The sequence below is a fragment of the Hibiscus syriacus genome, unplaced genomic scaffold (assembly GCF_006381635.1).
Source record: "Hibiscus syriacus cultivar Baekdansim isolate YM2019G1 unplaced genomic scaffold, ASM638163v2 tig00116995_pilon, whole genome shotgun sequence".
In the NCBI taxonomy this organism is placed as follows: domain Eukaryota; kingdom Viridiplantae; phylum Streptophyta; class Magnoliopsida; order Malvales; family Malvaceae; genus Hibiscus; species Hibiscus syriacus.
The window spans coordinates 426,527-570,705 of record NW_024063511.1 but is presented as its reverse complement, the minus strand read 5'-3'; the positions used below and the strand labels follow the sequence as shown (position 1 = coordinate 570,705).

The following is a 144,179-nucleotide window of genomic DNA, read 5'->3' as shown; positions in this document are numbered from 1 at the left end:
ATACATAATTAAATTTAACAAAAAGAAATATCATTAAATATGAATTCAGGTTACATCAACTAAATTGTATTATATAAACATTAACAAACAAAAAAACTATAGTACTTAGACTATATAGTCGCGGCCCATGATTGGAGTAGCATTTTCGGGACCATATTAAATAAACAAATTACTATACTAATGCACATTCATTTATACTAAAATGTAGGTGTGGTCCAATTCATATTTTATTTAAAAGATTGTAATAAATTGGGGTTTCAGGCTTTTAATTTATAAACCGAAGTGCAAGGCTTGGAATAGGGGTGACCCTTTAACAATTAAGATAAGGGACACATTCACCAACTACTGGCTAAATCCAACCTTATCAATCGAGTTATGGAAACAATGAGTTCCTCGACTGGTTATAAAATGGTCAGTTGCTCTCTGTGTTTACATCTAATTATTTATCATCAACCTTCCACTTTTTAATCCAATTTCGTAATTGGTGTTTTAAATAACAGATTTAGCTATCAACAATTTTTAGAATAAGTAGTTAAAAGTTCTCAGTTGTCACTTTCCCTCTTTCTTAGGTCGTGAATTCAATACTCATTAGCAGCAAAATTCTTCTTCCTTCTCTCCTAGTTACGAATCGTTAGAAAAATAATGGATCTAGATGTCGCCTCATTCAAACTTAGATGTCGCCTCATTCAAACTTAGATGTTATTCTGGTATAATAAATTGTATTAATTTTATAAGTTTTAAAAATATTTAATTGAACTCATAGAGTGATATAAGTGATGAAAGAAAATATCATTCTTCCTAATGGTTTAGGTTCGAGCAATTTCCTTTGCGAGATGTGTATTATCAATTAACTAAGAAAATTATGAACATATATTATCTTATAATTACCTCATACTATTTGATTAAATTAAACTTCTATTTTTTATACTTTAAAATATAATTATATGTTTTATTCAAACTTCATAAACAAATAAAATATTTTTAAAAATAAAAAAAATATTCAATATAATTCTATACGAATTTGATTAATTAATATATTAAAAATATATCGATTAAATTTTTATTTAAACCAATAAGATTAAAATGGAATGAAAACTTTCATGCATGCACCCAATTCGATGTCAATCAAATCGGAAAGAGCCCCCCCCCCCCAGAACTGATTGTCGAAAGAGAAATAATGGCTTTAATTTAATGTTTGAATTAGGACGGTGTAAAAAATTCGATTGAAGTCATTCGATCCTTTTTTATTCGTTTATTTAATTTTAAATTTTAAATATTTGATATTTTTAATTTTTAAATAATTTAAAATAAATATTTAAAATAGAGATGGACCGAATAAATTGGTTTTAGATTATCTAAAAATCTGAAAAAATAACTTTTAAACTATGGTTTCATTTAAATAATCTATTTGATCTCTATTTGTTTAAAGCATTTTAAGTCCTAATGTTTTTATTTTGAGATAAAAAGATATTGTCGTTGATGAATATCGTTAGTCAACAAACGTTAAACGTTTCAAAATAAAGACTTTTTAGCCTTGAATAAAGTATCAGTGGCCAAAATACTCTAAAAATTAAGAGATAATTTTTAAATCAAATGTTAGGAGTCTTCTTCTTTAAAAATAAAATATTACGATCAAAATAAATGTTACAATCAAATGTTAATCTTTTAACATTTTCGCAGCCTAAAATGTTAATAAATATTAATTTTTTATCATTTTCTGTTGCAACAAAAAATATTATGAAAAAAAATAACATTTTCGGTTACTACCAAAAATATTAAAAAATTAACATTTTAAGTTATGCTCAATAAAAATGTTAAAAAAATTTAACATTTTTTATTACATTTTTTTGTTGACTTTTAAATTAAGCTGCCGTAGAACATATCTACCCAACTATGAAGCTTGTGTTGGATTGCATAAAATCTCCCACTAAAAACAAACGAATTCCCATTAACAATGCACACAAAGAATATATACTTTTAAAATATTTATTTACAACTTGTTTTAATATTACTGTATAATTATGTAAAAATATATATTTTTATTTTAATAATTATATAAAGTCATGTAATTTTAAAAAAATATAGATACATTTAATTGGCATAATATAATTATATTTTAATTTTTATACTACATTTGATAATCCTAATTACAATTATACAATTATATAATATTAATTATAAAATTACGTAAAAAGTAAAACTACATTCAAAATTATAACAGTTTTTACCCGCCCTTAAGATGAGAGATATTAAGTTTTATTCAATTTAACGAGATTCATACATAAATACATCACAATTATATTGCCTTAATTTAAAAGTATATATTTAATGTAAATTTTTTATATGTTTTTAATAAAAATAATGTAAACATAATATTTTTAAACCATAGTTTAATAATAATAAAAGGATTTATATATATATATATTCAGTGGGAAAATATTATTATAAGTTGAACCAAATTCGGGTATTGTTGAGGACTAAATATTCTTTCGACCCACTACTACAAAGCAAATGCCATGCATGAGCATGATTAAGAGAGATCACTCATTTCAGGCTGCAAAATTGGAATAATAATTTCTACTTCTTCTTCTTTAGTTTTGATTTGATTCAGCTAAAGTTCCAAGTCATGTGTCATAAATTGGAATAATTATTAATGCATAACTTTATAATTTTAGAAAGGATTAAATTAAAGTTTCACTGTTTTGGGGACCATAACTTATTTTTACCATGTATTAACTTATAATTTTAATGAGACTTAAACTATTTTGGAGAATCTAACTTCACTTGTATTATTATGAATTAAATCTCATTATATGTGGACCTATCAAAATATATGAACCTGTCAAAATATATTATAAATTTTAGTTTATCGAATATATTATTTGTACTTGTACTTGTAATTCTCTCCTCACATAAAAAGAATGTATTTTTTAATTTTATATAGATTTATGTTCGTCATGGATGAGTATTGAACCCGTATTTATATAATTATTTTATTATACTCTGGAAATTGTTATTTATTTATTTTTTGAATAATTTCTATCCAGAGAGTGCAAGAGGAATTTTACTATTAATGGGTATTGAACCCACAATCTATGAGACCAGAGGTGTCAATTGAAAATTTTTAATCACGAATTCTAGAGATCGTTGACTATTCTCGATAGTATTAAATAATAATTAGTATTGTAAATGTATATTTTATGTATGTGAGGATAGCTTTGAAGGCGACGTCTGCCTAACGATGTGTTTTATATTTTGGGATAATATAGTTTCTTGTGGGAATGGGAATAGAGAAGTGGACGACATAAGAAATACGTCTCTCCTTTTAATCCTTTTCACCTGCCTTCTTTTGCTTATACCTGTATCAGTTTTTACTCTGTTGGCAATTCAAGTTTATTTACGTTTTTATAATATTATTCCAATATTATAATCGTATTTTAAATATTTTATATAAATGGTAAATGGTAATGTGAGCTAGATTCTTATGAGTGTTAGAAATCATGAATTTTTATAATTAATATTAAAAATATTATTTATTTAAAATTAATTATAAAAATACATAAATATCAATATAAAAAATAGTAAGAAAAAGGTTATTGGATTGATTCAAACCTAACTCGATTAAATTTAAATAAAAATTTGATTTATTATAAGGCATTAAGCCAAAATTAGCTCTCGTATTTATTAAAAATGATCATTTTGGCTCATATTCTTTTTTAGAGTATTTTAACCCTTAATGTTCTATTTTAAGACAAAAAGACATATAACCAGGGATTGACCTAGAGGGGGCGGGTAGGGTAGTCACCCCCTAATATTTTCAAATTCTTATATATTTTAGATATTTTCTATTGAAAATATGTTTTTACCCCTCTAAAATTTTATAAGTTTACCAATAATTAAAATTTTATAAATTCACCACTCCTAATATGAAATCATACGTCAGTCCCTGCCCACAACATTATATCAAACAGTGACTTTGCCCCTTATTATTCTTTTTATTATTTTGGACCTTAACGTTTTATTTTAGGGTAAAAAGTTTTCATATACTAGAGTGTTAATCGTTTGTTAGCTAATGATTTTCATCCATGGAGAAGTTTTTTTGTCCCAAAATGAAATATTGAAATCAAAATAATTATTTTGATAAACGTTGGGTCTAATTTTTGCATTATATTGGTTTAATAATTATGATTAAGTGTTGGTTTTATTTAAGCACATTTCTCTGGTGATGGAATGGGGCCTTTGCCAGACAAACACCAAACTAAATATGCACTCTAAATGCACGTAAACCACCATACATGTCACATGAATGGTATTCCCTCTCAAATTTCACTTGGATTACACTCTAAAACAAGGGACAAAACCACCCAAGTGGAAGTGAAAAATCAGAAAAATGGAAACTAGACAAGTATAACACAATATAGTTGTACTAATTAAGGGACATGTTGCTTCATTTGCATTGTTTATATTAATCATCCCCTTCCCACCAATTGTGCCATTTTTTCATCTCTCAATAGTCATTTCCCTTTCAATAATTATTATCCCTTGCTTGCCTTTGCCTTTTCTCCTCCCTCCCTCCCTCCCTCCCTCCCTCATGTCCCAACAACCCTACCCTAGAAAGTAAATTAAATCGAATGATAGAGAGTTTGATCTCTCTTAAAATATATTTTATGTTCGGATCTTGTGGATGAAATAATATAAATAATTCATTGCCTGACTCTCAATAAATTAAGACTTACGTAGCAACCACACATTAAGCGCAATATATTATTTGATATACGAGTTGTATGAAATTTATTTTATAAAATATATATACTTTAATCATAAATTTAAAATTTAAAATCATAACCCTAAATTTTAAATTTTAAATTAAACCCTAAATTATAAGAATTAAAACCTGAACACATAAATTTGAAATTAGTAAGGTGACTATGATTTTGGTAAATTTAGAACAAGAGATACATGTAATTTAAGATAAATAAAAATAAGTCAAATGTGTATTTTTTTTTTAGCAATTTGCAAGTAATTATTCCATATTAACATTGCGATAATGACTCACACGAGTTCACGCCCTTGCTGAAGTTAGCAACACGTGGCAATGTTGTATTGGATGAATGGGTTCCTCGGTTCATGAAAAGCAGTTAGTGCACTGCACGACGGAATCTTTCCCTTCTTTTTTGGGTATGGTGGAGTGGGCTTGCTTGGTTTTGAAGTCTATTATTATTATCATTATATTTTCACTATGGTCATTTAGCTTAAAAAAATATTTTTACCATTAAATGTTTCAATTTTATTTGGTCTGATCATAAAATACATCAAAATGTTATGGGCATAGTTGGTGATATCCTCGAAGACTAACGGTTTACACATACAAGATTTCTCAAAAGCCCGTCGAATACTCGACCATTCCTCATGTTGAGCTTTGGGGGGGGGGGGGACAAAGTCAGTCTAATAATCCAAATGGGTGAATTATTTAGCCCAATAGGGTGATTCGAAAATTATTTTGGGATCTACGACATTTTTTACAGTTCATGTGAAATTCATCACGTCAGCGTGACGAGTTTCATAAAATATATTAAAAATTAAAATTTGTCAGGTCGGCGTGACAAATTGCATACAATTTTATTCTATATCATATGACGAGTTATAATTTTTAATGTATTTTATGAAACTCGTCACGCCGATGTAACGAGTTCCACGAACATTGTAATTCTGAATCTCCCTATTGGACTAAATAATTTACCCACTTGAATTATTGGGCTGGTTTTACCGCTTTGGGGGCGTCTATCGAGGTTTAACCCTATATTAAACTCGTGGTTTTGTAAAGGTTCAAATTCTAAATGACAACCTTTAAAACTATTAGATTGCTATTTTAAACGCTATCTGATGTTTTGTATAACTATTCAGCATTCAACATACTAATTAGTTAATTTAACTAAATTTTTATCAAACGCGAGATCCTCTCGACTCAACTTATTTCATTTACAATGTTAAATTTATTTTATTTTTATATCACCATCCAATATTCAAACAATTAGTCAATTATTTTAGATTCTATTACTACAAAGGTTTATTATAAGAATAATGTTCCTAATCCATATTGCTTCGTTTACAATGATATTATTCAAATTATGAATGTTTTTTTAAATAGTCTATGATAATTACATAGTAGTATCTATTCAGAATCTTTCTTGACCATTGATAACACACACTCAGATGCAGCTGCTTGAACCTAAGACATCTAATGAGAATAACACTCTCTTTAACCACTAAAATCAGTGATGAGTTCACCATTAGTGTTATTTAAATGACTTATCTCATTTCATTAGAAATTTTATAATGATCAAATAAGAATAAGTTAATAATAAATAAATAATAAATTTTCTTTATTTTAATAAATGAAAAAAATAAAGTTTTGGCCTTTACCTTATATTTTAATTAATATTTGGTTTCCTGTGTAGAAAAAAACAATAATATATTTCCTTTTTTAATTTGGAAAAAAATGAGTGGAGGTTTTAGTTCATATTTAATTAAACACGTGTAATACTGTCAATATTAAAACGGGTGAGTCTAAATATACCAATCAATCTATAAATTCACCAACTTTAATGTAATCATTATATTTTTTTATTTTTATTAAAGTTTTCTTATCATTATGTAATCATTATGTATTTTTTTTTTATAATTAAGTAATAATTATTTATTTTTAAATTTTTATTATATTTTTTACTTATTTAATTATACATACATATATATTTTTATATTTTATGTTGTTTAATTTTATGTTTTTAAGTCATCAGTTGTGTCAAATTATTTTAAAAGCTTCGATGTTTGAATAATTTTATATTTATGTTGCACATATTGAGAAATTTTAATATAAATTTGGACGTTACACAAGGATACTTTAGAAATACAATATTTTGTTTAGTTTTTATATTTCATTTTCAAAATATAAAATCTATTTGTTAGTTTAAAATAATGAATCTATATGAATATTTTAAATATTTAAAAGTATATTGAAATAATATTAAATTTTATCTATATATTTTTTTATTAAGGCCTTTTTCATTTTTAAAGTTTTCTATTAAAATATTTTTCATTTATTTCTTCTATTAAAGTTATTTTAATCAATTTAAACTTTTAAATTGAATTTAAATTTAAATTAGTATTAGGTGAGGGTCGCATGTTGAGATTACAAAACATTGATGAAGAAGTGTTGAATAAGATGACAAGAAGACAAGTGGAGACTAACACCTGGATCTCTTCCCAATTATCAAAAATTATGAGTTAGGTATTATGCAGGTGAGTTAACTTAATACATTTAGTAGTGTCTATTAAAACGCCTATAATCCACTTAGAGAACCACACGTGCTCCGACGCCTGGCTCAATTTCCCACGCCGATGTCTTGCCTTTCAGTGGATTTGGGCGCTCACTCCATCAAAACCGTATTCCGCCACACGTGTACACGCGTGTGCGTGTTTTATATAAATATTTTAAATTCCTTTCCTACTCTATTGAAAATAAATTTTAATAAAACACTAACGTTTTAAGTAATATTTTCATTTAATATATTAAAATGTTTAATAAAATTTTAATCATTTACATTAATTAGGGTGTAAATGAACATAATACTTAATAATTGTTTATGAATCATTTATATAATTTTTATTATGTTTATTTATTAAGTAGAATAAATGAGCATGAATAAAATGTTTATGTTTATTTAATAAATTAACGAGCATGAACAAAGAAATGTTCTATTAGTTTATATTCACAAACAAGCTAATTTGAAAACTCGTTTATTAATTCATTTATAAACTCATTTACTTGATTTTTCTTTTTACACGTTAAATTTTGATGAAGGTAGACATTAAATTAAATACAATGTAACCTTTGAAGTTCAATCTGTAAAGTCTAAAAAATTTAAAGACTTATAATGTTATTTATTGTTTTTGTTTAACTTGCAAATGATAATGTAATAAAAAAAGTGAGTAAAGAATATGTTCATAGTTAAACAAATTAAAAAAAAAGTATAAATGATTATTAAAAATATAATTATTTTAGGAAACTTATAGTTTCATTAAAATAGAAATATTCAAATTACAACGAAAATTTACAACTGTAACTGTAAACTAAGCACATAATTAGAATATATTCTTGTAATAATTAATACTATAAAATTAACCACTTAGGGTCACACCATTACCATACAAGAAAAAAAAGTTTAAAATACCTAACTAAATAAACTCGAACAATAGGTAGATACGAACAGATTTGACTGTATCATAAATAAACCATAAAAGATGATCAAATTATTAAAAGATTACCAACAAATCGTAAATCAGAGTCGAATAACATAAAAATATTTAATAATATAAATTTTAATTTCGATTAAATGTTTTTTCTTTTTATCGTATAAGTAAATGAATTATTTAATTATACTTTTGGTTTAATCAAGAAAGGAGAATAGTGGTCACTTTTCCATTATCTAAGATTATTGAGTGCGACACGTCCAAACATCCTATCCTTCTAATCGACAGGAAATAGGAAGAAAATCACTACAATCTTATAGTAAATAAACTAAATTAAATTGATTGAAATGTGATTAACATTGACAGGGTCCAATTATATTATTTAATTCAACGATTTTGATATATCTGAAATAAATAAAATAATATTATTAAAATATAAATTAATATAAAAATAAATGTTCATATTATATTTTTCTCTTTTAAGTGACTAAATAATTTTTCGATCAATTTATGTGCTTAATATTTAAACATGATCGTTTTAAGTGTTTCGACTGTAACAGTAGTTAAAAAACTCCGTTAATTGATTATATTATGTTAAAATATTTTGTTTTTTAAAAAATATTATATTTTTTAAAAATCCCTAAAATTTTCCAGAATTACAAAAATAAACCCAAAAAACTCAAATACTCAAACACTAAACCCCATCCTGCTGCCGTTGGCTGCCACAGCCGTCGGCTGCCACAATCGTCGCCCTTATCGTCAACAGAAAGAAGACCCAGGAAACTTGATCCACCGGAATTGCCTCACTAGAACCGCCCGTGTTTCTCCCAAAGAAGTCTTAATAAAACCGGCCGAAGTTATTTTACTTTCGTCCATGTTCAAACTGTTCGCTGTCGAAACCCCCATTCCCACTTGTTTTCTTGACAACTTGAACTTTGGATTTTCAAATCCGTGTAGAGCCCTTTGCTTTCATCAATGGCATTGTACAAAATACTAGCTTTCTTCCTCGCTTCAAAAGATTTTAAAATACCAACCCACACATATAGATCTCAAAACAAGTCTTAAAAAATCCCTGCTTTACCTTCTTTTTGTTGGGTCTCCACTGTTAGCCATCTTCTAGTGGATTGCTCTCATATTGAAGCTGTTGAAGCAAAGCAAAACCCCACCAAATGACAGCGATGATCGGCGATAGCGGGAGAGAGTTTAGAGATGAGTATTTAGATTTTTGGTTTTTTTATAAATTTAAAAAATTGGGATTTATTTTAAATATAATAATAATTTTAAGTTTTATTAAAAAAATTTTTAAAATTATACAAATATAATATGTATCATTTAATAAAATTGATAAAAAAATAATTTAGGTAACTAAATGACAAAAAATTGTATATTTTAGATAATTTATATATTAAGCCTAAAATATATAATGAATAATTTTAAATCCAGCTGGGCGGTCTTTTAAAACGGGCAAATTTTAATGGTGTGAAAAAAAAAATTCGTGAGATAATATTGGAGAATTATTTGTTGAGATAAAGTCTTCAAACACAAGTCGTCAAGCCGTCATTGCGGCCTGTGCTGAGGTCGCCATGTGATCCTGAAGGCCGCCATGCAAGCACCACGACCTGGAGGTTTGCAGCAGCTCTTTTGGTTCATTCACAAGTGCTGCGATTGCTTCATCCAATGAATTCTTTGTAAGCCTTCACAGAAAAAAGGATAGAATATCATTATAGCATCTATTTGTTTTGCTTACAAATAATAATTAAATTCATTAAATCGATTTAATAAAAAATATTGAACGATAAGTAACAATCGGAACAAATTTTCAATATTTAAATTCCATAAAGAAGCAATTTACAGAGATGAAACAATCACAACACTTATGGATTAAGTAAACTGTTGCAACTCCAGGTCGTGGTGCTTACATGGCGGCCTGTAGTGGATGGGATCACATGGCGACTCAGTATAAGTCGCGGGGACGGCTTGACGATCTATATCTCAACAAATAATTCTCTAATTTTTTCCCTACACCAACAACAACAACAATAAAAACTCTATTCCCATATGCAATGGGGGTAAGGGGTATAAGTAATACAGATAAATAATTGATAGTTTTCATATGCAGTTCATATGCGCGATTTTACTGAGAAGTACTCATACAAGTAAAATCATGCGTAAAATCTCTGCATAAATACAAACGTAAGACCCGATTAAATTAAAAAAAATATAAGAGAATGATACACAGTAATCTACCATTATTTAATAAAATTTGCCATTAAAACGCGGCGGTCCACAATTAAAATCCCATTCTGCGCGATAGAAAGTAGAAACCGTCGGGATGCTTTGATTTGACAACAGGTTGTTGTGTATGCGAAAGTGCTTTGTTTTCTTTCCTAATAAATAAATAAATAAATACAGCGTTACCAATCATTTGTTTTTTTTTTATATATATATTTAAAAAAAAACAAGAGAGTTAATGTATATTAGAATTGAAAATTAATTCAATTTTATTTTTTCCTTTTATTATCCAAAAATAGAGTGAATTTATCCAAAAAAAATTGTCATGAAACCGCCAGCCGAAAGGTATTGGAATAAGGGAAAGGGAATAGAGCAATATATTCAGCTAACAAGGAATATGTTTCTTTCACGTTATCAATTATTAAGATTTATTTGAGTGTTCAAAATAATATTTAGTCTTATTTTTTGGATTATTTTATTTTTATGTTTTTTTATATTTTACTACATGTAAATAAATTTGCTGTTTAGTTATCAGAATGAATATTTATTTGAAAAAATTAAAATTAAAACATGCTATTAACGAGGAATTTGTCATCTAAAAACGTTTTTTGACCAAAACTAATTAACTAAATATAATTGACCGGTCAGTCAAATTTCTAATCTTTTATAATTATATTTAATTAGTTCATGATATTAAATAAAAATAAATAAAAAAACATAACAATGTGATAATGTTGAGAGTTATTTGACAAATTGACTAATAAACTGTTTATTGTCACTAATAGGATTAAGTACTTAATTAAACTTAAGCTTAAATTTTCATGAAGTCGACTGTAATCAAAGTCCACGGTTACTCCACTGCAGGGAATCAAAACTCTAATAACGGAGAAAATTGACCAACCGCGGTAAAAGACGTAGGGGTAACGAACTCTACTTTTCTATCAAAAAATTATCATAATAAATCAACACGTGTTCAAACAGGCGCTCACCGGTTATCGGTTGTTTTACCCCCTCATCGTGTGGCCCATATCCGCCTCCGCTGCCACCCTCACCGCCTTCAACGCGCTCCGCCTCCCCATCTCCTCTTCCCCGCGTATCCACGCCCAAAAAAGGGAAAAAGTATTTAACAATATCTAAATTTATTATTTATTTAAATTTCCATGTAAAACATAGGGTAAACATACGGGAGACCACTAAATGGTCAAAAATCAATGTGACCACCGAACTTTCAATTGAATCAATCAGACCACCCAACTATTTAATTGATTTAATCAAACCACCGACCGTTAATTTTTAACAGAAGTGATGACGTGTTTGTTAATAAAATTGGCATAATTATATATTTGATCCTTAATATTTACATATCTTATCAATTTAGTCACTATTTTAATTCAATTAAATAAATTTAACTATCTAATTAGAACGTGACACGTGTCAATATATGATTGGAAGGTTTTATTTATGAATTTTAAATTATTTAATTAAATAAATTTTCTATCCAATCAGGTGGTGACGTGTCACCACCCAATTGAAATGAAAATAAATTGACAAACTTGTGTCCAAGGAGAATCAAACCAGAGAAAGGTCTTTTAAGAGTTTGTTGAGGATAAAAAATTAACAAATTATTTGTCTTTAAAGTTTACAACTACGGGTGTTTAAACGGTTAATTCGGTCACCGACCAAATCGAATTAACTATAACCGAAATAATCGAATTTTTTCTTTAATCGTTAATCGAATCGAAATTAATTTGAAAATTATTAACCAAACCGAACCAAATTTCGGTTAATTTTTGAATTAACCATTTTTAAATTTTCTAATTTATATAACAATTGAATATTTTTAATTAAAAAAATCAAATTACTACAGTGTACAATTTGTTGGAACACATTTTGTAGCAATATTCAGTGTATTATTCATCGAATTACTATTTTTAATTCAAAAAATTAAATAAATTATTCACGATTAATTATTATTTAAAGTAATTATAATTGTTTTTAATTAAAAATATTAAATTTTTATATAAATTAGAAAATTAAAAAAATCGGTTAATTCGAAAATTGACCGAATTAACCGAAATTTGTTCGGTTCAATTAATAATTTTCAAATAAATTTCGTTTCGGTTAACGATTAAAGAAAAAAATCGATTATTTCGATTATAGTTAATTCGATTCGGTCAACGACTGAATTAACCGTTTGAACACTTGTAATTGTAAACTTTAAAAGATAAATTCAAATTGTTGTAACTTTAAACTATTAGGAACCTTTAACTCAATGGTTTGACGTCCGGTTGCTTTATCTACCTTGTCCCTGGTTTAATTCTCCTTGGGCACAAGTTTGCCCATTTATTTTCATTTCAATCAATTGGTGACACGTGTCACCAATTGATTGGATAGAAAATTATTTAATTAAATAATTTAAAATTCATAAATAAAACATTCCAATCATATATTGACACGTTTCACGTTCTAATTGGATAGTTAAATTTATTTAATTGAATTAAAATAGTGACTAAATTGATATAATATATAAATATTAAGGAATAAATATATAATTATGCCAATTTTATTAACGGACACGTCACAACTTATGTTAAAAATTAACGGCCGGTGGTTTGGTTGAATCAATTAAATAGTTAGGTGATCTGATTGATTCAATTGAAAGTTAAGTGGTCACATTGATTTTTTACTATAGTTTAGTGGTCTCACGTGTAGTTTACCCTAAAATATATTTACTATTTTAATTAATAAATAAAAATTCAGGTAGCACTTTCATTTAGCTGTTGGGGAGAGAGAAAAAAGCGAGCGAGCGAGAGAGAAGAGTTTTAAGAGAGATAAAGGGGACTCTTAAAGATTTTGCTCGCGAAGCCAAAGCTCTCCATTGCTCGCTCTGGTTGCAGACAAAGTCCAAAGGACGAACAACCAACTATAGAAAAACAGAAAAAGAAAATCAGACGAAAAGCAACAGGAACGCGAAGAAGAGAGACAGCGAAGCTAAAGGAACAGCAAAAAAAGAAGAAAAAGAAAAAAAGTACAGGATATAAAAGAAAATAAAAGTTAGTGACTTAATTTTTGACAATAAAGGAGAAATTCATTTCAGTTCTTTATCCAATCAGTAAGTTCCTCGCAACATGTTTTTATCATTATTCCTTCTCTTTTTGTGTCATTTCATGTTATTAGTTTTTAATCGCTTTGTTTGTCTTGATTCGTTAGTTGAGATTAATGAAATTATAAACAGATCTAATTTGCTCTCTTTTTTCTGTTATTTCAATCTAGCAGTTCTATTTGCAATACCTATATGTATAATGTTCTGTTGTTTGTTATGAAATACTGAGATCTGGTGCTTTTTTTTCCTTCAGCTTGTTTGATTCTGAGTTTCTTTTTCTGTTTTATAAATTATTTCTGTTTATTCTCATTTGACTCCGTTTTATTTTTCCCATTAAACTGTAGACACCAAAAGCCTCTGTAAATTATTTTTCCTTTATAAATCTCAACTGGATCGTTCTTTATTGGCTTAAAATCTCTGTTTGGTTCATTTTATCCTTTCGAATTTGATTGAAACTTTTCGTTGGTTTTCTTTTCTTTTCTGAATTGGTTGAATTTGTTATTATTGACAGCGTTTTCTTTTTTCTGGGGACCAAAACAAAAAACTTGTGCTTCTTACAGTGATTGAGCTCTCCCATATTTTCATTGGGGAAGTTTTCCCTTTTGAAGTTAAGGAGGGGGAGGAGAGTCATGTTGGAGGACCGGTCCTGCGAGTCGTGTTTGTTGTTTGCAAGCTCTTGTCAACAAGGAACAGAGTGGGCTTACATGTACAATGGGAAGCGTTCGTGGAACTCGGAGACCGGATGACTGGTCGGGAAACCAAGTTGGCTAAGCTCCCCCCGATGATTCTTCCAGCGATGATAACAATGATAATAATAATACTAATTCTTCTTCTTCCCCACAAGACTCAGGGTGACCTCCTCTTGCCTGATTCACGTGACCAATCCGACGATGACAGTAAGCAATCTGTTTCTTCTTTGGATTTGGATGCTTCACTTATCCATCGTCACTCCATTGGACTAGACAAACCTGATCTCATTAACCAATCAGACGAGGACAGCTTGTCGGGTTCTGTGGAGGACTCACCGGGGGAACAGTCTGAGGAAGATGTTGTGGAATTATCTTCAGATTGGATACCTTAATCCAACCACTTGGGAGAGACAACTCCATCAGTTGTCTGATAAGGTGTTCAAGGTCTGATTATGGTTCCATTGCCTCATTGAACAGGAGTTTTCGTTCCTTAATTAGGAGTGGAGAGATCTATAAGTGAGGAGGTTGAATGGAGTGATTGAGCATTGGGTATATTTTTCTTGTCAACTCCTTCAATGGGAGGCATTTGATCCAATTCGACACAGGTGGATGCATTTGCCGAGGATGCCTCACAATGAATGTTTCATTTTTTCAGATAAGGAATCCTTGGCTGTGGGAACCGAATTGCTTGTTTTTGGGAAAGAGGTGACTTCTCAGGTTATATATAGATACAGTATTTGACAAATTCATGGACTTCTAGCACTAGCATGAATGCTCCAAGGTGCTTGTTTGGGTCGGCTAGTTTTGGAGAGAGAGCGATTTTAGCTGGTGGCTGTGATTCTCAGGGTAATATCTTGAGCTCTGCAGAAATGTACAACTCCGAGACACAGAAGTGGGAGACTCTCCCTAGCATGAATAAGCCGAGGAAGATGGTAGTGGGGTATATATGGATAGAAAGTTTTATGTAATTGGGGGAGTTGGTGGGGTTGGGAAAGATACAAGGGTTCTCACTTCAGGTGAGGAGTATGATTTAGAGACTAGAAGATGGACTGAAATTCCTAACATGTCTCCCGAAGGACTGGAGCAGCTGGCGAGGCTGAGGTGCCTGCAGCAGCTGGAGCACCCCCTGGTTGCAGTTGTAAATGATGACATGGAGGTAAAGAAGTATGATAAGGAGAGAAACTCATGGTTGACTATTGGAAGATTGCCTGAAAGGGCGTCTCAATGAAGGTTGGGGTCTTGCATTCAGAGCATGTGGAGATCGCCTTTGTGATCGGTGGACCTAGGACTTCAGGGGAAGGTTTTATAGAGCTGAACTCATGGGCTCCAAGCGAAGGGCCGCCACAATGGAACTTGCTTGCGAGAAAGCAATCGGGTGACTTTGTTATAATTGTGCTGTCATGGGATGCTAGTGGATGGATTTTGGCAACATCCTGCAGTGAAATGGTGCCACACTGCTACTGTTATTGATTCTCCTCCTATACAGAATTCTGAATTCTTGCTAATGGTAATTTTCCCTTTCTTCTTTTTGTTATATATTTTTGCTACTGATAGCATGTCTTGACTCTTTGAGTTTTTGTTTCTTTTTTCAACTTCATTCAAAATATCTTCCATTAAATTCGTGTCTTCCCCTGTTTTCAGTGACATGTGAATTGCAAAGGTTGGTGCCATGCAGCACAGGAATAGGTTTAATAATTTGAAGTACCAACATATCCGTAGTTCGTCATTACAGATTGTTGAAGCTTTTTTAAGAACACAGAACTAGGGTTTCTTTATCCTTAATTTTCTTGGAATGGTTTTTAAGGGTCGTAATCTTGGATGTTGGCTGATGTACTGATTACATTGATCATTACAATTGATGGGCTATATTCCCAGAATTTTTCTCATGTACACTTTGGAATCTTTTGTTGGTTTTAAATTCTTTTGTTCAGCTGTTGCTGTTGGTTCTTATTCCTTTCAATTATTGTTAATTTTGACAGATGGAACTATATTCGTTTTTTAGCAGAATTCTGCTTATTGGATAAATAAAAAGCCAATCCCCCCCCCAAAAAAAAAAGAACTATATTCATATGGTTAGGACGTATCATAGTATGATTTAGCTTCCATTGCTGTTTATATTTCTTGATTATTGAATAGGTGGACGGGTCTTCTAGTTTCTTGAACTTTTAAGAATGAAACTTGCAAGTCAGCCAAATATTGTTAATGATAAATATCAATGTGTTTAGACCTGGGACAGCTTTAGTACCTTCACTGTTAGCTTGGCCACTATGTTGTGGAATGTAACACCCTTGTACCGATACAGGTGATTCGATCCTATCGATACAGGTGATCCGATCCGATCTGGACACATTAAGATGACCAGAGTGACTCAGACTAAAAATCTTGGAAAATTTAAAAATTTTGTTAATATATTTAAAACTGTAAAATAATTTATAGATAAAACAAATTAAGAAAATCATTTATTTATAAAAAATAGAATTCAACAATATCTAGTAATAAAACAAGTTTCAGACTCGAATATAAAAACAGAATACAACCTACATTTTCCCTAATTACATGCATTGTACTATGCAAACAACGCTGGTGGAACTCCTTTACTAGTATCGGTAAAGCACAATATCAAACTCTTTAACCTGAAATGGTAAGTAACAAAGTGAACTTTCAGTAACAGAGAACTACCAGATGAATGCAATAGGTCATCAGGTATATGGTAAAGCAAATTTTCTTAACGATACATACATCAAATTCTAGCGACGAGCTCGGATTTCATTAATTATTCTTCAGGTAAGCATTAGGAAATCAAAATCTGAAAGAAATATTCATGACAGATTCAAGAGATTGAGATGAGGAGTTTAGTGTGTTCTAACAAAACCATAGAAAATGTACATATCTTTCAAAACAACAATTTAAAACATATTTTTAAGACCACAATAATACCCTCCAACCGAACACCGATATGCAATCTATATAACTGCATCTATAAGGACTTACCCTCCATTGGGCGTAGTTGCCAACCTAAAGGAATATCTTGGGGCCTGAGAGCCTATCCAAGGGAGTATTTTAGGGCCTAAGAGCCTACATAAGGAAGTATATTGGGGCCTTAGAGCCTACCCAAGGAAATGCCTTGGAGCCTCAGTGCCTACCCAAGGTCACCTTAGGTCCGTAAGGAATTACCAACTTAATCAGAGTTGAATCTCCATACTCCAAAATCTTACCCAGAAAAAAAATCCCAATAATCGACTCATACAATAAATAGTAGATTCCATGATCCATAAATCAGAAACGATTATATTTTCCAGTGAAAACAGGTAATCAGAAAGCACATATCATGTAGTCATAGTTTATAAATAGTAAATCAATACATTAAAAATCAGAATATCGAACAGTTAAAAGATTCAGTAAATCAGTAACTTCAGTAAATCACATTTCAGGACAGGTAAAATAATCATATAGCACATAGGGCACACACTAGATGGTCTAGTTATTTTCCGGAGGCACTTAGCAATTATCAAGCGGAGAAAACACAAAACTTATGCAAACTGATTGAATTTCATAAACGAGATCTTTATAAAAATGAGGTTTGATAGCTAGCAGATTCATCAGTCATTCATGAAGTGATTTATCAAGATCATAATATTCAGATATCAGTAAGGTATTCAATTTATTGCATCAAATTTATTTAGGATTCAAACATTCCTAAAGTGATTCCATCAATCAAGCTTATAAGGGCATTTTAGTCATTTAATTGATGAGAAATTTGATAAATTAATTTAACAATGTTATGCAGCGATTTACATAATTCTAGATTTCAAGCCTCTTAATAGGCTTTCAATTCCAATTGCACTGTACAATTTCCAGCAAATGCGACACTTATCAATTATGTAGGTAGAGAAACTTCACGAATATTCATTTCTTAAAACTGGCTATACTGCAGAATCGAACTGATCACCTTCAGAACTATCTTTGGACAGATCATGAGGAGACGAACTTGTATTTAAGCAGTATTTATTTACTTCCCGTATTGTAATAGTATTAGGGATGATCGACCTACTTAGGTCGTACTCAAAAAACCTCAGGGGCGTTATAACATTTAAAACTTCACATGTATCTTCAGAAGTTATCCAAAGGCATTTACTTAATCCAAGTCATGAGGGTATTTAGATCATTATGATATTTGAGGTAGATTTATTCATTCTAGAGCTTAAGGGGGTGTTTGGTTCCAGGATTGTGGGATTCCCATGGGATGGGAATCCCACATTCCCATATTTGGTTGGCCGAGAATCTCATTCCCGGTAATGTTTTATTACCAATAGTAGATTTTTTGGGGTATTACCGGGAATGTCATTACCTCCCTTCCTTTATGTATTGTAACATTACCGGCGTTTTGGACTAAAATGCCCTTAAATTTTTATTTTTTTCAAAATATAATTCTTCTAACATTGAATAATAAAAATTCTACGAAGGTTAAATTACAAATTTATCCTAAAATTATTTTAGATTTACAAAAAAAAGTCTATAATTAAAATTTTATATGAAGTTCAAGGGTTAAATTTTTTTTACCCTTTTATTAAACCTTTTTTATATTTTTAATTTTGTAAAAAAAATTATATAAATATTATGAATTTAATTTTTTAAAGAAAATATATAAATTCCTAAAATTATTTTAGATTTACAAAAAAAAGTCTATAATTAAAATTTTATATGAAGTTCAAGGGTTAATTTTTTTTACCCTTTTATTAAACCTTTTTTTATATTTTAATTTTGTAAAAAAAATTATATAAATATTATGAATTTAATTTTTTAAAGAAAATATATAAATATTTTACAATTTGTAATATTATACAAATATACATAAGGACAATTGGTCAATATACATTCCAATAATCTTTTATTCCTTTAACAACACGGTAATCTTACATTCCTGCTAAACCAACCAAACACAAAACACAACATTCCCAGTAATCCTATTCCCTAGTAATCTTTTATTCCCACTGTAATCTTACATTCCGTGAACAAAACGCACCCTAAGGGTATTCAGTTATTCTAGGGCTTGGGGTATTTTAGGTTATTTCACACTTTAGGGGTATTTTGGTCATTTTACAATACAAGGGTATTTTAGTATTTTCATTCTGTATGGTCTTTCCATTTATTTCAAAATTGTCATTTATTTTAGTCATTTCAAACAATTCTGACCATAAGAGTACTTTCGATAAGTTAGTCTTGAGTGTATACTCATAAATCAAAATTCTGGTTCTAGTGCGTTCTTAGAGTTACGAACTATTTATCATAAATCTTCTAAAAAAAATAGGAATTTAATAGTTAAATCAGTAATTTATCGGATTAGATACAAATTCTCATGGTATTTTCTTAATCAGGGTCAATTCAGATTATTTTTACCTCTCGAGGGTAATTTCGTAATTTCTCATCTAGGTATTTTCGGTGTTTCAATTTTTAATAAGAGTAATCAAATTTTAAGGGTTATGAGCTTAAACGCTTCACTGGTTAATCATGGAACTTGGAATTGTTCATTATAAATCTTATAGTTTCTTATACGAGCCATTAGAGTTTTATTCAGTTACTTACTTTTTATTGCATTCGAATCGAGTTTAGAAATAATTAACTATACAGATGAGATGGAACATATTCATCCATGCACGTAGTAATATCAACATGTACCGTAAAACATGCATAGCGTAAAGTATTACCCGATTCTCGAGCTATATCATCGAACATTCAAACTCTATTCGATAGCTCTCAAACTTGAATCCAACATCCATAATATCTCTGATACATCAACATAAAGTACATTAGAAACGGAGCTTAATTGCGAAAAATGAATTGAATCGGGAGGATAATCAGTGAAAAACAGCTTACCGGGTACAATTTTGACAAAATAGACTCGAAATCAAACTCAGAACGTCGAAAAATATAAATATGACTTTTAAAAAAGACTTTTTGGTCAAAATCAAAGTCACGCGGGTCAAAGTCAAAGTCAACTATGGTAAGGGTCAACAGGTTGACTCGGCCGAGTTGACTCAACCGAGCTACCTCAGCTCGACCCGGTTCGATCTGACGACTGGTTCTAGAAGGCTCCTGGACCGACTGAGAAACCTCACGTGCACTACTGGCGTGGCGGCACGTGCGACGGCGACGAAGGTCATTGAGGATGGTCGATCACTCCATAAGCTGCAACTTATTCTAACCTAATTAACTCAAAATCATCCCAATATCTCGATGAAAAATTGAAAAGGAGGCGACCAAAGTCTTACCCACGGCAACGACGATGGCGAAATGGTGACTAAAACTCTTGGGCTTCGATCGCACGACACCGGGAAGCCATGGGAGGCGTGAGATGAGATAGCCATCGGATCGACCGAAAAACTTGAAAAAAGGCGGCGAGGGTGGGTTTCGACGAAGCTTTGCGATGAACTATTACGGCGAACACTACCAATTTTCGAAACAAGAAGGCTCTTGTTTTGGTCGCCGGTCGATGGCGAGTCGGATGAGGGTGGAGGTGCGCTAACGGCGGTCGGACGGTGATGGATTTGATGGAGGCGGGGAGCGACGAGTTGAAGCTAGGGTTGGGAAATTGGGGATTTTGGGGGTTTATATATGAAAAGGGAGTTAAAGCCTAGATGGATAAGGCATGGTTGGTTATAACCCTAAGGTCTTGGGTTCAAATCTTCCAAAGCACTTCTTTTCCCAGCTTAAAGGAATGAGCAAATTCAAGATGTGTGCTCTGCATACGGGAATCTTAGTTTCATGGTTTTAAGATTGTGTTCAACATGACATTCTTTTAGAAGCTGCGTTCCCAACTATACACACACACATAAGGCATCACGTATATATAGAGGCCTTCGTGAAGAATCGCTCTGTGCGGTTGGTATGAGATAGGTCATTAGAATCCCTCTCGGCTTACAAGATGACACTCTGAATCTCTCTTTGCTGTTTTGGGTATGCCGACACCTTACTAAAACCAGAAGGTGGTCCTGTGCACCAAGTTAATTTTCCCCCTGCAATGCGATCAATTCTATATTCTTTTGTCATATTTTATTTTTGAGGGACTTTTGGTGCATTGCTTTCTTTATTAGCTGGCAAGCATTAAAAAACAATTTGATATTATAGTGTTGAAAAAGATTGCCAATTAGCGTGGAAATTGGAATGTAGGAACTGTATAACTTTGACTTCATTATGAATATGGTGAGTCCATGTTAATCATAGGGGCCGAGGATTATTGGCCAACTATAAAACCGTGTATATTAAAATAAAGCAAGAGTAGTATTGAGAGTTTGGTGTATGCTGGTGTGTTTCGGAAATAAGAGAGACATAATCATGAGACATACAAAAGAAAGGCACTTGTGATGAAAAGTGTACAATGCTAACTAAATATTCTTCGTACTCTGTTATTATTTGCAGTGAAACTTGAAGCTTCTCTCTCTTTCATGTAAAACTGCGAGCTTTCTGATGTGCATTTATTTGCAAGCAATTCACCCTATCTCTGCAAGCTGCAGCCCCTTGGTTTATGCTGGCAAGATTGACCCCAGAACTTGCCGTCACCATGTGGGCTCGTAATTTGATGGCCTCGTGATCACTAGCGATGGCACCAACCCGAACCCGATTCTGATTCGGATTTAGGATAAAAAATACTCGATTCGATCTGAAAAAAATATATAATTTTACTTTATATATTTAAGAATAATTACAATAATACCCCTATCTATATAATTTTTTTTAATTAAGTCATTGTTTTTATTGAATAAAAATATTTTTTATTATTTCGGTCGGGTTTCTAATTCATATATTCGGGTCGGATTGGATGAAACCTTGTTTTGGTCAGGTCGGGTCTCAGGTGGAGATTCCCTTGTTCTCGAGTCGGGTGGACCAAAAACCCGACCCGACCCCATGCCATCCCTAGTGATCACGACCGTTCTCTTAAAAGAGCTAGATCAACTAGGGATGACAATATATATATACATAAATTTCAAATTTACATATAATTAAAAAAAAGGATAAGTTATCTCTTTAGTTACTTATCTATTATTTTGTTTTGGTCATTCAATTTTTCTCTCAAAATTATATTTAATGTTGTATTTTTTTTTTTGTTACCCATCATAAAAAATTATTGGCGATGCTGATGTGGTATTTCTAAATTATTTTTTTTCCAGTTTTCACTTAATTATTTATTATTATTTTTTGACAAGATGAAGAAAGTTAAAATCTAACATTTACCCTCTTAAAAGAGGATTATGCTTGTTTTGTGTGAGTAATTTTGTGTTTAATAAAACTTCTTAATATTTTCTATTTAACATTTGATGTATTTGTATAGTTTGCTAAACTTAATAAAAAACAATTTACAAGCAAGTTTATTTAGTTTTGTTTGTTCTTATGATTTTTTTTATACTTATTATTAGGTGTCTCATTTTTCTGTTCACTCTAGACTACTAAAATCTCATGAACGAGTTTGTTTTCTATTATAAAGATTAATCTGTAAAAAATTAAATTCTAAATTTTATCACCTCACATGTTTCACTTTCAATTTTTTTATTTAAAAAACCCCATTGTTTTAGAACATATTGATTAGAAATCTTTTTGAACAGACTGAGATGATTTTAAAGTGATATATTCATTATTTAATCATTAACATATATTATGCAGACGCAATTATTTAAACTCGAGACCTTAAGAGAGAATAACATTCTGTTTAAGTATTGATGTCACTCAATTAATTCATTTTTTTTAATTGTATTATTTTTAATTCTAACATCGATCTCTAACTATTTAAGTTAAATCATTAAAATTTTGAAATCCGTACAAAAATTGTGATACATAATCATAAAAATATAAAATAATACACTAATAATTCTTATTAAACTATTGATATACATATTTATTTATTTATTTGCGAAGTAAAATTCGCTGTGACAAAAGAAGTGCTGTACTGTTACTGGTCTGAAGTCTGAACGTAACAAATGTGAAAAATGAGTCAGAATATGCAAAAGGGAGATTTGTCTTGTAGTGGAACAAATATATACAACAAAGATTCAGCAGCGCACGTGTTTTCATTAACAGTACAGTGCTTAAAAACTATTATTTGAAATTATTTATTTTTTGAGTATATCTCGAGAATTTAAAATTTTCTAGCTTCTGAATTAAAATTATTATTTATAATTAATTATTAATAAATTAATTATTAATTGATCTTTCGAATTGGTATAATAATATTATGATAGACTGTTATGGGAATTGGAAAGATAACTTTTAAATTTTGAAAAATCAACATTTAGTCTTTCAAGAGTATAGATAAATTATCTATTTAGTGATACATTTCTTTTTGTATTTTATGCTTTGCTTTTATTATTTTTTCTCGAAATTATACTTAATGTTCCGCTTATTTTGATCCCTACCGTTAGGGTTAATTATCAACTTGGGTTGACTATCAGTTTCAGGGAGTGGTGATGTGATATAATATAATAAAAATTAGTCCTCAAAATTTATACATTCTATTAAAATGATTATAATTAAAAAATATTTAGATGGCCTTCAATTCGATCCAACAAAAAAAAGTGAAAGAAAAAATGGGAAAGAAAAAATTGTGATGTTTAAAGAGTGTGTGTTTTTCAGAAAACCAACGAAGAAGCGGATGGGCGGAGACGTTGTTGTGATGGTGGCGGCAAGCAAAGTTGCGATGGGAGTTCGAGAGAATTGTCGGACGACGAAGGGATGATAAACAACATCGTAAAGACGGTGATGATAGCTATGGAGAATGATAAGATGACCGACAAATATGAAAATGAAATAAAGGTACACTTAAACACTAAGGTGGTGTTGTTTTTATAGAGATAAAAGGTCTGCAGTCTGCGGACCACATCTGCAGGCATGCAGCAGTAGAGGTGGACCAAAAGTCTACAGTCTGCAAGAAGAAGACTGTTTGTTTTTTAAAGTCTACAGACTGCTAAAATAAACTGAAATATAAATAAACTGATTTGCAATACTGAAATTTAAATAATTTTAGTTTTACAATACTGAAATTTAAATAATCCATACAACTACAATAATAAATTTTTTTAAAATAAATCAATCCATATTTTAAAATAAATCAATCCATACTGAATAAATTATTAAATAACCTTATAAATTAACGTCTGCAGACTGCTAAATAAACTAAAAATAAATAAACTGATTTTTAAACTTAAAAGAGTTTTGCAATACTGAGATTTAAATAATTTTAGTTTTACAATACTGAAATTTAAATAATCCATACAACTACAATAATAATTTTTTTTAAAATAAATTAATCCATATATTTTTTAATGTTTTCTGAAGATGTTAGAAGAGCTTTGAAGACATAAAGCCACGTCTGCGCCAAGAAGAGGACGCGCAGACGTTATAAAACTTATGTCTTCTAAAAACAAATGGTATGTGAAGCCCAATGTCTGTGTGTGGTATGCGCGACGCATACATAAGAGCTTTGAAGACCTTTTTTAGAAAAACAAACACCGCATATATCTTTAAACGTCGATAGTTTTGAAAGAGGCCACTAAATTATTAATAAATTATTATTAATAAATTAAAAAAAAGAATCAATTTGATATATTTTTTAAATGTTGAGGATTTTTGAATTAATTCGCGTTATGATCAATTTGATAGAATGTATAAGTTTTGTGGAGTAAAATTATTATAATGATACCACATTACCAATTTCATTAAGTGAACGGTCAAACCTAATAATAGGTGATATGATTTTTTATAAAAATTAATATTTGAGTCATTAAACAAAATTACGATAATAAGTAAATAATTAAATAGGTAATTTACTCTAATAACAATGAATACTAGTAGTAATATACTTGTGTCACATGATACGTTCTCAATGCACCATGTCGCTTCTTTTCTATAGAATTTTTGTAGACTAACTTGGTAGATGATATTTAATTATAAGTATAAAATGAATTAAAATTTCTTTAAAATATAAGTGATAATTGAATATAATTATTGGGTTAAAATGACATAAATTGCGGTTAAGAAATCCAATTTGTTGCAGTGCATGAACACAATAGAGTTCGATTGGCCCAAAGTTTCTGCAAATGGGGATTTGGTTTTAGTGAATAGAATTGATCACCTTTTTATTTTCAGTATACCAAGAGAACGGCCCGTGTTTGATTTACAAATCAATTTATAAAGCATGATCGAGCCATGAAAGTGTAATTTGCTGTAAACGCCTAAACGGCATACACTAGCTACTTGAATCATGCCTATGTTCTTCACTCTGGTGTACTACTTGATGTGATCTGGTGGCCGGAGATTCCGAAACATTTGTTCCGGGAATTGACATATACGCGTTTAGTGCCGCGAGCATGCCTAGATGAGTGTCGGTAACTGAACTGCCGTGACCGATTCCCAAATTTGATTGTTGTCCAGGCAGGAGAGATATCGCAGAAGAGAAATTCATAATATGCACCCCGCTAGACATGGTGCTCCTATATATATTAGTTGAAGGCAATGTCCAGAAAGGATCAGCAGCGCCACTCCCGCTGATGACATGGTTGCTAGAATTTGCCACCGTCCAAATGTCGTCGGGATCGGATTTAAATTCACCGGAATCGAACCCGTAGTCGATTGCATCGAGTGGTTCCCGACTATATTTTGCGATAAAACTTGGCGCTCGGGACTGGTCTTCTTCCTCGAACTAGTATCCTCCGCACTAGCGTCACTCAACTCTTGTTTTGCTTGCAAGAAAGCATTCACATTCGGAAAGTTGAACGAATCGTTAACCACATTCCTTGATTGTTGGGCGGAAAAATTCAGATTTAAATAAGTGTGTGAAGCGGACAGACTGGAGCCTGAACTTCTGAGAGAGGTATCAAGGGAAGTAAAACTTGCAGGGATAGTACCGGTTCCAGTGGCGGCAATAACAGCAGGCTCAGCTTGTTGAAGCAACCATTGAATGGTTTCACCATCAGATTTGTGGCCGAGCTCTCTCGTCAACTGGAAAACCCTAGCTGCACACATCGCTGGTATCCGGATGCGACGCCCTCGACCTTCCTTGGTGTGGCGGTCCTTGGTTGAGCTCCGCTTAGGTGGAGCTTTCTTGGGTGGCAGCTCCGACCTTGTCTGCATGTTGGCACAAGGTTGTTGTTTCTTTTCCAGAAGCTGCCTGAAGGGAGAATTTGGACGTTGGGATTCCATTTTCACCTTCCATGAACTTGTGTTTTCGGATCCCAAAACACTTTATTTCGATATGATCGATCTGTAGGCCTGTCAAATTGACTTTAAAGAATTGAAGTCTACGAAGATTATTCTCAAGTCAACTTAATTTAATCAAAGAAAACCTCCACATTTGAAAAAATCAACCCCGTTTAAATGTCGGTCCAACACGGGGAGAAAAATAAAGTTTTTGAGTTAAAAGAAAAGTCGTTAACTTGACATAGGGTATAGTCAATGAAAGTGTGCTGACAATGGAAATTCATAAGTTTTGTGCATAAATTTCAATGTGACATTGATTTCATTGGACACCGATTGAAATAATTCACAATTTGGCGCCATTTTCTGACTCATGCCATTATTGAAGAAATGAAAATTCACCCATTTTAATAAAAAAAAATTGGCATCTATTCTATGGTTTTTATTCAGGGTTCATAATTATTCTTATAATACTATTCAAAAAATCAAATATATATTATCAATCAACTATTAAACAGTTGAACCATTTCAATTGTAAGTCATTATCAGTGAATTATCATCGTTGTCGTCATCATCGTCCTAGATTTTGGGTATCATTTGATGTGAATTGTCCACCTAACATAATTCCACAGTTATGCTCTCTACATCTATCATCACATGTTTGAAAACATCAAACAATACAATCATAAAATAACTAGTTATATATGAAAACAATGATATTAATAATGCAACGGCTGCCACTGAATATCAAACATCGGGGATTTTATGGAATGAGTCCTTTCATGGACATTATCATATATTAGGGGTTTTTCTTGGAAGATAGTTCGTTCCATGTTTGTTAAACACTTTATTACATGTTTGGCAATCTAATCAAAAACTTTATTTTCCGTACAAGACCTAAAACATTAGAAGCTATGAATCCGAGATGAGTATCGAGTTCTGTATGTCCGCGAATGTCTTTACGTCTTTCCCCACAACCTGCTCGTTAAAGATAAAAGGACTGTTGTCTACGTAATCATAATTGACATATAAGAAGGAGGTAGAATACCCATTGGCTTGACTATATACGTATAGGTATAATGAAACAAGACTGAATGTTTTCAACCTATTCTTTCGGCTGAGAAGAATACTTATACGAAGAAGTAGAACATTCATCGGTTTTGAATATGAATACTTTGGTGCAAATGGAAGTTTGTTGTGTTGGATTTTGATGGCAATCTCAAACAAACATTAAGCTCAAATATGTAGAAAGAACGTATTTATACTAGTAGAAAAAAAACTTACCAGCAGTCGATCCCAACAGCATTGGCTCCCACCTTATCCGCCTTTAGATCATCCCCCACACGTACCGCCTTGTCAGCCTCCATACCGATTTGATCTATACATTTATGTCTTTAAAATTAATAGGACAAAGCATCATGTGTACTGTAACATAGTGATAATAGTATGATGGGCTAAAAAGAAATCATATGCCATAGAAAAAAATAAATAAGGAGTTTGCTAGAGGAATATATGGGTCTCAACACAAGGAAAAGCTTAATTATTACACGAGTTTCTACAAAGGCTAGTCATAACATAGTACAAATTTAAACTTGAAATAGAAAGATGAATAAAACTCGAGTGAAAAATAATAACTATTCAAAATAATAATATTTACTCCTCTTAGTATAAACTAAGTCATGCGAGTGGCTAAACATTACGATAAATAATAACCCTTCAGATGTAGCCTTAAAGAATTATGATACTTTATCAAGCAATTACAAGGACAAATAGCAATCCGCTTGACCAATTAAACTAATATTCTCAAATGCTAGCACACTATGGAGAAACATGGAATTAATTGAAAACCATCCTATATGGTTATTTCTTGAAATACTCCAAAATCCTAGATCTTTGCTCATGAAAAAGTATAAAACAGTGTATGCATCCTTAATTCCTTATCAGATGCAGATATATTGATAGTGGAAATATAGCATCTAGTCATTTAAGCAGAAGGCAGCAAAACAGCACAATATATAATAGCCGTCATTCTCGTTTTCTAAGCAAAGATGATATGTTACACAAATTGATAACCAAGCTAGTCATGGAGATGAAAAATTTAGCCAAGCAGAGCATGTTAGCAAAGCTGTTAAGTTTCTGGTAACAGTTAAATGTCCTTGATACAAACCTAAAGCAGCTTTGAATATCCTGCATCAGGTTTTTTCATAACCAACCTCCGAGGATATAGTTACGGCATCAAACCTAAAATAAAGAAAAGATAGGTTACAAGTCAAAAGTAAGATGACTATATGAATGGCTTGAATGGTTGAAACCATGTCATTTCCCCCCTATCAAGCATCTAACACACAAAAGTAGAAGTGGAAAACAAGATAGAGGTATTGAACGGAAGGTTTGTACAAGCCATCACAAGCTCAGAATAGAGTCGGTACAAGAGAAGCAATGAATCCATGCCAAGTACAACAAAAGATGCCTCCCAAGTTTGAAGAGTAAAAAGAAATGACCACTGCTAATTAAGGGAAAAACCAGCAAAAATTGCTAGCAGCCTCATGAATAGTCGATACATTAAAAAACGTTTTTGATGTTAAGAAGCACAGGCAATAGCATCGACAAAGAACTTGATACTTACAGATCTATGACATTGAGTTCTTTCAATACCTTCCTCAATCGGGTGTCAAAATTGGACACAACAGCCACTTTAACTGTACATCACTCACCACATGAGAAATGAATTGGTGGGGGGAAATATGTATTCCAAGCAATTTGTATTAACATGACCAGTTTCATAAGAAAAAGAAGAGGAATACTTGATGATTATGACCTCCAGCATTTTCAGAATGGATATTGTTTCTGAAGCTCCATCTGGAAGACGCCATGCATAACCATTGCCATAATGCTGAAAAAAGCAGTCACTAATTTAACATAAAACGAGTTGCTGGTCTAATTAATTGCAGTTGAGACAATCACTAAATAGCAGCCACTTAAGTTCTTGAAATTCTATTCATTAATGCGATAGTACTTCAAGGACATGAAATTGGAAAAAAAGAAAAAGGAAAAGCAAGTCCCTAAAGATTACCTCATAGACTTCCTCAAAGTAATCATCATCGGAAAACCAGTGGCTTCAGAGACAACAAGTTTCCAAAATGGCTTTCCATCCCCCTATCAATAATACAACACAACAGCAAAGGGAAATTACAACTACATAAAGAAAATAGTACACTAAATCAAATATTGTAGCATAGCATACACCATGAAAGTTGTATTTGCAACGGTAGAAAGATTGAACAACTGGATGAGTATAAATTAATGGTTGAGATTATTCACTTCTTTTTTTTTGTAAAATCTCCCCATTTTCAAACTTTTAATCTCAATCATCAATTTCCACTCATCCTAAATCAGTGTAAACTAGAAAAAGAAAAAAGAAAAATTACAATGTGTAAATGGATTCTACCTCTTTATATAGAGGCAGATCCGTTGACACAATGGAAAACTTTCTTAAAAGTTTTACACGTTTTGAATATCGTTGATGAGTAAAACTGATAACTGAGATCATGACAAGAAATGTGGATATTTTTACGAAAAAAGCGGATTATCATTTAATTTAAAAGTTCTAATCTCAGGCATTAAACTAATTGATAGAGAAGCGGTGGCGGATTGATTGAACGTTGCTCTTGTTGAAGAATCAAACCTAGAAAGATCTAGACTCGATGAAGAACAAAGGGGATGAATAGGGGAAGGTGGCAGCAGCTAGGATTCTTTAGGGTTTCTTTTATGTGCTGGAATCAAGGCAATAAGATTAGAATAAAATAAACAAAAGATAAATAAACGGAAGATGAAATAAGATAATAAAGAAATCAGAAGATCTCCCTTATGAAGGTGAACGGTAAGATGATTGATGGTGCGAATGGATTTGTGGATAATAGATGGATAAGTGTCCTATCGAGCCCTCCTAATCGCAATGAAAAGACAAACACGATAAATGGCTCTAACCAACCTCCTAGTCGTGATGAAAAGGCAAATTGGAGTGTGAGATTAATCTCCCTCACAAGAACTTGAAAGAACTCCAGGAGAAGAAACTTCGAAGGCACAGGCAATCAGCACTTGCAAAAACAAACTCTCGTTGTATTATTGATCAAAGAAATCTTTAATTACAAAGTTGAATGAAGCCTCCTTTATATAGGGGCTGAGTTCTAAAGGCCTTAGATAACTAATGTATAAAATAATAATAAAAAACATGTCTTAACTCTAATTCCTAATAAATAATAAAAATAAAGATAATATTTTAACCCAACCTTAATTCCTAATAAAATAATAAATATAATCATAAAGATAATTCATCATCCTATATTAAGTTATATTACAAATAATCAATAAAAATATTGAAAATTCGTAATATTTATAAAATCTCGTATTAATCCCGTATAAGATTTTCTGCATGCACCGTCTTTAGTAAAATGGCTATATCTTGAGTTCCCGATATCGGATTGATGCGATTCAAGAACCGTTGGAAAGATAAGGGACAGACGATTTTATCTCCAGAAGACATGTTGACCAAATAAGATCAGGATCCCATTCAAAAAGTCGTCGCAAGTCTACTGCTGTTCTGATCTTCTTTTCCAGAGCTTGGACGAGTGGATCATTTGGAAGAGTTATTACTTCTTCCTTTGATGTGAGCCTTGTGATGCATGTATCATCCTCCCTTTCTTCAAAAAGATTGACCTCGAATCTGAAACATTAAAGGGAGCAACATTAGAATCGTTTAATGATTCATTCACATTATACTTACCAATAGATATGCTTTGAACTTCGAGACTTTCTAATAGGTTCGAGTAGAATATTAGTCCAAAGAAACATGTATTATGGACTCTGGTGCATGTATCACTCCTATAATTCAATGATCCAAAATAAACAAAACTTTTAATTTTTACCATGTCTGTCATTGGATCCTAACATATATATATATATATATATATATATATATTGCCACATCCAGTCCCCAACATTCAGTTGAAAAAAAAAACAATACTTGGGGCAAGTGTATAACAATAAAAGAGAGTAACAAAGAAAACAAGGAACCTCGTAACGGAGCTTATCAGGCCAGGGGGCATTGAAAGCCCTCCTAAATCCTTGCTTTATTTCAGTTGAATTCAATTTCAGACCTGAAAGCGAGGGGAAATTTTATTTGTCAAATTGAATAAAACTTTGCACTGGAATACCATAATTTATGAGTTAAATAAAGAAACAAGGAAAAACCCAGATTGAAAAGTCTAAAAAATCTTTTAAAAATAATTGTAGTAAGGAAAGATAAAAAAAGTGACCGTATTTAGCTCCAATGGAAGCGTAAGTGTCTTCAACGGGACTGGACAATTGCAAGAGAGTGCCAGCGTCGTCCAAAAGCAAGCCATCGTATGCTCTTTTAACCGAATTTCTAACTGCAAATGAGTCCAGATTAAGAAACTCAAAGAAATAAAGATTTTTTATTTCATGGTTTTGGATTATTTAAGTAGAAAAGGAAAGGGAAAGAGCAAGGGAGTAGTATAACCAGAGTGAGTGGACATGGAGAAGCGGCGAAGGGAGGTAAGTGATGTGAAAAGGCCCTTGTTATGCCAGCATTTGCTCAAACAAGCTTCCATTTTCTGAACTGGATTGCTCTGCTTCCGTGCTCCCCTCGTACGGAAAAAATTTAATTTGAATTAATTTAGATTTGTAATTTTATAAAGAGAAAATAACTTCAATGACCAAAAATCTCATATAATATACGATTTTAATCAATTTTTTTTAGATTTGCCAAAATGACCAACAAAATCGCAATGCGATCGCTAATTCGCAACGCGATCTCCATTATCGCAAATCAGTTTCCAGATTCGCAACGCGATTATGACTATCGCAATGCGATTTACAATTTCGCGTTGCGATTTTCCCAATTCTCAATGCGAATAAGTTAATCGCAATGCGAATTTGGAAAATCGCAACGCGATACTGACTATCGCAACGCGATAATACAAAATCGCAACGCAATACTGACTTCGCAACGCGATACTGACTTTCGCAACGAGATAATACATAATCGCAATGCGATTTTCAAAGCGCCATTAGTATCGCAAAGCGTATTTTATTTTCAAATTCCAAACACGAATATTAATATATTGGAACACTGAACCGTCCACAGTATATCCCATAATCGCAACTCATAACCTAAAACCTAAAATCACAACTCAGTCCCATCTCCATCTCTCACTCTCTCACCCATCTCCGACGAAATCCGTCTCCATCTCCGGCGAAATCCGTCTATCTCCATCTCTCAGAGCCACCCTCACAATCAGAAATGGAAAATCAACCAAATCAACCACTGAGGGTTAGTTTTTTTAATTATTTTCTTTTTGAAATTTTTGCATTATTATTAGGTTTTTCATATTGAAATTGATGATAAGTTTACTGGTAATTTCAATAATAGATTAATCATTTCACTTAGATTGCTTATTAAATCAACCGAGAATTGCAAAGCGAAATGAAAATCGCAATGACAAAATCGCAACGCGATTTTATTCTCTCGTTGTGATAGTCAAATTCGCGTTGCGATTGTCATTTTCGTGTTGCGATTTTCATTTTCAGAAACTATTATTCTTCTGCAAATTGAAACTTGAATGAATTGCATTACTTCAACCAAAAAACAAAGACAAATAAGAAATTCACAGTGTTGCAAATTTAAGTTTGAAGAATAAACTACTACTCTTTATGTTTATTATTGTTTTTGGTATATCTTCACAATGTAGTTTTTGGTATATCTAACTTAATATGTTTATTGTTTTTGTAGAACTTTTATTCGGCTCAATTGACCTTAAGAAATAAAGTCAGCCTGGCCAAAACAATTGCGTCGAAGCTTTCACATGCACAAAGAAAAATGTTTGAGGATACTTGTTTCGGGCCATGGCTGAAAGTACAACATCCCGGTGGAGATGCGATGTTGACACACCTGTTTCTTCAAACCATGACTAGCGATCTACCAGATACTATACAACGTCGTTATAAAGAGATATGGTTTGATTTTCCACCGGCGTATACGTGTTTTGGGCATGAGGAGTTTTGCTTAATCACCGGTCTACGCTTCGGACACGATGATGTAGGTCGGTACACTAGACACATTACCCGCCCATTATGGTTATCCCGGGTTTTTCCTAAGCTGGAGATGCCGAATCTACACGTGGAAGACCTGACGAGATTATTGAATAAGAAAGATGGTTTTACTCGGATGGATGACATCGATGTTGTCCGAGTATGCCTTCTAATACTTTTGCATGCCGGCTTTTTAGGCAGAGAGGCCAGACAACCTATTCCGAATGATCTAATCAAATTGGTAGAAGACCTAAATGCGTGGAACATGTTTCCGTGGGGCTCGTATTTATGGAAAGCTACATGGAATAAGTTATCGTCTGCCTTGGATGATCGAAAAAGTTTGCATGGCGATGGTTCCAAATACACTTTGACATGCTTTATTTTAGCCTTTAAGGTAAGAATTTTTATATAATGTTTCCAAAATTATAAGTAATTATTTAACAATTACTAATGTTTGTTATTATATTGTTTGTAGATTTGGATATTTGAGGCCTTTCCCGCCATGAAGACATATGCAATAAAAACTTCAAATGATATTCCTAGGGCTATTTCCTGGAAGAGGAAACGGACCTTGCAATGGGAAGATTTACTACGGTATACGACAATAAATAATGTAAGTTAACATAAATACTACCATATGTTTATAAACAAGTTATTACTAGTACACGTTTAACTTTGTTTGAGCTTTTATATTGTTAGGAGGCCAACACTCCATTACAGAGGCTGACACCCACGGAAGCTAAGCTTGCCACTGATTAGTGGCAAGCTAGTAAGCGCTTTTTGATGGCACGGATGATGAGCAGCCTCCACTTCGGGAGCCATCACCTCACCCAGAGCTATCACCTCACCCAGAGCCATCACCTGATCGACCGACTATACACCTCCACAACGACAGCCATCACCTATTTTGTCACATCATCGAGCCTCTTCTCCACCATCACCGCAAGATAGGCGATCGGCAAAGTTGCCACGACGTTTATCTCCATGTTCTCCACCTCCACGGGATGAGTTAGGGGAGTTACGTGTTGAGGTCAATGCCTTGCGTGAGGAGGTTGGTACTTTACGCAAAGACGATGGTGCATGGCGTGTTGAGGTGTCTACTTTACGCGTTGAGGTAGTCGCTCTACGTGAGATGGTAGCATCGTTACAGAATGAGGTTCATACTCTACGCAACGAGGTAAGTTTAAGATTTTTCATATTTAACTTGATGATAAATTTACTCGTAATTTCACTTAGATTAACCATTTCACTTATATTGCTTAATAAATTCATTCGGTTGCTGCCAATACTACTAAACTGTTTTTGTTAGTATTTGTTTTTGGTTTTGTTTTTGTCTTTTGGTTGAAGTAATGCAATCCATTCAAGTTTCAATTTGCAGAAGAAGAATAGTTTACTTTCGCAACACGAAAATGACTATCGCAATGCGGAAATGGCTATCGCAATGCGAAATGAAAATCGCAACTACAAAATCGCAATGCGAAATGAAAATCGCAACTGCGATTTTCATTTCGCATTGCGATAGCCATTTCCGCGTTGTGATAGCCATTTTCGCGTTGCGATAGCCATTTCCGCGTTGCGAAAGTAAGTTTCGTGTTGCGAAAGTAAACTATTCTTCTTCTGGAATGTTTATATATGTTGTCCTTTTAAATGTTTATATAAGTGCTTACTTCTGGAATGTTATCTGATGCATTTTGTGAACTATGATAGAATAATGACTTGGGTGAATACAATGCAAGTTTGAAACATATTTGTCTTTGTTTAATATCATGTCTGTTTATTTACTGATTTATGTATTAATTTTTTTAGCGGCCCGATAAGGTGGATGCTTTACGTTGGGTTTTCCTTGCACGACAGAGTTCACGCATCAGACGGCGTGCACGTGCTATTACATCTCCGTTCACCCAATGGTGCGAAGACTCCGCAAGAAGAAGCCCGACTCACCTGTCATCCCTCAAGAGTCCCCTCCAGTCATTCAAGAGACCCCTATCATCCCTCAAGAGTCCCCCCCACCGTTCAAGAGGCCACTGTCATCGTTGAAGAGGTCCCTCCCACCATTCCAGAGCCCGATTCACATGGGGTAATATATCGAATTATTGAGAAACCCCCACCGTTGCCGGACATGATGGATGAGAGTTGGCTCTCGTATGAGTTACCGGCTAGTACCCTTCCGGTATCTGAAGTGGAGATGATACAACTACCAGAAACAATTCTGGATAATACCCTTTGGGCTAAGACCGCATTTGATTTTTATCTACATGAGCGGAGCCAAGGGTGTTACACTGACATAAGCAAACTCAACGATGAGATGTATTTGTTGCTTAATCGGTCTTGGTGGGGTGTGTTATTAGGGGTTTAAGACAGTGGCTATTTCGATGGGGAGGTAAGTCTTGATTGTTTAATTGATTTGTAAAAAATGATTTGTAATGTTTATTTGTTTAATTGATGTGTACATAATTCTTATTTGTGCTTGTTTAATTGATTGAAATGTAATAGTTGATTTGTTGATTTTCAATCTGTATTATGTTGAAGGCAAAACAGCCTATCGCAACACGAAACTGACTATCGCAACGAGAGAATCGCAACGCGAAAATGGCTATCGCAACACGAAAATGACTATTGCAACGCGAAAATGGCTATCGCAACGAGAAAATCGCAATGCGAAATGAAAATCGCATTGCGATTTTCTCGTTGCGATAGCCATTTTCGCGTTGCAATATCCATTTTCGTGTTGCGATAGTCAAATGAATGTCTAATAAGTGATAACAACTGAACAGATCATAGCAATGTTCAAACTCAAGTTACTAATACATGCCTAACTTAAAATGTTAAAAGTGCACACATAAAATACACATAATACAACGTTTGCATTTAAAAATCACCTAAGTTAACAGTCCCAAAAGGTGAAGCCGGTTGTAATTGGGATTTTGAAGATGATTGCGATTTTCAGAATCTCGTTGCGAAAGTCAGAATCGCGTTGCGAAAGTCAGAATCGCATTGCGAAAGTCAGTATCGCGTTGCGATTTTGTATTATCGCGTTGCGATAGTCAGTATCGCATTGCGATTTTCCAAATTCGTATTGTAATTTACTTATTCGCATTGCGAATTGGGAAAATCGTAACGCGAAATTGTAAAATCGCATTGCGATAGTCATAATCGCGTTGCGAATCTGGAAACTGATTTGCGATAATGGAGATCGCGTTGCGAATTAGCGATCGCATTGCGATTTTGTTGGTCATTTTGGCAAATCCGGAAAAAATTGGTTAAAATCGTATATTATATGAGATTTTTGGTCACTGAGGTTATTTTCTCTTTTATAAATTCCCATTCGGAAAGTTTTTAAGTTTAAATCAATTTATAAAATACAACTTGAATGAGTTAAATAATAAATCAAATAACTGAAAAATTTTAATAATTAATTAATTTAATTTTAAGTTTGAGTCGAGTCTCTCGACTCTATATAATATATATATATATATATATATATATATATATATATATATATATATATATATATATATTTTATATGGTTATAAAAAATATTTAAATTTGAATCAATAGTATTATAATATTATAAATATTTATAATTAAATTTAAACAAAAACTTAGAAACTCAATTTGACTAAAATTTTAAAAGCTCATATCTACTCGAAAAATTTCAAATGAAGTTTTTGAGTTATAAAATATGATTCGTCAGCTCGAATAACTTGAAATTATTTTGACTGGACTCCACTCGACTCAATCGAACACTCACCCCTAAATTGTCGTGCATCCGATTGTTTTCTTTAAGGTAAACTATATCAATGATCACTAATGTTTGAGTAAAAAAAATTATTCGTTGAAGTTATAAAAGAAACATATTAGTCACTAATGTTATTGATTTATAAAAAAAAAACTATCACTCTACCGTCATCCCGTTAAATTAATGATGTGATAATGTTAACAAAAAGGTTAATATGTAATTTATCCTTAAACTATTGCTAAAATATCGACTGTCATTGAATAATGATTTTATATCTAATTTAGTCCAAAAATTTTGAGACACAAGAATTTAAAATGGATTTAAAAAGAAGACAAAAATAAACATTGATTTTTTATCTTTAATTGTCTACTCAGAATTCGTTACTAGATTAACGAAAATTAATAGTTGTGAGACTAAAACTGAATGAATTAATAACGTTGGAATCAAAACCGTTCTTTTTATATAATTAAAAAACATAAACAAATTTATTAGTTTGAGTTTACTTCAAAATCAAACTAAACGAACTTAAGAGTTTTAAGTAGAATAACATTTCTTTTAACTACAAACGTCACTCGATAAATTCATAAAAATACTATTAACTTAAAAAAATAAACAAATGCTAATACGAATAAAACATATTTGGATAGCGGGTTATCTCTTATTATATTATAAAATAAAGATAATTTGATACCTAATCAATTGAGATGTTTGGAATTGACTCGTACCATTAAACACATTATATATAATAATTGTATAGTAGGTTAATGAAAATTTTCTCGCTAGATTTGATTTTCATCTATAATTTGCCTCTTAATTCTTTTTTGATGCAATTTGACCCTTAAAATTGCCTTTGAACAAAAAAAATGGCCCTTGAGTTTTTGTTGAGTGCAATTTGGCCTTAAATTCTTTAAATATAAATTCATAATTAATTAAAATTTGAATTTGCACTGAATTAAAACTTATAACTAAAAGCCTAAATAAAGGGTCCAATGTAGTTCAAAGCCAAATTCATGGGCCAAAAGGTGCTTTAACCCTATATTACAGAATCTGCAACGAAGTCGTTTCGAGACATCTTCTGAGGACACCAATTTACAAATTGTGCGCTGCTTCGCCGTCGCGAGCATCAACAGAAGAACCATAATGGCGACCGAACTGGAAGAGCTAATAGGCTTCCTCACTGCCCCCTCTCCTCCAGTAAGTTTCCATTTGTTCATTTTAACCATCTATTTTTCTTCCTATAATTCGCCTCAATTTGATGTAAAAAATCTATTATCTGGATTTTCTTTCTTACCCAACCTGTTTTCAAGTTCTACTCTGTATTTATCTACTTATCAGCAAAACTAAGCTAAACAATTCATTTCTGGGTCATTTCATTTTCATACAACAAAATCCCATTTATTTCCCAGCCTTAGCTTTCCTTTTTACTACTTGTAGTATTCAAAGTGTTGAATCTTATTATAATTATATAGAAGTTTCTCCGATAAGTGTTGTTACTGTTTCTAAGCTCAGTTGAATTTCTTGCAGTGATATTTATTGATTGTGATATGTGTAGGTGAAGAAGGCGGCCGTCGATATTGTGCGAGGATTAACAGGGTCTGAGGATGGCTTGCACTCGCTTTCCAACTATGCCAACTCCGTGCTTCCTTCGTTGTCTCGGCTTTTGAGTGATGATAAGGTGTTTATTATTTCACAAAACTTTATTTAGCTAGTCATTAGTGCTTGCCAGTTAAGTGGTTTCATTGAAAATATTTGAATCAATTAACACAAGTACCTCTCTTTTGATTTCAATTGTATTTTGTTTTATGGAGTGGTTGTCTCATGTATCAATGTTGCAGGAAGTTTCAGAACCAGCTGCTGAAGCTCTCGTAAATCTGTCCCAAAATGCAGGATTGGCTGCTAAGATGGTTGAAATGGGGATGATTAAAATAGCCATGGAGTTGTTGTATAAACCAGGCTCTGGTATTACTCGACTGCTGGTTATGCTCCTAGTTAATCTAACACAGTTGGATGATGGTATTTTGTCTTTGCTTCAGGTGCTTTTGTCATTGTCCTATCACTTTTACTAATCCTTTCTTAAATCTGCATGAATATTGGGACAGATCATAATTTATTTTTTAAGATTTAAAAGATTTATATGGAATGTTGTGTGTGTGTTATATATTGCTTCTCATCTCATTATCATTCTTTTTCTGCCTTATCTCCGGGAATCGTTAATCGCTTAGCAGGGGACTTTTTGTGCTTTTTAGATTGGAGATGACAAGATGCAAGGGCTTTATGTAATGAAGCTTGTAAGATCATTCTGTAGATCAAGTGAAACCAGTGGTGTGTTTTACATCTTTTCTCACTCAAGTTCATCTGTAGCCTTGTATACTTGTATTCATAGTGTATATTTCTTGTTCAAATGTTGACCTCACACTCTTTTGTTACATGTTTACAAGATGACCCGTTTGATCATGTTGGTTCCATACTTATAAACATCTCAAAGAAAGAAGAGGGGAGGAAAATGTTATTGGATCCCAAGCGTGGCTTGTTAAAGCAGATTATTAGACAGTTTGATTCATCTAGTCCGCTGAGAAAAAAAGGGGTATGTAAAAATGATTAGTGAAGTAGTAAGTATCTTCATTATCACTCATATTATGGAAATGGTTTCAATTTTTCTTCTTTTAGTTTTCTTCCAATTGTCCTATGGCATTATGCTTGAGCCAGAAAGCTTGGAACTCTTTCTAACCTTGTGGAAAATCTTTGAAGTTGAATTGAAATAGTTATAGCCCTTTGTAGGATCCTGTGATTAGACCATTTTACATCGTTGCATTATGTGTATAAATGCGAAAGGTCCCTTTTAGATAATTTCTGCTCTGGCCAAGTTTGGACTGTCTCAGAGAAAGGTTGACACATTAACCACCTGCTAGATAATAGATATTAATGAGACAGGACTAGCTTGTTCACTGTTGTTTATCGGCCCCAAAAATGATTCCTTCATATTTTCTCATATAGGTCTTATTATAGAATGAAGTCAATGAACTGTTTTAAGGGGGCTAATTGACTTTCCGTAAGATAGCCAACCTACAATATAATTATAGCCCCAGATTAACTTGAGATGGGCATTCGAAGAGCTTAATGAGTGAGAAGTTTGTTCTAAGAACTGAAAGAGCTGATACCACAAAGTCGGGGAATATATATTCAATAGTAGGCGTTCAGAGTTTGTTTGGTAGATATATTGACTAATTTGAGTATGATTAGGCTTGTGAATAGTTTCTTTTCAACCCTGTATTGTAAATAAAAGCTCACTCTAATCAAGCTTAGGGGCCAAGCTTATGCAAAAAACAATTCACTCCTGAACAGACCTATTAACTTATCTTCTCTAGAGATCAGTTGGTTGTTTGCATGGTTACAGGTTTCTGGAACTATTAGGAACTGCTGCTTCGAAGCAGAGAATCAACTACAGAATTTGCTTTTAATATCAGAGTTTCTTTGGCCAGCTCTGCTTCTCCCAGTTGCTGGAAACAAGGTAACATTTAAAATGTTTGCTGCCGGATTAAAGCATTTATTGTATGTTGGCTCATGACTAAGTATATAGTAGTCTTAGATAATTTGTATTTCCTTTTGGTTCCGTATGCATGTCTCTCATAAAATAGTTCTACATTCAAGCGGATAGCCAGTAAGTGAGCGATGCATTGTCTTTGCACCGGGAAAGAGATTTCTCAGTTTAGTTTGAATATTGTCGTGGCATCGTTTCTTGATGTGTTACATTACCTTCATCAGTTTCATGCTTATATCCAACAAAAGCTCATGCTTTGAGTTTTTCATCCCCCCCCCCCCCCCTCCTCCTCCTCCCTTTCCATTTGCTTATGGCTGTCCAGATATATAGTGAACTAGACACATCAAAAATGCCACTTGAGCTTGGAAGTGCACTTTCTATTGATCGTGAACCAGTTAAGGATCCTGAGATTCGTGTTCAAGCACTGGAGGCTGTTTACTTGATTGCTCTTCAGGTCAAATCAGTGATATTTCTTTTATTACTATCTAAGTGTAGCACACTGTTAAAACCCATTAACTATATTCTAGTTCCCTTACACATATTAGCAATGCACTGTTGCAAATGGAGCTATGAAAAACTGAAAAGGATCCTCTCCAAAAAGCGGTGGAAGTTTCCGCCACTTTATCCGATAGTGATTAGAATGCTTTTAACTAAATCTAGGGTTTTTATTTATATTCATTCTCAATTTAAGATCCCTAAAATTTCAATCATGGATTTAGTTGAAAGATAATTACTCAATTTCAGATTAAGTGGTGGAAACTTCAGGATCTAAGCTGGGAAATCAACTTAGATGCTTACCAAATGCATGGATTGTCTATTTTCTTCCTTAATAGTACACTATAGAACCAAACTAGGCTAAAATCGAGAACTTTGCTCCGGGTTAACTTTTTTTAATTTCCTTAAATGCATCCTCCTTAATAGTCTATTTTCTTCCTTAATAGTAAACTATAGAACCAAACTAGGCTGAAATCAAGAACTTTGCTCCGGGTTAACTTCTTTTAGTTTACTTAAATGCATCCTCCTTAATACTCTTCATACAAATTTTATATTCATCTTCTCTTCAAAAGGTACCGGTTGCATGCATCACAATCATCACAAATTTCTTTATCATCTCTCTAGGAAGCGGGTCGAAGAGCCTTGTGGTCTGTCAATGGACCGAGAATATTACAAGTGGGGTATGAAGATGAGGAAGATCCAAAAGTAATGGAAGCATACGAGCAAATCGGTTCTTTGGTATGTTTCGATTCATTCTCTATCCTAATTGCTATGGCGTATGATATAATCTTTCTATTTCTCATTAGTTACGAATCTGATACCAATTCTTGCATTCATTACCAGCTTGTTCATGGCAGCAGTGAGACTGAAGAATCATCAACAAACACATCAAAATAGCAATTTACTTTGAATGTTTATTGGTTTCTGGATTACCTGTTCAAGATGTTGCTCTGTAGGTTTTAAAATGCTAGCGGATGTGAAGCCATAGGTTCCTTGTTTTAGCTTAAACGACGTCGTACGTCAAGATCTGATTGCAAATGTTGATTATTACTTGTTTTCTCTTACGAAAAATATAAAGGACTGAAATTGATTATTTTATTAATCAATTTGATTAAAATTAATTACTTTGAAATATTTAATTAATAACAATGAGTAATGAATTAATTACTTTATTCTTGTACATCTATTTATTAAACTTTCTCCTCCGAAAGTACAACACAAATATATTTCCAAGAAATATCCAAATTTGCAGAGCTAAGCCCAAGCAATATATAAATTGAGAAATATTTTACTGACATGCTATTATATCACGCAAGTAATTAAATATTATGTTAATATTTTAATTTATTTTCATTTATTATTATCAACAATAAATGTTAATTTTTAGTTAAATAATTATTTTTATTTTAATGAATATGAAATTTTGATGATTATATTATTTAAAAAATAATACTCAAATTAAATATTCAATCAACTATTAAAGATATATTTTGATATTATAATATAAATTTATAAAATAAATTAAATCCTTTGTAAAATTAAGAGTTTTACTTCGTTTTTAAGACCGTTAAATGAAAGAAATTAAAGGTTGAGAATAATAGTATGAAATGAAAATATATTTATTGTAAAAAAATAATGAATTAATCTCAACTTTTAATTTATTTTATTTAACAACCTTAAAAAGATATAAAACTCTTAATTTTACATTGTGTAAGTGAAATTAACGTGTATAAAGTTTATTTAAATATAAAATATTCCAAAGAAATAAAAGATTATCCTTAATTATTTAGTTACGTGTCATTCAACTGAAAACTTACTAGTAGGAGTAGTTATCTTGTACGCCAACTTAATATACTCGAAGGTATAGATTCGTTCGGGCCTGTCAGATATAAAAAGAATTCTTATTATAGCCGTCGGATCAACTTTTGTAAAAGAAAATCAGAATTCAGAGGTTCAAAATTTGTTAGAAGAATTTTCACAATAGAGCCGCATGCACCAAATTAGTTCTCATGATATTTTAACATCATGTCTTCGTCATTTTCCCCAATTATGTTTTATTTGGAATTTTCCTTTTCATTCCAACTCTAACAAGAACTTTGATCCATCTGTCTTTCTTTCTCTTTATGTATAGCTGTTTCCCAAGTGCTTAGACTTTTAATCATTGACCAAACAATTATTAGCTAATTTTCTATGATTAAACCGTCAATTTTGACAATTATTCTGGGTTAAACCATTAGCTTAAGTTCTTTTCTTCCGTTCTTAAAAATTCATGTGTTTTGTTTGAAGTTTGTTTAGTAGATGGAGATGGGCTTCGTTATATCTGATGAGTTATTGGGAACTGTCGTTCCAATTGTTGTTTATTGGATTTATTCCGGAATTTATATGTGTTTAGGATCTTTAGAAAGCTATAGATTGCATTCAATAAGCGACGAGGATGAGAAGAATTTGGTTTCCAAGCGAACTGTCGTCAAAGGCGTCCTTCTGCAGCAAACAGTTCAGGCTGTTGTCGCCATCCTTTTGTTTGCGGTAAATCGTTGCTGAAACAATGATTCAATCTTTTACTTTCTGATTATTGATTTGTTTTTTCACAATCAAAATATAGTTGGAAATTTGTCGGTGCGATCTTGTTTTACCTTTATGTGTATCGTTGAATTTTATTATTGTGTTTGCCTTTTTGTTTTACTTTTGCTTTGATGTTTATTTAGATAGTAAGTTGGCTATAAGATTTCGCCAATTTTTCTAAGCATAGCTCCAGATTCTTACCCTTAATTACTTTGCAAAGATATCAGACAGAGATTGGTGTTAATTATTTGGATCACTTCACTGCATGTGATGAATTTGTTCAATCTGATAACAAAGCTTGGGTGAACAATCTTAAGCTGTTGGTAGCCATGAGAACACTTATCCTAAGTTGGTATAATACATATTCAGACGTGTATATAAGTACAATCCTCCAATTCTATGAGAAGATTTCCAGCAATATGAGCATATGTGCGTAGGATACTTACTTATATCTAATATTCACCTCGTGCTTGGATAACATAGCTTTGAATTGTCATTATTTTTATGAATTTTCAGCTATAATCTTACTGTTATTCTGCAGTATGCTGAATGATCTGTTTTGAAACTTCTTAATTAGATATGGGGTAGGCAGAATAAATGCGGAAATATACTTTGTTACAGCTTGTGTTTGTGCTCTACCAAATCAAAGTTCTTTCTATTTTAGGAATGATTTCGTAAGTTGCTTTGTATCTTGTCACCTGATGAAACGCTGATAAGCTGGTTGTTGTCATTTTGTTGTGTTCGAGAGCTCCTTTAATTTGCATGATCGACAGTTGGTTTTTGACTGGTTTTACTTTCCTTTTTTTTTCTGCTAATTGAACCTGAACATCCCTATCTTTGCCACCGAATATAGGGCTGTAGTTTCAGCTGGGAAATTGTCTCGATTATATATATTTTTATCAAACATTGCAATTTGCAGGTTGCAGGGAGCGAAGATGGGGCTTCTGCACTACAGTCAACTTCCTTTATTGTTCTAGTTAGACAGTTTGTCACAGCAATGATGGTTCTGGATACCTGGCAGTATTTTCTGCATAGATACATGCACGAGAACAAGTTCTTGTACCGGCATGTTCACTCTCTGCATCATCGTCTCGTCGTTCCTTATGCATTTGGAGCTTTGTACAATCATCCGGTGGAGGGGCTTCTCGGCGACACAATAGGCGGCGCCCTATCGTTTCTCCTGTCTGGCATGTCTCCTCGAACTTCCATATTTTTCTTCTCATTTGCCACCATGAAAACCGTCGATGACCATTGTGGGTTAATGCTTCCCGGGAACCCCTTCCATATTTTCTTTAGAAACAATTCCGCATATCATGATATCCACCATCAGCTTCATGGTACCAAATACAACTTCTCACAACCGTTCTTCGTCATGTGGGATAGAATTCTCGGAACGCACATGCCTTATTCACTCGAGAAGAGAGCAGAAGGGGGATTCGAAGCACGGCCGAGGAAAGAGTTAAAGGATGATTAAATTAGTTAGACCGAGCATCCTTTCGGTTTCTTGCGTAAAATGTACCGGCAGCTCTTTTTGCTTATATCGGTAAACCACACTGCTATTGTGATTTGTATATTCCTATATTCTGAAGTTCTAAACTTGAAGCTTACTTTTGTTTATAGAAGAATACGTTAGTGATGTTTGAAAACTTATTGACATGGTATTGTACAGCCGTTTGTATATCCATCAAGATTTTAAGTGAATTGAATTCTTAACTTTGATCGATAAATATATATTTATGTTTGTTTATTTATTTATGTTTCATTCGTGTTCATTAAAAGAAACTTATAATTTTATCTATGTTTGTTTAAAATTATGTTAGTATTTGTTTGTTTTACAATTGCGTATATATTCATTTAATACTTACGTACATATTTAAAATGTTGAGACATATTTAGCAAACATGTTCAAAAAATAGTAATGATCATATAATTAAAGCTTAATTATAAAATAGTATTCAAACTATAGCGTTTTTCATGAATAGGTGCCTACAGTATTTTTTGAATGATTTTGGTACCTAACATTACAAAAGTTATTACTTCAGGTGTCCGAGCCATAAACGTTGTTAATTTTTTCAGTTAAGTGACACATGTCACATTGTGGTTATTTTTTAAAAAAATATTTAAATTTTTAAAAAAATAAAATTATATGTATATATATTTTTAGAACACAATTTTCAAAATAACTCTAAAACTTTGAAAACATTCATTTCAACCTCTAAAACCCATGTCGGTCGCCACCCTTTGTCGTCGACGAAGCTCCACCCGACCTCACCTACCCCTGACAATCAATATTCCTATGAAATCGTGACCGATATACGATCAATCAATGTTTTGTACATCGTGAACTCTAGGACGAAAATCGAGATCCCACGCGATTTCGATGATCAAACGATGTTTTGTACATCGTGAACTCTAGGACGAAAATCGAGATCCCACGCGATTTTGATGATCAATCGATGACAACTGCGGCGATGTATGACTAAAAGGATGGCAGAGACTAAGTCGAGACGGTGGTTGTGACTGAAAAGGGTAGCTGTTGGGGTTAGAGTTTAGAGTTTTTATGAATTTTAAGTTTTTTTTTGTAATTTAATAGAACTTAGGATTATATATATAATATATATATATATATATATTTAATTTAAAAATAAAAATTACAAAAAATGTGACACGTGTCACTTAATAGAGAAAACTAATGGTAATTACAGTCCGAGCACCTAAAATGGTAAAGTTTATAACATTAGACACCAAGATTATTCAAAAACGATATAATCTAGACACTTATTTTATAATTAAACCTATAATTAAATAAAATCACAACTAATTAAAACTATATTCTTGAATAATAAATAATGAACATATTTCTTAATTGTTAAATATAAAATAATTAAAAATTAATTAAAATTAATTAAAATAAACATAAATATATTTTAAGTATCTTTTATAAAAAATAATTTTCAACTTCAAAATACCTTTAACCAAAAAATAAAAAACTTCAAAATACCCAACTAATAAACGGAATGTTCACAAACATAATGTTGAACCATGTTTTTGTAATATTTTGATATAACAAATTAAGACAAAATGTTTTTGGACTTAAATTGAATTTATTCAAAATTTTCAAAATTTTCAAAAATAATTCAAAGTCTATTAAAAGTGAATTTGAGCACAAAACTGATTTTCACATATGAAATACTGATATTATTCTTACAGTATTGATACTATATAGTACCGATATTATTCATGTAATATTGATACCCTAGGTAAAAGAAGTATCGATACTCTCAAGGTAGTATCGATACTACCAATTTGCTCAAATTCCAGAATGCAAAATAGGTACCGATACCCAAAGGGGTACCAATACTACTTTACATAGTAGTATCGATACCATGAGGAAAGTATTGATACCGTCAAGCCCAACGCCTAGTAACGACTAGTTTTATTTAAATATTACAAATGTAGTACCGATACTCCCTATAGGAGTATCGATATCCTCTACACTGAGCAGTTTTGTTTTGCAAATAAAGCATTCCCAACGGCTCCAAATCACTCCCAACGACTAGAAACGACTACAAACTCATTCCAACATATAAATACAAGTTCAAGACACTTGAAGAAGAATTAGAACAAATATCCAAGCAATTAAATACAAGAGAACTTTTCACTCTTTACTTTTATTCTCTTGTAAATATTAATGTTTTTGTGAACTTTAATTTGTAAACACCTTCCTTTTAAAAGTTTCTTTGTTTACTCTCTTTTATCCATTGTAAAAGATTTTGGTTCTATCTTAACTAATTGAAATGATAGGAAGTTGTAAAGATTACTCTTGATCCTTCAAAAAGCAAGAACAAATTAGTGAATTTGTTAAAAATACTAAGTGAAGAGCTTAAGTAGTGAATGTAGACTTTGATTGAGAAAGTTAAATCACTATAAATATTTGTACAACAATTTTCTATCCCTTTAATTCTCCTTAATCCCTAAAATTCTCAAAAAAACAATTTCCCCCTCTTGGAAAATTATTTTCGATTGTCAAATTTGAGCTTCATAAAAATCCCAACACAACCAAACCAAACGCAATAAACATCGAGTTGTTATTCATATTTATTTATTTAAAGCATACAATTTTTATTCATATTTATTTATTTAACTTAATAAACATACATACAAGTTACAAATGATCCCTAATTTGTGGAACTCTCTATTTGTTAGTAGCGAGATATGAACGACTGTTATTCTTCTGCAACAAACAGTTCAGAATGAAAATATATAGATATATGGAGCAACGCATGCCATTTAGAAGCAATCAGATAAGTCGGCAATGTCGAGTATTCGGTTGAAATATGAAATTCAGGATAACAGCATATGAGTGGATAAGCAGATGATTCATCGACAAAGACAAATAAGCAGAAAAATGTTCATAACAGCCTTTGGTAAAAACATAAAACCCTGATAAACTCGAACTACTATTTCAAGGTTCACAAATCAATCCATTAAGCCAACATTTACCCCATTGAAATTCTAGCTCTTGGATGATTGCTTTTCTTTTGCCTTCTGAATCTTCAGAACCTTCTTCACAATCTTCTGCTCTTCCACCAAAAAGGCCCGAATGATCCTACAATGATTCACAATCGAGAAAACAAGTCTTAAACCGTACCCAATATGAGATGACTTACACAAGTCTTAGGTCTTAATGTACAAACCTTTCCCTAACAGCACTTCCGGATAAAACTCCGCCGTAAGCTCGGTTCACAGTCCTACGGTTTCTAGGCAATCTAGACCTCTTGTACTCAGCAGGTCTCAAGTGAGGAATCTACAAAACATAGGCCACATTTAAGCTCAACTGGAGAAAACTTTACTCAAACAGAAACATACCCAGTTTCCCCTCACTATACCCACATTACATCTCAACTGAAATGCCATGAATATGTATCATTAAATCTAGAATGCGGCAAAGATCAAAACTTGACACGAAAAAATGAATCAAAATCTCCAATGAATCACATTTCAGCTCCCTAAAATCATACCCAGAAAACAAAATCCTCATAAATTCAACAATTTCGATCAAAATCTAAGAAAAGGACATACTCCTTGAATTCTCTTTCCAGTAACAGGACATTTGGGTCCACTAGCTCTCTTCTTCGTGGTTTGATAAACAAGCTTCCCTCCTAACAGCAACAAAAACAAAAGAAAACAAATCACCAACATGTCGATGCACCATCGATCATACGGAGTCTTAACCCATGAATTCAAAATAACCAAAAACCCAGTAACGAATCTGGGTTATGGGGGGAGAGAGAGAGAGATGGAAGAAGTTACCGGGAGTTTTGACGACGCGGTGCTGGTTGGACTTGGTGGCGTAGCTGTGACGCGTGCGGTAAGTGAGCCGCTGAACCATTTTGGAGGCCGCACCCTGGTTTTTTGGTCTAGGGTTTTTGGATTGCAGGCGAGTTCAGTTCAGTCCCCAAGGGATATTTAAGGGAAAACAAAACACGGACTATATTGGGCTTTTTTGTCTTAGTATTCCATCCCATATAGGGATGGCAAACGGGTACAGTTTCGTGGATTTCGCATCGCATCCGCTTCAATTGGAGTGTGGATGGGTATAATTTTAGCGGGTAGTGGGCGGGTGTGGATTTATAAAGTAGTACCCGTCGTGGGTGGTGGGCGGGTAATGGGTTTGAGACATTACCCGTCCCGCATCCGCCCGCCCCACATCCGCCCGCCCAACTAAATATCTATTAAATTTTGGACCATTATGAATTTAGGTGTAATTTTAGAGACTAATTTATAAATTTTAATAATATATAATATATAACATATAATTTAACTAAATATTAAGGATATTTAGTCTTTAATATGGTATTTAATTAGAGAAATATTCGGCTCTTTGATTAAACCCATAATCCCACTAACCACGTCACTTTCCATGCTCTTTAGCCCATGATGTCCATCCAAACACAAATTAACCGTACTATAAGCATTAACATCAAAAGCAGCAGTTCCATGCTCTTTAGTCCCTCAAAACCCATATTAGGCGCACTATGAGCATTAACATCGAAAGCACATAACAATCCAGCTCTGCGACTACATGCTCCCTACAATATGTCTCCATAACATTTGTAGAGCCACTCCTCTGACAAATTGAAGCATGCACTGCTACCCCATCACGAACTGTCTGCGAACCAACTCCAACATCTCATTAGTTTGTTGTCAGGCGGGTCTAGATGGGTATGTCGCTAGTGGGTAGTGGGTGTGGGGATGGATTTGAAAATGTACCCGCGTGGCCGGATGTGGATTTGAAAATTTGTACCCATCATGGGTGGTGGGCGAGTGGTGGATTGAAAAATAGTAGGTGGGTATAGGGATGGGGGAAGGGGTATCCGCACCCGACCCGCCCGTTTGCCATCCTAATCCCATAGTAGTCAGATTAAGTTCTAATTATATATCGGTTTAAATACCTTTTAACTCCCTGTAAATTTTAGATTTTGAAAATTTAGACTATCATCTCTCGATTTTAAAAACATTGTATTGATAATTTAAAAATCAAATATTCATTTATATTAAAATTTAGCTTTTTTTCAATCATATTGTAATGTTTTCGAGTAGTAATTTGTTTGAATTCGAGGCTTTATCGAGTTGGTTCATATAGTTATTGTTGTTTTTAAAATCTAAATTCAAGTATTTTAATTTTCATAAAGTATAATTTGATTTTTCCCTACTTGTATCAGTGACAGAATTATAAAAAATAAATTTTGAAAAGAAACTTGCTACTGACATGCAAATACAAAGAAATTTTCTCTTGAAATAATGAAAAGGTATGAATGGTAGAATCATTGTGGGGAAGTTTCAAGCCATAAACTATACTTTTGATTTGCTTCATTGATCAACTATAAGGATGTCAGCTAACAATACAAAGATGATTGTGCCTCGCTAAAATTGTCCTCACTCTACATATATCTCTTACCTATGCTATTCCGACTCTTCGTTTTTCTTCAAGTACTTATCCGACGTCCGTCTGACGTATTCAAACATACTCTCCAAATCTCGAGTTAGAGTCACTTAGCTCTTTGTAACCCCAAAGAAGGAAAAAAAAACTATGAAAAAGAAGAGAAAACCAATCAACCAACCCTCGGAATCAAAGAGGTTTTTTCAGCCAGATACAGTTTTCCACCAGCTCCATGTTTTATCAGCACTCGAGTACATCACTTTGAAGCCTTGAAACTTATTTTTGAGGTCATTGAGCTTCCTTGTTGAAGAAACTAAACCACTCGAAACTTGTTGTCAATCAAGGTTTTCAAGACCTGTTGTGGATAGGATCCGATCCTCGTCGAACTCTTCGTTTGCTTGACCGATTCGGATCGAAACCGTTGTTCCCGAGAGCCGGTTTCTTCTCGGTATCCATTCCCTTCGTATCGACCGCCTTGAGAACACGTTGTTCATGTCTGAAGACAACAAGGTCCAAATTTCTCAAAGCAGAAACTTCAACAGGTTGAATTGCCAATAACCCGAAAATTGCAAGAAATATAAGCACTCTTTGAGCTCTGCAAATCATTTTTTCCCTTGAACTCAATTCAACTCGAAACAAACAAGAAGCAAAAGAAGACGGACAACTAAATCTTTGATCTGTGTTGGTGTCACTCTATGGTTATGTTCCATTGCTGTAGACATAAGCCTGTTATTTATGTGTCCTGATGGATTTGGAAAGGAATTTAAAGGCAATATTAAAGGCATGGAGGGACCCAACATCAAAAGATGGGGTTTTGGGATTCACTAAAAATCACAAGTCTGCAATAATCTAAAGCAAATTAGGGCTGTTGTTTAGAAGAATCTGACATGGGTGACTAAATGGGTTTCTGGAAATTGGAATAATACCCTTAAGAAGCCAAGTATCTTTTTCTTTAACCTTTCCTTCTAATATATATCATTTGCCACAGTGTTTTGTCTGCCACATCATCCGACCAGTACCTAAGTGTACATTCGAATTGGGACCCACTTATCCCTGTCTGGCAGGCTTCTAGAATGCATGTAATCCGGATTATAGTTACTACGGATATATGTTTGTTGATGATATTGGATATTGTCACATCGATGGCTATTTACTATTTATTTGGATGGAGAAATTATAATTGATAATTTTATGATGAGGGATCGGTCTATAAATGAAGAATTGTATTCTTCGCTTCCAAAAGAAGAGAAAAAGAAGTGAGGGTTAAGATCCTTTTTGAACTTTAAGTAATCCTTAATATTGACGTTACACATAAAATCATGATGATTACTTGTAGATTGATAGGACGAATGAATATGATCACTTGGTAGTAAATTTGATTTTGACAAATCACATAAACTTGTAAAAAAATCTTGTCAAAAGATCATGGATCGTAATTGATCGGAGAATGTAAGTCTATGGAAGATTTGATCAATGGAAGAACTCTTGCAAAGGCATTGATAGACAAAAGAATGATATCAAACATACGGTTCTCAAAGGAGATATAACAATGTTCGAAGCGGATAAAATTTGTTATAAATTAAACAAAGGGTATTAAAAAATAATGACGTTCCTTTGATGGTAAGAAAAGGGTGTTGTTAGGGATTCTTTAATGGTAATGACTGGTCAAGGCAGAAGCCATGGACATGGACCACTAAGAACAGCAAGATTGCTTTGCAACAATAGCAAACCAAAGCTAAATCCCATTAAAAGAATGAGAATTTAAAGTGAAAGTGAATGTATATACACACACATATATATTATATGTAAAAGAAGAGGCAGTTCAAAAATCAAAAACTTGTCTTTTGTCCCTCAATTTGTTTAAATGTGGGATTATATGTATATTTTGCTTTATTTATTTTCTTTTATATTAAAATATGCAAAATGTCACATGCAACTTGGAACATTCTAAAGCATAAATTCTTGCACTTTAGGGTAAGTTTGTTTTCGAGATGTGGTGCTAATAATGGTGGCTGCTCATACCATTTCACTTCATCTTGGTCTTTATTATTGTTCTGATTCTCCACCTTTTATCATCCAATTGAACGTTACAATTATGAATTGCTTTCCTAAACTACTTCCAAGGATGTAACTAGGGTATGAGTAAATCCGGTCATGTCAGATTGGAGATTTTTTATTTTAAATTCAATCTCGTAACAAATTCGATTCTTTCCTTCATAACATTCACTTCGAACATGAATTTCAAAAAATATGATCCTATAAGATCAAGTTGAGTTGAAACCCGTTAAAAATTAAATATTTTAAGCCTCCTTAGATGTAAGGTACCAATAAACTCTACCCAAATAGGTGTTTCAATAAACTCTACCCAAATAGGTGTTTCAAGAAACTCTACCCAAATAGGTGTTTAAAAAAAGAAAAAGCGAAAGGATGTATAGATTCTCGAGGTTGGTCTAAAAGTGGATACTTTTAAAACTTTGATTTAAACCAAAGGAGGCAGCCTCGACGATCTTTGTGCTAATGAGACCATCCACAGTCAGCCTTACCTGAATCCCTGACCCATTCAAAATACCAAAGCAATTTAAAGAAAGAAAAGATAAAGTCTTTCCCAAATCCCAATCTTTCATCTATTCCCTCCCTTTCTTTTCCTTACCTAAATCTTTTCTTCCACTGTTTCATTTCTAACACATCCATACCCTAATCTCTTTTTTAGTTCTAAATCGAACCGATTTTTAGTATTGTTGATGCCATCGGATCTATCAATAGCCTTTTAGACAAGTTCACCGAGTTGGGATATATATTGACATTGTTATTGACCCCGGGTTGAGTCCTGTTGAGTTCACACACAGGTTTGTGAAATATAATTTGCATAGACTTCTTGGTGAACGCACTATGATTCTCGACGGCATCAAGGGACAAAACCTTATACCCGAGGAAGACACTAATGTTTACGTCTCGATTTTGCGAAGATCGGATCATAAACCCAAACCGATTTCAAGATAAACAATTGGATATTTTATATATAAACAAAATAGAAAGATGAAACAGTCTGAGACAGACAAGTTTCTTTTTTTTCAGCAGGAAGAAACTGCAAAATGGGATGTTACCAGAAACACACAATTTAAAGGCAGAATCTTTACCTGACTTTTACTTTTAAGGTTGTTCTGATAGATGATGATCAAGTCTGGTCGAGGGCATGTGAGAATATATGCCGCATTAGGGATGGGCATGAAACCTGAATCCGACGGGTTTCGACCCGATCCGACCCGATGGGGTCGGTTTTTTTAAAAAGAAATTCGGGTTTGGGTCGGGTCGGGTTTTACATTGAAATTTTCGGAGTCGGGTCGGAGTCGGTTGGGGGCTAAAATAATCCTACCCAACCCGACCCGAACAGTTAATGAATAATTATTAATTTTTTTTTTATTTTTTTTCACTTTCCCTAATGTCCCTTTACCTACCCGAACATGATCTGGTAGTAAGGAAAATGTCATCCAGGATTGTTAAATTAAATGTATGTCTTTTGGTACTTTTTCTTTAATTTATGTAACTACATGGTTTGTTAAATATTTGTTGTTACGCATTATCATAGATGAATTACGTTCTCAGGACTTCTGATTGCAAGTCATTTTTTATTTAAAATTGACTGCTTCAAGCTTCATTGACAATAACACTATTAATAAATATACTGAAGGTAAACTGATTATGCTAGCCGAATTGGTTTTTTATTAAATAAAAAAATCAGATCAGGTCGGGTCGGGTCGGTTTTTAATAAATAAAAAATCAAATCGGGTCGGGTCAAATCGGGTTTTTAAACTATTCATCGGGTCAGGTCGGGTCAGATGAAAACTCAAATTTCGTCGGGTCGAATCAAGTCACGGGTGAAGGTACCCTTCTTTTCGGGTCGGATAGACCTAAAACCTGACTCATGCTCATTTGCTTCAAAAGAGAATACCATTAAATGTTTGGCATCCATTGATGTGACCAACTAGTGGAGTGGAGTCTGAAAGTGGGATTAGCATTTCAGATTTTTAACAATTCCCAAATATTATTCGAATGTGGTAAATAAGAGTAGATAACCAAAAGACAATTTGGTGCTTCATTTTGATTATTCCTCCCTACTTCACCACAACCACACATCTCAGACTATCCGGATTCGGACAAGTGTCAGGTAGTAAACATGAGTTAATATTTTAATAAAGCTTTTCATATATTTGAAAGATCATACTCGTACAAATCTTTAAAGTAAAGGATACAAGTGTCGAACATGTGAAAAAAATTAAAAAGAAATGAAATTGAAAATCAATATGTAGAGAATGAGAGCAGAGCTCATATACAAGACACAACGAACCGAACTAGCACTTCTTAGATCAGGCTAGGCCTCTCTCCAGCTGAGCTAGGTGCCAGACCCTGGACACTCTAGCCATCGGCGCATATGGGGAGGGTGGTTGGCGAGTTTCTCGGATGGTAAAAGGATTTCTCTACCTATTAAGCCGAACTTGTGGACATCGACTTTAAGGGTGGGGAATACCTGGAAAATCTTTTATTAGGTGTAGGGGCTCCAGGCTATTACTGAAGCTGCTTGATTCGCCTCCAACTTTAATAGGACTGGACTAAGTTCGGGCAGATGGATAAAAAATGAAAAGCTTCATCGATAGGATGAGAACAAACGGGAACAATCATCATTGTTCATCAACTACCAATATGTCAGTGCAGGGCTTCATGTTTCAAACACTAACCTGCTGAGGACTTACTGTAGTTCCTGATGCTATGGTAAAATGCATGCCCCCATGTTGCCCGGATTGTAGCACAAATGCAACCTGTGTTGCAGCCCCAGCTGCTTCCTGATACTGATACAATTACAATAACAACACAAATATAAAAACTATCCGAAGAAATACGGTGGGTTTTCAAGGTCCAAAGAAATATGCGAAGGAGGGTAGTTCAAAAAATATAAGGAACCAAGCCTCCTCAGGAAGAGAAATAAACATGGAGATTTCAAATTGGAAGTAGAAGTAATGGGAGAATAACCTGTCTTTTCCTTCGTCGCTGTAATATACTGATGACCCAAGCCATGATGTAGCATGGCAGGAGAATTACAGCAGCACGAAACAAGAAAATCTGATGTAGCACGAAAGAAGAAATGGCTTCATATGAGATGATAAGTTCAATGCAGATGCTTAAGAAGTGTGTATGTGAAATACCAGAATTCAGCTTTCAGAAAAACTTACAGAGAAGACAGTATACACATCTTCGTCTGAATCAGCATCTGGAACATCAAATGCATGGTGCAATAGCAGAAGTGCCATTAACTGATAAAATTGAAGGAAAAAATTCAATCATTTTAGAAATGGACACCTAATTACATGGCCGTGTGAGAAAATAAAGATTTTCAAGTCAAATGCTTAGACACCTCCGAAAAGTCCTTTCTCCAAGTCAGTTTCATCAAAATATTTCCTCAAGACATGGCTTATAAATTAATAAATTCAAAAGACAACAGTCCAATTTTCAGGGATTAATGTTAAATTCACCTAAAGGATGTTGAGCACCGTGTTAAACATGATTAGAAATTGAATATGACAAGGAGCTCTGCAACTAAAAGCTTACAACTAGTGCAGCCGAACGGCAGAACGCAGCTCCACTGGTATTTAATGCAGCATATTCATCATACTCGGTTTCCAAAAATTGCCGTTCTGCCTCTGCAATGGCTAAGAGACGAGGATCACGCAAGTCAAGAGGGGGGCCAGAGATTGTCCAGACTCCCACTACAAGAGACACAGAAATCAATAAGATGGAATCTTCCAGACAGATCATACAGAGCGGTTGCAGTTTCATCCACACAAAATGTCCTCCAACCCCAAAACATTGCATTAAAATGTCTTACATGTGAGGTCCTCAAGCTTACCCAATATCAATAGTGGTTTCTTCAGTTTGGGTGCGAGATAGAGCAGTATAATCAGGTTGATAAGGCTGCAAGCCAAATGAAAAGCACAGACTACTTAGCAATCAGAGACATTAACAACCAAATTTCAATAGCACAAAGAACTTAACAATGCATCAGGCGCAGTCAGCAGCGCTTCAAAGCCTAAATGTATCAAACCCGGGGCTTAAGAAAATGTTTTTCCTGAAAATCAAAGGGATAATTCTAAAAGCAGCCGATTTCAGCCTCTCCCACTCTCGTGGAACTACTTCGAAATCCACAAACTTCCCATTCCTTGTGCAAGAGGCCTAATGTTCTAATTCAAAATTATGCGACAAATGAAAAGGATGAAACCAAATTGCAGTAATCGATAAGGGGGATTCTAAAGCAAGTAGATACCTGATGACAAATCTCGCAATTTATATTGCCTTTCTCGTTGCATCAATGCTGCACGCATTTCCTATGTACATACTGCAATTTTAAACACAGAGAGATTTCAAGAAATGCTGACCATAAACCTCATTTCATGTAGTATTTTTAAAATGCCAAAGCAAAGTAATAATAATTGCGAAATTAGCACAAATTTTATGAGGCTCATTAAACCGAATCGTGAAATTGGAGTAGTAATGAAAGAAACTTACCTTGAGACTGCCACTGCAGGCACAGGGAGTCTCAAGATTCTTAATGGAATCTTCATCCTGGCAAATGCGACACTCGGCTGACTGAATCAGCGGCTCCTCCTCATCCCCACTGACAACCTCCTCCTCCTTATTATCTGACAAGAACGGCGGCCCTGGATTCTCCTCTGAAGGAACAGCATCGAACTCCACCGGCTGCACGGGCTCCAGCTTTACCAGACCGTTGACATTCAACACCAGTCGATCACTCATAATTTCTTCAGATTTAACAAAAAAAAAATTCGATTTCTACTAGCTCATTCAACCAATTTATTTTATTCTTTTACAAAAGAGAGAGAGAGCGCGAAGGAAACCCGGAATCGCGCTAGGTAAGTACAGCGAACCCAGTGTTCCGAACAAATGAGAGAGAGAAAAAAATTATGGAACGAATGGGAAACAGAGGAAAAAGAAGTCTTAAATATGTTTACCTTTACCGGGGGAAAATAGGGAATTTGCGTTAAATTAGAGAACGAAGAAATAGGAGAGAATTTCTAATTAAGCTTTGTAAATTTCCTATGATTGGAGTTACTGTATGCAATTTACCCTTTTATTTTCTCAAAATGTAATAATAACAATAATAATTAGAAAAAGAAAGGTTTAAATGATCATTGCCTCCTAAAATATATCATTTTTATAGAATTATCTCTTAAAATATTTTTCGAGATGTTTCGTCAAATAAAATTTAAATAATTATCTCATTTACCCTAAAATGTTAACTCTATTAAAAAAATCGGTGACCAATCAAAACATGTTGCGTTATCATTTAATTTTAATTGATTTTATGTAAATAAATAAAAATTAATTAAAAATTAAAATTATATAATATGTCAAAAATGCCCTTTTCCCAATACCATACTAGCACTGCTCTTTTCCCTTTCTCCACCCTAATCTCTCCACAGCTTTCTTTACCCTCTCCATCACTCCTTCCAACTCCATTAATATCGAAAAAATGTGTTTTAATAATATGCCTTTGATTCCAAGTTTCAATTTAAAAACCCCAATAAATTTGCGAAGCTCGGAAGCAAACTGAGTAAGAAAACATGGGTGGGGTTACATCAGCAATGGCTCCTATGGTTGAGGTAACAAATAATTCGAGATCTTAAAAATTGAGTAAACGATACATTTTTGAGATTCTTAGGGTTTTTTCTCTCTAATTCATTTGCAAATTGCATTTTATTTTAAATTGTTCAAATGTAAAAATTTCACATTTGAATATGGAATTAAAGGAACAAAACAGTTTGTTATGGAGCATGAAACATGCCATGGTTTGTATTAATGGGGTTAATTCTTTTAACAGAATGATTTGAGGTAAGATTTTTCTGGTTTTTTTGAAGGGGAGAATGAAATATTTTTGTTTACGTAGGTTTTGGGTTGATTATTGCGGTGGGTTTTGTTTAAATTTTGAAATAACAAAATCAAAGAACAATGGAGAGTGATTTTCTGGGTTTGCATTTTAAAGGAATCATTGGTTGTGGTTAAGGAAGAGGTTAACACTGATGGATACAAAGGTGAGTATGCTCTTATTTTCTCTTTTGTTTTCCTGGAAATTTTTTAAAAGATTGCTTCTTTTAATTTCTTTTGAGATTCTAAAATCTGGGTTATTGATGAATTTGGAGTTGAATTATGATATTTTAGTGGAAAAGCTAAAGGGTTTAAGTGAATTGTTTTTTCCCGTTTTCTAAATGAATGGTGTTCTTTGACATGAAAGATTGCTGGTGTTGGGAAAAGGGAGGGTGGACGGTGAAGGAGAAGAAGGGAGGGGTATTTTTGACTTATTATATATTTTTATTTTTTAATTGATTTTTATATATTCACATAAAATAAATTAAAATTAAACGGTGATATGGCATGTTTTGATTGGTTACCATTTTTTTGTTTATAACGGAGTTAACGTTTTGAGACAAACGGAATAACGATTTAAATTTTAGTTGGTAAAATGTCTAAAAAAAAATACTTTAGGAGTAATTCGGTAGAAATAGTATACTTTCGGGGCAATGTTGCATTTAAGCTAAAAAAAATAGTAACTTTGGCGAAGATTGAGATTGGAACCGAATTTTCATTGCAAAACAACAAACAAGCCATTATAAGGCACTTTAAGGACACAGCATTTGAGGAAGAAGCAGTGATAAAGCTCTGAAAATAAACCCCCCTCCTCTCCTTCCCACAACTAATACAGTACTCCTTTTTTTTCTAATCCTGTAGTATAGGTACAAATGAACAAGCAACTGGTATAATAGTAGGGCTTTTTGCTCACGACTTCCCGGCATATACAAAATCGGAATCTAGTCTTCTATCTGGTATCCCCGTGAAAAAAAGATTACAATTGATCCTATGTTAAAAGTTTGATGATATACAATCTTACGTTTGCCACTCACATTGTGACCTTAAGGGGACATAATAGACCAAGGAAGCATAATGATAATATACCATCGTAACACATATTGTCCTCCTTGATTGCAAACTTGTAAGCACGTTTTCGATCTACTCTGGACAATGATATCAACTTCTGCCTATACGAGTCACTATATGTCGTCCTTTCTCTTGATCATAAACTGTCTTCAACTGGGGTTTCCTCCATTTTGATATAGACCAAGCTACGAACATCAATATTGTAGAAATGGCAATGATGGAGAATAGTGTGGGTGAATCATTGCTGATAATGGTTGTTATCCAATCAGTTTCCTGTACTTCCAACTTGGAAGTGCTTGCAATATGAAGCTCCCAAGGCCCCAATCGAGTGGTATATTTTCTACCTGATTAGCAAAGCTGATCCTGTATATGATAGAATCCCATTAGTAAAAGTTCAATTGTGAGAGAACTAATAAAAAAAATATTGACAGATCTGCAAATTGATATTTTTCGTATCGTGGAAAGCCACGGTGCCCAAAAAGTCATTGAACTTGCATGGTCTTTGCTTTTGAAGACTAGTAAGGCAGGAAAAATACCTTTCATCATCCAATGCAATTCCAAGGCTATCGTGAAGGAAGGCCAGAATATCGCTGAAGAAAAACAATAGCGCAACAGTTCTTCCTCATTGAGTGATTGGTGTTCTTCTTCAATTTAGACCAATCCTCTCCACAGAAATGTTGCCCCACCATCATTAGATATGAAAGAAAGGCCCTGGCGCTACATAAAGAACTATTCAAACAATAGGAGACAAACAAAGAAATGGAAGCCTTTTAGGAAACAGAAACTCGGTGCATCAAAGAAAACATCACACGGTTTAGGATGTGCTTGCGCATAAGCCAGTAGGGAACAGAGACCAAATCACGGCGATGATTGGAACATATCTCTGCAACTCAGAATATATAATGATTATTATCTTGTAGCGCAAGGTAATGCAGATGTAGCGGTTCTAAGAGAGTTTGTTACCTTTTCCTTTATGTAATAGCCTTAGTGCAGTATATTTGCACTATGAGGATACGTTTGGTTCACAGAATGTAAAATAATTAGCGGGAATAGAATTATCGGTGGAAATAAGATTATTGAGAATGTTATATTTTGTGTTTGGTTCGTTTAACAAGAATGTAAGATTACAATGTTTGGTTAAAAAATAAATATTAGAATGTATTTTACCAAATTATCCTTATTATATATTTATTTTTTTACAAAATTGAATTTTACTATAATTAATTTATATATATATTAAAAATTTAAATCATAAAATTTATATAATTTTTTACAAAATTAAAAAGATAAATAAGTTTAATGAAAGAGTAAATTTTTATTTAAATCTAAAAATAGTTAAAGATAAATTTGTAATTTAACCTTCGTATAATTTTTTTTTATTCAAAGACAAATGAAGAATATTTTTGGAAAAAAAATTTAAAGGTATTTTAGTCCAAAACGCCGATAATCCAATAATACCTAAAGGAATGAGATAATCACATTTCCGATAATATACTCAAAATATCACTGTTGAAAATAAAGGAAACAAATTGTATGAATATATTCAACAAAAAAAAACGGACTCAAACAACCTTTTCGATACATTCCTTATGAATACGCCATAATGACCAAAGGTAAAAGAAGACAACTTTTAGAATTAAACATTCCACCGAGCATAAATAATCAAAACCATAATATACGAACACTGTTCATACCCAAATCTAGATCTCTTCCTTAAGCTTTAAATTGCAAGACTCATGGAGATGATTAAATTACAATCCAGCATCAGAGAGATTCCTAGTTGGAGTTCAATGCATAATTTCAAGCACTTCTAAGCCTGCAAAACTTTGGCATAAAGCAGAAACGGCAAAACATGCCGCGACTGAAATCTCCTTTAATAAGTGATTCCGTATGTAGACACTCATTTTTTTTCCATATATCTTTTTTTAAATATATATATCTATATATATGTATATTATATAGTTTGTAAATTATTTTTGAAAACAAGTATATAATATATAGTCTTTAAAATATTTTTGAAAACTATATAATATATATAGTTTTGAAAATATTTTAGAAAATATACATATTATATAGTTTTTAAAACTGTTTTTGAAAACTTATATATAAAGTTTTTTAAAAAAACATTTTGAAAAATATATATAATATGTAATTTTAAAATATTTTTTGAAAATATATTATATTATATTATATGATTTTAAAAAACATTTTTTTAAATCATATATAAAATATAATTTTAAAAAATATTTTTTCCTTTTATTTATTTATTTGTTTTTTCCTTTTATTTATTATTTATTAATTTTCCTTTTTTTTCTCGTTTTAGGTTTATTTAGGTCCAAGAATCCAGTCCAGGTTCAGTGGGCCCAATCGGATAGGCCTGATCTAGTCCGATAATGTTTAGGGTTTAAAAACCCTAATATCACAGCGCCACAGGAGTCAAAGGGTCAGTCACACCGGCCACCGAGATTTTCGGCCGAGGAGATTGAGACTGACCCATCCAGAAATCCTCGGCCAACCAACCACGAGCATATTAACACGTTCGTCGGAACAACCACCGGTGGGGGTATAAATACCCCCACCAAGCTACTGCCAGGGATCACGACCAACAACACAAAAAACCGAAAACATCCAAAGCCAACCAACAACAAGAATGGAGATACACCACAGTATCAAATCAAGTACACAGAAAGAGCCACATAATACCAAACAAACCACAAACACGACCCAACAACAGTAAACCAAGACACACTACCAACAAGAAAAAACCCATCATCATCGAACACCATATATCAACAAAACAGAAGCCAAAAAGACCACCAAAAACAGTAAACACAACAAAGGCAGCAACATAAAAGAAAACCACTCGGAGAAGTCCTCGGGGAGTTGGAACCACGTCGAAAAAGGTGAGAAAACCGAGTGAGTCTTCGTCAGATCTACGCCAAGGGGGTTGGGATTTTGTGTTTTGGGGTTCAAATCTGGGGTCTCGAGGGTGAGGTGAGTGTTTCGGGTGTTATTTAGGTTTGAGCGGCCGCCGCGGTAGGTAGCCACCGGAGTGGTGGTCGGATTCCATCGAGTCTGGAGAGAGACGAGAGAGCACACGTGTTCTCTCTTTTTAGAGAGAGTAAGGAAGTTGAGCAAATGAGAGGGATGAGCCGTTTTTGGCTTAAGCAAAGCGCATATATAGAAAATGCAAAAAGACATCCTTTTTCTGGAGACCTCGGGGGCATTTTTCGCGTGGGTAAATCAAGCACTAGGGGCTCACATGTTTTGCATATTCATGCTTTGATTACCTATTTGGTTTTAATTAAATTGAAGTTCATGCCTCATATTTATTAACCTTACATTTTGGTTCTTATTTTTAATTAAATCTTGAATTTGGCCCATATATTTATTTTGATTTTGCTTTGGTCCTCTAACCTCTTTGTTTTTACCTTTACATTTTATTTATTTATTTATTTATTTATTAGAGAAAATAACCTCAGTGACCGAAAATGTCTTATAATATACGATTTTAACCAACTTTTTTTGGATTTGCCAAAATGACCAACAAAATCGCAATGCGATCTTAAATTCGCAACGCAAACTCTAATTTTTCAACTCAGTTTCCAAATTCGCAACGCGATTTTGCGATAGTCCAAGTTCGCGTTGCGATTTTCCAAATTCGTTGCGATTTTCCAAATTTACGTTAGTCCAAATTCGTTGCGCTAGTCCAAGTTCACGTTGTGATAGTCGAAGTTCGCGTTGCGATTTTCCAAATTCGTTGCGATAGTCCAAGTTCACGTTGCGATAGTCGAAGTTCGCGTTGCGATTTTCCAAGTTCACGTTGCGATTTTCCAAATTCGTTGCGATAGTCGAAGTTCGCGTTGCGATTTTCCAAATTCGTTGCGATAGTCCAAGTTCGCAACAACTGGTGGTATTGCATTTGTTTCTTAAGAATTTTCTCTAAAAAGATAGTATCCGCACGGACGTGTCGAAGACACGTATTACCACGACCACGACCCGAGACGGCGGCGACGGCGGTGCGCGAGAGTCCCCTTGTTCTCTTCCACTCTACAAGGAAGTGGGAAATCCAAGCCTTAAATACTCATTCCCAATAGTGTTTCCAACACTATGTGAGATTGAGTATTGCCAACACTTGAAAATCTTTTACACTATCGCAATTCGCAACAACTGGTGGTATTGCATTTGTTTCTTAAGAATTTTCTCTAAAAGATAGTATCCGCACGGACGTGTCGAAGACACGTATTACCACGACCACGACCCGAGACGGCGGCGAGGCGGTGCGCGCTTTTTTATATATATATATAATATATATTATTCTCTTTAATTTTTTTCTTTTATCTACACATTTTTTTGTATACATATATTTTATTTTTTTTTATTTCATTTTTTTCTTAACATTATTATTTTTTCAAATGTAAGCAATTTGAATCAGATTCTTAAATTTTTATTTAAATTCTTAATTTTCGCAATTAAAGACAACGGATAAATTAATTGGTACCGAAAGGGCAGTTCAAGGGTGCTAATCCTTCCTTGACCGTAACCGACTCCGGAACCCGATACGTTTCTGGTACAACGCAAATTAGGTAAGAAATGGGATATCCGATCAACCAATTTGTTTTAAAATAAATGATCGGTGGCGGCTCTAATTCGTTTAATCCAAGTCGAAACCCAATTTTAGATCAAACCGAAAGACGGTTCCGACACCTTCAATGGTTCATGAGCAACATTCTGAAAAGAGAAATGACAAGAGTTAAAAGCTCCTATGTCAGCCTTGGATTTCTTGACGTAATTTCTAATAACATGCTACAAAACTGACAGTGCAAAGCCATATCGAAATGATACTAATACTAGTTAGAAGTTAGATACGCATTATATCGTTATTGTCACAATCACTTTCAGAATTGTGAACAAAAATATTCTCAGTCTAGTTGATTTGGCTATGAAAAACATCCGAAATATCTCATTCGAATTGCAGGAAAGTTAAACCAATTTTTTTAAAGCGTACAATTGAAACACAACAACAAACAAAAAGAAGAAAAATAGCTAATGCATGCAAAGGTTACCTGGCCAAAATGAAGAAAGCTGTGACTATAGAGATTGTAAGTGAAATTCCCAAACTTGATGGGGTGAGATCTTAGAAGGAATAAACTCATTTGGACGAAGGTTACCTGAAAATAAGTATAACAGAAAGTAATGGTGATCCTATAAGTGCTTCTCAACCTATTAAGTACATAAAGTAAAAAACATAATAATGCCATGAAATGCATTTGGATATTTGCAATGAGTTGAAGTTATAGCTTCTTGTCTTCAACATCTGCTTTATCAGACTTGTGTATAGTTCTGTTGCTTTAAGCAGCATTAATGTCTTAACAACATAGTTTTTGCATGCTAATGCTGTTTTTCGTAGTGACGTCAACTTGGTTTTTTTTTTCTGGACAGCCAACAAAGTGTAGTTCATAGCTCACACTAAAAACCTACTTCATAGTTACAAGTTCAACAAGAAAGATTATGGATTATGACCTAATCTGAGATATCATTTCTCAATTACACAAGATATAGCTTCAAAGGAGCAAAAAACATATTTATTAGGAGCAAAAAATAAAACAAGAAATTGCTTCAAGGAACTCTAGTCTAGTGCATAGAGCGATTAATTAGAAGCTCAAATGACTTGTAATCGGGTGTGGAAGAATCCAACTAACTCAATTAAACCACGGAGTAAAGATAACAACAAACCTGAGCAGATGCCCCGCCAAGTTCATAATTCCAGTGGTATCCAGAGGATACCTCCAAGAGTACCCAGTGCATAGTTTGCAACAACCCAAGCATAGACTCCCTCATCAGAGCCTAAGACATAAATCCAAAAATTAGCCTAAAAATATGGACCAGGATTTGAAACTACAATAAACACAATAATTAAATATTTCCAGCCTTGACAACAGAGTGATCTTTATTTAAGCCCCGGATACGAAAAAAGATGAAAAGAAAAACTCAAAAAATATCCTAAGTTATTGTTTGTCATTCGTTGGTTTCCCCTGAAATGTGACTTAAGCCAAATTCACTGAAAAATGGTCAAGTACTCTAATTCCTACAACTAAAGGGAACTTAAACCTTACTACTCTTTTTCCTATTCACATGTCGGATTCAGAGCACATCATATTCAATTACAACTAGGGCGAGCCACAGTGTATTACCTGTAATAACCGACGCCCATTCATCGTGAAACTTAAACCCAGACACCCTAAGCACCTTCCTGCACTCCTCCAAAATATGTCCTGCAATTCAACATCCAACAATCTCAGCCCCGCCGTCGCCATTAGCCTAATTTCCGTCTCCCCACTGTCTTTTGGAACTTCTTCTCCTAACTCCAGAAGTTCTTCCAAAGAATCCGACATGCTTCCGCTGCTCCGTAAGCTGACAACCCGGATTAACTTTCAAGCTATCTGACCCTTCTTTGAAGTCGAAAATCAGGTTTTTGCTTCGATCAGCTCTGTATCGAAACACGCGGATCCTCGTTCCTGTACTTCCGCCATCGATTATGATTCCGAATTTTTTGGACTCCGCTGATGAGAAGAGGAAAATGTAACTAAAAACCAATAGAGCGAGAGACACGACGATTGAGATTGCAAAGATAGAAGGGATCGGCCTGCTTTGACGAGGGTTTCGGGGAAAAAGAGCGGTGGACAGGGAATTGGGTCGGGTTTGGAACTTAATCGGATCCATTTTGTGTGGGGGCGGTGGCGGGTTTGGAGTCGACCCGATTTCGAGCAAACGATCGTCGCACAAGAGATCAACAGTTGGGGAGGAAGCATGTGAATTGTAAAGAGCACTACTCAAGAAAAAGAATTGGAATTACAATCGAAAATGAAGAAAACGAAACGGTAAAATCGATTGAAAAATGGATTTTAGCCGCCACCCCCCCTGAATTGGGATTGGACCGGAGAGGAGAGACTATGACTTTCAGAAGTCTCTCTCTCCCCTATTTGATTGTTTTTGTTTTTTTGTTCCTTTTCGTTTTGAGTTTTTTTTTTTCAAGTTTCAAGCTTATTTACGAGTACCAGGAGCGCGATGAAAAATTCCGGTTCGGTTCGTGCTTAGAAAAAATATTGGGTAACCTACGGAGGTGGTCTCCATTCATTTTAGTCTATCTTAGTTTGGTTACTGGTTTTGAAAATGTTATATTCTGGTCACTTTTATTTTGATCATTAAATAAAATATCAATTTGATCAAAGTCCACCGCCATCAACTGTCACTCACAACCGTCATTGGTCACTGTCGTTTCCATCATTGATCACTGCCAACCACTGTCACCGATGACTTTTAGACTTTAAAATTTTTATTATATTCATTTTTGACATCCTCAACGTGAATCTAATTTTTATTTCATAAAAAAATAGCATGAACTCCTCAAATATAGCCTAGAGCATACGTCGTAATAACAATTGTTGAAGAAAATATTAACAATGATTTGATTAAAATTTTCATATAAAAAACATTTTTTTATTTTAAATAAATGAACTAAATTTAGGATGAATATTTGACATGAATTCGACGGATTTGATATAATCCGATCTTTAAAAAAATTAAAAAAATTATGAATTTGAATAAGATCAGTGTTTTTTTAAAGATGAAATTGTGTCTAGCCGGTCACTCGAGTCAATTTTAGATTTATAATGAAAAATCTTTTACCCGAAGTAATAGTATATTATTTCTTATATGGTTAAAGATAATAGCAATATATTCATCTTTTTTTAATTAGGTTTCTATTTATTTAATAATATATATATATATATATATATATATATTTATGTCGAATTGGGTATAAGTTTTTACCTCGAGATCGAATGATTTTTGAATAGATGGAACTCCTCAAAATATGTGTACTAACAAGTTAAAATAGTTTAAAAGATAATGATAATACAACTTTAATTTGACTTCATAGTGTCGACTTCAGTGTGGGGTGGAGTTCTTTGGCATAAACATGAATGTGAAAGCAATGCTGCAGATTCTCAAACTCTCATCAAAATCAATAATTGGTAGTCTTAAAAGTCTTGCACATAAACAGTAACTGCCTGATTGGATTCACACCAAAAGAAGAGAGAAATTTTTACAACATTAATGGGGCTAAATATGAACATGGAATTGAAATCATGAACGGATACGCTACTTACATAAACATTTGTCATTATCAAGTGTATCTGTCAGAAACTGCCAGTAAATGCCTATAAAAACAGCTCTCGTCAACGTTGGAACAATCATTCTCAAACTCTTCAAAGTCCAAACAGTAACTAGAAAAACCAGAGGAAAATAGAGAGAGAATGGAGTCCAAGTTTTCATTTTTGATCAATCTTCGGTTTTACAGTACCTGGCAGTTGTTTGTGTTTCCCAGGATTTTGATTTTTTCTACTTGTTCAACAAGTGAGTTGTTTGGTTGCTAAGAAAAAATGTATGTTTTCTTTTTTCCGGGATTGTTTTGATTTTCTATTTTTTTGCAGTGGCCAGGATCGTACTGTGATTCAGCCAAGAGCAGTTGTTACCCTACAACAGGGAAGCCTGCTGATTTTGGCATTCATGGACTTTGGCCCAATTACAACGATGGTTCCTACCTCAAAACTGTGATTCTGGCAACCCTTTTGATGAATCTAAGGTAGCTTTAACATTTTTTATGTACCATTTAAAAATAATGCATTGAAGTATCCGACTTTGATTCCCGAATACGATTAATGTAGTTCAAAACCGTCGCAGATTTCGGACCTCATCGGTAACATGAGAAGGAACTGGTCGACACTGGCTTGTCCGAGCGGCAGTGGCGAAACCTTCTGGTCGCATGAATGGGAGAAACATGGGACCTGTTCCGAGTCCGTCTTCGATCAACACAGCTACTTCGAAACAACACTCGGCTTGAAGCAACAAACCAAACTCCTCCAAGCTCTCAAAACCGCAGGTAAATCATTTTCCAGAAAACCAACTATAGTCCATCAAACGGACCATTAGTTTTATTAACAGCAGAATTTCTTCTAACATTGAAAACCTGGGTATTTTAGGGATCAATCCGGATGGATCAACGTGCAGCTTGGAGAACATTAAGGATGCTATTAAAGAAGGGGCAGGGTACACGCCATGGATCGAGTGCAACCGAGATTCGTCTGGGAACAGCCAGCTTTACCAGGTGTATCTGTGCCTTGACAAGTCAGGGTCTAGCCTCATTGAATGCCCTGTTTTCCCTAAAGGTGGGAAATGTGGGCCTGAGATCGAATTCCCTTCCTTTTAATCTCTCTGGTGTTTTTGGAATTTACTGCATTTGTAATTTGTTTCATTTGCTCATGCTGTCTGTCGTATAAATTCTCAGCTCCATCGTCTTGTATTTTAGTGTTGAATTGTAGCTCAAGTTATATAAATAATAATTGCCTCCATGGGTTCATACCATAAAAATAAAGCTTTTTTATGACATGACGTAACATAAAAATCTGTAATTATCGCATGCATCTGTCAGAAATTGAGGATATTCGGCTCCAGATTCCAATGCCACAAACCTTGCATGAAAGTCCCTTAAAACAGCTTTGAATGGGAACATTCTCATACTCTTTAAACATTAACTAGAAAAATCAGAGGAAGAAACAAAAATGGTAAATTATTTGGAGATTATATAAAATATAATAATTTTAAGGGTAAATTACACCAGATACCATCAAACTTTAAGCGCTGACTCATTTATGTCACCAAACTTTTAATTTTATCAATTTTGACACTAACAATTAGTTTTAAGTGCAATTATGTCACTCCGCTGTTAATGATCTAACGAGATGATGACATGACAACATTTGTAACACCCCAACCCGTATCTTAACCGGATAAGAATCCGAGATGCCACATTGACTTTTCAAAGCATGTACATTTATAAAACCGTAGTAAATTTAAACTCTTTTAACACAAAAACTATATCTACATCATTAAGTTCAAGACATTACAAACTTGATCAGAGTGTACGTACTATACGACTCTATTTACATACCAACACATATATTACATAAATAAACATATTGTGTAAGGTGTTTCTAATATGATCTTCAAATTGTGATATGTTGCTCTGCTGCACCTAAGACTGGTCTTCTTGCTTTTCTGTACCTACGTGTAAACCACTTACATGCTAAGTCAAAGACTTAGTGAGGCATAAACTTATAATAATGCATTTCTTAAGAATATGAGCATACAATATAATATTCAGATAAAATCATCACTATGATTCAGAATTCCATCTCATTTCATATGATTCGTTATAAACAATACTAATACTATAACATGTAATGCAATACACACTTTTCATATTATTTATAGGCCCATGTATATACTGAGAACTTAAGGTATTCAAGTACATAGAGGTTGTGCACATATGTTGTCACCACAGCTCGTATAAGTCCCACTGAGTGGCATATGAGATTTGTCTCGAAAGACCTATTAATATGTCCCGAAGGACCTTTGAAACCCTCGACTCTTGACATGCCAACTATACCTAGAGCTCTCATATTACATAACATGGGCATTAATATTATACTTAATATAAACATGTACTCATGTTATTTCCATTGTAATCACATATATCTTTTCTTATATCACATTTCACATGTGCATATAATCATCCATCTCATATCCTATAACACAAGTATTTGAATACATTCATATGAGTCATATAACATATAGAGAATCATATGTAAACATATATGACTTATGCATATTTAATAAAGACTATAATGTATGCATGTTCGTAACTATTAGACTATGAAATTAATCTAAGAAATAGACTTATCACATGTAACACCCCCAACCCGTATCCGACCCGGATCCGAGTCCGAAGTGCCACATGGACTTTTCAAAAACCTTTACTTGTATAAAATAGTGAGTAATTTAAATTTATTATTACATATAACTTATTCAAAACCTTTATCGAACTATTCAGAGCTTATACAATATCTTATCTTGAATACATGCCAACTAGAAATTTATATATACAAAAATACATATTATTCACCTCTCTTCTGATCTGACATTCGGTAAGGAGAACTGACCTGTCTTGTTCCACGTTGCTCTTTACTCTTCTCACTTCTGTAACCTACGTGTGAAACAATCACACGCTAAGTCGATGACTTAGTGAGGCATATAAAACATATAATATTTCATATAACATAAAGCATACATAAACGTATACCATCATTATCATCTACATTCCATATAACCTTTATCGTATTTGATCCTTTAACTCAATCCCTTTCATTTCTTTATTCCATTCTTCCTTTATTTATTCCTTATACACAAATCATATCTTTCCTTTCATGTTCACATACTCTTGTCTTATCACCTATATTCATCTCTGTGTAACAATCTTCATTGCATCCTCATAACTTTGATATCCCTATTTCTTATACCGAACTTTATTCTTTATCATCTCTTGTATTTGTATTTTCTTCTTTAAAGCCACTTTTAAAACATACCAATGCTTATCTCTTTGCCTACATCATATATATATGATCAAGATACATAACCACATCCAGATTCATATCATATTTGATTAACTCCACTTTATCTTTCCTCCAATCTTATAACTCTAGCACCTTTACTCTGATAGCTAAATAATAACTTTTGTTCAATCTAGGGCACAAGCCCTATTATACCAATCATATACATCCTTTCCAATCTAAATTATCTCAAAATTCGCTTACTCAACTTATCAATTTCACCTCTATTCTCATACATCCTGAAATTTCTTTTGCTCAAACTCAACATTCTGACTTCCTGTGTCCTATAATCTGATCATCGATATACACATTCTCAAACTCTTCTTATCACTCCTCATCTTTACTCAAATATACAAATTATTACTTCCTTTTCCTTTACTATACCACATTACTATGATCCAAATATGCAACTGTATCCAGATCCATTTCATATTTGGTTATCATATCCTGACAATATCTTATAATCTTATAATTCCAGTACATTTTTATCACATACTCTGGTTAGCCAACGCTAACTCTTTCCATCTTAACTGCAAACCCTTATCATAAACATACTCTTGTTTATGCTCAATACTATCACTTTGTTTCAAACTCATAAGCTCTGACTTTATACATCTTATACACTTGTCACTGATGCACTTATCCTTGAGTTCTTCTATAAGTACTCACCACGTCATTAGATCTTTTTAACATTCTTATGGTGACACTTATTCACCATATTCTATCTTATCCACATACTATCAAAACTAATCCATATCGCTTTTCCGATTCAAAATAATAAAGATCTTCTTTCACTGTTCTAATATGATTTCAACTTTATGAAATCAACCTTTAATCTTATAAGACACTTTCTGAGGTTTCTGCTCTACATCCTGCCTGGCCAGGGCAAGTGAATTGCTATCACCATCAGATTTGTCAGCTATCGATTCACTTCGACAATTCTTATAATCAATTTCTACTATATTATACAAATTTTGTTCTATTGGCAAGACAACATACTCCTTACCCTATCAGATTAGAAATTTTCACTCTGTGTTGGCATGTACACATTTTATGACACTTTGGACTTTAGTTTATGCCGAGAATCGGCTAAACCGTAGCTCTGATACCATTAAATGTAATCACATAGATCATATCATATAGCTTCTTTCACATATACATGTAATCACTTAGTCTATTTTCATGTAATTCTTTTCACTTCTCATATGATTTTATATTCACATCTCACATAGCTCATATCACCTTGCATTATTTCATATAAACATAGATGTCATATCTTGTTCGCATATATTTTCTATATAACTCATAGTTCTTTCACATAGCTCACTATCATATTTCCATATCATATATCTTATAATAGATTCTTATATCATCATTTGTTTTCTTTCTACCTATTCATAATCACATAACATATACAAAACATATCATTATCTTTAGTCATGCATACATACAATCAATGTAATACAGATAATCACATATAATTATAACAACACATAATCATGTCCATGACTTCATGCATATTACTCTAGGAAATAGACTCATCGCAAGTCTTATTTCCATTAAACACTACATATCACTAGTATGAACTCACCTTGGCCTCACTAGTCAATTTCAATCTCTTATCTTTCCCTTGATCGATCTTACTTGCCAAATGTTCCGGAATTGCTTTACGCGCAGAATCTACGTAAATGTATATTTTGAGGCAATCATTAGATACCTATACCTTGTAATTGGATACTAGCAACTTAAACAAACTTATTAAACCAATATTCACATTTTTCCTTTCGGGGGAATCGGTTCCCTACTATGGGGGTATCGATTCCCTCATGACATTCTGGAAATTTTTGTTCGTTTGAAGGGGTATCGGTTCCCCTTGAATGGGTACCGATTCCCCTTGCCCATAAATCATATTTTAAGCACGAAAATTACTTCATTTCTTCTCAAACACTTCATATATCATCCCCTTTCTTATTCTTAACTTACATATACATGCTTAAACTCATAACTACTCATTCAATACATCTTTAACTTCAAAATCTAATTCTCTACATAGAATTCAAGAATCATACCAAATTTTCTATATGTTCTAAATCCAATTCTATCACTCCAAATCTCTTAATTTAACCATTGACAAGTCAAATTTAACTTCCAATTTAAGAAATAAACTTTATTCCAAGATTTTCATTTGTAAACTCTAAATCTTTAATCTCTCCTAACTCCCCCATCCTTTGCTTTTAAGATGATTTAAGCTTTCCTTAAGCTTAGTTATCATCTAATAATCAAAACCCAACCTTAAAATCAACAATTCAATTATAAACAAAGAAGCTTACCTTTGGTTCTTGGCTTCCACGTGAAGAAGAAGAAGAAAGGAGAAGAGAACTCTGGAGATTTGTCTCTATTTCCACGTGCATTTATCCTTACAAATCCCATTTTTTTATTCATTTCTTGGTCAATTGACCCTTTTGCCCTTTATTTCCTTTAATAATTACTAAATAACCTTCATCATATATATCCAATAATTATTGAACTGTTTCATTCTTATACTTTAGTCACCAAATTCTGAAACTTTACAATTTGGTCACTAACCCGGTATTGCGGATGTTACATCACAAGTCTTATTTCCATTAAATTGTACCTATATTAAGCACTCACCTTAGCCTTGCTTGTTTTGAATCGATCCTAATTATTCGATTGTTCCGGAACGGGATTACGTTATATATCTACATAATCATACATTGATCTATATCAGTATTCTAATTGATATACTCTAATATTTCATTTCTTAGACTAAAGGAAATACTACTTTCATTTCTTATTTAAGGTAAGTATCGGTACACTCTATAGTGTATCGGTACATCCCTTAACGTGTGTATCGATACACTACCTATGTATCGATACACAAATTACATTCGAAAGTTTTCATTTTAAGGGGGCATCGATTTGTTAATGAAAAAAATACTTTCCATAGGATTTGAACCAGATACCTATTGGACTAAGAAAGAAGAACCAACCACCAAACTAACTTAAAGAATTTATTATAATTCTAACAAAACTAATATATAAGTTAAATAATAGTTTCAATTAATATAATTTATTTAATATTATTTTTATTTTTATGTTATTTTATAATATAAATGATTTATAATAAAATAATATTTTTTCAAAAAAATCCTTAAACTTTTTGAAATTTTCAAATTTTCCCAAAGTACCAAATCCTTAATTTCACCCATCGTCGAGGTCGAAGCAACAACCACCGTCCACCACTTCCATCATCGGACCCTTACCACCAATTACCCCACTTGCTATCGTTGGAAACTGATGAACGGTGAACTAATTGATCGTCAAACGTCGAATATGAAATATTCTAATCGAACCATGAACGATGACTGATCAACAAGCAAATGGCGAATAGCGTGCACAAAGAGAGGGGGAGGCTTCAGTGTGACGGCATGCTATCAACGATGATGGTGTGTGAATTTAGGGATTGTGATTTAGAATTTATAATTTTTTTGAGATTTTTAGGAATTTATGGTTTTTTGGAATTTTATGAAATTTAAGGTGTTTTTTGTTGTTGTTGGAAATTTTAATAATTTCATGGGGTTTTTTAGAAAATAATATCTGGAATGTATGGCTTGTGTTATGTATATTATATTTGTAAAATTATATCAAAAATTTAAGTTGGCACAGTGGTTAATCTTTAGCTTATGTTTCAAAAGGTCTTGAGTTCAAATCCCTTTGAAGCTAATAACTAGCACCAAATACAAGCCAAAATTATGTCATTTTGGTGAGTCAGTCACGTCAGCAATTTTATTGGCAAAATCGAAAGTTTGGTGGTGTGTGTAGTTTACCCTAATTTCAATCATTATGGTAAATTACTCTGTTAATTATTATCTATATAGTTGATTCTATTTTGATAACGGAATAAAATATTTTATCAATTACGTTATTATATTATGATATTTTATCCTTAATATTAGTATATTACCCATAGTTTAGTGACCAATATGATAGCTTATCCTAAATATTAAAGTGGTATGTTAGTCATTTATTGGCACTAGATTTACCCAAATGTACATATGTATGTTTTTATACACGTCATGGATAGAGGGGCTACCTTTTAGACTGATATGTTTGAAATTTACTGCATTTTTACTTCTTTAATTTGATCGTATACAGGGTCTCTGATTTAAATTCTCAGCTCATGGTCATGTGTTTTACTATTGAAATTGCTGATCATCGAACTGCAACTCAAGCGATTTAAAATATTATTTCGGTATTTGTAACGTCGACCAAAACGTAACACACAGATGCCAAAAAAACAAAGTGAAAAGCATGATTTACCGAAGTGTAAAGCAAAAGCTAAGCTTTTTAGAGCCCAAAATCTGGGTGTTTTGGACGGTTGCTTCCTTGCTCTAATTTCGACCAGTTTTTTTGGAATGTTTTCCTTTAAGCCAAATTTCAAGTTGTACAAGCAAAACTGTAAGAGTCATTTGCTACAAGATAAAGAAAAAACAACTTAAACTGAAAGTGACCCATTTTTTATTATCTTTTGTCTGAACACTTTGCATTACGTCACTTTATTACACATTGGTTAGGTATAGAATTGAATAAAGTGTTGATTTGCACGCAATAGGATTGGCTCAACGTAATAGTAATTTTTAATTGAAAACCCCAATTAATTAACTGCCTAACTACCACTTAAAAGCTCGTTTAAAGCCATTAAAATAAAACTTTAATACCAGAAAAGAAAAGAAAAATCCATTGGAGAACATCTTAAAACACGCAAGCAATGCCATTGACAAGCATATGCTAACATGAATATTCCATGTCAATCCCCTTCTTGCTTTATAAATACATCCATTTGTCAAAACCCAAGCTTCATCATTTGTTTCAGGGAAAAAAAACATCATTGAAAAAAACCCTCTGAAAACATGAAATTCAACTCATGTTCAATCGCTGTCATAATCCTTTTCGTGGTGCAATACTTTTCGGTTCTTTGTTTATCACAAGATTTTGATTTCTTCTACTTTGTTCAACAGGTAAATGAACACGATCGATTCATGTTTTTATATCTATCTATATGTATCTCCGTTTGTTTATATAATTTTCGTCTTGTTCGCATTTTGGAGTTTGAGTTATGATATTGGTTCGTGTTAGTCGTACAGTGGCCTGGATCATACTGCGATTCGAAGAAGCGTTGTTGTTATCCGAAGACAGGGAAGCCTGCTGCAGATTTTGGGATCCATGGACTTTGGCCTAATTACAACGATGGCGGCTACCCTTCCAATTGCGATCCCGACTCTCGTTTCGACAAATCCGAGGTACAATATTTGTCACACTATCCACAAGAGATGGTCAAAATGGTTCATCAGGTTTAAGAAAACCCAGTTAAACTCGATTTTTATAAGTATTTATTTGAAAGATCATCATCCATTTGATAATAAATGTTTAAATACTCTTACAAACGTCATACATGAATCTAAAACCTTCATTCCTTTAATCACTGAAGTCACTTAATCCGTACTAAATTTATTTATTTTTTTGAAGTTTACAATATAATTTATTTGGTTAGCTAATAATGATACTTTTCTCACACGACAAACAGCCTATAACTACCCATTTCGTTACCTTCCATGTTCTTGGGAGTGGGACCAGACCAAGCCATACCACCCAACTTGTGTTATGTTTCGATTTGGTCCAATGTATTTCTCAACTTAAAATAACTCCAATTGCACCCATATTCCCAATTATTTATTTACATTATGCTATTCCAGCCTATTATTATTCACACTAATACTCGTTATCATTTAAACCACGAACAGATATCAGATCTGATTCGGACAATGGAGAAAGAATGGCCCACTCTTTCATGTCCTAGCAACGACGGAATCAAGTTCTGGACTCACGAATGGGTCAAGCACGGGACTTGCTCTGAATCCGAGCTTGACCAACGTCAGTACTTCGAAGCAGCAATCGCATTGAAAAGAAAGGCCAACCTCCTCTATGCTTTAACAAATGCGGGTACTTTCGGAATTCATTTTCTTTTGCTCAAATTCGAGTTCTGAGTTCCGTAACGATCATGTGATCTTTTATGCTGTGAATATGAATGTCGGATTAACGAGTTTGATGTGAAATTCGTGTTTGTAGGAATCAAACCAAATGATGAATTCTATAAACTGGAGGACTTTAGGGATGCCATAAGGAAGCAATTGGGCATACTCCGGGCATTGAGTGCAATGTGGATTCATCCGGTAACAGTCAGCTTTATCAGGTTTACTTGTGTGTTGACACTTCTGGATCGGATTTCATTGAGTGCCCTTTGTTACCAAGGGCTAGATGTGGTTCAAGCATCCAGTTTCCCAAGTTTTAATGTTTTAGTTCGACCATTTCAAACTCTATAGTTAATTTATTCACGTGATTGTTCGTTATCGTTCGGTAAAATCTTTGTGATTTGTAATAAAAAAGAGTTCAGATATATCGATTTGATTTCAAAATCTCATTTGAACCAATATAATTTAATCATTATAATGTATGATCACATTAATAAACAATATATCTAAACTTTTATCGATCGTCGTCGCCACTAGACACATCACTCACCTTATTAAAGAGTTTTATCATCATTTTATCTAAGACTCAAATACAACTGAAACTCTCTCATCATGAAGATAAAGAACGAGAGTTTAAAAGGATTTATTTGCATAAGAAAAAATCGTGTTATCTCGACGGTAAGTTTACCAAGACTGCTGCCTTAATGAGCCAACATGTTTTGTATTTCAAGAGCTTAAGGATTAATCTCAATTTAACCAATAATAACTGATCCAACTGAAATTATTTTAAAAAACATCCGACGATGAAGACTGTAACTAAAAAGAGTCGACTATTATTGTTAGTATAAGAAATATAGAATTTTTCTAAGAGAATAGTATGACTTTAATATGTCACATTAATATTACTTAACGGCACAGACAATAATAATCATAAAAAAGTGAATTAAAAAAATTCAATTCTAAGTTTGATGACTAAAATATAAGCACTCCAAAATTTGGTGACTATTTTTTAGTTTACACTTAAAATAAATATAAAAATATACATACAACTTACCCGTGATGAAATTCTAACATGAAATTAAACCTTCTGGAGTTTGAGATTTTATAATAATTGTTTCTTCATTGTGAAAGCAATGGATAAATTAATTGCACTATTGGGCCTTGGCCTGGTCATGTGTTTATCAATTTGTTGACTAACGCACGAAAGGGGACCCATTATTATTTTCATACAATTGACCAAAACACTTGTATTTTGATATTTTAAACTATGGATACGTTGTTGATTTGACATTTGCTTGGTTATTTTACTTAAATTAATTCTATTATTTTGATAAATATTCATTATAATTTTATATATATTAAATTCTTTTATAAAAGTCGCTAATTTTATTAAAAATATAAAATATTCAAATTATAATGAAGGTTTACTACCATAATTGTAAACTAAATATATAATAAGAATATTTTCCTAAATATTAGTCACTTAGGATCACACAAGAACCATACATGGAAAAGGTTAAAAAAACCTAACCAAATAAATTGACAAGAGATAAATATGAATAGATCTGATGGCATCGATAAACGAATCACAAAGAGAATAAAGTTATTGAAAAACCACATACCGCAAATCAGTAATGAGCTATGTGAAAATACTATCCACGAACGCAATCGCATATCCAAATTTATCTAAGGGTCCAAATAGGGAAGATTATCATGATAATAAATAAGTGTCGTCTTGATCATTTGTGACGATGTCAACTCAAACCATTAAAAAAATAAACAAAAATAACGGTCAAACAACCGAAAATGTGCCATAGAGATAGAGAAAAACATGTCATAAAGACAGAAAAATACGTGCCAAAAAGACATAATTATTAAGAATAAAAAAACAAGAAAACGAAGATACGCTATAATAAAGTAAAAGAAAAATAATGAATACCGTCGGTAATCAATACCAAGACTAGTGTCGACCACCGATCACAAAGATAAAGAAAAAAAGATAATAACGGTGAAATATAAAAAAAAGAGAAAAAAAGAACAAACCCTAATTAAGATGAGTTATATATCATATTTGACTTGTATTAATAAAATCTGTTATCAACATATTTTCATATTTTATTATAATATTAGTATTGATTATGTTTATTTTTCATAACCAACGACGATGTTTGTTTGTATCTTTTATTTTTCTAAAGTAGATTAGAAAATTTAATCATTTTCTTATTTATTTTTATTTTTATTATTTAATAGTTAGTTTTTGTTCTTTTGATGATTTTAGGGGGGAAATGATACACTAGTATGATTATTCTACTTAAATTTTACATTTTTTTTTTCATTTTTTAAAATGTAAAATTTTATTTTGTTTTATAATTCATTTAATAAAACTTGTTGCTATTATTATTTTTAAAAAGACATTTAAAAATTGCTTTACCTAAATATTTACATTTTAGGTTACGTGTATAAGTTTCTGACATTATAGAATTTGACCTAAATATTTAATCAAAAACACATTAAAAACATGCATGTTGATAAATTTAGAAAGGTCCATAGGTTAGGTCTGTAAGTTCTTAACACTTGTTGAAATCAACAAAACATGTCCTCTAAAATACATGGAAATTAAAAATAAAAAATTGCATGCCGATAAACTTAGAACAATTCATAGGTTAGGTATACAAACCTAATTAAAAATACTTTAAGGTTTGAGGACTTCAAATTATCAATAGCATTTTAACTAAGTGGTTTTATTAATATCATCATCAATTATTAATAATTTTTTTTTTTAAATCTTATATGCAATATATTTGAACACACGTTAATCAAATTCTAGACATCATGTATCTGCTACATTTGCAACTTTAATTTGACGTGTTAAAAAGAAGGAAAATAAGCATATTAAGGTTTCTTTTATAATATGTTACATGTCGCATGTTTTAAATATATTTAAAGTCATATCTAATCTGACATTTAATGTTCGAGTTGATTTTTAGGCTCATTGAATATTGATAGATGAAGGTAGGGATGTAAATGAGACGAGACAGATCGCGAGCTACTCGAGATCGACTCGGTCAAGATTCGATAAATACTCAGCACTCGAATTTTTAACGAGCCGAAATGAGCTATTTGATTATCGACTCAAAAAGCTCGTGAGAAGCTCGAAAATATAATATATTAAAATTTTATTTTTTTAAAAAATAAATTATTAATAATATTAACATTATGTGTTGATTTTTATAAAAAAACACACAGTAAGATTCTCATGTATTTAAGGTTTATGTTCGAATTTGAGGCTTCAATCTAGTTAAGTTTAAGATTTTTTTTTCATTTCGAGCTGCTCACGAGCTTCAGTTCAGGGTTTCGAGTTCGAGTCGAGCTTAAAAATTTTAAACTCACGAGTTTTCGAGTCGAGCTCAATTTCAGAGTTTTCGAGTCGAGTCGAGCTCCACAATACTCAAGCTCGACTCGGCTCGTTTACACCCCTAGATGAAGGATTCAATTATAGTATTTCAAAATTTAGATACCAACTAAAATTTAAATATAGAGGATGGTATTTAATACAATTAACTTTTTTATCACATAACTAAAAAAGAATGTATAATATTTATAATAAAATTATATCTAGCAGCATCAAATATAATATTAAAATAATTAAAACATGATAAAATAAAAACAGTAGGTGTAAATAACTTTGCAAAGCTTTTGATGTACTAATTAATAAATTTCAAAAAATATATATATATTTGGTATGATGCAACATAGGAGAGTTGAAGTATTGCTACGTTCTTACGGTACTTAAGGGTTGAGCCACGTGTTCAGAGTTACATGTTAATTAAATACTCGTTTATTAAAATTATGTTTATTACGTTAGTTCAGAAACTTATAATATCAAACTTTAATAATACTTATTTGGCCACTCATATGGTTAAGAACAATTAACATTACTTTAATCCTTGAATTAGATCTAAGATTCGATCCCACAGCATCTTTTTTTCAATTAAAAAGTTAAAAAAATACTGAAAGATAACGATTAATTATAAAATTCAATTAAAAAAATTAGAACCAATATTAAAAATTAAATTCATCATTATATTCTAAGAAAAACAAAGGAAGAGGAAGCAGCCGCATTTGCCACGTGTAAAAGTCTCATTAGGCATTCCAGTCAAAGTCTAATCATCGGATGCTAGTGAAAGGCTAAAGGCGAAAGGGTAAAAAAGGAATAAAATAAATAAAAATAGGTTTTATGTTATTTAATTGATTTTAGGAGATTAAAATGAAAATAAAATTACAAGTCAGTCAGTCAAACGCAAAAACTCTGTTGTTTCTTTCACTTGGGAAGACCGGGAACGGCTTCTATTTCCCACCGTTGAGCTTTAAACGACCTCAAAGTTCAAAAAAACAAAGTCCAAAACGACAGAGATCCAAATTCTGTTTCTCAAGGCTGCGATTTCTCTCTTCGTTGGTAAGCTTCAGTCTTTGATTTCGCTGGAACTTGTAGTTTTTCTTCTTATTTTTTGCTTACAGTGTTCATTTTATTTCAGCTTTTTGTTGATTTTTTAATTCAGAAATGCTTTTTATTAAGTTATTTTATTCAATTTTCGCTTTTGATCTTCGCGTTTGCGTTGTTAAGTTTGGATTCAGTTCAATGCGCTTGGATCTGTCTCGAAACTTTTTTTTTGGGTTGTTGTTTGGTAAATTTTTTTTTTAGTTTGTTTTGCGGTAAAAATGAGCTGATTAGAAGATTAGGGAACTGAAATCTTGATTTTTTTTTCTTTGGTTTTTCTTTATGGAATTTTAAGGAAACTTGTTTCAATAAAAGCATGGTAACAATTGTGCTAAGTTCCGGCAAGGAAAAGGTCATACAGTTGAATCCGAGATTTGATTGACAAAAAATTCGGAATTGTATTTCTATTTTACTTTTCTTTCGTTTTCGACATTTTCTCGCGTGCCAATCATAGCTGTAATGAGTAATGACTGTTAATTTTCATTTCATTTATTTATTTAAAAATGTCCCCAACCAAAGCGAATAATGATACGGCAATGACATTTTCGTGTTGTGTAAAGAAAACGATTTTATGACTTTTGATATAAAATGAGAATAAAATTCATGCCTAGTCTCAATTAAAGAAAAAATAAATTACGGTTTCTCTGGGCAGAATTATAATTTATGATAAGAAATAATTTATTGTTTGAAGTTTTAAGTTCTTCCTGTTTGCTATAGTTATTCGTCTCTAGTTTCATTTAGTTATTTTATATAATTTTATATGTACAATGTTTCTTGTTTGTTTCAGTCAACATGATTACATGAATATAATATATCCATTGAAAGAGTAAGCTCAACAACTCCCTCCAAAAGGACAATTGGGGTGCGACAGCTTTATACAATTGACTTGTACATCTTGTTTGTCTACGGTGGCTGCTGCGAATTGTTTATTGTTTGCTTGGGGAAAATTTTAGTTTAGTGTTTTGTAAATTATAATGGTGGTGCTGATGTTTATGAAATGTATGACACTTTTCTCGAGATGAACTTGGTATAGGTTATCAACTTTGTAAGCGGAAAAAGTAGATGGCCAGGTTTTCGGTTTGATTTGCTTTAATTTTTGGAGTTGTGTGCTTGTTTGCTTTGTTGAACTGTTTCTCGTTCTGTTAGTATTATGGATGTGTTATTTATTTTTAGTGGCAAAATTTGATGCATTTTCTAACGAGCTGATTGGTTTCATTTTCTGTCAGCGTGACAATGCATGATGATAAATATTTCATGAAACTGCTTCATGATTGAAGAAGTTTCAAGCTTTTAAGCCAAAAGGTGATGCTTGCCAATTTTGGTAGTTGGCTCAGTTGGACGGCAGGTTGAAAATGAAAGCTGAAACACCCATTTGAAGAGGTGAAATGATCCTTCAGCATTTAATCTTAGACTGTTGACTTTCTGTCCAAAGTTCACCCATCTTAATTAGCAACTTTAGTTATTGCCTGCAGATTTTAATTTTGCAAATAAACTTGTATACTTATTTCCCAGATGTTTGCAAAAATATTGATGTGGCTGTATGATTGGCAGAATGAAGAAATGGTACGGTGGTGCTGTAGTTGCATCTCTGTTTATGTTGCTGCTGCTGAGATATGGTTTTATGAAAAATCCTGTTGAAGAAAGCTACTTGATGAATCCCTTCTCTTCTAATGGAACCAATCCACTTGAATGGGTGCGTTTTACAGCTTCACCTGTACTTCAGAATCCAGGAAATGCTTCTCAAGTAATTTCCTTTGATATCATAGCCTTAAGTCTCTTTGCTCAAAGGAACCTCTCCAAGGGAGAGCAACAGTCTTTGCTCACCTGGAATTTGTTGAAGAACTTAATTATTCATTCTCATGCTTGCCAAATGGAGTAGAGGCTATCAAGGAAGCTGGAAGTGCATGGAATAGCCTGATGGCTTCAGTCGAAGAGGAAAAGCTTGGTTATGTGAATGATAATTCATCTAGAAAAGCAAAAGAGAAGCAATGTCCCCAGTTTCTTAATAAAATGAATGCTACAGAAACTGAGAGTCACTACAAGTTGCGAGTTCCTTGTGGCCTCACTCAAGGTTCTTCCATTATAATCATTGGCATTCCAAATGGTGTTCTTGGTGATTTTCGCATTGATTTAACAGGGGAAGCACTTCCTGGAGAGCCTGACCCACCATAATTTTGCATTACAATGTTAGACTTCATGGGGATAAGGTAACTGAGGACCCAGTAATTGTGCAAAACACCTGGACCTTAGCTCATGATTGGGGTGAAGAGGAGCGTTGTCCACCAGAAACTTCTGAAAAGAATAATAAAGGTAGAAAGATTCATTACATCTTTTTTATCTTTTAGTGCAAAAAATTAGGGTCTTTCCTCTTGTTTTATGTTAAATTAAGGTCCTTGTAATTTGTCCTCTCTTCTGGATAACACATTAAAGAAATCCGAAAGTTTCATCAACTTCAAAAGTTCCTATTGTCTTCAGGCTTTATCTAGCATGGAACTCTATTCTTAATGAAATCAATTAATAGCTAGCTACAAAAACGCTTTACCTTCATTAGGTGCAATGAAATAGAATATTTCCACTTCATGTAAATTTCTAATTGTTTCCCCTTTGTTTTTCTTAATTGTTTGCATTCATGAGGCATGTATAAATGCATCTATAGTTCCTTCGATGTAACTCTCTACTTATTTATTTCTCCAGTGGATGAGTTGGACCAATGCAATAAGTTCGTGGTTAAAGATGATAACCTGACGGTAAGAGTGCACTCCCATGGTTCAAGGAAGTCTTCAATGGGCTTCTAGGGACTAAATCCAGAAGATATTTTCCTTTTAAGCAAGGTTCTCTTTTTGTTGCAACTCTTAGAGTAGGATCGGAGGGAATACAGATGACAGTGATGGGAAGCACGTAACATCCTTTGCTTATCGAGAAGTAATTTCTGAATCCTCCTGTTATGGAATTTGTTTAACATTTAATAGTTTTGTTAAGCTTAATGACTTGTTTTCTTCTCTTATGTTCAGACATTGGAGCCATGGCTTGTTAGTGAGTTTAGAATTTCTGGAGATGTGAAATTAATCTCTGTGCTGGCTAGTGGTTTACCCACTTCAGAGGATTCAGACCATACAGTTGATATAGAAACACTTAAATCAGTTCCTCTTTCTCTTCAAAGACCCGTCGATCTCTTTATTGGTGTTTTCTCTACGGCCAATAATTTTAAAAGAAGAATGGCTGTGAGAAGAACATGGATGCAGTATCCTGAAGTTCGATCCGGGACGGCTGTAGTGCGCTTTTTTGTTGGTTTGGTAAGGTTTTCTTGTGAATTTCTCTCACTCAAAATAGTTATAATTTGGACGCTCGGGTAATTCTAGTTCTATCATAGTAAGGGATAATCATTCTCTTCAAGCAATACATGGTTGAATAATATGGTTCTTGAATCTCGATCATGTTCTCAAGCCATTGTTGCACCTATAGAATGCTTATGATTTTATGCCAGAAGCATTTACTACTGTTAGAGGTCTCCAGCGGGGACAGTATTAGTCATGTTCTCTGTTTTTAGATCATAGTTGTACCGATAGATAGCTTACAATGTTTTGCAGTAATAAGTTGCTCCCCCACTAGTGAATGACAACCTTGTTCTTTTAAATATAATAAAATAGTTAAGACTGTTAACAGAAAATAGTTACACTTGGAAATTCTGGTGCCAAAATCTGTATCGCTTCCCTCTTGAAACTATTTTTGAGTTTGTGGTTTTAAGTTTTATGGTTATCTAAGCCTCTTACATAATCACTTACCGAGTTTGAGATATTCTGCAGCATAAAAACCATATTGTGAATGATGAACTATGGAATGAAGCACGGACATATGGAGATGTACAGCTGATGCCTTTTGTTGATTATTACAGCCTGATCACCTGGAAAACTTTGGCTATTTGCACCTTTGGGGTAAAGTCTTGTTCCCTTTGTTTGAATGGGAAAATTTGTTCATTTCTTAAGAATTCATCTCTTCTAAAGACAGAAGTTGTTTCTGGAAAGTTTGTCATGAAGACTGATGATGATGCATTCGTTCGTTTGGATGAAGTAATGGCTTCACTAAGCAGGATAAATGTGACTCATGGATTGCTTTATGGACTCATTAACTCAGATTCCCAACCTCATCGGAGTACAGATAGCAAGTGGTATATTAGTCCCGAGGTAGTTCTTCACTCGATTTCCTCAAATTGCTGTACTGATGTGATACACTGATGCTATGTCAGTGGATAGGGAAGCATAAGCTCTAAATTTTGCTTGATATGAGCACTGATTAGAAATAACTATGCTAGCTTCTGTTAATTTGTATTATCTTCATGTTAGCTACAAATCACCATTATATTTACCCCCAATGGGATAAAAATTGTCTTCTGCTGCTTACTATGTTCTTGCTATCATTTCCAATGAAGGAATGGTCCGAAGAGAGGTACCCACCTTGGGCACATGGTCCTGGGTATGTGGTGTCCCACGACATAGCGAAGGCTGTTTACAAGAGGTTCAATGAAGTACGCTTAAAGGTACAGTGGAATCTTTGACTACCACCTCCCTTTTTGTTGTTTTGATTGATGCAAAACAGTCACTGGCCAATGTTAAACAAATATTTCGTGTAAACAACAGATGTTCAAGCTCGAAGATGTGGCAATGGGGATTTGGATCGCGGATATGATAAAAGACGGTTTAGAAGTCCGGTATGAGAAGGAAGAGAGGATCTTTAACGAGGGTTGCAAGGACGGTTATGTCATTGCTCACTATCAAGGTCCAAGAGAAATGATGTGTTTATGGCAGAAACTCCAGGAGACAAAAAGAGCTAGATGCTGTGGCGATCGATAAGGCTTCTAAGGTATGCAATGACTCCGTTTAGGTTCTTTGACGAACAAAAACCGACAACTACATTTCACAACCAGCACTTTCCCGGTGCTAACTTTAACTTAACCAGAAATGGAGGAGGAAACCAATCAGCCATTGCTAGTTCCATTGATACGGGTCCGGAAAAATCGAGGTAATAGGTGTTTTGGTGGTCTTCTTGTTTCTTTTATTCTTTTAAAGTTTTGTTTGATAGTAGGTTGATGGGGTTGCTGATTATATTATTGTATAATAAGAAATCTTTTTGTAGGGCATACATAGTAATCAACAAGATTGATTAGGAAATGGTAGATTGACACCTTGAATAGAGAAGCCGTTGCAGCAAGAATTTGCAGGTTCTTTTTTAAGTGTTAACCGCCTACACATAAATACAACACAAATTCTTTGCAGATGTTGAATCTATTAAGTGATCTTATTAATAGAAGAGATGTGGCACTAAAAACATAGTTGATATCAGCACATTACCAACATCAAATTGAAATTGACTTTCCTTTGTTTGGTTTTGGGGTTTGAAGTGATAAACATCTTTTAAAAAACAAATTAATAAATGGTCTCTAATGCTTTATTGAATCTTTTAATTATTAAAAAATTACAGATGATTCTTTAATAATAAGATGTTTTGTTGACTCCCTCAACCATTAAAAGTTATAAAATAGTCATCCGTTAATTCATTATATTCTAAACTCATATTGTTCCGTTAAAAATTTAACGAACATCAGAGTTGGAAGTTAACATGCTCACTGAGATATGATAATCATTTGAGATTATGAGATTAGATTTTTATCATATCTTAGTCAGCAAGTTAGCGTTCAACTCAGACTGCTGTTAATTTTTTAACGGAAAAATACGAGTTTGGAACATATGAATAGTCAGGTCATCATTTTGTAACTTTTAATAATCGATGGATTCGACAAAGCAACGTCTTATATTCGAGACTATTTTATAACTTTTAATAGTTAGATGACTCAACAAAATAGTATCATATAATCAAGGGAACATTTGTATACTTAAACCCTTTAAAAATTAACATCATCAAATTCAAAGACATTAACGGTTATCTCAGTCGACGTGTTTTGTAAGTGATAAATGGTTTCTCATTAATCAACTTTCCAGATCTTCCCACAGCCTTCTTCACCAATCTATGGATCTCTCGATTCCAACTCCCTTATAACTTCCTTGTGATTTCCCCTAATCCCATCACTTTTTTTTCATTAATTGATTCATTTTAGAACTTAAAGTTTCTACCTTTCTTCTCAAGTTCCCTTCTGTTTTTTTCAAAGTTTCCATGGCTTCTGAAATTGAAGCTCCTCAGGTTTCTTCTTTGTTTGAAAGGTTGTTAAGGCACATAGTGCTTTATTTGTTTCTACCCTTTATCTTGAGATCCTCCAACAACAACAATGGCGATGTTTCAAGGCAAAACAGTGAAAACCCAGATCAAGAAACAGCTCCACAACGTGAAAGAACAATCCTAGTCAACCCGTTTACTCAGGGCATGGTGGTGATCGAGGGAGCTTCAAATTTGGAAGCTTTGCTACACGGGTGGGCTAACAAAGATGGTCACCGGTCACCCACCTGCTTTCAATGCATACGTAGAAGCCATGCCGAGCGTCGACATCGGTGAAAATGAAGATGGAGAGTGCGTGGCTTGCTTGGAAGAGTGGAAGACGAAGGAGGTTGCAAAGGAGATGCCTTGCAAGCACAGGTTTCATGGTGAAGGTATAGAGAAATGGCTTAAAATCCATGGCTCTTGTCCTGTTTTCACCTGTACGAGATGCCTGTTGATGATGAAGAGACGGGCAAGAAGAGAGGTAACGAGAGGGATATTTGGGTTAGATTTTCTTTTAATAATGGTTCTGAGAATGTTTCCTCCAGGGCAGATGAAAATGAAAGCCAGGATTAGAAGAATTTGTTTGATTTTTATTGGAAAATCATGTACATAGAAACAATTGTGTTCTTGTCGATGAATATAAATAAAATTTCGAACTTGCAAGGCTATTCTCACATGGAGAATTAGCAGAGTTTGTATCAACGAGAGACTGAGAAAACCTTTTACTCACCACCAAGAGATTGCCATGAAATGATCCACCTCGTTCCACCACTACCATTTGAGATTTTTCTCGGACAAGGTGGTCGCTGATGATGTAATCATGGGATCAGCCTGCAACTTCCTTTTAACGTCCACTGTCGTGCAAGGAAGCTCTGGTAATATAACGAACACCATGTGCAACACAGGATTCAAAAGTTTGGTCATGTAATTGAAGTTAGCTGTTTAGTTTTGGTGGTAGAATGCGGCTGACCAAGAGTTGTAATTGTTCATTCTTATGATTTGGACGATGATTTTAAAAGGAGTAACGAGGTGATTAGAAAAGAGATTTTAAATTTTTTACATAGTCCTATATCAAAGTTTACATATTAATTTTTAATGTTGGTGTCACTCTTAATAACCATCAAGGCTGTTTGTAGGCTAATAGGGCTCTTAGATATTATTATTGGGTAGTATATTTTATTCCGATAAATCATATAAGAGATTATAACTAAAAGAAAATTATAATTTTTTGAAGATTTTGATCATAAAATTATGATTTGTAAAGATTTTTTTTTGGTAACATAACAATAATCATACAATATTTCCCTTGCAACCATGAAATTATCAAAGATATTATATATTTACATAAAAATATATGACTTTTTCACATGTGAGAATACAATATTATCACGATAGATAAACTACTAAAGCATCTCCTAGTAAATGGAACGAGCATACAAATATATCAACATTTCTTTCTTGCTTTGACACCAAATTGATGTACAATCTAGTTATGGGTTCATTGTGTCAAGACAAGATGTGCTTTGTAAATGCACCTTTCACTAGTAGTATAAGTTAGGGAGATAAGTTTGATAATGGGGCATGTAGCCTATGAGATACCCTAAAAGAATAGGTTGATGGAATGGGATGTGATGAATGGGAGGCACAAAGTGATTGCAAAGTGACCAACACCTCATCTTCTTCCCACTTTCTTCATTCCACTAATAATGTCTTTTCTCTATGAGTTGTTTTTTTTCTTCAGATTCCTAAGTTTTTGACCTGACATTTCTATCTTATGCTTCCATTTACTTATAACATTCTTTAAAAAAAAAAATCCCAACTTTATACTATAGACAAAATGAGTAATATAATCGCTCCCATTTCCTGCCCGTGGAAAAACCGGTGATTTCGGTTGCCGGTCACAGCAGAAGACCCACGTGGCAAGACTATATTCGGTGAATAAATATGAACGTCGAGGATGAGACGGTTTTCAAAATGAATATTTGCCAATTTCACTTTAGCTGGTGGGACCTACACAAGAATATGTGCTGAGCTGTGTGCTTGGCAAGGCAGGTGGGTCACTTGTTCCATGTCGATGCCGGCATTGACAGGTCATGTGTATACATAACCAGTTAAGTATTTTAGTATTGGGTAAAATACATTTTCAGTCACCCAACTTTTAACATATTTCTGTTTGTTACATAATTATATATTTAGATTTTATCATAAACTTTTAAATTAAATCACTTAACTCACTTTGATTTATTATTTCAGAATATTTCTTATTTCTTCAATCATTAATTCGTTTTAAGCTCATTTGTTATCAAATTTAAATCATATACTCTTCAACCATTATAGAATACATATATCAATCCTCTTTTTGACAATTTTTCCTTTTTTTAGTTTAATCTCTTAACTTTTTATTTTATTCAATTTAATCCTCCAACTCAACCCTTTACAAATTCTTTCTTCACGTCATCTCCTTAACTCCTTTATACGTCCATCAATAAATAGCGTTATATATATATAAATTTAGATGAAATTTGATATATTGAATAATATTATAAATTTTATTTACATATATTAAAAAGAATATGAATATATTATATGATTAGACAAAGTCATTTAAATTGAAATCAATTATATCATAATATTATAAATAATCGTAATTAAATTTAAATACAAACTCCAAAAATACATTCATTCTGACTAGACTTCGACTCAAATTTTTAAAAAATAGACAAATTTAAATTTTTACACAATTCAATTCGATAAAATAATTACTACTTGTGTAATGATACGAGAAAAAGGGAGGCAAAGGAAGGCACTATCTTTTTAAGCAATGTGGAGGAATATAAGAGCATGAAAAGATCTTAAAAGTCCACAAAATGTGTGGTTCTCAATCGTCTTTGCCTCTTTCTCTCTTGCTTACTTGGCATTCCCACCCTTGTTTTTAAGCCGAACTCAATTGGGCCTCTTCAGTCTTCTTCCCCTCTCCCTCCATTTCAATTCACCAACAGAACTGGAATCAATATTTTCTGACAAAACAAACAAAAAGGTTCGGTTTAGTTATAAATATCACTACAACAAGATATTACTCAGTCATGTCTGAACTTAAGCTGTTCGGCAAGTTGATTCCATTGCTGACATTAAGCCAGGAGGATGAAGCTTTGGTCGATGATTGTTGTGACACAAATCTTCTTTCTTCATCTAGTTCTTTAGGTGCTGTTAATTCTAATCATGGGAATCAAGCTCAGCCTCCCATGGAAGAAGACCAGGTAATTTCTTTTTCTTAATTACGAAATGGAAATCATTTGATGGGCTGCTTTAGTTTCTTTCGAGGTTTTTAATGGAACCCTGTCGTTGACTCAGTTCTGTAATTTGTTCTTCTTCTTCTTCCTGCAAATCTTGATGGTTTAAGGGAGACATGTTTTGGGTTTGATTTTGATTTCTTCAAATTCAGTTTTGTAAAGTTTTACCCAGAAAAAAGAATTTTCTTTTCTCTTTTTTATACTTGCTTGGGCTGATTGCTTTGAGTTTTCTGTGAGAAATGTTATTTTCTTGCAGTTTCAAACAATCATTTCAGGTTGGCGCCGATTGCTTCCACGCAATTGAGCAAAAATACATTATTTATGTTTCTTGATCTTCAAGTAAGTTGCCCTCGCTCTGTTTTGATCTATTTCTTAAGGGTTCAGTGTCAATGAATCCACCATTGATGACGTTTTGAAAAAAATATAAACTAGTCTAAGCGTGAAAACACAGTCAATCTAACCGAAAATCATGCTTGAAATTTAATTGTGTGAAGTTCTGGTTTTTAGGGGAAGCATGAAGACGACGACAATGGCAGGATCCCTTTGTCTGAAAGGAAACATTCGTCGCTAGAAAGCTCGAAGAACGAAGAGAAGACATTAAAGAAGCCCGAAAGATACTTCCGTGCCCACGGTGTAATAGTAACGAAACCAAGTTTTGTTACTACAACAATTACAACGTGAACCAGCCCCGTCATTTCTGCAAAAACTGTCAGAGATACTGGACCGCCGGTGGAGCCATGCGGAACGTTCCGGTTGGCGCCGGCCGTCGTAAAACCAAGAGCTCTTCTTCTTCTGCCGCTTTGCATTACCATCATCATGTTATGATCTCCGAAGCTATCCTAGGAGCTCAAGCCGGTGCTGTTCTCACATTTGGTAATCCTTCTCATTTGCCTCCGCCGCCGCCACCGACTCTATACCGTCCCGGCTTTCCGGCAAGCTTCTACTTGCCGTCCCTGGGGAAACATTCCAGGGACGAAAAAGGAAGTGTTAAACCAGAAAACGGACCTTCGAATTCGAAAGCTTTGAGGATAGATGATACTGACGAGAGTGCAAAAAGCTCAATGGTGTCTGCCCTCATGATCAAAACCAACACCACCATGAATTCAGGAGGTATCTTCAACGGCTTCCGATCAAAAACCAGTAACGACGACAGAAATTATCGACTGAGAACATTCTCGGTGCTGCAAGCGAACCCGGCAGCCCTATCTCGATCACTCAACTTCCATGAAAACACATGAAAGAAGGAGATGACAATATAGCTAATAGCATGAGTGGTACAACTTGTAAATTAAATCATATTCTGATCTGAATCATGTATTGCTATATAAATATTCTAAGCACGTCAGGCGATGGCTTCCCATGGCTACATCAGTATAAATAACATATATTATAAATATTAAACCAAAATCAAATAAATATTGGGATTTTTAACGAAACATGTCCACATGATGGAGGAAAAAAGAGGTGTTTGTAGGGCCTGGATTGAATAGATAAACATGAAATTTTGATGTCATGGAAAGAGCAAGCAGCTCTCTCTTTCCAACACCAAAGAATCCAACTGCCAACCACTTGGATATAAAAGAAGAAGAAAAAACAAGAACAAAGTACTATATTTTGTGGTAAGATAACAACTCCACTAGTAAACCAAATATCATTGTTTAATAATTTCATAATATCTAAAAGATAATATATGTTTTAAAATAATTTTTAATCATTTAACGTTGAATGCTCACACCACTAGTATTATATATGGTGATCGAATTCGGATTCTCAAGGAACACCAATAATTCTTTTATCACCGAGGTCGTTTGATTCGTGCCACTTGTTTATGCTTTAAGATAAATAATAAATATATTTTATAGAAATTTAGATATGTAATATTTGAATAGTTCTCTCAATTTAAGGTTAATTTAAATTAATTTTTAACTTAAAATGCTATTATGTTCAACTTAAAATTTTATACATTTTATAATATTTTCGGTTACAACCAAAAAAATTATATTGCGACGGGTTTTGAGTTTACAATAAAAAAGGTTATACAATTTATAACATTTTCAATTACAACTGAAATTATTACGAAGAAGATAATATTTTCGGTTTTAACTATCCAATTCAAAAAGTTGTGTTTTTTTATAAGATTGTTTGTTGACGATTTATGCCGCTCCCTTATATGAATGTATTTTAGACTCTCCTTATGTAATTAATATGATTTTTATGCTTATATTTAAATATGTATAGAATATATATAGATGTTATAATATATATTTTAAGTCTCATTTACAACACTTAAACATATTTTAAAGTAAAATATATAAAGTAAAACGATCACAATTCCAAGTTATATATATACACACGAATAAATTAGAATTAAATCTAATAGTTACTATATATATTTAGAACAGATTAAAATAAATTCAAAAATGATTTATACATTATGAGATTTAAATTGGAATAAAATTTTAAGATAATTTATGATATAAATTCTTTATCACTTTTATTATTATTTTTAGTTTTACGAGATTAATTTTTATTTAAACTTCTAAACATATAGACGAAACACAAGTTGACACAGAAAATTAGAGCAACAGCCTTCAATCTCCTGCATGGATGGCTAATAAAAGCTGTTGGGCTTCCACTTCTGGCCCTTGGGTTAAAGGGTGCAATTCTAGTTTGAGCCCACCTCAAAAATGAAAAAGTCAATTTAATCCTTTTAACTTTTAAATAAAAAAAAATCTCAATTTCGACCCCTTCCGAAAATATTTATTCAAATCTTTTAGTTTTATCATGACCCGGAAAATATATTAAAATTAAATTGTAATTACAAAATGATAATTTTATTAACTTTTGTATGTCGTTTTCGTGTTATGTTTATAATATCCAAGACGAGACAAGTAGGAGCAGGTAGAGGTAGGGTTAGGATGTAAGAAAATGACATGATATGTTACGGAAGCAAATTAACCTAATTCCCCACTTTGATCTTGTTTTCTTTTTACTGATACAGTCTCAACAGAAAAAGAAAACCCACATTTGCCAAGGCATCGATAGTATAAATGTTCATATCTTTCACCCACTAATTAGTCCAAACAAGAGCTTCAACAACACAATAATGAAGACGTTATCGGTTGAATCCGGTGAAACATCCCACAACACAAACCCAGAAAACTCGATGATCAATGGGGTTGCTATACTAGATTTCGTACTGAGATTCCTTGCTGCCGGTGGGACACTAGCGAGTGCTATGACAATGGGTACCGCTGAAGAAACTGTATTGGTGTCTCAGTCCATTCTATTAAATGCCAAATTTAGTGATCTTCCCATGTTCACGTGAGTTATATACGATAATGTTACGTTGCGATCGTTGTTTAACAGGTTCTTGACGTGTCACATAATTTTTACAGGTTCTTTGTGATTGCCAATTCGGTTGCGTGTGCCTATCTTGTGCTTTCTCTTCCCCTATCTTTCTACCATATCTTCAGAAGAGCAGCCAAAAAGAGTCGACTCGTCTTGGTCACGTTCGACACGGTGAATATGATGAACAGCTTTAATTTCGAGGAATCTTACACTTATTTTTACGATAATTTTCGATATTATGTGTGTCTTACTTTTTTGTTCCAGGCAATGCTGGCCTTGGTCACCGCCGGAGCTTCAACTGCTGCCTCGATTGTGTATTTAGCACACGAAGGGAATGCCAATGCGAATTGGTCCGCGGTTTGCCAACAATTGGATTCCTTCTGCGAGCGCACTTCGGGATCGTTGATCACCTCTTTCATTTCAGCATTCGTACTCATGTTCGTTATTGTTTCATCGGCCATTGCCATCTCTCACTGCTGATTCAATGCGACGATGAAACAATGCATCTCTATATGTATTTGATACATTACGGTTCATTGATGTGTAGATTTGGCGTTCGAATTCTGGTTTTTATACTATCATATTTAAGCCTGTAACCTTCTTTATACCCAAAAATTAGTATCTATCAAGCAAGTAACACTGCTTCCTGCTTTTACTTTGATTCCATCAAGTGAGTATAAGTTGTGAACAGCACCGTAATCACGATAATTCTCAATTCAGACAAGTCAGCCGTGTATCAGATCGCTATTCATTAATTGTTCGAGCGCCGCTCCGGTGAGCGGCCATGTTTTGGGCTCCTTTTTATTCCTTTGGTTCCATCTGTGAATAAAGGGCAATGAAATGACCATGCAAGCTAGCATCACCGGCACCATCTTGCATCCGTATGAAAAAACTAAAAAGAGCAAGATTGTCTCGAACTTCGTTCTTTTATTATGATCGTCTTGTTAGTATTTCACATACTGTTGCGGATGATGCCATTTCAGGCTAATGTACTGTACTGTATATTATATTTTTTTTTCAAAAAAAAATGTTAGCCCTTATTTGAGCATATTAAAAAATATTGGGCTCTTATTCAATTATTTTAAAAATATTTATATTTACGTTTGACCCCTTTTGAAATGTTAGACCCTTATGCGAGTAAACCCTAAAATCAGACCCTAATCTAAATATTTAGTTTGGCATATTTTTGAAATACTTCTTGTAATATAAAAACGTGAGACTTTCAAATTAAAGTATATAATATTTCATATGTTGAGATATTCATGTCAAAATATGATATATTTATAAGGTGTTGCTTGATCGAGTTGAACTGAAACATTTTTTATAAGATATAACCGTGAAACTTTCAAGTCAAATAAGAAAAAAAAATCATATCATACCCTTGTTACAATACAGAATATGAGCTCAATCAAAAAAATAATACATCAGTGCGGCTGTGAGTACTAAGAATTTATGGTTGGAAATTAGGAGTCGGGGTGAGAAGGTCTACTGTGGTCTCCGTTGCACATCTCGAAACATGCGGTGATCACCTGGCTAGCCGTCCTTAATCGACTGGCTACTAAGGATAGGTTGTTGAAGATCGGATTGATGGTGGAAGAAAAGCGTGTCCTTTGTGGGTGGAGACAGAGTCAAGAAGCCATCTTTTCTTTGAATGTATGTTCTCAGCAAGAATTTGGAGGTGGATTCTGGGTCTAGACATTGTCAATTTGGTGAAGCTTACTATACAGAATAAATCATATGATAGGAATAATTATAAGGTTGGCCTTGTAAATTTTAATCTTTGTATATAATGGGGTCCTTTGGACCGAGTATCGTGTTTTAGTTGATACTCTAATTTTTATTGTAACATCTTGTTACTTTTTCTTTTAGATATAATACAATTGTTTTATCCAACAAAAAATAAAAATAATACATATCATAATTTTTCTACATGTCATCGTCCGAATATTTTTTACCATAATCATTAAGAGGTGTCTGTAATACAATCTCTGTTTGGGAGAAAGAATGGACCCAAAGTTTCTAAAATGTGACAGAGACTAAAGAGAACAGCGAGGCAAAAGCACTAAATGGAAGCCCTGTCAAGTATGACTCATTCAAGAAACCAGCATCAGACAAGAAGCTTGTTCAAGCACGATCACTTGGTTTTGCCCTGTGATGCTAATGGTTTTTTGTACGAAAGCACATCACTTGTTCGAACAGAAGCACCAAATGCTAAAATCAGTATCATACGTGTAAACGACAAAACAAAGCATTGCAGCAATTCTAGACGCAACCGTCCACAACATTGCTGCTGTCCCCACAAGGTGTTTTTGACCACCTTGATTCCCAGGTTTTCTCATTTGGATAAGTGACGCCGTAGTTATCCAGATTCCACCACGGTTTCCGCCGATCTCCGCTCCTTTCTTCTTTTTTATATTTTTCGTGTTCACGGTTCCCACTTATTATCCAAGTTTAATGCTTATTCTTTTGTCGTATCATGTGTTCTTTATGTGGATTGTTTTTGTTGAAATAACATCCAAGCCATTTCCACCCTCCTTTATTTTCTTTTATTGTTTTCTCCAAAGATATAAGTTTTACAATTTTATTAATGTCTCTTACCGGTGTTGTAATTATCTTTTTCGGTGTCTTTCATATCACTTAAGATATAGTTAACTCGCTTCATCATCTCCTACCACTTTATTAGTTTATATTTTACGTAAATTACATAAAAACTCCCAAAATTCAAAAGTCATGAAAATCATAAATCACTAATATTTATAATATCCAACATACGATCAGCGTAAAATCAAAATATAAAACTTACTTCCTCATTCTTGACCTCTTCATTATCAGAAATTTGAAAGGAAAGAAAAGTGAAATAATGAGTTTTTTAACACACACAAAACAAGGAATTTTTGGACCCTTTCATAATTTTTAAAATAAAAACAATTAATCATAATGATAGGTGATTAAAATAAGATCTGTCGAAAATTCAATAAGTACATTGAAAAAAAGTAAACTTTAGTATTGAAATAAGAGAGAAGAAAAACAATGAAATTTATAATTTACCTAAATTTATATGGACCATCCAAATTAAATTTGGGTTTTACAAATTTTCTTTTATCTTAATTTAATCTATTTTGTATCGAGCATTATTTCAAAAGTAATTGTACGGACCAATTAATCAATCCAAAATATATAAACAGCAAGCAAATAGTTTTTACAATTTTTTTTTCCAGAATGGATAAAGGTGGCCCATTTTCTACTGAAATTGAAACGTGGTGGGATGATTCGTTAAGCTCCCATTCTGGTTCACTTGAAATTTCCCAGAATCAGTAGTGTAATAATTATAAGGTATTTCTCCAATCTGAAGCTTTTCATCATCTTCAATCCCGGTATTAGCTATAGGGTTAGTGAAATCAAAGAATGAACCGTAAGTATTTTCGGTCAGAAGATGCGAAATCGGCCCCATGTAATCCATTTCCGGTAACTGAGAAAGCGAGCATGTTCTTGGGAATTTTAACAATTGTTGGTTTCCACCGTCGATCTGTGCGTTCGATTCCTCAATTTGTTGATCCAAAGCTTTTCCGGCGGAACTCTTCTTCTTGTAGATTCTACAAAGCACCCAATCGTCCAGCTGAAAAAAAAACGAACACACAAAACAGTTCACACAACAATTTCATCAAACGGTTCATGGACATGAACAAACAGGGACGAGCGAATCTTACTCTCATGGATCCATTTTGCCCCCTGACTTGTTTTCGCGAATCGTTTAATCTATATTCGTGCATGATCCAATTTGTTTTGACACCCTTTGGTGGTCGGCCATTGTAGAAGACAAGAGCTTTCTTCACACCAACGTATTTAAAATCACTGCATATGGCTTTGTCGGTTCCGGTGGCCTTCCAATAGCCGGAAACAGTCGCCCTATTCGGACGAACTCCGTTTGGATACTTCCGATCTCGTGGGGTGAAGAAATACCATTCATTTTCGCCAGACTCTGTTTTGTCTACCAAAAAAAAATCTGATTCAGTTTAAGCACAATAAGAGATGAACAAAGAATGATAAATTGGATGAAAATTAAACTAACCAGGCAATTGCCATGGATCAAATTTGTAAATATCAACTTCTGTGATTATTGAAGCAGGGCATGGCTTTGATTTGGCCTGGTTTTTTAGGTAAAACATGATTAATTCCTCGTCCGTAGGGTGGAATCTGAAACCAGGGGGGAGGCCAGAGCTTGAACTGTTGTTTGTTTTTCTTTCCATTTCCATTCAATTTTCCTCTTATCCAAACAGGAAATTCAAATTAAGGGGGAGATGATTTGAGAGGAAGAGGAAGAGGTAGAGGGAAAAGAAGGGTTTTTGAAATGTTTGCAAAGAGAGGGCTGTGGTTTTTATCGTTGAAGGATTTTTGTCTTTATTCTCGAAATGAAAGGTGATTGGCTTATGCTTTGACATTTTTGTCTTTTTAAAACATTAACCTCGTATCGTTATCAGATGACGAATTCACAATAACATGTACAACACGCGCCTCTCTCTCCCCCCTCTTCTATTTTGACTTCTTGTGTTTGGTTCATTGCACCTTTGTTAGGAAATTACTGATACTTTTATTGCTTTGGGATATCCAATGAGATAATTATACTTAATTAATTATCGAATAAACCATTTTTTAGTATTTAAATTGGTAGATTTTAATTTTTTTTTCTATATATTGTTTTCTTCTATAATATCATGAAAATTTACATATAGACGAAAGAGAAAATTATGAATCAGATTAAAATTTTATTATATATAAAATTAAAAATTATTTTATCTCTTACTTAATATAATTTTATTTTTCACACGTAGAATTATCTGAAAAAGAAAACTCTTCAACCAAAATAATCAAATATATAAGCATACTGTGTGCCATTGTTAAGAAAGTTGACCATATATATATAGTAGTATGATATATAAAACAAATTTGTTTCTATCACGTGTTGATTTTAAGTATTGTAGTGAGTTGGTCTTCAAAAATAAGTTTGAAATGTGTCAAAAATTCCTTATTAATTATTTTTTTATTGGAAGATGATGCTATATGTTAAACGAGCACGTATGAGCACTGTTAATGATGAGTACCATTAAATTAATTTATAAAATGTTAAATTATAAAGTGCTAAATGTATAATTATAAATTAATTAAAAAATCTAAATGTATTTTAAAATACAACATTTATAAAACATTAGTTTTAGGGTAAATTATACCATTGATCACTTAAGTATTTATCCATTTTACTTTAATCACCGGTTTTTCAACTTTATCAATTGGGTCACATAACTATTTAAATCTTATCAATCAAGTCATCTGCCATTAATTATTAAAAGTTAGGACCAAATTAATAGAATGTGTAAGTAATGATGACTAAATGTATAATTATACAAATTGTATTAACTGTCATGTCATCTCCTCCATTAATATTTAACGTCAGGTGGATTGATTTATAAGATTTAAATAATTTGGTGACCCGATTAACAAAATTGAAAATTCGGTGGTTAAAGTAAATTGAGTAAATAGTTAGGTGATCAATGGTATAATTTACCCTAAAAACTAATGTCTTATAAATATTGTATTTTATTTAGATTACATTTAGATTTTTAACTGATTTATAATTATACATTTAGTACTTTATAATTTAACATTTTATAAATTAATTTAATGGTGCTCATCGTTAACTGTGCTTGTCCACGCTCGACGAGTGTTGTAGAATTTTTCTTTTTTATTAAATAAACTTGATTCCATTTATTTTATTATGAGAATAATTATTTTTAGATATATTTATATGCAATAAAAATTTTATTGGCCTATATATTTTATTTAATTATTGATATCAGATTTTTTATCAATTAATTTAAATTTAAAATATTATTAAAGTCTATTATATGAGTAATCCAGTCAATTTCATATGTTTTGTTCTGCTTCATTTACAAAGCTATAATTTCTCTCTTTTAAAGATCGAATAAATTATGATGAGAAATGGTTCAAGATTACTTCTTCGAAATAAAAGCTCAAATTTGAAAGCGACGGATCTTTCCAAAAAGGAAAAGAAAAAAGATCTAAAGCAAGTATTGTTTGTTATCTACTCGAGCGAATGGAGCTATACTCTACGAATAAGAAAACATTCGGCTATGACAACTCACCACCGTTTAGCAAAGTGACGCGTGTCTACTCTCAAAAGTAATGGCTTAGAATGAGTTATTTGGATATTTTTTTCCTTTCTTTTATTTTGTTTAGATATTTTCTTTCAAAACATTGATATTTTAATAAGGGATTGGCGCAAAATTTTATGTTAGGAAGTAGATATAAGGTTTTGGTATTAGTTTTAAGGTTGATCGTTGGTTATCAATATTTTTTATTTTTTTCTTTATATTTTAGTTTTAAGAATTTTATTTTTATTACACAAATTTTTTACTTTTTTTATTTTATTTTTTGTTTTTGTCACTTTTTCAATTTTTTTATCGATCGTTTAACTATAATTTTTATTTAATTTTCATTGTTAGATTTGGTGTCGTATCAACTGATAAAATGACGCTTATTTAATATTCTAATGATCTTTTCTACTTTAGACCCTTAAATTGGATTTTAAACGTGATTCCCGTTCAGAGATAGTTGTCTCATAATACTCGACTATGATTTGTGGTTATTGGTGGTCTTTCAATAGTTTCAGATATGTTCATATCGATCTTTTGTTCAAATTTTTTAGATGGGTTTTTAATATTTTCGTTGTATGATCCTTAATCTCAAATGGCTAGTTTCTTATATATTAATTTTAGGAAAATTATCTTAATTATGTGTTTAGTTTACGCTTATGGTTATAAACCTTTCATTATGTAATTTTAGTTTTTTTTTAATAAAACTTGCACCTTCTATCTGTATAAAAAAATAATTGCATTATATATATATTCTAATATAAATATATTAATGATATATGCTTATATAGACGAATTTATTTATGAGTTTAATTAACTTAATGTTTAGTTTAAATAAGATTAAGATTTACTTTTAAAGTTCAAATCAGATTTAAGATACAAATAAAATATGCACCAACTCCAATGATCTTAGTGGTAAAAGAATTGTTGTTATTCATTGAGGTTCTGAGTTCAAGCATAAAAAATATTATAGGTACGAGTGTTCAATATCAAATGGTTGAAAGTTATATTTGAACAGATACTAAGCTTATAACCCATATTAATAATAAAAAAGATACAAATAAAATATTTATATTTTTTTAATTAATTATTCTATAAAGACGAGCATAACTTCAATTCTCAATTTCAAATTTAATTATTTATACTTGAATATAAATTTATAAAAAAGAATATTATATTTACAAATTATTTAAATTAAATACTTTTTTATGCATACATAACCACTAGTTTTATTAAAAGAATGAAATATTTAAAATTATAATAAAGTTCACAAATTAAACACCTAATTAGAATATTTTTCTAAAACCAATGGCACGATAAATAGTCACTCAAGTTCATAGAAGAACCATAAAATGAAAACATTAAAACTCATTTAAAAAAACTCGAACAAAAGACATATACAAACAAATCTGACACTATCGACAAATGAAACATGATGAGGGATTAAACTATTGAAAGATAACATACATTCACAAATCAGAATCGAACGTCATGAGAAAATTATTTATGAATGCAAACCATGTATCTAAGTCCAATACGATGATCCAAAGCATAAAAGATCAGCATCATAATAGTAAGTGTTATCTTAATCAGTCAATGCACGTCAAATCCAACCATAAAAAAATTAAAAGAAAGAAAAAAATAACCAAATGATCTTAAAGAAAATAAAAACATGCGAAAAGATTGATGAAAACGTATCATAAAGATAAAATTATTGGGCATTAAAAAAAGAGACAAAGATGCAATATAAAAATATAGGAAAAATAAATAATACAAGTGGTCGACGATCAACATTAACGTTCGTGTCGCCGACTATCAAGCGAAAGAGAAAAGAAGACAAGCGATGAGAATAAAATTGAGAATAGGGTTAAATATTAAGATGCTTGACTTAGGTCATCCAAAATTTTAGCACTAATTATAGAAATTTAATTCTATAATTACTATACGAACCAAACGATCTCGATAGTTAAGGAATTTATTGTTATCTCTTAAAGTTTCGGATGCGAGCATCACGTATGCTATAATATAAACATTCATTATCTAAAATAGTGAAAAGTATTTAAATAAATATTACCTTTTGTTAACCTCATATTAATTAAAAAAAATCAATAACCATCAAAATAAATTTCATAATTCTAAATTAAATCTGACAATTTATTGAGTATAAATATTTTATTTTCATATTTATTATAATATAAGAGTGTGAAATTGTTTTCTTGAAAAAAATATTTAATTAATCTGAAATAAGTATATGAAAGTATATTTTTAAAAATAATTTATAATCATTTGATATTAAATGCTCATATTCTTCGTATTTATGATGCTTTTAACCTATAATTTTAAGAAATAATAATAATTTAAAATAAATGCGTGATTCTTACTTAGCCACGCCATTGGTGGGACTAATTTAATTTGTCGAGGGATAATTTTGTTTTGTTACGTGGTGAAATCTGAACCTTATTCATCCTATGTGAACGATAAAATCACCACGTGGAAAGTTGACCTTGTTTGGAACTTTCAGGAATATTATGTGAATATCCGCCGTTGATAGGCTAAGTTGCCTTTTTTGGTATTAATTGACATGCGTCGTTGTTGGCTTGTCTTTTTTAACCTTCACTTATTTTGTTTTTATTAACCTGGATAATTTGTATGAATTAAATTACTTTAGTAATTAAAGAAAAATTTATTATTTTAAGAGATTTTAGATTTGAGCATTAGAGTTTGTATGAGTGTTTGAGCTTTTATTGTTATATAATTTTTTAGAACATATATTATTTTATAATTATATTATAATAATAAAATAACTAATAACTATAAAATTAAACACGTTAATTGCATGAAACATTTCTAGATTATAAGTTAAATCTTAAATCAATCTTCAAATTTTACAATATCATTCTAATCATGTCATTCTTTTATTTTTTTATTAGTTTGGGGTAATTAAAAAATATAATATGTGTCGTAACCGTCTTTCGGTTAGGCCCCGGAATTGGGCTTCGACTTAGGAAAATGGATTGGAGTCGCCACCGATCATTTATTTAAAAAATAAATGGGTTGATCGGATACCCTATTTCTTACCTGATCTGCGTCTTACCAGAAATATGTCGGGCTCGGGAGTCGGTTACGGTCAAGGAAGGATTAGCACCCTTGAACCGCCCTTTCGGTACTACGTAATTTCCAGTTGTCTTAATTAAGAAAAAATTGTAACTTTAATTTAAAAGGTAAAATAGCGATCCCTGAACTTACCTCTGATTGGTTGAAAATATGCCCTTAAATAGCCGAGAAACGTGTTAGATAAAAAATGTAATAAAAACAAATGAAATCAAGAAAAAAAAAAGGGTAAGGAAGCAATAAATAAAGATAAACAGTGTATAAAATGAAGATAAACAGTGTATAAAATAAACAAAATGACAATGAAGCAAATGTAAAAAACAAATAAATAAATAAAATACATAAAATGAAAATGAAAGAAAAATAGACAGGAAAAACGAAATAAATAAAGTACAAGAAAATAATAGTAAATATATATATATATATATATATATATATATACGAAATAATGATATAAAAGAGGTAATATACGTAAATAAATACAATATACATAAAGATGATGAAGTACTAAGTATAATGTATATATATAAAATAACGGAGATAATAGAACGAAATATAAAAAAATGGTAGTAATAAATACATGGAAAAAAAATCAGAAAAGAGGGAACATAAATAATAAATAGATAATATATATATATATTAAAAAAAATGTATATACCGTAAAAACATAAATATAAATATAAGAAAATTAAAAGAAATAAATAAAGGAATTAAACTGCCGGGGATTAAATTGAACGAAACGAAAATTGGAGGCCAGATTTCGAAGTAAATTAATGTGAAAGAAAAAAAAATCAGAAATAAGGGCAAAACAAATATAATGAAAATGAGGGGGACTAAAACACAGTTTACCCTTTTAATCTTAAAAATGCGCAGATCAGGCTTACTAAATAAGCCAACATTTTTTTTAACTCATTTCCTTCTCTTCTCCAAAACCAGAAAGAAAGAGAGAGTTAAAACTCTCCCAACCTTCCCTCACCGGGGAAGGGAACGCCGCCCGTCAACGGCGATAACCACGGCGTCCGGTGCGGTGGCGCACGGCGGTCGCAGGGACCAAAACGGTCCCAAAAATTTCATTTTCTCACCCTTAACCCGATTCCCAACTTATTTCGGCTAAAAAACGACCCCTAACACCTAGATATAATCTTTTACCTTTCGAAAGTTTGGAACTCTGGTGACCGTCGGGCTTCCGAAATGGGAACAAGGTATAGCTTCCTCTCTTTTTCTCTTTCTTTTCTTTCCACCTTCAAATCTCTGTATATATATTGTATTTTTGTGTAAAGAAAAGGAAAAAAGAAATCGTGTAAAGCAGTGTGTATGCGTGCAAAAAAAAGCTTGTATTTCTCTTCACTATTCGCAAAAAAGAACCGTCCCCTAAATGGGTTCTGATTACATATATTTATAGGAATAAAAATCCTATTTTTAGATGTGGTTACAGAGTCCTATTCTAACTCTATTTGTTGGTTGTTGGTGATGGACGAGATCCTTGCGCCGGAAAGTTCGGGGTTGTTGGAGAAGAGAACCTTGCGGCCATGAGAGGCGTGAAGCACAAGGAGACATGCATTGCCGGTTTGGGACAAACCCTCACTGATACGGGTTAGGGATTTTTAGCACATATGGGCCGTTGGGTCTACTGTTGGGTTTCATAACCTGTAAAATGTAAATAAAATAAAATAAATAAATAATATATATACGTATAAATGGATGAAATGAGGGGTGTCTACAGCTGCCCCTCTTTGCTTATTATCGTGCAACGATAATGAAGCAAAGATTAATAGACACAAATTTCATCCATATCGAATGTCCTCTGTCGTAGAGTTGGAATCCGACGCTGCAACTGGTTTGTCAATCACAAAATGACTTCATCGTCGTGAGGTTGAGTTCAAACTGAGCCTGGAAATCCTTTATTGTGAAGTCGAAATTGAACTCGGAGTTTTTGGCAAGTGGCCTCTGAATCATCTTCTGGTTCAAGGTACTTTGTCGTGAAGGTGACCCTTGATCTGAAGACTGTGGTGTTGTGGTGTTACAGATGACTCCTTCGTCGCGAAGTTGGGTCAATCTGTTTGTGAAGTTGGAATTGTATATGGCTCTTTCATCGTGAGGTTGAGCCTGAGAATTGGATATCCCCCGTCGTGAGGTTGAAATCCCATACAAGTTGCGTTGTTTCGAGGCCAATATCCTTCGTTGTGAAGCAGTAATTGGCTCTGAAATTGAGAAATGTTTGTTGACAACCAGCGGTCCCTTCGTCGTGAAGTTGAACTTGCGTTGTCTGGAGTCCAATATCCTTCGTTGTGAAGTTGAAATTGGCTCTGAAATTGAGAAATGTTTGTTGACAACCAGCGGTCCCTTCGTCGTGAAGTTGAACTTACGTTGTCTGGAGTCCAATATCCTTCGTTGTGAAGTTGAAATTGGCTCTGAAATTGAGAAATGTTTGTTGACAACCAGCGGTCCCTTCGTTGTGAAGTTGAACTTACGTTGTCTGGAGTCCAATATCCTTCGTTGTGAAGTTGAAATTGGCCCTGAAATTGAGAAATGTTTGTTGACAACCAGCGGTCCCTTCGTCGTGAAGTTGAACTTGCGTTGTCTGGAGTCCAATATCCTTCGTTGTGAAGTTGAAATTGGCTCTGAAATTGAGAAATGTTTGTTGACAACCAGCGGTCCCTTCGTCGTGAAGTTGAACTTGCGTTGTCTGGAGTCCAATATCCTTCGTTGTGAAGTTGAAATTGGCTCTGAAATTGAGAAATGTTTGTTGACAACCAGCGGTCCCTTCGTCGTGAAGTTGAACTTACGTTGTCTGGAGTCCAATATCCTTCGTTGTGAAGTTGAAATTGGCTCTGAAATTGAGAAATGTTTGTTGACAACCAGCGGTCCCTTCGTCGTGAAGTTGAACTTGCGTTGTCTGGAGTCCAATATCATTCGTTGTGAAGTTGAAATTGGCTCTGGGTAAAACCTGCAAAGATATGCATATATGCGATGTTATGGATGTCATGCTCTTAGGTATGCCTAAAATGCATATGCAACATATGTTATTCTGAGCTCTGGAGAGTAATCTTGATCTCCGGTGGCCTGTCGTTGTTGACTCTTGAGCTTGAAGTTCCGATCTCTGATCTTAAATTCTTCAAATGTTTGATGATTTTTTTTTTTTGAAGATGCCCCTCAACCATCTCAAGCATGTGCATGAGCCTTGATCGGCTTCTGGATACCTGTACTTTTCAATGAATCTTTGTACAGTAATATGCGATTATCTTTCATAAAAATAAATAAACCATTAGGTTTAAATCTAATTCAAGATGCTCAAAAGGAATTGGAGGAAAGATGGTCTTTATTCATAAGGGAGGAGAAGAACAAATAATACATGGCAAACATTCTAGAAAATGAATACACAATGATGTGTAAATGAATGTCTTAGATCTCGATAACGTGGGCACTTCTGAGTTGAAAAGCCGTTTGGTGACTTTGAGTGCAACCTTTGCCAAAGGATCTTTGAAAATGCGACAATGTTTGGGAGGGTGCAACATTTCTCCGATTTGTTGGGTTCGTAGAAGATTCATGTGCCGGGATGTTTCCACCGTTGATATCCAAATCGCCCTTTCCGGGTTTTCAACTTGGACCCATCCTTGGTTGCAAGACGCCCTTTGCGGGTTTTCGTCTTGAACCCACCTTATTTTCTCTTCTTTTTTCAATTTAGGGCGCCCTTTCGGGTTTTCACCCTAAGCGTTTTTTTTTTTTTTTCCAACTTAGGACGCCCTCTCGGGTTTTCATCCTAAGCGAAGTATTTCTTGACTGCGTCCGAGTTAATGGGATGTGGCAGCTCAGGTCCGTCCATTTCAGCCAGGATAAGGGCTCCTCCGGAGAAAGCCTTCTTCACGACATAAGGTCCTTCCCAATTTGGCGTCCATTTTCCTCGGAAATCTTTCTGGACTGGCCAAATTCTTTTTAGCACTAGATCCCCCTCACGGAATATTCTCGGGCGCACCTTTTTGTCGTGTGCTCGGATCATTCGTTTCTGATAGATTTGACCATGATGAATGGCTTTCAGTCTTTTTTCATCTATCAGATTAAGCTGATCATATCTGGATTGTGCCCACTCTGCATCATCTAGTTTGACTTCTGACAAGACCCTGAGAGACGGAATCTCGACTTCAATGGGTAGCACTGCTTCCATTCCATAGGCTAGTGAAAATGGAGTTGCCCCAGTCGATGTACGTACCGAGGTTCGATAGGCGAACAAAGCAAAAGGTAACTTCTCATGCCAGTCTTTGTAGGTTTCAGTTGTTTTCTCCACTATCTTCTTAATATTTTTGTTTGCTGCCTCTACTGCTCCGTTCATCTTTGGTCTGTAAGCAGTGGAATTGTGATGTTTTATGTTGAACTGTTCGCAAGCAGCACTCATCATTTTGTTGTTCAAGTTTGTTGCGTTATCGGTGATAATCCTTTCAGGTAGACCATACCGACATATAATTTCTTTCTTCAGAAACTTGCAAATAGTGGATTGAGTGATACTGGCGTATGACGCGGCCTCTACCCATTTCGTGAAATAATCAATTGCTACGAGAATGAAACGGTGACCATTCGAAGCCTTCGGATGGATTTGCCCGATAACGTCCATGCCCCACACGGAAAAAGGCCATGGTGACGCCATTACATGAAGTGGATGGGGTGGAACATTTATCTTGTCTCCATAAATCTGACATTTATGACATCTCCTAGCATAGTTGATGCAATCACTTTCCAGCGTGGACCAAAAATATCCGCATCTCATTATTTGTCTTGACATCATATGCCCATTTGCATGTGCTCCACAAACCCCATCATGTACTTCTTCCACTATCATTTTTGCCTCTTCGGCATCGACGCACCTTAACAGAACTTGGTTATGGCTTTTCTTGTATAAAACCTCTCTGTCAAGGACATATCCAGCTGCCAACCTTCTAAGGGTTCTCTTCTCGATTTCAGTGGTTTTTTCTGGATAACTCTGATGCTTGATATACTGCAGAATGTCGTAGTACCAAGGCTTAGTGTCTTTCACTTCTTCAATTTGGTAACAATGAGCTGGGTACTTGTATGACTGCATGTTAATTGGCATCATTTCAGACTCCCCGCCAGCCTTGAATGTGGCTGCCAAGGTAGCTAAAGCGTCAGCCATTTGATTTTCTTCTCTAGGCACGTAGTGGAAGGTGACTTCGTCGAACTCTTCGAGCAGATCCAACACTAATTTTCGGTACTCTAACAGCTTTATATCCTTGGTTTCCCACTCTCCTCGGAGCTGATAGACTACTAAGGCTGAGTCTCCATACACCCGTAAAGTCTTTATATTTTGTCCTAGTGCAGCCCGAATTCCCAAGACACATGCTTCATATTCTGCCATGTTATTGGTACAATCAAAGTTCAGTCTGCTGGTAAATGGGTAGTGACTCCCTTCTGGGGAGACTAGAATTGCCCCGATGCCATGTCCTAGTGCATTTGATGCCCCATCGAAGTGCATTCTCCAGGAACTGTCCGCCGAAATGCTTGCTTCCTCTAAAGATATGGCCATTAAGTCCTCGTCTGGGAAATCAAAATCCAGCGGCTCATAGCTCTCATCAGTTCTGCTTGCCAAAAAATCGGATATGGCGCTGCCTTTTACCGCTTTTTGGCTCACGTATTCGATGTCAAATTCAGACAAAAGCATCTGCCATCGGGCTAACCTTCCGGATAGAGCAGGTACACCCATCATGTATTTTAGTGGGTCTAACTTGGAAATCAGCCAAGTGGTGTGATACAACATGTATTGTCGAAGTCTTTTTGTAGCCCATATCAGGGCACAACAAACCTTCTCAATAGGAGGATATCGGACCTCGCAATCGGTGAACTTCTTGCTTAAGTAGTAGATGGCTCTTTCCTTCTTCCCAGACTCATCGTGTTGACCCAGAACACACCCCATGGAGTTCTCGAATATGGAGAGATACAAAAACAGAGGTTTTCCTGGGATAGGGGACATCAGGACAGGAGTGTGAGACAAGTACTCTTTTACCTTCTCAAATGCAATCTGACAGTTTTTATCCCATGCTCCAGGGCTATTCTTTCGGAGGAGACGAAAGATGGGGTCACATTTGTCGGTTAACTGAGAGATGAACCGAGCTATGTAGTTTAGTCGGCCCAGAAAACCTCGGACTTCTTTTTGGGTTCGTGGTGGAGGTAAATTCTGGATAGCCTTAACCTTATCTGGATCGACCTGTATGCCTCTCCTGCTGACTATAAAGCCTAGTAGTTTTCCAGATGTTACCCCGAAGGTACATTTGCTAGGGTTTAGTCTCAGTTGGAACTTTCTCAATCTCTGGAAGAGCTTCTTCAGATTCTTGACATGTTCATTCTCGGTTTTTGCCTTAACAATCATGTCGTCAACATAAACTTCGATCTCTTGGTGCATCATGTCGTGGAACAAGGTAACCATAGCCCTCTGATATGTTGCCCCAACATTCTTTAATCCGAAAGGCATCACTTTGTAACAGAAAGTTCCCCACATTGTGACGAAAGTGGTCTTCTCCATGTCTTCGGGATGCATCTTGATCTGATTGTACCCCGAAAATCCATCCATGAATGAAAAGTAGGCGTTCCCGGCCGTATTGTCCACCAAAGTGTCTATGTGTGGCAGAGGAAAGTTGTCCTTGGGACTGGCCTTATTAAGGTCCCGGTAATCGACACACATGCGTACTTTCCCGTCCTTTTTCGGCACAGGTACTATGTTGGCTACCCACTCAGGGTATTTGGCCACTTGGAGAAAACCGGCATCAAATTGCTTTTTAACTTCTTCCTTGATCTTAAGGAGCATTTCTGGTCGCATTCTTCTCAGTTTTTGCTGCACTGGTTTGAATTCTGGTTTGATTGGTAGTTTGTGAACTACCATATCTGTGTCTAGTCCCGGCATGTCTTGATACGACCAAGCAAACACATCTTCGTACTCCTGAAGTAAGACTATCAGGTTTTTTCTTGCTTCAGTCGAAAGAGTTGTGCCGATTTTAACCTCCTTTCGATCTTCCTCAGTGCCCAGATTTAAGATTTCGATCGCCTCCTCATGCGGCAGTATTTGCTTTTCTTCTTTTTCTATCATTCTCAACAATTCGGTAGGTAAGTTGTACTCTTCTTCATTATCGCATTCTTCAAATTCCCCAAGACAAATGGTTGATTCAAAATCCACCTCCGGATCAGGGTCATTAGTGCCCACATTATCGTTATCTGGGAACCTGAAAGGAGGAAGATGTGTATGTGTGAGAGGATAATATCCCACACGGAATGGTCAAGAACTAACTTTGAGAGTAACTGGAAATGAAATACTGAAGGAGATAGATAATGAATAAAAGAAAACTTTGTTTGCCATGGAAAAGAAAAAAACGCATCCTTTATTAAACTTAAACAAAACATTTATTCACCCTTACAAAAGATCACCTATTGCCCCGGGTATAGGCAAATAGGGATAGTTCGAATATTACTCTGAAAGATTCTTGTAAACCACAGGTAGTTCTTCCACCGACCAACTGCTAGGCACGAACCCATGTGGCAGAAGGCATATCCCGGATCTATCTCCGTTGTCAACATCTTCTGTGGTCACGGCATTAACGTTCAGATCTTCCAGAGCCGTTTCTAACTCGGATGTGGTGGTCTCAAACACATAACCACCTGACTTGAATGTTCTGAAGAGCGGCGGGAATGTCATAGGCTTCCATTGGAGTTCGTTTCCGGTTAATCTGGCTAACCTTCTCTCCCGGTTCTTTTGGATTTCCTTTCTCTTTTCATGATAACCAGGCTGAAATCCGAGCCCAAATTGGTCTAATTTTGGGATAGGACGGACAGATTTGATCATTCCTTGCAAATATTTCCCAAAACCTCTTCCGGTTCTGGCGCCTCGGCCTAGGGTTTGCTTGATCTCCATCCTTGTGCATTTGGAGAGTCGAGGTCTTGGGATTCTCTTTCCTTCCGCCACAAATGTGGCATTCACAAACTCTAAGGAGCGGAACGAACATTCTACCGCTTCCTCGTTTACTTCGATGTATGGAGCCTCCGTGGTCACGCTTGCCACGATATCTTCCTCAGCGTTGATAGTTACTAAGGCTCCGTCGATAACAAATTTAACTTTCTGGTGCAACGTGGAGGGTACTGCACCTGCTTGATGAATCCATGGCCTTCCCAAAAGACAGCTATAGGACGGCATGATATCCATCACAAGGAACTCAACATCATAGGTGGCTGGTCCGATGGTCAATGGTACCTCAATCTTTCCGATTACCTCTCTTTTGGTCCCATCAAATGCTCGGACCACATTCTGACAAGCTCTCATATGAGAGGTATCTATTGGTAGCCTTTTCAATGTAATCAAAGGCATCACGTTCAAGGCTGAACCATTATCGATTAAGACACTTGGTAAAGCGTGCCCCTTACAGTAGGTAGTAATGTGTAACGCCTTCGTTCGGCCTCTTCCTCCTGATGGAATCTCATCATCTGAAAACGAGATGAGATTATCAGCTTGAATATTGTTCACCAGTCGATCCATCTTGCTGACTGGTATGTCTTGTGGCACGAACGTTTGATTAAGGACATTCAACAATGCTTCTCGGTGTGCTTCCGAGCTTAAAAATAATGCTAGCATTGAAGTACGTGTAGGTAAGTTGTGGAGCTGTTCTACAATGTTGTACTCGCTGTGCTTCAAGATCTTGAGGAACTCTTTAGCTTCTTCCTCCTTTATAGGTTCATTGACGACTAGCACATCTTCTTTGAATGGCTCCAGTGGTCTTTGCCCCACTTTACTATTACCTCCTCCGGAAGTACTCACCTGACATTCGTACTTCCATGGCACTTGCCGATTGTCCTTATATTGAAAAGGCCGCGGTGCGGAGATTACCACCTTGGCTGGTGTTGTCACTGTCATGCTTGCCTTAGGGGTAATTATCAAAGGACTACCCCTACCAAATTTTCTATCGGATGATTCTCCGGTGGCACAAACATCTGCTTCCCAAGAATCTTGAATTTCTTCGTAAAATTCCAACTCCTTTCGATCCATCATGAGCTGGACTAACAATCTGAACTCTGGGCAATCTTGCACTTTATGCCCTTCTTTGTTGTGGTAACAACAATGGATACCATCTTCATTTTCTGTCGTATCTGGATATGGTGCAAGAAATCCTGCCCTTACCATTTGCCTCCATACCCAAGCCAAAGGAGATTTAATTTCTGAAACACTTGATTTAATTCTCCTTCCCCCTTCAGTAGTAATGGCATTGATTCCTGTCTCCTGATGATTGGGCAAGGGATTCTGGGCGACGTTTGGTGCTCCGGAGTTGAAAGTGATCCAATTTTTGTTTCGCATTCGTTGCACAAGTCTTTTGAATGCGAGACAACTTTCAATCGAATGCCCCTGCACACCGCCATGGTATTCACAGTGAGCATTCTCGTCATACCATTTCGGGTAAGGGGGATTTATTGGATTCATAGGATAAGGCGACACTGCATGAGTATCGAAGAGTTGTTGGTATAATTCTTTATACGTCATGGGAATGGGGTCAAACTGTTCCCTTTCCCTTTCTCTTCTTGGTTCTCTCTGGTTCTGTCTAGAAGTACCGGATGATACAGCTGCTGTGGAATTTGAGCTTGAGATCGTAACCCCCTTGTTGACGTTATAGGTGTTCACATTGTTGATCTCTCGCTCCTTGTTTTTCATAGGAGGCTTTTTACTGGAGTCTCCTCCCTCAATCTTTCCTTGTTTAATGGCCAACTCGATCATTTCGTCGGCCATTACTAAATCCGAAAAACTCCCTGACGTGATTGCTACCAAATGCCCGAAGTAAGGTGCCCTCAGGGTCTGTACAAACAGCTTTCTAGTTTCCTTTTCATCCAAAGGTGGATGAACTTGCACAGATAAATCCCTCCATCTCTGTGCGTATTGTCGGAAACTCTCGTTGTGTTTCTTCTCTAGGCTTTGTAACATGACCCGGTCTGGTCTCATATCGTTGATATGCTTATACTGCTCCAAGAAAGACTTGGCTAAGTCTTTCCACGTCTTGATATGAGTTCGGCTAAGCTGGTTGTACCACCGAATAGCTGAACCGGACAGGCTCTCCTGAAAACAATGGATCAGGAGTTGGTCATTCCCGCCATATCCTGTCATCTTTCGACAGAACATAGTGATATGGGCTGAAGGGCAACTGTTCCCGTCGAACTTCTCAAACTCAGGAATTTTTAAACTTTGGTGGAAGCACCAAGTCTGGAACTAGGCTTAGCTCCATTGCGTCCACTCCATAATAATCACAGTCTCCCTGGACCATCTTTATTTGATCTTCTAATATTTTTATCTTTTCTTCCATCTTTTTGGATTTATCTTCCTCGTCAAAGTCTGGGACATTATAATCATCCGGATGATCATCAGGGATGATTGTAGAAGTTTGTATCTTCACAGTAGGTGCAACTTTCGCCTTGGTAGCGAATGAGTCCCCGGGTAGTGCTGCTTTCCCTTTAGTAGCAGATGCGTCCCCGAGTAATATTCCGGGTGAGAGAACCACTTGCGGGGTTGGTGGTATGGCCACCCCCCTCAGAAGAGATGCCCCCTGATGCACTAGCTTGCTGTAGACCTGACAACTTGGCTACGATTTGGTCGACCAAGGACTCCTGATTTTTCTTGATGGACTCAAGAGTACTTTCACTGTTCTGAGCCATCTTATCTTCTAGTTCCTTTTGAAGTCTTGCCATGTGCTCTTCGATCTTCTCCATTCTGGCTTCCATTTGTCTCTTTTTTGTTCGAGTATTGTGCGGGTGATGTGTATCTGATGCTTGTGGTGGTAAGCTCGGTGTCTGAGACATGTTCTGTTAGTTAATACGAATGTAAAAACATGGAAAATATAAAATAACCAAACATGAAATATAAAATGCAAGGAATGCAATGTATGATGTATGCAATTGGAGGCATTGATCCAGAAAAGTGTTCATTATTATAAATAACCCTTGTTCAGACAAAAATGTCTTATCTTTTAAGAGACATAAAAACATATTAAAGGTACATTCGGACTAAATCCTCGAGACCCCGAACAGCTTCCAGTAGGTTGACAAGTCTTATGCCTTCATCTGTCACTGGTTGAATGCCTTGTCGAACCACACCAGCTTCCCTTGCTAGGCCGTGAAGATGACGGGCTGCTTTTTGCACTTGATCCAGGAAATCTCGTATGGTTGCGTCTCGGGCCCTCACCCTTCGCTGTGCTTGTTCCCAACGGAAACGCCATTGTAATCCTCCGTCGAAAGGCACTATCTGAAGCTCGTTTGCTTGCCTCTTGAAACCATCTATAATAGCTTCTAACTCAGCTATTGTCTTGCCATCTTTCTCATGTTGTTTTTCTAAGTCAGCTACCCGAACTCTCAAGCGCTGGTTCTGATATTGACTATCTGCCAAGCGTCTTTGGGCAGTCTTCATCTGTTCCTTCCAAGCTTTCTCATCAGGCCCCTCAAACTTCCTTTTCAGGCTATGAGCTTCGTCTTTCCAGTATTCAGAGGTTACCTTCAACTTGGAATTATCCTTGACCTTATCCTGATACCCTTTTCTCAAGTCTTCGAACTCAAAACGGACTCTTTTTTGTTCTTTTTCCAGTTTTTCTGCCCGATCTTTCTGAGAGTCAGCATCAAGCTTCCACTGATAACGTTCAGCTTCAAGTTCCTTTATTCTTTGCTTCAGCTCATTATTCACTGCTTCAAACTCGGTCTTGGCTATCTCGAGTTCAGAAGGGACATGCCTGAGATGTTCTTCCATGGTCCGGGTGTCATCACAGTCTGGCACAGGGATGTTGTCATTCTTTCTTAATCTTCGCCACTCCACATAATCCGGAGTGAGCATGCTTCTGGCAGCTACAACATCCATCCGGAATACTTTCCTCCACGAATCGGCTGCTTCTTTGATCATCTTTTTATAGCTGTCGCCGTGATACTCAAATTCTGACCTAGCCAACCCGCATGTTGCTGGGACAAACTGACGTGCTCCATATTGTCTAAGTGCTAATAGCGGAGCATACCCGACTGCTCCCCAAAGTCCAAGTAAGGTCACAGTGTCGGAGTCACCACATCGAAAAAGAACATCACTGAGGAATAACCAAGGGGCTCTCCAGACAATATCTCGGTCTTGAAGATACGTAAAGACCTTCATCCATTTTTCTTTTGAAGCGCCTTCATGCCATTTTAAGGTAATAAATTCACCTAGGGGTGAATAGGTGGTGCTGAAACGGCGGTAGGCAACCCCGTCAGTCTTCCAGAAGTGGCTGTGAATCCAGACCTGAAGGAGCTGAATGCACCCGGTGAATCTTCCTCCGCCAGTTCTTCGGCAATGGTTGAGCGATCGAAAGGTCTCAGCCAAGATGACTGGTGCTGGGTTAACTCGTTTAGAAAGTTGCTCAAATAGTTCCACCACGGCAGCGTCAATGCACCCCAAAGCCTTCGGAAATATGATCAAACCGTACAGACCCAGTGCAAACAGGTCTATAGTCTTCCACTCATCAGGGTGGTTTTTCATTAGTTGCTTTATGTGTATCCATTCAATTCCTTCTCCACTGCCTCTACGCTGAGTCCGATCGATTACCCATTTCTCATCTACTCCTGCAACTTTGGCCAGTGCATTCTTGAAGGGCTGGCTTTTGATGTGTTTAATGTAGGCTCACTCAAGCTTGATGCTTTCGCAGTGTAGTAGAGTAGTATACTCTTCGATAGTAGGCACCATGTCTTCCTGGTTAAAGGTGAAACAACTATATCCCGGATTCCAGAATTGAATTAATGCTCGGAGTAAGGGCTCATCAGTCTTGACATGGAGCAAGAGGGCGATATCACCATATCGTTGGCTGAACTTCTGCTTTCTATCATTCTTCCAACTGTCCCAAATGTTTCGCAGCTCCTGGACATTATTCTGTTTCAGGCTGACAGCGGCATAACTAACCAGTTCTGACACATAGTTTCCCTGAAGACTGTCTCCCTTCTCTTTCTGAGCCTTCTCGGACCATAGTCGTGCCTCAGCATTTTCAATCTCTTATATTACAACACCTTTGTCCATTAACTCGAATTATTTTGTGTATAACAAACGTTTTTTAGGGATCAATAGCCTCTTGTAATGATGCAAATGCTAGAAAACAAACACAAAGGCAAAAGCGTTAGTAAAATAGAAATAGATAAAAATAAATAAAGATAAATGGTAAATGAAAAAAACACATAAAAAATAAAAAGATTAGGAAAGAAATGTCCTAAGTTTTGGAATGTGGTTTTGGGGTAGGCTCTATTTATTCAAAGCCTCCCGGTTTGGGTTCTAAAAACGGTACTCGAGTTCTCCTTGCTGGCGCCCCCTTGGACCGACCAGACCCTTAGTCCGAAACCCATCACAGGCTTGTGTGGACTAAGTTAAACTCGAGAGGACACATTCCCTTATGCCCATACGGAGAATAAATTCACACGAAGGCATAAGGTATATGAATCCCGAAGGCTACTTGCTAGGCCCATACGGTGAATAAATTCACACGAAGGCGTCGCTTTCACCCCCACTTAAAACGGGTTCGGAGCTCGGGTTTAGAGCCTTAGATGAAAAATGTTTGGAAAGCTGAAATCATGAGAAAACGATTAGTACAACTATTTACTCGAAAAATATAATCAAAAGTAAGCAATAAGGATCGAAATTTTACCTTAAAATTTAAACTTACCCTTTTCGTTAAAAAGACAACTGGAAATTACCTTAGCCTAACTCGCTTACCTAGGTCCCCAGCGGAGTCGCCAAGCTGTCGTAACCGTCTTTCGGTTAGGCCCCGGAATTGGGCTTCGACTTAGGAAAATGGATTGGAGTCGCCACCGATCATTTATTTAAAAAATAAATGGGTTGATCGGATACCCTATTTCTTACCTGATCTGCGTCTTACCAGAAATATGTCGGGCTCGGGAGTCGGTTACGGTCAAGGAAGGATTAGCACCCTTGAACCGCCCTTTCGGTACTACGTAATTTCCAGTTGTCTTAATTAAGAAAAAATTGTAACTTTAATTTAAAAGGTAAAATAGCGATCCCTGAACTTACCTCTGATTGGTTGAAAATATGCCCTTAAATAGCCGAGAAACGTGTTAGATAAAAAATGTAATAAAAACAAATGAAATCAAGAAAAATAAAAAGGGTAAGGAAGCAATAAAATAAAGATAAACAGTGTATAAAATGAAGATAAACAGTGTATAAAATAAACAAAATGACAATGAAGCAAATGTAAAAAACAAATATAAATAAAAACATAAAATGAAAATGAAAGAAAAAATAGACAGGAAAAACGAAATAAATAAAGTACAAGAAAATAATAGTAAATATATATATATATATATATATATATATATATATATACGAAATAATGATATAAAAGAGTAATATACGTAAAATAAATACAATATACATAAAGATGATGAAGTACTAAGTATAATGTATATATATAAAATAACGGAGATAATAGAACGAAATATAAAAAAATGGTAGTAATAAATACATGGAAAAAAAATCAGAAAAGAGGGAACATAAATAATAAATAGATAATATATATATATATTAAAAAAAATGTATATACCGTAAAAACATAAATATAAATATAAGAAAATTAAAAGAAATAAATAAAGGAATTAAACTGCCGGGGATTAAATTGAACGAAACGAAAATTGGAGGCCAGATTTCGAAGTAAATTAATGTGAAAGAAAAAAAAATCAGAAATAAGGGCAAAACAAATATAATGAAAATGAGGGGGACTAAAACACAGTTTACCCTTTTAATCTTAAAAATGCGCAGATCAGGCTTACTAAATAAGCCAACATTTTTTTTAACTCATTTCCTTCTCTTCTCCAAAACCAGAAAGAAAGAGAGAGTTAAAACTCTCCCAACCTTCCCTCACCGGGAAGGGAACGCCGCCCGTCAACGGCGATAACCACGGCGTCCGGTGCGGTGGCGCACGGCGGTCGCAGGGACCAAAACGGTCCCAAAAATTTCCTTTTCTCACCCTTAACCCGATTCCCAACTTATTTCGGCTAAAAAAACGACCCCTAACACCTAGATATAATCTTTTACCTTTCGAAAGTTTGGAACTCTGGTGACCGTCGGGCTTCCGAAATGGGAACAAGGTATAGCTTCCTCTCTTTTTCTCTTTCTTTTCTTTCCACCTTCAAATCTCTGTATATATATTGTATTTTTGTGTAAAGAAAAGGAAAAAAGAAATCGTGTAAAGCAGTGTGTATGCGTGCAAAAAAAAGCTTGTATTTCTCTTCACTATTCGCAAAAAAGAACCGTCCCCTAAATGGGTTCTGATTACATATATTTATAGGAATAAAAATCCTATTTTTAGATGTGGTTACAGAGTCCTATTCTAACTCTATTTGTTGGTTGTTGGTGATGGACGAAATCCTTGCGCCGGAAAGTTCGGGGTTGTTGGAGAAGAGAACCTTGCGGCCATGAGAGGCGTGAAGCACAAGGAGACATGCATTGCCGGTTTGGGACAAACCCTCACTGATACGGGTTAGGGATTTTTAGCACATGTGGGCCGTTGGGTCTACTGTTGGGTTTCATAACCTGTAAAATGTAAATAAAATAAAATAAATAAATAATATATATACGTATAAATGGATGAAATGAGGGGTGTCTACAATATGTTTAGAATCTTTTCTTAGTCATTGATAAAACAGACACCTTATAAACATAATTGATCTAACAAGAAATTTCTAAAAAAAATAACATTTTTTTTACTATTGAGATCACTCAACTCAATGAATTCGTCAATTCTTTAATCTAATTCTCTAATTTCGTGTAAAAAAATGATTTATATGCCAAAAAATATTTTGGATAAACTACACCATTAGTCATCAACTTATTGTCATTTTTCTATTTTACTCACCGACCATTAAAAAATTAATGATGATGTAGACTTTATATTTGTCTTCTTCAAAATTTCATGTTATTTATCTATCCTCATCGATAACTCATGTGTATTTTTTAATAAGATTTTGATCAATACAGTTGTCACACACCTACTTTTAAAATAAAAATAAAATAAATTTTAAATTAATTTAACTAATTTAGGGAATAAATTACAAGTTTTCGAAACTTACAATTCGATTTAGAATCTGTAGGAAGTTCATAGACTTAACCCTGAATTTTTCCTTTTTCTGTCGACAGAGAAAAAAATAAAACATGTAAAGGTGTGGCTAAGGGGTTTCGAACCCTTATCCCAGGCATAACCGATTATCACCATACCATTAGGATAGGACATTGTTTGTGATTTATTTTATTAAATATATATTTTATAAGTTAAGGCTCGGGTTATAATATCCAAACCCTAAATCCCTAAATTCCTCAACCTCAATCTCTAACCGCTGTCGCCCCTTCATCAATTCCACGTCGTCCAACCATCTTTGGATTGCGATGCCGCCAACATTTGAGTCGCCGCTGACTGTCAACCAAAACCCCTCCAACCTCGCTTTGAAAAGTACCATCGATCGTCGTGGAAAAGTCGTTGAAATCCTGTCAAAACCCCACATGACGCTCGGATTTTCCTCGATCCAACCGGTCATTCAATACATCGTCACCTCCGTTGGCTTCTCTGACATCCTGCGACCAAAATCCAGTAAGGATCACCGCCTCTTCGTTGCGTCACCGTCTCCACTGTTTGGGGTAAGTTCCCGAATGATTTTTTTTTTTGTAATTTGGGCAAATTTTTTGAGATTCTGGGTTGATATTGAAAGTACCATCGATCGTCGTGGAAAAGTCGTTGAAATCCTGTCAAAACCCCACATGACGCTCGGATTTTCCTCGATCCAACCGGTCATTCAATACATCGTCACCTCCGTTGGCTTCTCTGACATCCTGCGACCAAAATCCAGTAAGGATCACCGCCTCTTCGTTGCGTCACCGTCTCCACTGTTTGGGGTAAGTTCCCGAATGATTTTTTTTTTGTAATTTGGGCAAATTTTTTTGAGATTCTGGGTTGATATTGGATTAATTGGAGTGTGTAACTAATCAAGGAAAGATCAGTCGTCTAAAACGATCTTCGTCACCTCCGCACGCGCCGCCATGCGACAGTAGTGCTCGTAGTGCTCTTTAATAGGTCCAGGGGCCTTCTGGAACCAGTCCAATCAGACCGAACCGGGTTGAGCTGAGTCAACCCGGTCGAGTCAACTCGATCAGAGTCAGCTCGTTGACTTTGACTGATCGCTGACTTGACATGTCCGTTAATTTTGACCAGAGTTGACTTTGATGTTAATCAAAATTGACTTTAACCAAAAAGTTAAATTTTATGAAAAGTCATATTTCAAGTTTTTTTGGCGTTTTGAGTCTGAATTCGAAGTTAGTTTTGTCAAGTTCGAACCCGAAAGCCTTATAATTAACTATTAAATTCGAGCATGTATATGTACTTAAGTATTTCATTTAAGAATAATTAAATTAAGGTTAATGATTGATCTAAGATAATGTTATTTTAAGGTATACGAGGCTCTCCCGACCATTCGACAGCTCGACCCAGCTCATCTCAATCAGTCTGACCTCATGAACCAATAATTACTCGAATGAACCGTGAACCCTATGAATGCCTAGTTTAAAATCTTACTACAATATTAACTCAATTATTTATGAATTAGGTTCGAACACTACTGCAGAGCGTGGCGAGTCAGGTACTCCGTAGACTGCTGATTGGTTTGTGCTAGGTGTGTTCCCATATGTGCTATATGATTGTTTTATCTGGTTTGAAATGTGATTTTTTGAAATTATTGAATTATTGAATCATTTATCAGCTCGACGTTATGATTTACTGATTTATTGGTTAACTATTTATGAACTATGACTATTATATGTTATCTAGTTATTTGTTTTCATTATAAATATGATTATGTCGATTATGGATCATAGAATTCATGTAACATCCTCAATACCTGGTTAGTGACTAAATTGTAAAGTTTTATAATTTGGTGATTAAAATAGAATAATTGAATAGTTCAAGGACTTATATGAAAAATGTTGTGTAGGATTAAATTATAAAGAGGGAGGAATTGAAGGACAAAATGGTCATTTGTAAGGAAAATAATTAAATATGGTTATATATTAACCACGTGGGAAGGAGAGGGAAACTAAATGAGTTTCCAGGGTTCTCTTCATCCTCTCTTTTCTCTCTATCGTGGAAGCCAGAGCAAATGTGAGTTTATTTGTTAATTGATTTCTTGTTAAATTTAAGGTTGGTTTTGATTATGAGGTGATAATTAAGCTTAAGGAAAGCTTAAATTGTCTTGAAATAATAAGATGAAGAGAATTAAGGGAATTAAAGAAAAGAGGGGAATAAGTGAAATATTAGAAGATGGTTCTCTAATGAAGTTTGAGATTGAATTTGACTTGTTATCAACCTATTTAACATGTATGAAGTGTTAGAATTGAATTCAGAACCAGTAGAAAATGTGGTATACTTCTTGAATTTCATATGGAGGATGAGAGTTGAAAGTTAAAGAGGTGTTGAATGAGTATGAAGTGGTTTAAGTAGGTGTATATAAGTTAAGGATATGAAAGGGGTTGAAATATGACACAATTAAGTTAGAATGAAGTAATTTTCGTGCGTAAATTAGAATTCTGGACTAGTGTACATCGGTACACATTCAACATATATACCGATGCATCAAGGGTAATTTTCCAAAAATTATTCAGTGTATATCGATGCACAGGAACTGTATCGATGCACCCCTTAAAATGAAAACATTGAATGTAATTTGTGTATTGATGCATAGTTAGTGCATCGATATACATATTAAGAAATATACCGATGCACTACAGAGTGTACCGATGCCTACCTTAAATAAAAGATGTAATCAGCCTTTCTTTTAGTCTAAGGAGTGAACAAATAAAGTATATCAATTAGAATACTGATATGGATCCATGTATTATTGTGTAGATATAGAACGTAATTCCATTCCGAAACAATCGAAGAAATAGGATTGAATCAAAGCAAGCAATGCTAAGGTGAGTGCATAATATAGGTATAACTTAATGGAAATAAGACTTGCGATAAGTCTATTTCCTAGGTTAATTTCATAGTATAATAGCTATGAACATGCATACATATTATAGTTTTTATTGAATATGCATAAGTCATATATGTTTACCTATGATTCACTACATGTTATATGACTTATATAGATGTATTCAAATACTTGTGTTATTGGATATGAGATAGATGGTTATATGCATATGTGAAATGTGATAGAAGAAAATATATATGTGATTACAATGGAAATGACATAAGTATATGTTTATATGAAGTAAAATATTAATGCCCATATTATGTAATATGAGAGCTCTAGGTATAGTTGGCATGCCAATAGTCGAGGGTTTCAATAGGTCCTTCGGGACATACTCACAGGTCGTTCGGGACAAATTTCATATGCCACTCAGTGGAACTTATACGAGTTGTGGTGACAGCAGATGTGCACAACCTCTATGTACTCGAATATATTAAGTTCTCAGTATATACATTGGCCTGTAAATAATATAAAAAAGGTGTATTGCATTATATGTTATAGTATTAGCATTGTTTATAATGAATCATATGAAATGAAATGGAATTATGAATATTGTATTGCATGTTCATATTCATAAGAAATACAATATCATAAGTTTATGCCTCACTAAGTCTATGACTTAGCGTGTAAGTGATTTACACGTAGGTATAGAAAAGCAAGAAGATCAGTCCTAGGAGCAGCAGAGCAGCATATCACAGCTTGAAGATCAGATCAGAAGCCCCTACACAGTATGTTTGTTTATGTAATATATGTGTTGGCATGTAAATAGAGTCGGATAATACTTAAGCTCTGGTCAATTTGTAATGTTTTGAACTTAATGATGTAAACACAGTTTTTGATGTTAATAAAAGTTTAAATTTACTATGGTTTTTATAAATGTACGAGCTTTGAAAAGTCAATGTGACACATCGGATTCGTATTCGGGTCGGATATGGGTTGGGGGTGTTACAATTCACTGCTTACTGTGTGAACTATTTTATTGAGATATTGTTTTGGATAGGATACTTGAATATGGAGGTTCAGCTCTGATCAAGCTAGTAATTTCTTATGACCTACGGCGACCCTTGGGTAGGCTCTGAGGCCCCCAGAACTTTCTTGGGTATGCTATCGTGTCCCCAAGATACTCTCTTAGGTTGGATGTTATACTTAATGGGTATAAGGTAATCCCATATGAATGTAGTTATGGGGAATTGCATTATGGTGTACAGGATGAGGGCAATTATGAGTTTTAAATTTAACTTATTTATGACTTTTACAATACCTTACTGAAACACTTCTTGATTAGTTTACCTATTATGTTTTACTTGCACTATTGTAACATACTTATTTCCCTAGCTCATTTTTTTTAAACTTCCCCCCCTTTCAGATACTTTCGAATAGGCACACCCGACCTGACATTTGGAGGATCGATACATTCGTACAGAACATGTTATTGTAATGTTTTTATCTTCCGAATTACTCTCATTTACGGTGATATGTGCCTTAATATAAAGCTAAAGAAAGACGTTATCGGAAATGTTATTATTTTTTTAATATTTCGGTAAAAAAAATTACTTAAAATATTATTATTTTACCTAAAAAATTAACATTTTTTAACATTTCCAGTAAAGTGTCCAATATTAACATTTAAGGTAAAAAAATAATGGTTTAGGTAGCACTTTACCAGATATGTTAACAAACCCGGTAAAGCGCCCAATAATAACATTTCCGGTAGAAATAATAATATTTTAAATAATTTAAATAATAATACTTTTTCCGGTAAAAAGTGCCCAATAATATTTTAAATAATTCGTGCATAACATTTTGTTGTAATGTTTTTATCTTCTGAATTGCTCTTATCTAGTCGTAATGCATAGGCTGGGTCTAGGGGGTTACAACAGTGGTGACACATTATTATAGAAATTCTGGTTGCTCTCATCTTCTTTTTATTTAAGGGTTTGTGTGTGTGTGTGAATAAACGAATAAAAGCTTTACAACCTAATTACACACTGCTCTCATCCTCCTGGAGTAGGCTTGAAAAAGCAGGTGATGGATCAGGGAGACAATGCACCTCAAGATCTGACCGCAGCAATAAACAAATCACAATATGGAATCAAGCTAGTGAAAGATCATCAACAAATTGCAAATCAGAATCAAGCAATGTGAGAAAACTATCCATGAACATAAATTGTGTATCCAAATCTCAATCTAAGGGTCAAAAATAGGGAAATCAACATGATAACAAATGAGCGTCATATTATCAGTCGTGTTGATGTCAAATCCAACCATTAAAAAAAGGATAAACAAAAATAATGGAAAAACGAAAAAAAAAACATGCCAAAAGGCAGGAAAAAATGTGTCGCAAAGGCAAAATTATTAAAAAATTAAGAACAACAAATGTAACACCCCCAACCCGTATCCGACCCGGATACGAGTCCGAAGTGTCACATTAACTTTTCAAACCTTGACTCTTAAGAAAAATCCCGAGAAATTTAAAACTTTATTTAAATCAAAATAAAGACTTTATCAGAGTGCTCGTACTTAATGACTTATTACATGCCAACACTTTATACATAACCAAATACATACTTTGTCAAATATTTCTGATCTGATCTTTTGGTAAGGAAAACTGACCTGTCTTGCTCCGCATCACTCCTTACTCTTCTCGAAACCTACGTGTGAAACAATCACACGCTAAGTCGAAGACTTAGTGAGGCATAATAACTTATAATGCACTTTAAAACATATATTGATACATGCATGTTCTATTCTATCATGTTATAGCAATTCCATGCATTTTTCATATCGTATAAAATCATATCAGATTAATTACAGTAAATACATACATACATACACATAATTCATCATTTCTATAGCATCTACCATAACTTATATTTGTTCATATCTCTGGATTAGCCCATGTGCATATGAGACTATCGATATGAGTCTATAGAGGTTGTGCACTATGCTGTCACCACAGCTCGTATAAATGCACCGAAGTGCCCCGTAGAATGCACCGTAGTGCCATAATGATGTCCATAAGGACCACATAGAATTCCTTAAGAATCATATACATACTATGGATCAAGTATGTGTCTTTCAAGACTTCACACATGTTCCAAAGAATACATGTCCCAAAGAACTGCGTAGAATTGCACCGTAGTGCCATATAATGATGTCATAAGGACCCATAGAATTCCTTAAGAATCATATACATATGCTAGGGATCAAGTATGTGTCTTTCAAGACTTCACACATGTTCCAAGAATATACATATGTCCCAAAGAACCGCGTAGACCCTCGACTCTTGGCATGCCACTATACCCCTAGCTCTCATGATACATCATGGGCGTATCATTTATTTCATTTCAAATATTCACATAAACTTGTAATTCACTTTCACATATCACGTATCACATAGCTTCTTTTCATATGATCACATAGTCACGTAGTTCACTTACACGTAGATCATTTCCATATAATTCACATGTCACATATGTCATGTTTTCATATAATTTCTATCATTTCTCACCCAATCACCTTTATTCATGTAAACATACTTATCATATCTTGTTCACATAAGATCATATACTTCTATAATATATCGAAACACCTAGAACACTTTCACGTAGCTTATAGTCATAAGTCTTATCTCATAACATATACTTGTTTTTCACATATATATTTCATATCATTTCTTATACCATCACATAATTCATTAACATACATAACATATATGTAACATTATACTAAAATACCTATAAGTCATATCACTTAGAGCACATATATACTTATAGTCACATTGCTTATATCTTATCTTATGCCTTCTCTTAGACCTATATATATTCACATGTTCAGGTAATCCACCATTTCATCACATATTATGTATTCATATAACTCATTTCATTTCATTTCATATCTATCTATATATATATATATATCCTCAAGATTTATCCTAATATAAATCATATAGCACTCTTATAATTCTATTCATATTCATCTAGGGCAGACTTAAAACACATCTCACTTCATTATTTCTATATATATATATAATTAATCTGTTACTTAATTCAATTTCATATAACTCCTATATCTTCTCATATAGCTTCATAAATTTCTATCATACAACCCATGTTATAGTTTTATTTAAACATATGAATCTTTCCCATCTAGCGTATCTTATATGTTCATCTTATCATTTATGTTCAAATCTCCTAGTTAGTGTACTATTCTCACTTCATCCTATAGATCAATATTATCCAGCTTATTTCACTTATCATAATAATATAATTATATTTTACTATGATCACATAGTTTATATCTCATATTCATAACTTTTCTTATGTAATTACTTGTACTTTATCATCTAACACATAAAAGACAGATCATCCATATAATCAAACATACATACATGCATATTCCACTCATGCCTTTAATCATGAATTCATGTGTAACACTTTAGGAAATAGACTCATCGCAAGTCTTATTCCCATCGCACATCGTATACTATTGAATATGCACTCACCTGGCCTCACTAGTCAATTCCAATCTCTTATCTTTCCCTTGATCGATCTTACTTGCCAAACGTTTCGGAATTGCTTTATGCGTAAATCTACATAAATGTACATTTCGAGAAATCATTAGATACCTACACCTTGTAATGGATACTAGCAACTTAAACGAACTTATTAACCCATATTCCCAATTTTCCTTTAGGGGGAATCGGTTCCCCCCTATGGGGGTATCGGTTCCCCCATGACATACTGGAAATTCTTGTTCGTTTGAAGGGGTATCGGTTCCCCTTGAATGGGTACCGATTCCCCTTGCCCAGAAATCATATTTTGAGCTCGAAAATCCTTCATTTTCAGCTCAACACATCATACTTCATTCCCTTTAATATTCCTAACTTTCATACACATATTTAAACTCATTTCTACTCCATAATCACTTCTTTAAACTCAAAATTCTATCATTTACATGGCATTCAAGAATCACACTAAATTTCCAACATGTTCTAAAACTCATTCTATCACTTCATATCTCTTAATTTAACCCTTGACAAGTCAAATTCAACTTCACAATCTATTATCTCCTTCCATATCAAAAATTCACTTAAAACTCATTTTTCTTAATTTCTCATAACTTGTTAATCTTTGAGGTTTAAGCCACCTAAAGCTTTCCTTAATCTTTCTTAATATCCCAAGAATCAAAACAAGCTTTAAAATGAAAGAATTAACCAACTAAAGACCCACTTACCTTATACCAGGCTTCACGGTTGAGAGGAGGAAGAAGAAGACTGAAGAATGCTCTGGACTCTTCTTCCTACGTGCTTATTACCCTTTGTAAAGGGAAATAAAAATCTTCCCTGAAAAATTACCATAGTACCCTTAATATTTCCAAACTTAATCATTAAATCCAACATCAACTTTCTTCAATTAAATCCATGAACTTTTAACTTATTTCGAAATCGAGCACCTAGTTTACAAAATTTGTAATTTAGTCACTGACCCTGATTTGGGATGTTACAAATCTCCCCTCCTTTAAAGAAAATTCGTCCTCGAATTTCCACTGCACACATTGATAAAAACATGTCTGTTAATGTTCTCATGTTGTTTCCTTTACTTAATCTTTCTTTCTCTTAGTTCTTCAACAACCTTTTTCCTTTATACATCCTTATCATGTTATTTATCATATAACCAATAGCATCCGTTCTTATCACTCAAAATCCTTAATCAATCAAATTCTTTATCAATCTTTAATTACCTTATAACCATACCAAACTTGTATTTCGTCATCATTTGACCAAAACACAACTTTAAATCTTCTTCAATGTGATTAAACATATACTTTAAGGAGTCAAACAATATTTTCACATCACCTTGCACACTTGTCTTATTTCTATATTAAAATTGTCCTCTGTACTTCCATATTCATCGTATCTGATCCTTTAAATCAATCCCTTTCATTTCTTTATTCCTTATTCCTTATACATAAATCATATATTTCCTTTCATGTTCACATACTCTTGTCTTATTACTTATACTCATCTTTATGTACCAATCTTCATTGCTCCTCATTACTTTAATAACCCTTTCTTATACATAACTTCATTCTTTATCATTCTTATACTTGTATTTTTCTTCCTGAAGGTTCCATGCAAATACTTATCTCAGTTTCTACATCAGCTATCTGCTCAGAATATACAACCATATTCAAATTCACATCATAATCAATTAACTCAACTTTATCTTTTCCTTCAATCTTATTATTCTATCACTTTTACTCTGACAGCTAGTCAATAATATATGTTCAATCTAGGGTACAAACCCTAATCAACCAAACACATACATCATTTCAAATCGAAATTATCTTAAAAATTCACTTACTCAACTTATCAATTTCACCTCTATTCTCATATATCCCGAAATTCTTTATTCAAACTCAACATTCTGACTTCCTGTGTCCTATAATCTGATCATCGATATACATATTTTCAAACTCTTCTTATCAATCCTCACATTTATTTAAATATACCAATTCTTACTTCCTTTTCCTTTACTATACCACATTACTATGATCCAAATATGCAACTGTATCCAGATCCATTGCAGATCTGGTTATCATATCCTGACAATATCTTATAATCTTATAATTCCAGTACATTTTTATCACATACTCTAGTTAGCCAATGCTAACTCTTTCCATCTTAACTGCAAACCCTTGTCATAAACATACTCTTGTTTATGCGCAATATTATCACTTCGTTCTAAACTCATAAGCTCTGACATATACATCTTATACGCTTGTCACTGATGCACTTATCCTTGAGTTCTTCTATACGTAATCATCACGTCATTAGATCTTTTTAACATTCTTATGGTGACACCCGTTCACCATCTTCTATCTTATTCACATAATAGCAAAACTACTCTACATCGTTTTTCCGATTCCAAACGATGAAAATTTTCTATCATTATTCAGATATGATTTCAGCTTTCTGAAATCAACTTTTGATCTTACTAGGCATTTCCTGAGGTGTCCGCTCTTCATCCTGCCTGGCCAGGGCAAGTGAATAGCTATCACAATCAGGAATATCACCTTTCACTTACTTCGAAATTATCACGATCGGATTTCTACTGTATTAAACTATTCTTATTTATTAGCAAGACAACGTATTCCTTACACTATCAGATCAGCAATTTTTCAATCTATGTTGGCATGTACACCTTTTATGACATTTTGGACTTCGGTTTATACCGAGAATCGGCTAAACCATAGCTCTGATACCATTAAATGTAACACCCCCAACCCGTATCCGACCCGGATATGAGTCCGAAGTGTCACATTAACTTTTCAAACCTTGACTCTTAAGAAAAATCCCGGGAAATTTAAAACTTTATTTAAATCAAAATAAAGACTTTATCAGAGTGCTCGTACTTAATGACTTATTACATGCCAACACTTTATACATAACCAAATACATACTTTGTCAAATATTTCTGATCTGATCTTTTGGTAAGGAAAACTGACCTGTCTTGCTCCGCATCACTCCTTACTCTTCTCGAAACCTACGTGTGAAACAATCACACGCTAAGTCGAAGACTTAGTGAGGCATAACAACTTATAATGCACTTTAAAACATATATTGATACATGCATGTTCTATTCTATCATGTTATAGCAATTCCATGCATTTTTCATATCGTATAAAATCATATCAGATTAATTACAGTAAATACATACATACACATAATTCATCATTTCTATAGCATTTATCATACCACTAACTTATATTTGTTCATATCTCTGGATTAGCCCATGTACATATGAGAACTATCGTATGTAGTCTATAGAGGTTGTGCAATATGCTATCACCACAGCTCGTATAAATGCACCGAAGTGCCCCGTAGAATTGCACCGTAGTGCCATATAATGATGTCCATAAGGACCACATAGAATTCCTTAAGAATCATATACATATACTATGGATCAAGTATGTGTCTTTCAAGACTTCACACATGTTCCAAAGAATATACATATGTCCCAAAGAACCGCGTAGAATTGCACTGTAGTGCCATATAATGATGTCCATAAGGACCACATAGAATTCCTTAAGAATCATATACATATGCTAGGGATCAAGTATGTGTCTTTCAAGACTTCACACATGTTCCAAAGAATATACATATGTCCCAAAGAACCGCGTAGACCATCGACTCTTGGCATGCCAACTATACCCATAGCTCTCATGATACATAACATGGGCGTTATCATTTATTTCATTTCAAATATTCACATAAACTTGTAAGTCACTTTCACATATCACGTATCACATAGCTTCTTTTCATATGATCACATAGTCACGTAGTTCACTTACACGTAGATCATTTCCATATAATTCACATGTCACATATGTCATGTTTTCATATAATTTCTATCATTTCTCACCCAATCACCTTTATTCATGTAAACATACTTATCATATCTTGTTCACATAAGATCATATACTTCATATAATATATCGAAACACCTAGAACACTTTCACGTAGCTTATAGTCATAAGTCTTATCTCATAACATATACTTGTTTTCACATATATATTTCATATCATTTCTTATACCATCACATAATTCATTTAACATATATAACATATTATGTAACATTATACTAGAAATACCTATAAGTCATATCACTTAGAGCACATATATACTTATAGTCACATTGCTTATATCTTAATCTTATGCCTTCTCTTAGACCTATATATATTCACATGTTCAGGTAATCCACCATTTCATCACATAATTATGTATTCATATACTCATTTCATTCATTTCATATCTATCTATATATATATATCCTCAAGATTTATCCTAATATAAATCATATAGCACTCTTATAATTCATATTCATATTCATCTAGGGCAGACTTATAAACACATCTCACTTCTATTATTTCTATATATATATATAATCTAATTTGTTACTTAATTCAATTTCATATAACTCCTATAATCTTCTCATATAGCTTCATAATTTCTATCATACAACCCATGTGTTATTTTATTTAAACATATGAATCTTTCCCATCTAGCGTATCTTATATGTTCATCTTATCATTTATGTTCAAATCTCCTAGTTAGTGTACTATTCTCACTTCATCCTATAGATCAATATTATCCAACTTATTTCACTTATCATATAATAATATAATTATATTTTACTATGATCACATAGTTTATATCTCATATAATTCATAACCTTTCTTATGTAATTACTTATACTTTATCATCTAACACATAAAAGAACAGATCAATCCATATAATCAAACATACATACATGCATATTCCACTCATGCCTTTAATCATGAATTCATGTGTAACACTTTAGGAAATAGACTCATCGCAAGTCTTATTCCCATCGCACATCGTATACTATTGAATATGCACTAACCTGGCCTCACTAGTCAATTCCAATCTCTTATCTTTCCCTTGATCGATCTTACTTGCCAAACGTTCCGGAATTGCTTTATGCGTAGAATCTACATAAATGTACATTTCGAGAAAATCATTAGATACCTACACCTTGTAATTGGATACTAGCAACTTAAACGAACTTATTAAACCCATATTCCCAATTTTCCTTTAGGGGGAATCGGTTCCCCCCTATGGGGGTATCGGTTCCCCCATGACATACTGGAAATTCTTGTTCGTTTGAAGGGGTATCGGTTCCCCTTGAATGGGTACCGATTCCCCTTGCCCAGAAATCATATTTTGAGCTCGAAAATCCTTCATTTTCAGCTCAACACATCATACTTCATTCCCTTTAATATTCCTAACTTTCATACACATACTTAAACTCATTTCTACTCCATAATCACTTCTTTAAACTCAAAATTCTATCATTTACATGGCATTCAAGAATCACACTAAATTTCCAACATGTTCTAAAACTCATTCTATCACTTCATATCTCTTAATTTAACCCTTGACAAGTCAAAATTCAACTTCACAATCTATTATATCCTTCCATATCAAAAATTCACTTAAAAACTCATTTTTCTTAATTTCTCATAACTTGTTAATCTTTGAGGTTTAAGCCACCTAAAGCTTTCCTTAATCTTTCTTAATATCCCAAGAATCAAAACAAGCTTTAAAACGAAAGAATTAACCAACTAAAGACCCACTTACCTTATACCAGGCTTCACGGTTGAGAGGAGGAAGAAGAAGACTGAAGAATGCTCTGGACTCTTCTTCCTACGTGCTTATTACCCTTTATAAAGGGAAATAAAAATCTTCCCTGAAAAATTACCATAGTACCCTTAATATTTCCAAACTTAATCATTAAATCCAACATCAACTTTCTTCAATTAAATCCATAAACTTTTAACTTATTTCGAAATCGAGCACCTAGTTTACAAAAATTTGCAATTTAGTCACTGACCCTGATTTGGGATGTTACAACAAAAATATAAAGCTATGATCTAATAAAATAAAGAAAAAAATGAATACCGACAGTCGACGACCAACACTAAGATTGATATCACTGCCAATTATAAAAATGAAGAAGAAAAAAATAACGACGATACAAGAAAACAAAAGAAAATTAGGGTTAAAAACTCATATATTAAATAATTCTTTTTAAGTTTGAAGAATAAAATTCCAATAGATAAAAAACTATTCATTTTAATGTGCTAAGTAAGCATGTACCTAATATACACCAAAATTATAAAGAATATCTTATTTATATTTTATACTCTTTTGTAATGTGAACATAGCAAATTACTAATACATTACATTTGTCATATAATAATAAAATTAACACATACTTTTAATTTTTTTTAAATTATCTAATTTACATATGGATCAGGCCGAACTGGCCCACAAACTTTAAATCTTTGTTCAAATTTGGGTTGACCGAACGGGCCACCTGGCTCATAGATAGACCTACAACTATATCATTGATATTCTCCTTTATTCATCTTTCAAGGCAAAAAGAGGGGTTTTAAATATAAATTTCCCATTCTAATCTTAAATATATATGGCATAACGTCCAATTAGCATCCAACGTTTATTAAAATAGTCATTTTGAACTCTATTCTTTTCTTGGAATACTTTTGTCCCAACGTTTCATTTTAAAACAAAAAAGTCTATAATATTTGATTTAATAGTCACTTTGACCCTTATTTTTTTCTAGAGCATTTTGGCTCCTTATGTTTCATTTTGTGGTAAAAAAAACCCCTATTTTGGAGTGTTAATAGTTTGCTAACTAACGATTTTCATCCGCAGAGGGGCCTTTTTCTCCAAAAATAAAACGTTGGATGAAAAATAGTATAAAGGTCAAAATGACTATTTGAATAAACGTCGGGTGACTAATTTTGACATTATGCCAATATATAAATGAAAAATGAAAGCTCTCCAAAATGTTAAACGAATAGATTAGTAGGTTAAAGTCTGTTTATTTTTTTACTCTCTCAATTAGGATGATGGGGCCATGACTCCCTAAAATGGTTAAATCTTGTTTATCTCTTTTAAAGTTCATAAAATTATAATTTATTAAAGATAAAACCATAATTTTACCCTCTAAAATAAGAGGAAAAAAACTTTATTTTAGCATTTAAGAGAATTTCAAGTTAAAAATAAATACAATAATACAATTATATTTTAACCCCATAAATATATCAAGTTTAACCCTCCTCAAAATTTTCTAGCTTTTTCCCTTGATTTTATAGTCATTTGATTGAAAAAAAATATTTTTGGATAAAGCAATCGAGATTTTATGTACAAAATGAAGGGTACAATGGTCATATAGCCTTAACCAATATTTATTATGGTAAACTACATATGTAGTCACCCACCTATTCCAGTGGTTCTATTTTGATCACTCAATTATTTTGTTTTTTAAAATTATACTTAACATTATGTTTTGGTCACCTATCATTAAAAAATAAATAAAAATGCTGACATGTCATCATAAGTAATATCATTTCATAATTAAAAATAAAAATTGTCATATAAGCAATTATGTTTACTTTTTAACGACGAGTGACCAAAACGAAACAAAAATATAATATTAGGTATGATTTTGAAAAAAAATAATTAAATCACTAAAACAGAATCATAGAAATAAGCGAGTGACTAGATGTATACTTTACCCTGTTTATTACACTAAAAGGTCTATAAATGACACGCACATTGCTACTTAAATTAACCATATCTACCACCTTCAAAACAATAAAAAATCAATTTTCACAGCCTTTTTTCTGTGTACAAAAAGGCCTCTCTCACCACCAAGATTATTGGATTGGGTTTGGGTTAATTTGAAAGAAGATGAAGCAGCCTCGGAGTTCCCAGAAGATGGGGTTGAAGAAAGGACCTTGGACTCCAGAAGAAGACCAAAAACTCGTGTCTTACATTCGACAGCACGGCGATGGAAACTGGCGTGTCTTGCCTGCAAAAGCCGGTCATTATTCACTTTATTCAATCTTGACCTCATCTTTTGCTCTGTTTTTCACTTTGATTTTGTTATATGTATGTATAGGGCTTCGAAGATGTGGCAAAAGTTGCAGACTTCGGTGGATTAACTACCTAAGACCAGATATCAAAAGAGGAAAGTTCAGTTTGCAGGAAGAGCAAACCATCATTCAACTTCATGCCATTCTTGGCAACAGGTGATTTCGCTTTAAAATTCAACCTTTAAAACATCAACCAATTATTTAACATGCGTATGTAGGTGGTCGGTTATCGCGTCTTATTTGCCGAAAAGAACAGACAACGAGATCAAGAACTACTGGAATACACGGTTGAAGAAGAGATTGTCCAACATGGGGATCGATCCCTCCACTCACAAGCCCAAAACAGATGCTTCCAGCACTAGTAACCCCAAGGATACCTCTAATCTTACCCACATGACTCAATGGGAACGTACACGGTTAGAAGCTGAAGCTAGATTAGTACGAGAGTCCAGACAACGGCTCGCCTCCACTTCCTCCGCTCCTCCTCCACCACTGATGAATAATAAAAATGTTGGTGTTGCTCTTGCTCATGTAACTAAGCCACCGTGCCTCGACGTACTCAGAGCATGGCAACGCGTAGCCAGTGGATTGTTCACTTTCAACACAATCGACAACAACAACAACCTCCAATCTCCGACCTCGACGTTGAACATCGTCGAGAACACGTTGCCGGTTTCGTACTTCGGATTCAAAAATGACGGCTTTGTTGGGAACTCAAATGATGGGACTTGCGTGTATTCAACGATGGACTTGAATGAAGTGTTGGGCTGCTCGCCGGAAAATGCATTGTGGGCGGAAAACGCCATGGAATTCGAAGGGTATTCGGCGGATACGTTAATGGCCTGTAATGCTGTTGATCATAATCAGCAGAGTTTTGATGTGGGGACAATTTATGCTGCTGGTTTCGAAGAAAACAAGAATTACTGGAACACCATCCCTGATTTGGCGAATGTTTCACTATCTGGATCATTTGCTATCTGAAAGAAATTATTAAGAAATCCAAACGTATAATATTACACGTACGTTAATAAATATTATGTATAATTTTAATATTTATCTCCTCTACGTAATTCTGTATAAAAATAATCCACTAACGAAGTTTTACATATTAGTTTGCCAATAACCTAATTTCAGTGGTCAAGTGTAAGGGTGTGCAAAAAATTCGATGTGATCTAATGCTCTGATCTGAAAATTTAAATATTCCATATGTTTTTTTTTTGGGATAATTAAGATAAGAAAAATTCTGATAATTAGATTGGATACGGATTAGATAAATTTTAATTTTAGATTATCTGAAAATCCAAAAAAATTAGGTTTTTAAATTTAAGATAGCATTTAGCCCAGTAAATGAGTAACTCGTTAACCTATTAAAGATATAGCTCAATAAAAATTAAAATATTAAATTATTTATTGTGCGTGAATAATTAAATATATATATATAATATAGTTGGGGTATCAAATAAGTTACATTAAGTCACAAAATATAAAATATAAAATTTATAAATTGCCTACCAATAGTGACAATGATAGGATTTGAACTTGACTTTATAAGCCCAATTTTTTTTAATCTCAATCACTTGTACTAGCACTCGTTGGTTAAAATTAATTTTCTGTAGCCGGGAATTGACCTCGGGAATACAATAAAATATAAGCTACTCGTAGGTAGAATTAATTTAAAATTAATTATTTTTTTGTCAAATTAAGTTTATTCGGATCTAGATATCTAGATATCCGAGCCAAAATTCGGATATATAACTTTTCGGATTGGATACATATCACTATCTTTTGTATCCGAAATTTTCGGATATCTAAATTTGCACACCCTAGTTAAGAGAAGATTGTTATCCCTGGATAAGTGTTTAAACGTCCATTATTAAATAGTTGAAAGTCTTTCAAACAGAACTACTTTATAATCATCCTACACTAACAAAAAATATTTTTAATTTTTCTATAAGTTACATTATTTTATTTTAATTTCCAAAATATTCATAACTAAAATACTATATCAACCGCTTTTAATGATTACTTATATATTCAATCTAATTTTATAAGTCCAACGAAACGTTTATAACTCTAGTTATAGTAAACATTTCTCATATTTTTATTTTTTAAAACATGTATAATCATGTATGGACGTATGATTTTATGTTAGTGGACGAATCTATAAAATCTTAAGAAGAAACAAATTTATAAAATCTCAAGAGACAAAAATAAATTTTTAATAGAAAATATAAAAATATATAAAAAAAAACTTTACATTTTTTTAAAAATATTTGACCTCACTCGCACGTCGTTCCATCCCTGTGTATAATTTGTAATCAATACGATAATATGATTGGAAAATGATTAAAGAGTGAGTCATTTTCCATGGAAAATGAGTTGAGTTAATTGAGGGGACAAGAGATTGCAGTTTGGATAGCCCCTGCATGCATTCTCGTGTCAGCCCTATCACTGCCAAAATCAATACTATAAATAACCTAACTCTCCCTAGCCTACTATTATACGCTCCAGGAGAGCATACCATGTCAACAAATATCTTAAAAAAATTTCTTTTTAATTCATAGAATAAAAGCTATAACTGTATCAATTATAGATATCATAATTATTGAATAATAATATTTAAATAAATTATAGCCGATTTATAATTCTCGGGCAACTCTATAGCGTCGTTATTCCATTACCTACCATGAACTTTACATTTAAAGAATCAGGTTGAGAGTTGAGTCAATTCAACATCAATATGATCACTTATTTTCATCAACTCCCTTGTATAGAATACTTCAGCTACTTGGATTTGATATTCTAATCTAAATATTTGAATTTATTCTCATCGATAAGATAAGTTTAGAATTTATAATGTATAGATAATAAATACCGTTTTAATTTTAAATGACATTAGTCTCTCTCGCCCTCTTGACAAAAAGAAAAAGGAGAAAATTTGTCACTCACCCAAGGTGAAGTTTTATCATCTAGAAATTAAATTATAATTTTAAGATTATCTTAATTTTGTAACTTTAAATTTTAAAGGACTGAAATTAAAATTTTACCATTTAAGGGATTAGGTCCCCTATCACCCCTGTATATAGGAATACACCAAGGGGCCGCATCCCTTAGAAATTTCAAAAACCCATATAATTTATATATATATTTTGTATTTTCTATTAGTTATCTAATTTTGTATCTTTGTAATTTTATATTTTTAAATTTTTTATATGACTTCTCAAAATCACATCTCCTAACATAAATTCATACGAATGAGGATGCTTGTATGTATATGGTTACATGTGAAGTTGTCTTATGCGTACCACTGCATGGAGTTGTGAAATACAGTAACAAGCTAATTTGAGCACCAACACACAAAAGGTAAAACAAGTTAACAATAAAGATAGAACACCGGTAAAACAAAACTACTCACCTAAAGAGGTAATGTTTGAGACAATAGAAATTCGTGCTAAAACGACTAATCAACACGATGGCAATGAATTGAATGAGTTATGGTAAATGAATTTCACCATCGATAAAATTGAAAACCGACTTGATTTGTCTATTACTGATTAGTTATAGTCGATTTTTTCTAATAGTGATTAATTATTAAAATATGAAAAATATTACGACCGTTGAAATTTAATGAGATTAATCTTTTGTTACAATCATGTCATTGTGTCATTAAGTATATAATATACATATGTTAACTTTTTTGTTATAATTGAGTGATCTAATTATAACAATTGACAAATTAAATGACTTAATTTTACAATTAATAATTAGAGTGACCTTATTGTAATTAAAATGTTATTGTTCATTTTATTTTTTATAGTAGAGTGTAACCATCCAGCTCAGTTGGTAGAGCACAAGTCTCTTAACCTTGGGGTCGTGGGATCGAGTCCTACGGAGGGCATTTCATAATTTGGAGGTCTCCTACGGAAGCTGCTCTCAACCTGGCGTTGGGGACATCTTACTATCCTACATCCCCCTTACCCCATTACATATGGGAATAAGGTTAAGCTAATTAGTGTAACAATCGATTAACTAAGAGACACGTTTGTAAATTTTTGAAACTCACTGACCCATTTTATAATCATTTTAATAATTGAGTGACTTATGATATAATTTATCCCATATTTTATTCATCAAGAATTTTAAATTTCAAATAGTTAAAATTAAGTCACCCAATTAATTGATTGTAACAATCAAGTAACCTACTTAATTGATTGTAACAATTAAGTTGTGTCATTACGTTGATTGTCTTCAGTTATCGTATACAGTGGTAGATGAATATCAAAGTTCACTATAAGATTCACATTGATCCCCTTGTTCAATTCATTCCATTAGATTTATGAGAATCTCCTAAAAATCATAAAATCACCCCCAAAAGTTGCTGACTCCTCAAACCTTGATTTACATCTTCCATGGTCATATGGCTCTGATTCAAGATATGTTATTCCTCTCATCGACGAAAGTCTCTCCACCAGTCAAATTGTGGAATGTGATTCCCGATCTTCGAGAAACCCAAAACTTGAAATAGATTTTATTTTATTTTTGTTAAATTGAATGATTCATTTATGATTTTTTAAATTGAATTATCTATTTATAATCTTATTAATAATTAAGTGACATATTTGTAATATTACTAATAACTTGATAACTTGATGTATAATTTATCTAATAAGAAAATCATTAAAAATGTTTTCTACCGACTCCTTCTCAAGTTTTGTTTTTTTAATAGTGTATTTATAATTTTTTGAAATTAAATAATTCAATTATAATCTTACTAATAATTAAAAGACATGTGATATAATTAATACAAACTTTATTTTAGGTGTGTGTTGTAATGTGAGGAATGTGATAAGAAAAGTCTCAACGTGACCTCTCGACTGTCCATGCTGAGTACGTGGGCATCAAGGATGGGTCCTTAAGGGCAAGTTTTAGTTGGATCAATATTGTCAAAACCAGACCGCTGACTAGGGGTGGAATCAGGTGAATTTTTTTTTTTGGGGGGGGGAATATAAATAGTAAGAGAAAGAATGTCAAAATCTAATTTATCAACATATTAATTTAAGATTTAAAAGTTAGAGGGATTAATTCGAAATTAATAGAGATTTAAAAAAAAATATTAACTTGCAGTGATGGTCTTCGTGATGTGGGTTATGCGGAAGCACGGCTATTTGTTTCAGTCTTCGGCTTTCAGTTGAGTTGAACTATTCGTAGGTTATTATCGAAAGTGATGCATCTAAAGTGATCACCTAATTATTACACCATCATTTTGATTTGTCGGAAGTAATTGCAGTTGTAGTGGTGGTTGTGATAGTTATGATTCCTGCATAGGCAGAAGACAGCCCTTGCTTTTCGCCCCCATTATCCCAAAGTAAATTATAAAAAATATCCATACAACTGTATCATTGCCGTCGGTGTAAAATTATAAAAAATAAAATAATATTATTAATAGAAAATATAAAAAATATTTAAATTATATAAGAATTTAAAAATATCACGAGTGCATATGGGGTCGAAGAAAGGGTCATGGAATCCAGATTAAGACCAGAAGCTCTTTGCTACTGAAAATGCTGATGATGATGACTCTCAAATTTCATAGAATATTCTTTCAGTTCTTATTTATTTAACCTAATATTTACTATTTACTAATAGGAATCGAAACCCTGTTCACGCATGCATGCATGAATTGAATTTTTTGAACGAACGAGCTGCTTTGATGGAGCAGAAAGCTGGTTTAGTTTGCATGCATTAATGGAGGAATTGGTGAAGATGACAAGTTGATGTCGGAGAACGACGGATCATAAAAATAGCTAAGTACCAGGATCCAACGAAATGTACAGTAACGCGATACTACGACGTATCATTGGAGTTTTGACTGGTGCAACTGGAAACGTCGATATCGCAGAAGAATATTCCGATATATCCTGGATGAATTTGATTATACAATCGAGCACTTTTAGTGAATCTCATTTACCTCTCAAACTTTTACTTTTTATCAAATTCACCCAAATATGAAAGAGCAGTAAAAGCTGTTAAGTTTATGTCAGTTATTTTTTCATTCTACCATGCTTACATATATATAATTATTTAAGTATTATACTTGTCAAGTATTGTTTTATTTACTTATTTATAAATATTGGATGAATATAAGATAATATTTGTTCAAAAACTCTTAATTATTTGACAATATTAAATGTTCATATTCCTGTATATCTTGTGTTCGAACCCGAGACCTCAAGAGATAACAAGAAATCTCTTAATTACGGAGATCGCTTGATTCATACTTATCAAGTATTGTTTGATGTCAAGATAGACAAGAATTAACAAGTTTGTGTGCAGTTGTTAGACATATTCTGAGGAAAGAATTTATGTTTAAATTTTAAAAATATACTGTAAAGGATAATAATCTCAAATTTTGAATATACGTTATAAAATAAACATAAATAAATTGATATATGAATCTCGATTCTATAATTTATTTTAAAAAATAGAATAATATTTTTTTCAACACGTGAAAAAATTATCAAAATCATAGAAAGGTTGAGATTATGTCTTTATACCTTTCATTTCAAAAGTCGATACCTGTTTTTTCATTAATATTAGTAAATTTATAACACTTAAATTATGACAATAGATATAGTCCCAATATACACAACAGATGTTGACCTCTCATATTTATGGTGAGAGGGGGAAACAGGAGTTTGGATAGTGATTTTAGATCGAGTAATGGGGTAGGATTACTTAATGAAATTTATTTGGTCGGACCAATGCGGATCGTTGTGGTACCATCGTTGAGAAGGGATTGCGTACTTTGAATTTAACTATTTAAGTAATGATATAAAAAATTAGATGGGTGGTTGAATGATTTACATCATTCATTTTATTAGTTTAATTAATTTAAAAAATGTAAATCAAGAGATTAAACTATGTGTTTTTATCATCTTTTTCATTTTTTATGATTTCTAAAGAAAATTCTCGATCTATTCAAGTTATTGAATTATTAGTTTTTATTTCAATTGATATATTTAGTTTTAACAATCATTAATTCAAATTTTATATAGGCTTCATATAAAAAAAATGTTTAAATTATACCTCATTTTTTTTATTTAAGTGTCTAAACTTTTTTTCCGATAAATGTAGGTGTCTAATATTATAAATATTATCATTTTTAAGTGATGATTTTGTAACGAACCGTTACAAAAAATATCTTCAACCACTCATAATACAACATGTGACACATTTATAAAATTTTAAAATTTTTATTTTAAAAACATAAATTATAATTATCTTTTTTAAAATAACCTTAAAATTTCTCTAAGATCTCAAAAAAGACCTCAAATCCTTAATCCCAAAGAATCAATTCCACCGTCAATCGGCCCCATCATCGCCATTGCCGTTGTCCTCAGCCACCTGCTCACCTATTGTCGGACCTCCGTTACCGGACATTCCCTTGTCATTATCTCAAATCCCTAAATCTCAATATTTAAATCCCTAAATCCAAACTCTAAATCTCTAAATTTCAATACCCATATTCAATCTCGGATCTCGCCAGTGTTGCTGCAGGACCTTCGCTGCTGCCGTTGCATGGATTCACTACTGTTCTCAATTGGATTACAATTTGCAATCCCAAACTGCCACGTTATTGCAATTTGCATATTACAATTTGCACCACGAAACGTGTGGATTGGGGCCATTACGTGGGTGGGCCGACGATGATGGCGGTCCTCGAATCTCCGGTGCCTGGGGCTGTGTGGGGTTTGTATGAATTTTGAGATATTTTTTGGAAAATAGAAGAAAAGAGTTTTTGTTTTTAAATTATGAATTCTAATTTTAAAAAATTAAAGGAAGTTGAAAATCAAGTCACATGTTAAATACAGATTGGCTGACTGATTTTTAACGGAATTTTTTAACTGTTGTTATAGTTAGACACCTACATTGACCGAAAAAAAAGTTTAGACACTAAATAAGAAAATAAGTATAAATCGAGCAACATTTTCTATATTAAACCTTTTATATATTTAATATCATTTTAATTTATAGGGAGGAATTTTATATCCAAACTTCAAAATATAAAAATGTATGAGTTTTTACATAATTTTAAGTTAAATTAATTTAAGTTGAATTAGTATACACTTTGATATTTGTAATGATAACTTTTAATATAATGTGATTGTTACAATTATTTTTGGTATAATTATTAGTATTCAAATTATTTATTGATTCATTTGGATTGAGTACTCTATTGGTTTGTTATGAATGCAACTCTTTAAACCTAATTTACTTAATTTACAATGTTATAATTCGAACTCTATATGTTTTTAAAGAATTATCGCTTCATTTCACTATACTAATTGATAATTGTTTGTGATTAGGTTTTAACATGCCGATCTTTATATTATTTTAAATTTTGTAATTTATTATGGGTAACTTTAGGAGGTTGAGTTCATGCACTATTTTTATTTGAAAATATTGATCTTTGATCATTATTGTTCAATTTTATTATTAACGGTTAACTTAACAGCTATAAAAAATTAAAATGTTACTAATGAAGAGATCAAAGAAGGCATATTTAGCCAAGGAAATGATAAATCTCTTGGTCCAGATGGTTTTACTCATCTTTTCTT

At 33.6% G+C, this 144,179-nt stretch overlaps 7 protein-coding genes and 9 pseudogenes across 8 annotated transcripts; 10 read left to right on the top strand and 6 right to left on the bottom strand.

Moving 5' to 3' along the window:
- The first annotated feature begins 13,207 nt into the window (after positions 1-13,207).
- Positions 13,208-15,751, top strand: LOC120193393 (annotated as a pseudogene).
- Positions 15,752-25,405: 9,654 nt separating this feature from the next.
- LOC120193304 lies at positions 25,406-26,499 on the bottom strand (annotated as a pseudogene).
- An 813-nt stretch (positions 26,500-27,312) lies between these two features.
- Positions 27,313-32,119, bottom strand: LOC120193317 (annotated as a pseudogene).
- A 3,093-nt stretch (positions 32,120-35,212) lies between these two features.
- Positions 35,213-45,468, top strand: LOC120193382 (sphinganine C4-monooxygenase 1-like). The gene is made up of 4 exons (XM_039195894.1): positions 35,213-35,223; positions 38,472-38,481; positions 43,600-43,862; positions 44,818-45,468. The coding sequence occupies exons 3-4, from the start codon at positions 43,635-43,637 to the stop codon at positions 45,370-45,372; spliced, it is 783 nt and encodes a 260-aa protein (XP_039051825.1). The 5' UTR covers positions 35,213-35,223; positions 38,472-38,481; positions 43,600-43,634; the 3' UTR covers positions 45,373-45,468.
- Positions 38,359-42,340, top strand: LOC120193381 (protein HGH1 homolog). The gene is made up of 9 exons (XM_039195893.1): positions 38,359-38,497; positions 38,856-38,978; positions 39,139-39,336; positions 39,550-39,625; positions 39,742-39,887; positions 40,698-40,811; positions 41,164-41,295; positions 41,961-42,074; positions 42,180-42,340. The coding sequence occupies exons 1-9, from the start codon at positions 38,444-38,446 to the stop codon at positions 42,231-42,233; spliced, it is 1,011 nt and encodes a 336-aa protein (XP_039051824.1). The 5' UTR covers positions 38,359-38,443; the 3' UTR covers positions 42,234-42,340.
- A 2,809-nt stretch (positions 45,469-48,277) lies between the features above and the next one.
- LOC120193303 (60S ribosomal protein L34-like) lies at positions 48,278-49,383 on the bottom strand. The gene is made up of 4 exons (XM_039195824.1): positions 49,212-49,383; positions 48,981-49,060; positions 48,596-48,705; positions 48,278-48,507 (listed from the first exon to the last, which is right to left on the bottom strand). The coding sequence occupies exons 1-4, from the start codon at positions 49,288-49,290 to the stop codon at positions 48,414-48,416; spliced, it is 363 nt and encodes a 120-aa protein (XP_039051755.1). The 5' UTR covers positions 49,291-49,383; the 3' UTR covers positions 48,278-48,413.
- A 5,866-nt stretch (positions 49,384-55,249) lies between these two features.
- Positions 55,250-57,767, bottom strand: LOC120193407 (annotated as a pseudogene).
- A 6,612-nt stretch (positions 57,768-64,379) lies between these two features.
- On the bottom strand, positions 64,380-66,843 carry LOC120193406 (annotated as a pseudogene).
- Positions 66,844-68,144: 1,301 nt separating this feature from the next.
- On the top strand, positions 68,145-69,184 carry LOC120193408 (annotated as a pseudogene).
- A 7,065-nt stretch (positions 69,185-76,249) lies between these two features.
- LOC120193301 lies at positions 76,250-77,758 on the top strand (annotated as a pseudogene).
- Positions 77,759-82,189: 4,431 nt separating this feature from the next.
- On the top strand, positions 82,190-92,737 carry LOC120193395 (cyclic dof factor 3-like). Of its 2 annotated transcripts, XM_039195901.1 has the most exons (3): positions 82,190-82,201; positions 91,559-91,735; positions 91,904-92,737. In XM_039195901.1, exon 3 carries the CDS (start codon positions 92,134-92,136, stop codon positions 92,632-92,634), a length of 501 nt encoding a protein of 166 aa, XP_039051832.1. In that variant the 5' UTR covers positions 82,190-82,201; positions 91,559-91,735; positions 91,904-92,133; the 3' UTR covers positions 92,635-92,737. The 2 variants fall into 2 exon arrangements, with proteins under 2 accessions (XP_039051832.1, XP_039051831.1); XM_039195900.1 differs by lacking the exons at positions 82,190-82,201; positions 91,559-91,735 and adding an exon at positions 90,939-91,363.
- LOC120193394 lies at positions 83,375-87,158 on the top strand (annotated as a pseudogene).
- LOC120193423 lies at positions 87,848-88,679 on the top strand (annotated as a pseudogene).
- A 1,755-nt stretch (positions 92,738-94,492) lies between the features above and the next one.
- LOC120193364 (casparian strip membrane protein 1-like) lies at positions 94,493-95,332 on the top strand. The gene is made up of 3 exons (XM_039195875.1): positions 94,493-94,720; positions 94,795-94,918; positions 95,012-95,332. The coding sequence occupies exons 1-3, from the start codon at positions 94,503-94,505 to the stop codon at positions 95,225-95,227; spliced, it is 558 nt and encodes a 185-aa protein (XP_039051806.1). The 5' UTR covers positions 94,493-94,502; the 3' UTR covers positions 95,228-95,332.
- A 2,631-nt stretch (positions 95,333-97,963) lies between these two features.
- LOC120193341 (NAC domain-containing protein 2-like) lies at positions 97,964-99,097 on the bottom strand. The gene is made up of 3 exons (XM_039195852.1): positions 98,817-99,097; positions 98,455-98,735; positions 97,964-98,363 (listed from the first exon to the last, which is right to left on the bottom strand). Exons 1-3 carry the CDS (start codon positions 98,998-99,000, stop codon positions 97,989-97,991), a joined length of 840 nt encoding a protein of 279 aa, XP_039051783.1. The 5' UTR covers positions 99,001-99,097; the 3' UTR covers positions 97,964-97,988.
- Positions 99,098-135,370: 36,273 nt separating this feature from the next.
- On the top strand, positions 135,371-136,542 carry LOC120193422 (transcription factor MYB106-like). Its single transcript, XM_039195922.1, has 3 exons — positions 135,371-135,509; positions 135,588-135,717; positions 135,780-136,542. Exons 1-3 carry the CDS (start codon positions 135,377-135,379, stop codon positions 136,540-136,542), a joined length of 1,026 nt encoding a protein of 341 aa, XP_039051853.1. The 5' UTR covers positions 135,371-135,376.
- The last annotated feature ends 7,637 nt before the right edge of the window (positions 136,543-144,179 follow it).

Coding starts and splice junctions, on each gene's coding strand:
- LOC120193381 (XM_039195893.1), top strand. CDS start 38,444: ATGGCGACCGAACTGGAAGAGCTAATAGGCTTCCTCACTGCCCCCTCT. Junction 41,296..41,960: donor TTTACTTGATTGCTCTTCAG/GTCAAATCAGTG, acceptor TCATCTCTCTAG/GAAGCGGGTCGAAGAGCCTT. Junction 42,075..42,179: donor ACGAGCAAATCGGTTCTTTG/GTATGTTTCGAT, acceptor ATTCATTACCAG/CTTGTTCATGGCAGCAGTGA.
- LOC120193382 (XM_039195894.1), top strand. CDS start 43,635: ATGGAGATGGGCTTCGTTATATCTGATGAGTTATTGGGAACTGTCGTT. Junction 43,863..44,817: donor TCGCCATCCTTTTGTTTGCG/GTAAATCGTTGC, acceptor TGCAATTTGCAG/GTTGCAGGGAGCGAAGATGG.
- LOC120193303 (XM_039195824.1), bottom strand. CDS start 49,290: ATGGTTCAGCGGCTCACTTACCGCACGCGTCACAGCTACGCCACCAAG. Junction 49,061..49,211: donor CCGCGTCGTCAAAACTCCCG/GTAACTTCTTCC, acceptor TGTTGCTGTTAG/GAGGGAAGCTTGTTTATCAA. Junction 48,508..48,595: donor GGAAGTGCTGTTAGGGAAAG/GTTTGTACATTA, acceptor GAATCATTGTAG/GATCATTCGGGCCTTTTTGG.
- LOC120193395 (XM_039195901.1), top strand. CDS start 92,134: ATGCGGAACGTTCCGGTTGGCGCCGGCCGTCGTAAAACCAAGAGCTCT.
- LOC120193364 (XM_039195875.1), top strand. CDS start 94,503: ATGAAGACGTTATCGGTTGAATCCGGTGAAACATCCCACAACACAAAC. Junction 94,721..94,794: donor AGTGATCTTCCCATGTTCAC/GTGAGTTATATA, acceptor TAATTTTTACAG/GTTCTTTGTGATTGCCAATT. Junction 94,919..95,011: donor TCTTGGTCACGTTCGACACG/GTGAATATGATG, acceptor TTTTTGTTCCAG/GCAATGCTGGCCTTGGTCAC.
- LOC120193341 (XM_039195852.1), bottom strand. CDS start 99,000: ATGGAAATGGAAAGAAAAACAAACAACAGTTCAAGCTCTGGCCTCCCC. Junction 98,736..98,816: donor TGATCCATGGCAATTGCCTG/GTTAGTTTAATT, acceptor TTTTTTTGGTAG/ACAAAACAGAGTCTGGCGAA. Junction 98,364..98,454: donor GGCAAAATGGATCCATGAGA/GTAAGATTCGCT, acceptor TTTTTTTTTCAG/CTGGACGATTGGGTGCTTTG.
- LOC120193422 (XM_039195922.1), top strand. CDS start 135,377: ATGAAGCAGCCTCGGAGTTCCCAGAAGATGGGGTTGAAGAAAGGACCT. Junction 135,510..135,587: donor TGTCTTGCCTGCAAAAGCCG/GTCATTATTCAC, acceptor ATGTATGTATAG/GGCTTCGAAGATGTGGCAAA. Junction 135,718..135,779: donor CATGCCATTCTTGGCAACAG/GTGATTTCGCTT, acceptor ATGCGTATGTAG/GTGGTCGGTTATCGCGTCTT.